A 121896-nucleotide genomic window follows, 5' to 3' on the forward strand; every position below is an offset into this window, starting at 1 on the left:
ACATCAGCAATGTGCTGCGCTACCCCCAAGCCTGGGGGGAGCCAGCCACCCACCTGGGCAGCCCATGCATCCAGATGTGGAGGTGGCAGCATTCTAAGGATGCTGCGAGCCCGGAGCATCTGCAGTCTTGGCTTCTTCCCCAGGTCACAGCCCTGCCACCCGGGAAAGCCACGAAATCCTCCAGGCAGTGTCCACCCAGCCATGCCCACGGCCCTCTTACCCCTATTGCCCAAAGGGAGAGGCACATTTTGGATGCACGTTTTACGCTGGACAACCAAAGCCTCAGGTGTAAATCTGAAAATCAGAGCAGCGAGTAGAAAACATGGGTGCCTGCATCCCTCGGGAGGGACCAAATATAGGTGCCAAAAATCCTTCTGCAAGTCCCAACCCGGAGGAGCAGGGGACAGCCAAGCTCCTCAGCTGGGGCTGTTGGGGGTCTCCAGGGGTTTTGCTCCCAAATGAACCTGCAGCAGGAGAGGACAGGATCCGGGACAGCAAGGACGGGATCTTCCCCCCCTTCCCAGCGCCCTGGAGGGTCCCCTCCGCCCCGGGCAGAACCTATTCCCACCCCGGGGCTGGCGCAGGGGGCTCGGTGCTCGGACCCCGGCAGATGGCAGCAGGGCCTCAGGGTGAGTGTCAACAGAGCTTTTTTTTTCGTGATTTTTTTTTTCTGTTTTGTTGTTGTTGTTGTTGTTTTTTTTAAAAAGAAAAGAAAAGAAAAGAAAAGAAAAGAAAAGAAAAGAAAAGAAAAGAAAAGAAAAGAAAAGAAAAGAAAAGAAAAGAAAAGAAAAGAAAAGAAAAGAAAAGAAAAGAAAAGAAAAGAAAAGAAAAGAAAAGAAAAGAAAAGAAAAGAAAAGAAAAGAAAAGAAAAGAAAAGAAAAGAAAAGAAAAGAAAAGAAAAGAAAAGAAAAAAAGAAAAGAAAAGAAAAGAAAAAAAAGAGCCACCCTGTGCAAATCCACTGCAGATGCATCTTGGGATAAGCTGAACAGGGAGAGGGACGTTAGTCCTGGTCAGCTGTGTCAGAGTCACCTATCCAAGTGACGAACTCGATGTCCTCTGATGGCATCTGAATTATGTGCCCAGGTGAGGAGAAAATGGTGTTTGTAAGGAGGGTTTATCTCACCCTGGGGTAGATGGCAAAAATGGGACAGAGACATCACCGTCTGGACACACAGTCCTATCTGACCCAACCAAAAGATGCCCAAAGTGGGGTAGAGCTGGCCTGTGCCAACTGGGGGATGGTCCTGCTGTGCAGGGATGGCTCTGCCTGCTCACAGGAGGGACCTGGCCGCCACAGATCCAGGTATCAGAGATAAATTGAGCCAGCAATGTGCCCCTGTGGCCAAGAAGGCCAATGGCATCCTGGGGGGCAACAAGCAGAGTGTGGCCATCAGGTGGAGGGAGGTCATCCCCCCCCTCTGCTCTGCCCTGGGGAGGCCGGTTCCAGAAGGACATGGAACTGCTGGAGAGGGTCCAGCAAAGGGCTACAAAGATGATGAGGGGACTGGAGCATCTCTTTTATGAGGAAAGGCTGAGGGAATTGGGGCTTTTCAGTTTGGACAAGAGAAGAACGAGGGGGGATCTTATCAATGCATATAAATACCCAAAGGGAGGGTGCCGGGGGGATGGGAACAGGCTTTGTTCAGTGGTGCCCAGTGACAGGACAAGAGGGAACGGGCACAAACATGACCATAGGAAGTTCCATCTCAACCTGAGGAGGGACTTCTCTCCTGTGCGGGCGGCAGAGCACTGCACAGCTGCCCAGAGAGGGGGGGAGTCTCCCCCTCTGGAGCCATTCCAAACCCGCCTGGAGGTGTCCTGTGCCACTGCTGGAGGTGCCCCTGCTCTGGCGGGGGGTGGGACTGGGGGAGCTCCAGAGGGCCCTTCCAACCCTCACCAGTCTGGGAGTCTGTGAAAAGGAGACACCAAGGGAGCAGTGATGCCATTTGAGGTCACTGCTGTCTTCCATGGGAAACATTTGGGGCCATCCCCGTTTCATCCAGAAGGACAAAATCCTAATGCCAGCATCAGCCAGAGGTGCTTTCAGCAAAGGTCTGGGGAGGACCTGACCTGACCTCACCTGACAGCAGCTGGGAATATGCGGGGGTTGCAGGAGGCAGGGAAATGCCAGTGCCCCTCTCCTGTGCAGCCCCCAGCACGTGCCCTCAGCATGGAAAATCCCCAGGGGAAACCTCCCACGAGCAGTGAGCCCTTCCCGTGTTGGGAATTCAGCTCCACTCCGGCAAATGAGCCGCTGCTGAAATCTCACGGACTTCAACGTGCCTTCAACCGTGTATTTAATGTTAAGAACGTGCTTTAAGGGCTTTTCTACAGGGGTGCAGGTGAAAGGACGCTGGGAGCTTTGGGGAAAGCACACTGTGACAGTAACAGCACCTCACAAACTTTTTGGCGATCCCCACCAGCCTGCTTACCTTCAGAGCCCAGGCTGGAATAATTCCCGGGGGAGGGAAGCAGGGAAAGGCAGAGGAAGGGGATGGGGCAGGCAGCGCATCCCCTGTGGATGGGGATTTGCAGGTCCCGGGGTGGGAAAAGGTGGATGTGCTGACTGGGAAGCTGGCAGCGTAGGATGCCTGAGAGTTGCCACGACCGGTCCAGGTTCAGCAAACCAGTCACCAAAATGGGGAGCTGCCTGCAAGCTGGTGGTGACCACAGCAACGCTTTCCCGGGGAGACCTCACTGCCCGGAGCGAGCAGCCGTAACCCTGGTGTTTTCCCAAGTCCTGGTGGAAACATCATTTAACCTTTCTCCTGGGCTGCCAAACTGCATCCCGTACACCAAGGGAACACACAGCTTTTGGGAGGTTTTTATGAAGATACCCGAAAGTCAGCTCTGGCAGATGACCCAGCAAACCCCTGGAGCGGCCCCTCGGCAATCCTCCTTTGGGGGCAACAGGGCAGGAGGGTCGGAGCGGGCAGGGTGAGGGGACATCCACGGGTGGGCAGCAGGTAGCCCTGAGCGAGGGCCACAGCAAGTACAGGACCTCTCTGGGCAGGAGACCTCCACGGACACTCTACTGTTCTTAAATCCTTAGAATTCAATCAACTTTGCATCCCTCCCGGTGGCCGGTTTCATTCTGATACTCTAATTTGCATTTATAGTAAAGCCACTCCATGCTCGGAAAATCCTCCGGAGGTCCCATTGGTGTTTCTAAGCTCAGATTTGCAGACTCATGTGTTCAAACGAGATGATTATAAACCAAAACCCACCGGTCTCTCGGCAGCCGGCGAGGGTGGATGCACGGTCTCAGGCAGTGCAGGGTTGTGTACATTCGTCTGTGCGTTTTTTGGATGGCACAGGAACTGCTTACACCATATATTAACCCTCACAGCGGTAATATTTTATTGCCTCTGTCACCTCATACCTGTTGATGCCACCGAGTGACCAGGACACCTGTGTCAGGGACAGAAGGAGGGAGCAGTGACAGAGGCAGCGAGGTCCTGCTGCGGCATTTGATGGATGTGAGCTGGTCACAGCTGGAACCCATCCTCCGTTGGGCAGCGTCTCTGCGCATCCATCGGGGGGACGGGGACAGGCAGGACTCTGGAGATAAGGCTGTTTTCCAGCAGAATCAAAACCAGGCGGTGTGCTGGGAGAATGGGTTTGCTTTTCTCTAGCGCGTGGTGAACACTGCGAAACAATAGGGGATTATTGAAGCCATAGAGGGTTGGGATGGGGCATTGGCACGCCAGGACAGAAAAAGAAGCTTTTACCTCCTCCTCCCCTTTGTTACTAAGGCATCTGGAAGGAGGGATGAGAACTGCAACCACCACCTGGCATAAGTTTATAGCAGCTCTTTCTGCCCCGGACAGCAAAGAGCTTTATAAAGGGTGCGAGCATCTTTCCCCTGCCGAATATCTGGGGAAACTGAGGCCGATCCCGAGTGGCCCACTTGCCTTCTCTCACCATAGCCTCAATCCCCCTCCTTCACGCTTCTCAGCCCCTCTCCCCGCCGGCAGTCCCGACGCTCGGGGGATGGGTTTGCAGGCAGGCGACGGTGGCGCTGAGCAGCAGTCGACAGCGAGGAATTCAGTTCGGCAAACGAGCGCTCCCCAGCTGCTTCGCCCTTGCGAGGGAGCAGGATGAGACAGGGCGGTACCCGCCGCCGGGCACTGGCACCCACCGCGTCTGGGCAAGGGGTCTCCCGGATGGGCTTGGGATGGCGCGCATCACCCCCCCCACCCCCCCCCCCAAAGCGCAGGGACGACATGAATGGCAGACGCGGTGTTTGTTGGCTGCGCCGGCTCAGATGCACCCGTCCCCCATTGCCGACCCTCGCCTGGGCGCTGCACTAATTAATGACAACGATAATGGCTGGAAATGTGGAGACAGCCCCTAGACGAGGCTCTGGAGCTCTGCCCCGGTGCCAGAGTGGGCAGCCCTGCGTAGCCAGGGTCTCTGAGTAGCCCAGCCCTGGGATGGAGCAGGGCCAGGGCTCTGTGTCCTCGGGAGGGAGACACAGGCAGGTTCCAACGATGGAGCTGTTGGCCCCATCCCCGCCGCGCCGCGTCCCGGGCTCGTGCGACGCCTCGCCGCCCGGCCTGAGCCGCGCTCCCGCCGCCTACCCGCTAGTTCGCCTATTAAAAAGTTATAGCCACTCGAAGGCCACTTCATCCCAGCTTAATACATACTTAATTATAATTAGGTTAGGACAGCTGCCAAGAAGAGACCGAATGCTGCGAAGCGCTCTGGGTAAGGCTCCTGAAAAACCTGTTTCCCGCGGTCCTGCCCGGGTGACATGCCTTCGCACGGGGCCCGGCACGGTCTGGGCAGTCTCTCTTTGCAAAGGCGGGTTGAGGGGGTGCCAGGAACCCCCCCAGCACTCGCCATGCTCCGTCTCATGTTGAGAGGATACTCTGCTCGAGGAAGGTATAAACCCAAAACCGGGATGGCCGTTTGCATGATCCTCTTTGCCCAGACCCATGGATAAACCCAGCCTTGCTGGCCCAGTCCCTACAGATCTCCCACTTCTTCCCTAAGGGAACAGGATGATTTCTGGAATGTTTTGGCTTTTGGTTTGGTTTTTTTGTTTGTTTTGTTGTTTTTTTTTTTTAATTTTTAAACAAAGAAAGCAAACACCCACTTTGTCTACAATGCTGAAATAGAGCCTGGCCCAGGACTGCCCCAGTTGCAAACGGAGCCGAGCCCCGTAAGCCCACTCACCGCCGCGAAGCAAATGCTGGAGAAGAGTCAATTATTTGGTGAAGGCAGTTATTAGGCGGTGGGAATTCAGAACCTCTGGGGACCCACATGTCAATAATCCCGCTCCTTAGGTAGCTGAAATATGCCCGGTCCTGTCTGCCCTGGCCCCAGCCTCAGCCACGCGCCCTCCCTCTCCCCCTGAAGCTCTGCCCAGGTTCGATCTCTACCTTAACACCGGCTTAAAAAGATCAAATTCCTTTTCACGGCTCTATTCTGAATCAGCGGGGAGGAAAATTCCCAGCAAAGATGATCGGCGTTTCAGCTCCCCGGCCTTTCACAGGTCCCTTCTAAAATTATGATCTCGGGTTCTCTGAAATGGTAGAAAGTCTCTACACGGGGCGTTTTCTTATGCCAAAAAAGCTCCCACACTGGGTTGATGTCAAGAGCCTTCATGGTGCCCGGCAGACGTTTCTGTAAGGTAGGTGAGGAGCTGTCTCTGCTCCGGTTAGTTATTTTAAAGAAGTGCTAATTATTTTAAAGGACCGCTAATTATTTTAAAGGAGCATTGGTTATTTTAAAGGGACATTGCTCCCTGCACCGTCCCTGCCCCCAGCAAGGCTGTGGTTTCGCTGTCCCGGCTGCCTTCTCTTTGCTCTGGGCAATGTTTAACCACTGCCACAACACGGACCGGTTTACCCTCTGCATCTGGGTTCCCTGGACACCAGAACGCTTGTGTTGGAGTTGCTGCTCAGATTTCGCTAAAGTTAGTCAAAGCGAGGAGCGAAAGGACCCGTTTTCTTTGAGTGATACTGGTCTAAACTCAAGAGGAGGGGACTTTGCTGTTCACCCCCTGCCCGCCCATGGCAGGGGGTTGGAACTTAGATGATCTTGAAGGTCCCTCCCAAACTCTAGCCATTCCCTGATTCTGTGACTCCATGCTTCTGACTCAATGCTGTTTTCCTCCCGAAAGAGCAGCAGGCAGCTCAGGGCGCCCGGAACTCCTTCGAGCTGCTGCCTCAGGCAGGGAAGCCCCGCTCAGCCCTCGGCTCTCGGCTTTGCTCCTTCTCTACAGGAAGCAAAGAAACTTTTCTTTGCTCCCTACAGAGCCACAGCACTCGCAAGAAAAAGTAGAAACAATAAAAAAAAAAAAAAAAAAGGAAGAGAGACATCGAGGATGATTGATGGCTGCGGAGGTCAGATTGCACCCAAGGAGCCCACCCCGAGTGGCTTCCCGTCTGCTCTGTTTACTGCCAATTACCGGTAGACGGGAATGGGAATGGGCAGGAGCGGGATCCCTGCCAGGCGCTTCCTCAGCGCAGGAAAGCAGCGGTCACCATGGGGCAGCTCATGCCGGGGCGGTGACATCCTCTGCCCGAGGGACAGTCAGGGTCGGCAGCTGCTGCGAAAGCCATTGAGTCCCCCAAGCCTGGGTTGTCTCCGAACGGCACGGATGGGAAAGTCAGCAAACCCCAAAGCCGCCTTCCATGAGGAGCTGGAGTGGAGACACCAAACCGCTGTGCAAAAAGCCGTGTGCAGAGATGGTTACTTTGGGACAAAGATGCTTACCCTGGCCAGTGGGGATTTGGGAATTGCTCTGACATCCCTCTGTAAGTCAGGCCCACAAAGACCTGATATAAAAAGAATAACCCTAAAACCAGTAGGAAGTTCTTTGCACAGGGTGGACTTGCTCCCAGGTCCCCTGAGATCCAGAGAGATGCTGTCATCATCTAAAAGAAGATCTGCAGGTGGCTTCTGCTGCGCCGCTGAAGATGTGCAGGACAAACGCTGCTCATTTTTGTCCTACAGCTTACTGCACCGTGCCTCCCCAGAGCCCCCTAAACTTGGCAGAAATCTCTCTGGACAAAACATTTTACTGACTAAATCGGATGTCCCCATCCCCTCCTCCCCCCACAACTCCCCAGCAAAGTTTGTACAAGAATCTGCCTCCCCCGAACCAAAACCTGTTTTCTTCAGCCCACATCCCCCCGTATCTCAGCCTGGCAGCAGAGTCCTCCAGATCCATAAAATCAGGGTTACACCATCGGTGCCCAGAAACACACAGGGTTTATTCCGCTCCATGGGGGCAAGTGATCGCCCCAAGCCTCCACCAGCTGGTCGCAACGCGGTTTCTTCAGCTCTGCCAGGGCATTCCCAGTGGACTCAGCTGCCAATTCACTTCTGATATTTTTTTCCCATTTAGCTCAGAACATTGCTGTAAGGTCACTGTGCTCCTCTGTAATATATTGCTCAGGAAAGTATTTTTACCTTAGAAATCGCTAGAAAATGTAGGGTAGCCTTCTTTGGGACGCACGAGCAGCTGAAGCCTGGGGGGTCTGTGCATGTTTCTGGGCTATGCCATGTAACATCCACTCTTTCACCCTGACGATACCTCGGCGGTACGTCCACTGTACGGAATATGGCAGCATTTTCCGGGCTAAGCTGCATCATTTTTTGTTCTGCTACATCTGCACCCATCCAAATTAAACCATTGTTTCTGCAGAGGACCCCACAAGTAAATTACAGGCTTTAACAATTTTAACGTCGAGGAGTGCCTCTGTTTTCTCGGTTATATTTGGTACCCGCGCTGCTGTAGCTCCCTGCAGTGGCTGAATCCACCTGCACATCCCCAGGAGAGCGTGAGCCGTTCGGGTACCCATTTGGTATGGGCGGGAGTGCTCCGGGCGTCAAGCTGGGCTGCTGAAAATAAATCAAATATTACACACAGAGCTTTCTAGTCTGCCTGCCCTAAAGAAAACATTTTGCAAGAGAAAATATAGTATTCCAGAGGCTTATCTCACTTGGTGGCAATTCTGGGTGTATAATTGAAAACCGAGTTGATCATTAGAGGTTCACAGAGATGCTGAATAGCCCAGTGTTCAGTGGTCTCTGCCAGGCACGGCCAATTTACATTAAAGGCTTGATTCCTTCTACAGACCACTTCTCAGCCCCTGGGAAATCTCCTCGTTTCATTCCTCGTTTGCAAGGACTGTCTAGTGTAAGGAAAAGTCTTGCCTAGCTCTGCCTCTCACTGCTGCCAGCAGTTCTGCCTGCGGTTTCGGCAGGCTGAACCAGGATCCCACTGGCCATATGCATTTGCTGCAGAAGATTGAGCATCGGCCACATGTCCACCTCTCCCCCCACCAAAAATTGATAGTCAGGCTTTGCCCACCATTCCCTAAACATTTTTTTTTTTTTGCATAAAATTTGTGCATTTTCTTGCATAAATGAGAGGAGCCAGAGGTGTGCCTTCCCGGGAACGGAAGAGAAAACTGGATTACGGGCCAGGGATCGACAAAGTGATCAGGGGGTTATGTGCAAATTACACTTGCGTGAGAGCCAAGCATAAATATTAGAGCAACAGTAATAACAATAACTGCCCGCCGAAAGCCAAAGAGCTTTAGGGTGGGGAATTAAATGTCATGTGCAAAAGTTGTGATCTGTGCTGGCAGAGAGACATCGGTCCGGGAAGAGCCAGCGGTGCCTTCTTGCCTAATTCCCTTGGGACATCCTGGGGGACCGGCCAGCCTTTCTCCCCGTTCTCCTCGGTTGGTTTTGTTTTTTTTTTAACCCCCCAAGCGAACCATGCCAGGTATGCCATGCCACAGGTCTGCGACAGCATCCCTGTGCCCCCACGCTCCCTCTCCCCCCTCCTTCCCCTTCTCATCGCAAACACCACCGACCTGCAAGAAGCGACTGGTTCATGGCTTTTTGCACCCCCCCGAGCCGGCTTTTTGCAGCTCAGGGAATCGTGACACCCCTCACCCCACCCCCCCTCCCGGGGTCCCTCCACGGTGGCCCAGCGGATGGCAAAGCCCCACACCAGGCGGGGGGGGTGGGGGGAGACTGTGGCCGGGGGGGGGGGGGGGGGGAGGGAGCCGGGCTGCTTCCTCCTGCGCCCCGAGGACCGGCGGGCAAGTAGAGGCGACCCCCGCCGGGAGAGCCCGGAGGGGTCCGGCCAAGCCCGTGAGCATCCGAGCGAGTACCGGAGGCTCCGGCTCAGCGCATCCCGGAGCTCCGCGGTGCCCGGTGGCCCCGGCGCTCCTCGCCCCGCCGGAGGCAGGAGATGCTGCAGCCGGAGGGACCATGCCGGGACCGGGAGGAGGGAGCCGGAGCGGGACCCCACGTAGTCTCCTCGCCCGCTCAGCCCACCCGGGCCCGCTCCGCTGCCCCCCGCACCTGCGGAATGAGGCGGCGGGGGTGGGGGTGGGCACCCCGGGCCGCCCCCGGTGCCCGGGTTTAAAAGATCGCGGAGATATTTTCACACCTCAAGCCGCCGCCCCCCCACTCCCCCCCCCGCCCCCCCTCCCTCCAGCCCCCATCGCCTTGATTTAGCCCTTGGTAATTAATTTGGCATTTCAGAATAGCTACTGGGCTGGATAATGGCCTCATTCATCTCCCCAGCCTAATCTGAACAGAATCTGGAAGAAAAGCTTTCAGAAAGACAGAAACTGCCATTCGGCAACTGCTCAAAAGAACTGTCACTCCAGGGGAATAAATCGCTCCTGATTATTTCAACCCGGGTCTTCTCTGCTTTTCCAGCCGCTCCCGGTCCCCGCCGGGGGGACGGCCCCCAGATATTTGCGGAGGGGAAGATCTGGTTGGGTTTTCCCCCCCTCCTTTTTCCAAACCCCAAGGAGGGCGATGGCAGGGGGAGGTGGACCCGGGGCACTTCATTGTTCCCGGGGCTGTGGACGAGCTCCGGTACCCGAAACGATTTGACTTTTAAAACAGGCTCCGAGCGCCGGGGCCGCCTTTCGCCGCTGCCCCCGGTGGGGCTGAAATAAAGCCCTTTTCCTCTCTCCTTCATTGGGGTTTCTCCCGGGCCAGACTCGGGGCGGGGGGGGAAGTGGGGGAGAAGGGCCGCTCCACTTTGCCCTGGACCGGTCCGGCCGTGCCCCGCGGCCGCTCAGCCCCTCTGCCCGCACGTCGGCCGGTCCCGGTCCGGTGCAGGCACCGGACATGCTCCGGTCTCGGTGTAGATAACGGAGATGCTCAAGTCTCGGTGTAGGTACCAGAGACGCTCCGCTCCCGGTGTAGGTATCAGAGACGCTCCGGCCCCGATGCAGATACCGGAGATCCTCTGCTCCCAGTGCAGGTACCGGAGATGCTCCGGTCTCGGTGGGAGCGAGAGCGCAGCGGGGTCGCACCGAGGCTGGAGCCGGCAAGGATCCGTGTGTGTGTCCCCGAACCAGGGCAGCGCTTGGGCTACCCTGGTGCTAAATGATAGCAAAAGCAAATCCGAAGTGGGGGGCGAGCCGGCGTGGGGGGGCACGGCCTGGTCCCCCGAGCATCCCCCCCTTCTCCACCCTCCCGGGACCGCCCCGGGCCCCCTCTGCCCCGGAGGGGGCGGACAGAGTCGGGACCGGGCCTCGGGGAGCTGCTCCTCTGTCCCCGCGGAGCTGCTTACATGCATTTAATAGCTCGAGGGCGAGGTAATTAGAGGAAAGCCTCAGTAAATCACGTTAATGACCGCAAGAGCCATTACAAACCCCGGGGGTTGTGAAACACCGAATAAACCCGGCGAGAAGGGCAGGAGGGAGGCGAGAGCCGCAGCCCCGGCCGCCGGGCAGCGCGGTCCCCCCGCGCTCGGCAGCGCCGGACGGTTGTTAAATTAACACCCTGCTAATGAGATTAAGCAGCACCTCGGGTTTGCGGGGGAGTTTAGCGTAGTTCAGGTTTTCTCAGAGCCCCTTCCCCCAATTTTTTGCTATCAGACGGTAAACCCGGTGTGGGCTGGAGGGGTCGGGGGGAGGGGGGGGGGCTTTAAAAACCTTCACGGATTTTAAAGAAACGCCGAGATTTCAGCCCTGCACGGGGTCAGCCAGAGGGTCCCTGAGGGTCGGGGGCAGCCGGAGCCAAACCCGTGTCTTCTCCCGGGGGAAACGCTGGTCCTGCTTGGCACCGAGCGTGTCGTGTCGTGTCGTGTCGTCCCCCCCCCGGGCACAAGGAGCCCAGTACACGGTGGCACTGGACGCCCCCGCACGGCCCGGACACGGGCGGACGGAACCCCCCCGCTGGCCAGAGGAGAAGCACCCGGGTGGGCAGAGTGGGGGCTGAGACACGACGAGCGGGGATGGTCATAGCAGGCACCGGAGGGGGGGTGGGGGGGTGGGTGGCGTCACGGATACGGATTTGGGGCGCATCGTTGGGCTAAGCCGACCTCGGGGTACCTCCGGCGGGTGTCACCTGGGCCGGCTCGGGGAACTCGGGGCAGTTTGGTCTGAATTCCCCCCCTCCCTCTTTAGAGCTCCTCCAAAGCTGGATGGTATCACCGGGACCACCTACCCACCCCCCCTCCTGAAAATCGGGCTGCAATTTAAGAGAGGGGAGAAAAATCTCGCCAGGACTGGGGTACAGCGGGACGGTGCGCCGTGTGTGACCCGACTGTGTGGCTCGGGTGGGACCAGCAGGACTGGGATCCCCCCTCCGAGTCCCGGGCCGACCGCATCCCTATGGATCACAACCCCACCCCCTCTTCCTCTGGCGAAGGCGCAGCAAGGGCGGGAGGGGAACGGAGATGCTGTTTCCCGGGGAAGAGTTAACAAATCCCGGCAGCGGCGGGGCTGGGGACGGGGGGGACGACGACGACACGACAACGCGGGGGGGGGGGGGGGGGGGATCCGGGGGGAGCGATGGGGGCAGGGAGGCTGCGGAGCCCCGCTGCCCTGCAGGGAAGGCGGTTGCATTGCCAAAGACGCCCCGCTGGGCTAGCAGGCCCGGGAGCAGATTAATCAGGCACTAATTCAATTTACAACAACCACTTTTATTCAGCTCGGTGGCAAAGAATTCAAAGCGGGGAGAGGGGCGGGCGGAGGGGAGGGGGCGGAGGCCGGCCTGGGGCTCGCCGCTGCCCGGGCAGCCCCCGTCCCCCCTCGGGCCGCCCCGTCGGGGCTCGCCGGGGAGGGAACCGCGACATCGTGCCAGGGCCCGACCGCTTGAGTGACACGGCGTGGGCAGCGCTCCGGGAGAGGGCACCTCCGTTGGAAAAATAAAAGTGCCCTTTTAATCAAGGAAGGAGGGAAGGGGGGCGAGAAGGGCGGCCGGGAGCCGCGGGAGGGAAACCCTTCTGCTCCTCCTCTTCGGGATCTCTGTACTCTCCCTCGTGGCCGCCACGTCGGGGTACCCCCGACCGGGATCACCGGGGGAAGAGCCGAACCGGAGCGGATCCCGAAGGAGGCAGCCGTCGGGGGTCGGCCCGCTCGGCACCGGGCGGAGGTGGTTGGGGCGGGCGGGAAGGGGAGCCCGGGGCTGGGGCACCGCCCGGTGGGGGGACAAGTGCCACCCTTTATAACCCCTTTTTCACTTTAAGGGGAGCGCCGACAGACTGCAAAGTGACAAGCTACAAACCGCAGCCCCTGTGCCCGGGCTGTCCCCGGGGCTGTGCCGGAGAAACCGTCCCTCTGCAGAGATCAGCCCCCTAAAATAACCTGCCGGGGGTCGCCAGGCCCCTGAGTTCCCATGTTGTGCCCATGGACTCGAGATTCCCTTCCCCCTCCCCTCCCCAGTTAAACTTCCCCGGCATTGGGGTTTTCTTTTCCAGGGGTGAACCCTCCGGGCCGAGACCCACCGGGAGCCCCCTCGGGCCGGGCCGGTGCCCAGGCGGCCTCCGGACTCCTGCACTGGACTGTGACTTTGCCCCGGACCCCTCCTCTCAATCCATCTTGGGGGGTCAGGTCCGATCTGGCCTTGTTAGAGAAGGGGAGCCCAGGAGCTGGGAGAGGGCCCGATCCTGTCCCTCTCGGCGTCCCCACAGGTAAGTGGGAGGGGTGGGGGGGGTCCTCCCGGATGCTCCCCCTCTCTCCCCGCCCCATGCCCACGGAGCATCCCCAGCTGTTGGGGACAGCCCTGTCCTCCTCCCCCACCCCCGTCGGGGCTGCAGCGGGGCGGGTGTGGGAGGGAGATGGAGGGCCCTTCCCCAGCTCCTGGGGGCGGCTGGGGAGCCCCGCGGCGGCGCTGGCGCCCATCGCCGCGGTGTCGGGGCGGGCTCCGTCCCTCTCCCATCCCCCCCCCCCCCGCCCTCCCCGAGGTCTGTGCGTGTCTCTGGCTGAGCCGCCAGTGGATGTCGTTGTTCTGTTCCTTGAGCGCGATGTCACTCCTTTAGCATGACCTCAAACGCGGCGGGGGCTGGGACCGCCAGTCATTCTCCGTGCGAGAGCCGGGGCGGGAGGCAGGCGGGACCCAGCCCCGCCGCCAGCCCCACTTTTTGTGGTGCCGCCGCCGCCGCCGTCTCCCCTTTCTCCGCGGGGCTGGCCGCGGGGCGGGCGATGCTCCGGGCTCCCTGAGTGGCCGCCACCGCCTCCGTCGGCCAAGTCGCCCCGCGGGAGCCGGGCGTTAGAGCGGCGGCTCCCCCTTCCCTCCCGCTCCCCACGCCCGCGCCGAGGTTGCGCAGGATGCCGCGGAGGGGCGCGGAGGCGCCGCTGGCCCTGCTGCTGGCGGCGGCGTGGCTGGCGCAACCCCTGCGCGGTGGCTACCACGGCGTGAGCATGTTCGCCGTGCAGACGGCTCAGCCCGACCCCTGCTACGACGAGCACGGGCTGCCCCGCCGCTGCATCCCCGACTTCGTCAACTCGGCCTTCGGGAAGGAGGTGAAGGTGTCGAGCACCTGCGGGAAGCCGCCGTCGAGGTACTGCGTGGTGACGGAGAAGGGCGAGGAGCAGATCCGCTCCTGCCACCTCTGCAACGCCTCCGACCCCAAGCGCGCCCACCCGCCCTCCTTCCTCACCGACCTCAACAACCCGCACAACCTGACCTGCTGGCAGTCCGACAGCTACGTCCAGTACCCCCACAACGTCACCCTCACCCTCTCCCTGGGCAAGAAGTTCGAGGTGACCTACGTCAGCCTGCAGTTCTGCTCGCCTCGCCCGGAATCCATGGCCATCCACAAATCCATGGACTACGGCAAGACCTGGGTGCCCTTCCAGTTCTACTCCACGCAGTGCCGCAAGATGTACAACAAGCCCAGCCGCGCCGCCATCACCAAGCAGAACGAGCAGGAGGCGGTGTGCACCGACTCGCACACCGACGTGCGGCCCCTCTCCGGCGGCCTCATCGCCTTCAGCACCCTGGACGGCCGCCCCACCGCCCACGACTTCGACAACTCGCCCGTGCTGCAGGACTGGGTGACGGCCACCGACATCAGGGTGACCTTCAGCCGCCTCCACACCTTCGGCGACGAGAGCGAGGATGACTCCGAGCTGGCCCGCGATTCCTACTTCTACGCCGTCTCCGATTTGCAGGTCGGCGGGAGGTGCAAGTGTAACGGCCACGCGTCGCGCTGCGTGCGGGATCGCGACGACAGCTTGGTGTGCGACTGCAAGCACAACACGGCCGGCCCCGAGTGCGACCGCTGCAAACCCTTCCACTACGACCGGCCCTGGCAGAGAGCGACGGCCCGGGAGGCCAACGAGTGCGTGGGTGAGTCCCACACCGCGGAGCACAGCCACGCCGGCAAAGGCGGGGGGAAGGACGGGGAGAGGGCGCTGAGGTCCCCGGAACGGCGGGGGGAAGGAGGGCAATGCGAAGGACCCGGCGGGGGACGGGGAAAGAAAGGCAGGGGGGCATCAAGGACCCGGCGAGGGACCTTCAGGGACGAGGAGAGAAAGGCGGGGGGACATGCAGGACCCGGCAGGGGACGGGGAAAGAAAGGCAGGGGGACACCCAGGACCCGGCAAGGGACCATCAGGGACGGGGAACGAATGGCATGGGGACATCCAGGACCCGGCGAGGGACCTTCAGGGGCGGGGAGAGAAAGGCAGGGGGACATGCAGGACCCGGCAGGGGACGGGGAGAGAAAGGCAGGGGGACACCCAGGACCCGGCAAGGGACCTTCAGGGACGGGGAACGAAAGTCACCGGGACATCCAGGACCCGGCAGAGGATGGGGAGAGAAAGGCACAGGGACGTCAAGGACTCGGCAAGGGACCTTCAAGGACAGGGAGAGAAAGGCAAGGGGACATCCAGGACCAGGCAGGGGTCAAGGAGAGAAAGGCAGGGGGACGTCAAGGACCCGGCAAGACGCCTTCAGGGACAGGGAAAGAAAGGCAGGGGGACATTCAGGGACACGGCGAGCAGCGCGGGGACATCCAGGGACACGGGGAGCAGGACAAGCACACGCAGGGAGATGAAGAGCAGGACAGAGCGGGGACACTGAGGTACCCGGGAGCGAAGGGCAAAGGAGGGGACACCGAGGGACCTAAAAGCGCGGAGCAGGGGATGTGAAGGCACTTGGAAGCGCAGGGGATGGGGACACCGAAGCGCCCGGCAGCACAAGGCAGGGGACACTGAGGCATCCGGGAGCGCGCTGGTGACAACACCGAGGGACCCCGAAGTGCAGAGCAGGGGACACAGGGAGCTGGGGACCACCGGGCAGGCTACAGCGAGGCACAGGAATTTGGGGCAGGGGATACCGGGAACCCCGGAGGAGTGGGGCGGGGGACACGGGAGGCACCGGGGAGAGCAAGACAGGGGACACGGAGGGACAAGGACGGGGCGCACCGGGGGACTCTGGAGCGCAGAGCAGGGCACAGCGGGACAACTCGGAACCGCGGGGCAGGGGACACCATGGAGCTCAGGAGAGGGGAGAAGGGACACTCAGGAGACCGAGAAAACACCGTTGGTGCCCGGAGAAGCGAGGAGGAGCCCCGGCTGGCTTGGGAAGGGTTTCCCGGGCCGGGCAGCTCCGGGCCGGGGGTCCTGCAGCGCACGGAACGGGGTCCGGTCCGGGGATGCCGGAGCTCGCCGGCAGCCCTGCTCCCTTCCGCGGGGCACTGGCTCAGAGCCCCACCGCAAAGCCTCCAGCTCGCCCGAGAGGCTCCGTGCCCGGACGGGACGGGGATGGGCGCCGGTCCCCCGCGGAGGGAGAAGGCGACCGGGCGCTGGGGAGGGCAGCTCGGCATAGCCTGCGGCTCCCGTCGCTGCATCCTCAGGGGGTGCGGGCGGCTCCGGGGTGGGGGGCGGCGAGGACTTGAGCGAGCCCCAAAGCCAAATGAGAACCGGGGAGCAGCCGGTTCGCTTCTCCTCGGGCGAGAAACCCGCGCTGTAAGCGAGCCCCAGCCTCCGGGCTGTCCCCGAGGGGAGACGGGGCGTCCCTCGCCTCTGCCTGGGGTGGCCGAGGGTGAAGGGTTTGGGGTGTTCTTGAGTCCCCGCACATCCCGGCGACGGGTCCCCCCGACCTCTCACCCCCTGCTCCCCACCGTGCGCCGCCGGTCCCCTCCTCGCCGCGCTTTAGGGACCCGGTGCCAGCCCCTGGGATGAGCCGGGTGCCGGTGGCAGGGGGTGACTCAGCCCCGGGGACCGGGATGCGCCCCGGGGTGGGCTCGTCTTTCCGCGCCGGGACCCCCCCCCGGCCCCGCGGAGCGCATCCCCGCCGCTGCCTTGTTTACCCGGAAAACACGGCCCCGTCTTCTAAAATATTTGCAGCTCCGACGATAGGAAAAATAAATAAAAAAAAAAAAAACACGAAAAACCAAACCAACCTCGCCGAGCGGCCGGGGAGGGGTTATTTTTATTTTTTTTTTTTCGTTGTTCCTTCCCCCCCCCCCCCTCAAATCACAATCAGATGTGTCCTTTGCAGACAGCGCGATTTCTTCGCCGGCGCCTTCACCCCACCGAGGTCCGGCCAAGCCTGGGCTATCTGGAGGGGGGGGGGGGGAGGGGAAGGGGGGTCCTGCAGCCCGGTTGCACCGCGGCACAGGGAATGATGGCGCCGGGGAAGGTACGGGGGTCCCGGCAGCGGGCGATACTCTGCCCCGCGCCCGGAGCCTCCGCTCCCCGCCGGGCTGCGGCTCACGTCGGGGCGGAGCGGGCGCTGCCCCCGGGGGAAAAGGCGGGGGGTGGTTGGAAGGAAGCGGCGGGGAAATGTCGGTTCCCGGAGGGAAAGGTGGTGGGTGCCGCTCGGATGTGCCAACAGCGCCGAGACGGGGTTTATCTCTTTTTTTTTTTTTTTAATCTGCTTTTCATCTGTCCCGGTGGGGCCCTTCCGCTCGGCAGCGCTCGGGGATGGGGCTCCACGTCTTTGATTGTGTTCGCCTCCTCTTCAGCAGTAGGTCCAGGGGAGCAGGAGGAGCTCAGCTCCCCCCAGGCCTCAGTCCCGTCTCACGGGAGTTCCCTGCGTGCAATAAGAGAATTACCGCTATCGGCGATGCTGTAAAATTTGGTGCGATCTCGGGGTGCTGTTGGACCCTTGGTCTATTCTGCAGGGTCCTGAAGTGCTCCTGAAAATGCTTCTGTTCAGTTATTATGCTGGCCCCGTGCACTTACCATCCTTCTCCCTTCCAATTTACCTCCAATAAAAAGGAAACAAGTTCCCAGTTTCCAGTAAAATGTGTGACTTTAGTGCCAGGCTTTGCCTTTCAGCCCTAGCCGCGTCAGACTTCTGCAAACGAAAATCACACATTTTTTTCCTTTTCCGCCGACTTTGCTGGGAAGTGAATGTTTTGCAAGGATGAAGCTACCCTAAAATAATTTTCCTGATCCCGTTTCTGCTCCACGTTCCCTGGGGCCGTACCTATCAGTCTGCAAAACCAACCACGGCCAAACAACTGCCTTGCCCTGCCAAGCCCACACTGCCTGGAATAATCCCCCTAGATAAAGATCACAATAACCCTATTCAGCTCCCACCCACTTGCTCATGACCATCCGCCCACCCTGGTTTCTCTCCTAAATCCAGAGAGAAAGTCAGGGTTGGCGGTGACCCGAGGGTTCCGGACGCAGCCTCGGCCAGGCAGAGGCAGGGGACGAGCGGTGAGTTGGTGGCGATGTTGCCGGCTCCGCACTGGAGGGATCTTCAACCGCTTGAGAGGGAAACCAGACCCTCCTGAGCAGCAGTGGTGAGGGCATATGTGAATTAGCCCAATTAGCTGAATTTGCCCCAGGCAGTGGTGTGAGAACGGATTACAATTTTTTTCACCGAATCTGCTTTTTTTTTTTTTTCTGGAAAATGTTTGGTTTTTTTTTTTTTTTTTTTTTCAGCCAGGGAGAAAAATTATAGAATGTGTCTGCTTTGCTTAAAAATTTTGGTGTTTGCTTTGGTAAGCCCATTCCCCCTGCCAAAACCGAACCTTTGTTCCCATTCATGCTTATTTGGGGCTGAGAAAGAAACACGCTGGAGTTTCTGACAAAAAGTCAAAATTTCCCACGGGAACGTTTTTCACCAGCCAGATCTAATTTTTCTTTATCACTCCTTGCTGCCTGCAAGAACCTGGGCACCGCACATGGAGAGGACAGGGCCTGGCCCAAGGAGATGTTCTCCATGGACCTGCTCCTGCTGAAGGAAGCCGGCCAGCAGAGCTTTTCCTAGATCCAGGTTCCCATCAACTTTACCTGGCAAATAACTCATCCATGTAGAGCTTGGCCTTACAGTCCAGTTTTGGCCAGGCGCCTGGCAGCTAACGTGCTCCAGGGAGGACACAGCTTGGAGACAAGCTTGGAGGTCTGTTCTCCATCCTCCCTCTCTCCAGCACCGTCAGGCTGGCTCCATTTGCTCAGCGTTGGTCCAGCCCAAGCTCTGTGTCTCCAAACCAGTTTGTCCTGATGACGCTTCCAGCTCTCCCGCCAGAGGAGATTGCAGCTGGGAAAGGCCTGAAGTAAAATGTTGTCAGAGCTCAACTGCTGGTGAGCTTCTGTGGATGCATGAAAATGCAGGCAGGGGCTTTGACCGGATTTAGCGACATCAGTAAAGCGCGATCGACACCATTCCACAATTTCTTATGAACGGCGGCGTTACTTTGAGTGCTGGAAATGACCACGGACAAGCACTGCTTTTGAATATTCCCTTCAGTTTGCATAAAATACTTTTGCATTCTCCTTGGCCGGGGAAAGCGCTGTTAGACAAACCCAGGCTGCAGCCCGCGGACAGGCGCTTTGAGAACGACCTCCAGGCTCGGTTCCCAGTGCCGTCTCTGGGGCTGCGCAACCCCTTTTCCCCCGCGGAGCCGGGAGATGCACCCGGCACCTGCACGTGTGTCTGACGTCAGCGGTGTCTGCAGGTGCTGTGCGCCTCTCGGATTTTGGCCCTATGCGATGCCGAGAGAGAGTGTTTAACAATAACAAGTGCGATTGCAGCAAGAGAAAGGAAACATCTTGTGTTTTCAGATACGGGATTTGGCACAAGCCGCGCGCGGAGCCCGGTGTTAGACAGGCTCTGCTCTGCGGCGTGCGCTGCCGTAGGGTTCCCAGGCTGGGATGTGTCTCATGTCAGAGCAATTTGCGAGCGAATCTCTCCTCCGGCTAAAAGGAAACTTCATTTCAGACACAGACGGGACCGGGAACTGCTGGAGAACAACAGCCTGCCAAACATTCCCGATGAAAAACTTCCTTCCAGACAAACCTGGGGCTTTATCATCTCAGCGGTGGTCCGGGGAGGTATTTGCAGGGCAGAGCTTACTAAAAGTGCCGGTGCACTCTCCTCCATCTTCATCACCACCGGGGAGCTCAAACCTTTCCGCAGCAGCGAGTTCTTCTCGCTCTGGTCCTGCAGAGGGATGTGAGGACTGTAGGATTTCCTCTCAGGGAGTTCCTCGTGTCCCTTATTGAATTTAGGTGATGCCTTTTCTTTAGCCTGCATTTATCGCCTCCACTTGAAAAAAAAACAAACAACCCTCCACGGTTCTCATCCCGTCTGTAACTGTTTGCCGCAGGGCTGGCACAGCGGGGGGTTGGGTGGCCCTATGAGATGGTTCCTTCCCCATTCCCCTTGGCCTCCCAATGGGACAAGGAGTCAAGCTGGTGGTGACTGGTGGCTTCGGGTCCACAGGAGCGTGCCCGCAGCCGTTGCTCGGCTGGGCGAGCAGCCCCTCGTGCCTGTCTGCGGGCTCGAGGCATGCCGGGAGCACGCAGCAGAGCGGGGAGTCGGGGCAAGTCCTGGGGCCACCGATGGGTGACGATGGTTCATGGTGGCTGAGGTCCATCGGACCAGGAAGGCCTGGAATGCTGGGAGATGTCCTTTCTGTTGTCTTCTCCTCTTCTGTGGTGATCCAGGGCTTTGCAAATGGTCTGTCTCAGAAACAGAGGAAGAGAGGGCTCTGTCGGCAGCAGAGTGGGAAGCGGAGTGAGGGGTAGGACCAGAAGAGCCGGCAGAGACCTGGTCGGGCAGGGGCACGTCCGTTGCACCCTCTTCCCCTTCGGTTCCCGGCACCACGGTGGGATGGGAGTCAGCCAGAAGACTTCAGTCTCTTTGTAAATCCCTCTGTGAGGAGAAGGGGGGTCTGAGTGTCCCTGATGTTTACCTTGCTTATCCCTTCCAGAGGGATGGGGAAGGTTGCAAGCATCCTTTCTCACCTTGTAAAGCAGCGACATTTCTTATCCGACCAAAGAGGATCTGCGCGGGATATCCAAGGTGCCCATGTGGGATCCCCAAGGTGCCCATGTGGGATCCCCAGGGTGCCCATACGGCATCCCCAGGGTGCCCACGCGGGATCCCCAGGGTGTAACACCCTCCGCCCGCCTGAGATGGATGCTGTTGCCTGGGGCTGGGCAGCACAGCACAACTATGTCCCTCGGTTGAGCCAGCCAGGAAAGACCGACGGGAGGGTTTCGGAGCTGCTGCATGCTGATACTGCGCATGGCCTTCTGAGGAGATTAGGAATAATCATCATTTCTGAGATCCAGACTTGTCTTGTCCCCCCGTGCCTCAGTTTCCCCATTTATAGAGAGTAAATGGGGGCTGTGCAAAATGCTTTGGACTCGGGGTGAGAAAGGTGTGAAGCAGTATCGTAGCATCCTCGCATCTCAGGAAACACCGCAACTGGGGCAGCTTCACCAGCGACGTGGCACCAGCCAGCAACGGGAACAGACCCCGTGTGGGCTGGACCTCTCGTGGCACCGTGTGATGCCCACGGAACTGCGGGTCCTTTGCACCCCAGCCCCGGTTCAGCTCCCGGCGGGTTGTTCAGCATGGGGAATCGCACGAGCTGTGGGTAACGCTGTATTGTTGAGCAGATGGGTGCTGTAGCCATAGAAATATGGGCCCGTAAGCGGCTGAGACTCCCATTGTAGCCTCCCAAGTGGGCCTTGCATGGGCAGAGCTTTCTCACAGGCTTTTATTCTCAGGAAGCTTAAAGTTAAACTGATTTCCAACAGAAAGGTTTTTATACCAACAAACAAACAAACAAAAAAGCGCAGTTAAGGCTAAAACAAAACCAGGCTTGGCACTCTGGGTTGGACACTTGCCTTCCCTTGAGCTTGTCCACGGCTAATCTCTGCCCTCCTCTTTCTGGGCCAAAGCATGTCATCCTTATTCAGCTTACGCTGTCCTCGCTTCGGCAAACTCCCCGTGACCGCCTGGGGGGACGTGCTGCCTCTCCGAGGATGGAGCGAGAAGCAGGCGAAGGCGCTTGAATGGGGATCAAGCGCCCTGTAGGGATCCTGCTTGTAAAAACATCCCCCCCGGCTCCTGCTTTTCCTACCTGGCCCGCGACGTGGGAGCAGCTGGGACGCACGAGCCTGTCTTTACATTCCTAATGTATGTCCCCTTCATCCTCAGGGACGGGGGAAGGACCTTCCGGCCAGCGAGGGCTGCTGCCTTCATTGACCCTGTCTCTCTCCCCACCTCCCTTTCGGGATGCCCCGCTTTTTGGCAGAGGGTTTTGGGAGGCTTTTGCACTTATTACGGGCTGTTGCGTGCCGGGATGGGGCTGCGCAAGCAGAGTTTTCCCGGGCAACTTTCGGAGGATTTTGGGGTGCTGTGATGTGTTTCTTCCCCAGCCAGTTTTGCCTGGGGGGACGTGGAGATCTTGGAGCAGGACGACTGGAACCAGCCGGTCACCTTCATAGCACTGCAGAGGCTGCACGTCGTTTCACGCCCTGTTGCTGTCAAACGGCAGAAATAAACCCAAACCAACCCCAGCACCCACCAAATACCACATCCAACCTTTCTTAGAAAGCGCTGACACAGCCGCCGGCGCCGCAGGACACCCCAGCGCTCGCTGCGGCAGGGCTGAGCCCCCAACACGCCGGGGGGAAGGCGGGGGGGGAGCTACACAGCCCCCAGACTCAACCCCACCCAGACCATTTATTTGCGGCACGTTCACCACTGCACCAAACGGGTCCCCCCGATTTCTCAGGCGGCAGCAGGAGAGGGAGAGGTTTCGCTGCCGGGACCAGCCCGCACAGAGAGCTTACACCCGGGGAAAAGGTTCGGCAGTGGCAGAGCCCAGCAGTCACGTCTTTGTTCCCAGGGTGTCTCCGGAGCGATGGCTGCCCTTTGGGGACATCTCCTTTGCTCCTTTCCCCGAGCATCCCTGCCAGATCCCTGGCACGGCAGCGTGGCAGAGCCGGGGAGCCCGGCACGGGCGCGGGGCTCAGCCTGGCTCTGCCGCCGGGCGATACTGGGGGGAGACGACTCCGCGCCTCAGCGGGAATCAAAGCACAGCTTGTCCAGAAACGGGCCAGATCATCACCCGGTGCAAACCCGTCTCTGTCCGGTGGCAACATCTCACCCCCACTAACCACGCTCCAACGAATCTCCTGATGGCTGGGACGGGGCTGCCTGGCTGAAGCGACGGACAGGCTTTTAAAAAGATGTCTGTGTAATAGCTTTCATTTATAGGGGGATTAGGATACTCTGGGGACTGATAAGGAGACAGGGGGGCTTTTCCTGCTCTGAGCCGGTGCGGAGGCTGTTGGGGGGAGCGGAGCGGAGGGTTCGGCGGCTCTCGCGCCCTCCCAGGCGGGAGCAGCCCGTGTTTGCAGCGGGGATCAGCGGCACGAAGGGGCTCAGCCGTGTCCCAGCCGGGAGTTTGCATTAGGCTCAGCAGAAAGTGGGGGATTAACTGGTGGGGAGGAAAAAAATCTTGCCTTTTTTTTTTTTTTTTTTTTTTTGGTAGATACTAAAGAAGCAGGTTCTGACCCGGGCAAGCATGGGCGCCCATGTCGGCAGTGGGTCGGGGATGGAGGAGGCAGGCAGCTCAGCTGGGAGCTTGATTTACGGGTTTATTTTGAGCAGCACTGGTTTTAGTGGAGACTGGAGTTTCAACACCTGTGGAGCCATGCGGCCAGGGAGACTACTTCGTCCTGGGGCTCAGCGGGGATGGTGCTGGGCGCCCCGAGGTCTCAGCTGGCGCTGGAGGGACTGCGGCGTTGACAGCGCGAACTCGGCACAAAACTGCTGCTGCTCACAACACGCGTTTCCCGTGCAAAGCGACGGCCGCATTGTCGGGGAGCGCAGCAAGCCCAGAAAGGAATAGGCAGGGTAAGAGCCCAGTTTCGTGCTCCCCTCCCCCCAAGCTGGGAGAGCAGGGAGGGCACGGGCAGGAGTTTCCCTTTCAAACGTTTTCAAAGTGTCCTGTGAATGATGGGGGGGGGGGGTGTTGAAATTCGTGTCTGTGTCTCCCTCCTCAATCGAGGGTTGGAGGCTGGGGAAGGGAAAAACCTCGATTTCGCGCTCTCCTGGAAGCGCAGGGTCTTCCTAAATTATTTCAAGGAAGGTTATGGGCTGGAAGGCACCTCTGGCTTTGCTCACTGGCCGTTGTCACCCAGGTTGTGGCACCACCTGGACAGAGATCCCCTCTTGTGCTGAGCCCGGCGCGGGGAGCCGCAGCCCCCAGCCCCGCTCCTGCGACGCTCCCATGGGGATGGAGGAGCCGGTAATGGTAAAGGATGAACCCAGGAGACCTTTGCCATCTTCTGCCAAAACCGAGCAGCGAGAAAAAGATTGGGGGAAAGCCGGTGCAGGTGGGGGCGAGCAGCCGCGGGGGTGTCTTGGAGATAAACTTTTTCCCCTACTTGAGGGTCAAAGTTGCTGCACCTCCCCTGGTTGGGGAGAGGAGGGAGGAGAGCCAGGAGCCTCCACCCAGCACCCTCAAATTCACCTGGAAAAGGGCAAAACCAACGGGAGAGGCAGGAGCAGCCCGGGCACCGATGCAGGCTGAGAGCAGCCAGGCTCCACGGGTTTGTTTTACAGTAAATTTATTCTTTTAGACCCGCTGCAGGGGACTGCCGGGGTGGGAAACGCTCTCTGACGGCCAAGAAGTGGACGCGGATTCGATGATGGTGCGTGATGGAGCAGGAAGAGTGCTCCCCAATTTCTCCTCAGGGCACGAGGGGATTTTTTTCCCCGCTCCGTCCCAGGCGGGAATTAGAGAAGGAACACAGGAGGAGAGCTGCCGGCTCGGCAGTCCCCGCTTCGCACCGCTCGCTCTCCGGGCTGCGTGCCATATCCGTGCGGGGTCCGCGAGCTCCCAGCTTGCGCGAGGCAAAGCCCAGCTGTTCTGTCCCCGATCGCCGTCTTTACATGGGCTGTGTACTCCAAGCTCAGATATTCGGATGGAAAGATGGACGAGGAGTCCGTGTCATCTTCCCTGCGGTATTTCAGAGCCATCCATCACCCAGGCTCTGCTCCGTGGCGCCACGTGGACCATTGTCATCTGTGCTGCTTTTTGACCGAGTATGACTATTTCCACGGCAGCTCCGTGGGGTGAATTCATGTCCCTTATTGTCAGCAATCTGGATATTTAGGGTCCGGTCTTTGGCAGTCAGACCGTAGCGGATGGAGAGAGCAAGGACTATGCATCTGATTGGAAAAAGGGCTATTTTTTTTTTTTACACCCACTGGGGATTAGCCAGTGCCCGGCAGCCTGGGGCAGCACCTCAGTTTGCCCTCACACCCCGAGAAGTACATTCCTTCGGGGTCCAGTGTATGAACATGAGCTGGTTGGTCAGGAGATGCTGTGGGGAGAGCTGAGCCATGTGTGCAGGGAGGTGAAGAGGGGTGAGGGAGAGACAGCGTAGGCAGGCGAGACCGGAATCTCCCTCTTCTCAGCCTCTTCTTCTTCATACTGGACCTTTCCTGGACCCCACTCCCTGGGCAGGGAGGCCCTGCACCGCTGGTCACCGCGGCATGCAGTAATGCGTAACTGGAAGGAGCCTGTCCCAGAAGCAAATCCAGTCCTGGGGGATGTCACAGAGGTATCAGGACACTGCGAACGGAACAGGGAAGGCGGAAGGGGAATGATGGGTAGAGCTACGGATTGGAGAAAAAAGGTCCGATTTAAAAAATCAGCCACGGTGGTGCAGGAGGTGAGCGGAGCAGCCCGTAAGAGCATCCTCGGGATGGCCAAAGCCGGCTGCTCCCTCCCGGCGCTGGCAAGAGGCTGTTGTTTTCCAGCCTCATCTGATAAGCGGCGCAGAACCAGGCAGGCAGCCGTCGTGCGTTTCGCCTTCCTCCGGCGTCGCGGGCTTCTCCCGAGCCAGGCTGTTTACTCGGTTGTCCGCCCGCCCTTTTGCAATAGGGAGTCAGTTCTGGTTAATGTTGGGAGATTGTAACGTGATTACCGAAAGTCTCATGAAATTAAATCACTTCGCTTCAAAGCGGCCGGGGAGGGGGAGCGTCTCTCTGGCAGGAGGGATGGCCGAGCGGATATTGAAAGCAGACTGGTAGCCAGTATTGCAATCGCGCACAATTGAGCTCTGACAGTGTGAAGGCAAATACAAACAGCAGCTTGTGTTTGCACACAAAGGCTCTGTGCACCAGTATCCCCGGCCCTGTACTTTACACCCTCGGCTCTTGGGCAAAAAGTCCTGGGAGGGTAGGAGGGAGGGAAACTCCGCTGAATATTTAGAAATGAATTGAACTGTGCAAACACGCCATTGGGAAGCTCTCAGTGTAACGCTTTGGATCAGCTACCCGCCAGGGCTGGAACGCAACTGCTGGACTTGAAAGGGCGACTTTCACGCTGAAGCAAAACTGGACAAAAGAAGATAAATGAAACGGGCTCCCGGCGGGGTTTGGTTTGTTTGTTTTTGTAACTCGGCTAATATTCCCGCATTGTTCAGCCCAGCGGCCCAGTGTCTGTCCTTCACACGCTGCTCGTAAATCGGGGCTAAGCAGGCGGTGCAGGCAGCAGGCGGTGCGGGGCAGGGAGGGGATGAGCCCCTCTGGCTCTGGGGGGCTCTGGGGACCGGGAGGTTGTCCTCTGCGGCCGTCGGGGTGCGGGGAGTTGGACGCTCTGCGTCTACGGGGTTGCAATCACAGCACGCCGTGCCGGGAAGGTCTGAGGCAGAGCGGCGATGCACGGCCCTATTAATTCCCAGGTGAACCTGGATTTAGCCCGTGGCATTTTTGGGCACAGCGCATCATCTGGGCTAGCAGAAGGAGGATCAAGAGGGTCTGTGGACCAACCGCTTCATTCTGCAGCTGAGTGCGGCACGTCCTAATGTTTTTCATGGAACTGGCAGCGAATCTGCTGAGATTCGCCCAAGTCGGGAGGTCCCAGACAAACTGCGGGTACCAGCGGTGATGTGTCAACCATCTCCATCCCACGGTCCGGCAGCAGAGCGAGGAGGGGCGCTCATCCTCGCTGCGTCGTGTGCGTGCCCGGGGATGCGGCTCTGTCGAGCTCAGAGCCTGCCCGGGGCTGGGGGGATGCTGCGGTCGTGGGATGGACCATGCGTGGAGGATCAGGGCACTGCGGGCTCCTGAAACTCCGGTTAATACCAGGCACTCATTTAATTTTAAGGGAAAACGATCCCCAAATGCAAGCCTCTTAAAAATTCACTTGCTCCCAGGAATTTAGGCAAAGAAGCGACCGGGTCGAATACCGCAATATTTGTCCAGTTAGAACCGAGTAAGCAAAAGCTTAATAATCAGCCGTATAAAAGCTTTGATCAAATCAAACGGCAAAACCAGCGACACCTTTAAAACCTTAAATAGCGTTTAATATGCTCCGCAACGTTTACTTCTCGCAAGCCTCTGCGAAACCACCAAATGTTCACAAAAATTTGGCAAACCGATTTCTCCAGAACTCCAACCCCCCCCCCCAAAAAGAGCTATTTGTTAGTCTCCACTTCACAAAGTTTCACCCAATCAGAAAAAAAAAAAAAAAAAAAAAAAAAAAATTCCCGACAAAACCCCAGACGGCCCATCACGTGCTTGGGGCGACCAAAGAAATCCCCTGATTTGGGTGACCAATGAATGTCCCCAGTAATGAAAAGCGAACAATTTGTCGGCAGCCCATGCACTTGAAAACGAATGATCCAAATTATTCAGCAAGTCTCCCTGGATAGTGAATCCATTGAAAGGGGATCGAGACAGAGTCATAAATTATTCATTACCCAAAAGAGAATGAAATGCATATAATCATAACAATAATAATAACAACAACAATCGCAACGCTAATAATAGCAACAAGAATTCAGCCGGCTCTGGGAGAACCGGGGAGGCATGAAGACTCACAGACTTCATTTTCCCTTTATTCCAACCCCCCCTTTAGAGCAGCTGCGTTAAATAAAGGGATGTAAAAAGGCTCAACATTTGGAATAAATGTATTTATCGCCAATAATTTGACTCGCTTGCCTTGACTAGGGGTGATACAGTTTCTATTCTGGTCCTTGGCGGCGAGAAGGTCCGTGAACTCACAGGCATCGCTGTTAATTGCTTGATGTAATGAATTTCTCAGGGCCCTGGACTACTTTTAAGGAGTCTGTGGAAGTGGCTGCAGCGGAGGCATGTACTGTACCGCTGTCCCTGGAAAATTTATAGGTGTCCATGAACTGAAAGAGAAGTGGAAAGTGCTGGCCTAACACATATCCCCGGGATTCGACTCTTCCTGGCTTGAATGGGACCTTGATTGCGGAGTCACCCGGGACCCATTGAGGCAGTAAGAGAGCTAAGGAGAGGCCACAACACTTGTCACACCGCCCGCGAGTTTCCTGTTGTCGCTGGCACGCACGTTTTTGGCTGGGAAAACTCCGCCGCAGATACGCCGTGTGCCTGAATTTGGTGCGTTTCAGCTCTCCGTCGTTTTGCTGCCCTGGGGACCCGAGGTTTCATTTGGGCGTCTTTTTCTTCGGGACCTCCTTTCCACCAACCCCCCCCCTCCCCCCGAGGGATTTTCTCCACGGGGAGCGCGCTGCCGGGCGGTGCCTGGGCGATATTGTGGATTCAAATACATTTATATGCTTGCACCGTGTTGTAATGCGCCCGACTACAACTTTGGCATGCAAATGAATTCCCGTTCGCGGCGCAGGGGCTCAGCCGTGGCACTCGGCCATCTCCCGACGGTTTCCCACAGGTCGCCCCGTGTTTGCAAGTGGGGGGTCGGAAGGGCTGTAGGGTCCCTTCGCCGTCGTTGGGTTCTTCACAGCTTTCTCTATCTGCTGCTCTCAGCGAGGAGAGGGGATGTGTTCTGCAGTTTTGTGCACCCAGGAAAAAAAAAAAAAAAAAAGGCATTTTTAAGGCTAGGAAGCAGAAATTTGGGCCAGGAAGGAGCAAAGCTCTCACCCCGTATGGCTCCATCAGCTCTGGGTGCTCCGCACCCACATGGGTTGGGTTGGATGGGTCAATGCTGCAGCAAAGCGGGGTGGGTTCGGCAAGACGGAGCCAGCCCGTGGCAGGTATTTTGGAGACCGGTGTGCCGAAATACCTCATCACAGAGCCTTTTTTTTATTTGCTTGCTGAAATAATCTGCGATTTTGACTTGCTGGCGGAAATAATCTGCAATACAGGCTGAGCCCTGCTCAGGTCGGGGGGAGCGCGAGAGGCCGGGGGGAGCCAGGGGAGAGGCAGAGGAGGGTCCGGGCCGGCCGGGGGACACGGCGGGGTGCCCGTCCTTCGAGCCCGGTGCCCGCCAGGGTTGGGGTTTGGTGGCGTGGTGGTGCCTCTCCCCCCGGCCGCCGCAGGAGAGCCAAGCTCGTAGATCCTCTGCTGACGGGCAGCCGTAAGGCAAGAAGGAGAAGAAAGAGTTCCTGCTGGCATTTTTGTTGGAAGTCGGCTGGGTATTAAGTGGAGCACGGTTTTCATTACCAGCTCCATTTTGGTACAATAAATCAGGAAGCAGAAAACACACTTTTGGCCTAGATTCTGCCCTCAGTTATGACTGGCAGTAACCAGAGGCGAAATCCAGCTTCGGCTTCAGCGTCGCGGCCCATATGTTCACCTTTTGGAATTAATTTCTTCGGGTAATTTCTGCGTAATTATACAGCATTGAAGGCTGATTATATGCTTCCTCTCACGGGCAATTAATATTGCTGATCTGGTGCCAAGGGTGCACTTTGCACTCTACAGACCCACCAAGAGAGTGGAGCTCAGCCTCCAGCGCCCGCTGCAAGGGGACAACCTGGACCTTGTCACCTTCAGCCAGGGGACTCTGGACCCCCCCGCCCCCCACTCCCCGCCACCACCACCACCAGAGCCCTCGGAGGAGATGGGGCCACCAGCTCGCAATTTCGCGCAGACCAAGCACTTGCTGTTCAGCCGTAGAGAGAACATCGAGTGTTTGTGCGGGCTCCAGCTGCTGCTGAAATATTTGGGAGGTCGTTTGTGCCGAGCGGGCTGGAAGAACCTGTAATTGCAACAGATGCTATCCGACGGCGGCAGCCCCCCGGGCGAGCAGAGCAGCTCATCTCCCCAGAGCAATAATCTAATTTATATCTCGTAAGACAGTTTTATTTTTTGGTGAATTACCAATGCCTTTTTCCGCCAGTGAACCGGCAGATCCGTGCAGCCTCCCCGGGGGCTTCGGCCGCAGCCCTCGCTCCTGCCTGAGACAGGGGGAGTGGAGAGTCGTAAAAGAAACTTCTCGCATCGGGTTATGGTGCCTATAAAATTAGCCCCGTTCGTTAAAAGCTGGCTGCCCATTTAAACAAGCAATTTAAATGGATAACAAAGGCATCCCCTCACCTCCCCCCCCACCCTCCCCTCCGCAGCTTCTGTAAAATAACTGAGTTTAAGCGGATGGAAAGAAGAGGAGAACAGCAACGGGTTTGCTTAAGTCAGGCTTCTGCGTGGCTCCGGTGCTGCTGCCGCGGCCGCGTTTGGATGCGGTTGCTTCTCTCTGCGTGCAAACGGCTTCGGTTCAAACGAGACGGAGAGAGAGGGCAAGCGGGAGGAGGAGAAATAATTTCTAGTTTCACCGCTGGTTTCCGTGGTCTTTGCATGAAGCGCCGCTCTCCCTCCGTGTGGTTTGTTCTCCCCGTCTGGGTTTGGGCAGAAGGTCGGGCTTGGCTGCAGGCGGGCTGTGCTCCCGCTGGCGAATTCCCTCCTGCTCTGCCAGAGGCACCAGCTGAGGGGGGATCTCATCAATGCTTATAAATACTCCAAGGGAGGGTGCCGGGGGGATGGGAACAGGCTTTTTCCAGTGGTGCCCAGTGACAGGACAAGAGGGAACGGGCACAAACTTGACCATAGGAAGTTCCATCTCAACCTGAGGAGGGACCTCTCTCCTGTGCGGGCGGCAGAGCACTGGCACAGCTGCCCAGAGAGGGGGGGAGTCTCCCCCTCTGGAGCCATTCCAAACCCGCCTGGACGTGTCCTGTGCCACTGCTGGAGGTGCCTCTGCTCTGGCGGGGGGTGGCACTGGGGGAGCTCCAGAGGGCCCTTCCGACCCCCACCATACTGTGATTCATTCTGTGACAAACCTGAACGGGAGACACTGAAACCAAAGAGGGAAGGTGCTGCCCCCAGGAGTTGGGCTGCCGGGGTGCAGGGTTGTCCTTGTCACCCCCTCCTTGTAGCAGGAGGGCTCCCCCAAAGGCAGCCCCCAGTGTTTTGCAGGGTGGTGGGTCAGGGGCCGCCCAGCCGCCAGCTTCCCCGCGGCTTCAGCTGCTTTCTCAGGGTCCTCAGTTGGGAGAAGCAGCAGTGTCACCTCCCTTGACGATGCCTGGGGCCAGCTCTCTGTGCCAGGCTGCAGGGAGACAAAACTCACGTTGCTAGCGGTGCCCTTTCTGCACATGCCCAGGTACGGTCCCGCAGCTCTGCGATTCACTGTCAAGGGAGAATTAATAGCAAAAATGTGGAAAAAGAGGGCAATCTTCCCGCATCTCCCATGCATCCAGCAACGAGCAGTGCGGAGAATGAGATTCACTTGGTCAGGGGAGCACAGCCTCGTCGTATGCCTGATTCCACCCCTGCGGGAAATACTTTGTATGTCACTGGCTCACGTCTGCACTTGAGAGCTTAAAATAAATCCCTGTACTCACTCCTGGCTTGAGACCTAAGGCAGCAAAATGCTACTAAGCCACAAGTCATTGTTAGGTTTCAGAGTGAACGCTCCCTCGCAAAGGCACGAGCAGCTTGTCCCTGCTAGCTTGTGCCACCTCTTAGCTGTGACAGCATCGTCCGTTCTCAGACAGCTTTCACCCGCCTCCCCAGACCTCGGCTCCCTGGCTCACGGGCTCACATGTTCCCTTATCCCATCCTCTCACGGTGGTAGAGAGAAGCCAGGAAAAGCAGGCACAGAAACCCGTATATGGCAAACAGGAAAAACTGCCAAACTATCTCGTAGGAGAGAAAACCAGCTGGTTTCACCCCGCATCAGGACCGTGCAGCCGGGTGCTGTGCATGGATCTGAACGCTTTCAGGGGCGTGGGACACACGACACGATGATGAAGGGACAGTCCCGGGTCCGTCCCTGCTGCGGGGTGGATGCTGGGGAAGCAGCCGCAGCCTCTGAGCCCCTCTCCAGGCTCCCAGCCTTGGAGACAGCCTCCTGAGAGTTTAATTTTTGGGAAGCTTTAACATCCCCAGCTTACCAAGCGCTGAAAGAAAGGTCAGCTAATCCTTCACAACGTCTGAATGAATTCGAGCCCAGAAGTGAGATTACTAAACAGGGGAGCGGGAGGCCGAGCGAGCTGCATGGCTACAGGGACCCTTCCCATAGTCAGCCCTGGCTTTCTAAAGAAATGGACCTTTTCTTTCAGTTCTCATCCCCCGGCAGGAGGGAAAGGGGGGCTGGGCGAAGCACCCAAGTCCCCTCCCCCAGCAATTGCAGGGCTTGGTGGAGGGGACCCCCTAAAGAGAGCTGAGCAGGGGACCCCGTCCCCGGGGGCAGCCGGGGTGTCCTGCGGAGACTGAGCACCCCCCCACCACGGCCCGAGCACCCCCATGGCTACCCTCCTCGGGGTCTCAGCTCAAGCGTTTGGGAAGAAAACCCCCAAAAGCAGGGTCCCTGTGTCCCTCCTGGCTGCTTGGGTGGCTTTTACCCCGTGTCTCTGAAGGCACCGAGGTCTCAGCGCGGGCGCCAGGCACCCAGGCGCTCCCGTGCTCGGGGTGATGCTAACTCACCCCCAAAATTTAAGGCCATTTCTGCATCCTCACCACTCACCGCCGTGCTCCAGGTCCCCTTTGCGGGACACCCAGAGAGGCCACGCAGGGGACGGAGCCTGGCAGAGCGGGGCGAGGGGGGGTTGCCCAGCCAGCCCTGGGCGCAGCACCCCTTCCAGGGGAGGGGAGCGGGCACCCTGCCCACCGGCAGCCGGTGCTGGGGGCCACGGGGCAGCGCCTTTTTGGGCTGCACCCACCCTCCTTTGTGAACCCCCTGGGGCGATGACATGACAGGACCACTAAGGACTTGCTTTTCTTCTGCAAATCAACTGTCCTTCTCAATGCTGGAAGAGCGGAGCCCATTGAATGCAGGCAAGAAGCGGACCCCCGGGGTGTGGATGCACTGCGGATGAGCCATGGTAACCTGGCTACAAGTGTGACAACGCAGACACCCAGACCCCAAGTGTCCCTGCCAGGCTCCCAAGTCTCCCCAGATTGGGTATTCAGGCCACAGGGTTTTCTCTATTGACCTCGAAAGGCTGTTCTGCATGGGAGAATTCTCTTTCTTTCTCTCTTGGTAACTGCAGAATCAAGTGTTTTGCAGTCAGAAACTTGCGCTACCACAACGGCAAGCTGGTAGTTCAGCCGGGAGCTGCTTGCCTGGTGGTGGGCCTTCATTCTCAAGGTCCAGGGGCCAGCTAGGAGAAAATGGAGAGGATGCTTTTTTCAGGCTCTCGGTGATGACTCCAGCAGGGTGGGATGCTCCCATCACCACCAGCAGAGCACCCAGTCCCATCACGTCAAGCAGAGCTGCCAGGTCCTGCCCCAGTCCTCTGTCTTCCCTGCAAAGCACTGGGTGCTCTTCCCCAGCTCACTGGGGACATCTGATGGAAAAACCCCATGCAGCCAATGGGGCTCCAAGTGAACAGCCCCCAGCTCAGACCTTCTCCATAGGAGCTCCAAGTGAACAGCCCCCAGCTCAGACCTTCTCCATAGGCGCTCCAAGTGAACAGCCCCCAGCTCAGACCTTCTCCATAGGAGCTCCAAGTGAACAGCCCCCAGCTCAGACCTTCTCCATAGGAGCTCCAAGTGAACAGACCCCAGCTCAGACCTTCTCCATAGATTGTTTTTTCTTGCAGACGTCCTGTAAGAGGCTGTAGCAGTGGCTGAAGTGCTGTCTGGCCATGTGATCCCATCAGCGCTGGGTGAAGTGCGTGGGTGCCGCAGGTTTGCAGGTCCCACGGAAAGCTCAGCACTTCCCAGCTACTCACAGAAAAACGGCACTGGGAGACAGACAGCTCAGCCCCGCTCAGCACCGTCTGCTCCCTCGGCCCTGGCAGATCCCTCCCGCAGGGAATAAACTACTCCTGGTGCTGGGGAAGAAGGATGTGCATGTGATGAGATGTTTTAAGAACAGTTATGGGCACAGCCGTACAGACCTGTTCTAGATGTATCTGTGATGCTGTGAAATGCGATGTTTAATTTAAATGTGGCTTGGATTGTGAGAGTCATGGACAGTAAATACCCAAAGTACAGCCAGGAAATTCTTAAACTCAGCCCCAAAAGGTGGCATTCACTGGCAGGATCGTGGCTGGGGTATGAAGGTGCCCTGTGGGGCTCTGAGATGTGCTGGAGCTGCCAGCCGGGAGCGGGTTCCCTGTGGGCATGATACCTGCTACAGGCAACAGGGACAACCTGGTGCCATCAGAAGCATCTTTGAGAACAACCTGCTGGGATTAGAGTGTGGAGGCAGAAGAAGGCAGGGGCTCACGCAGAAGGAGAAAGGTGCTGGGCAATCATAGAATCATAGAATGGAATCATAGAAAGGTTGGGAGAGACCTTAAAGATCATCTAGTTCCACCCCCCTGCCCTGGGCAGGGACACCTCCCCCCAGCCCAGGTTGCTCCAAGCCCCGTCCAACCCGGCCTTGAACACCTCCAGGGATGGGGCAGCCACAGCTTCTCAGGGCAACCTGCCCCAGGGGCTCACCACCCTCAAAGTCAAGAATTTCTTCCTAATATCTCATCTAAATCTACCTTCTTCCAGTTTGAAACCATTCCCCCTCATCCTATCATGAGCAGTAAGGTTAAAACCAGCCCCATGTGCCTTTTGGGGAGATGTTTTTCACTCAGTTTGGGGGGAAGTTTCCAAGTGCAGCCTTGCTTAAAAAACAAATTGATGCTAGAGTATCAGAGCATGACGTCTGGTGTGACATCGCACAGCACATACAGTACCTGCCCTGGGGAAACTGAGGCACGGGTGGGGCAGCTGATGAATTAGGAATGCAGTGGCAACCAGAGAGGCTCCAAGGTCCTACCTCTCTCTTCTTTTCCCCGATCCTGCGCTGGTGTTACTCCAGTTCTTGGTTTACTGGAAGGGACGAGAGAGGAGACTGTTCTGGGGAGCATTAACGTGAAGCTTGAGGTGCACGGCATTTTGGGGGGGTTAACGTTTAGCTCAGCCTGATCTCAGACTGGACTGGTTTCGGGTATATCTGAAAATTTCCATCTGCCTCTTGTTGTGCATAAATAGCTATAAACGTTAACCACAGGCGTCTGTGGGAGATGCAGAGGGAGTCCCCCACCCCGAGAGGAGGGCGAGAGGTGGTGAGGGGATTGCCAGGGGAAGAGGAGGAGATGACAGCTCTGTCTTTGGCACCATCAGAAGGTCCAGCCCCAGCCCATGCCCAGGGTGAGCGTCCCCTCCAGTCCAAGCCCCGTTCCCGCTGTGAGCCTCCCCGTCGATCCCCTGCGCGGCTACCTCGTCCTCTGCAGACGTTGCCCCCAGCTATTCAATCGCTCTCCGGATCATTAAACATATTGAGTAACACCGGTCCTGTGACTGGTTAATTAGTAAAGAGTTGACTAATTAGTTAATCATGTTTACCGAGTGCTTTGAAAGTGCTCAATGTTATTATTTTTAATTATGACTGCCCCCCGGGTGCTGTTCACCTCCCCGCACGCCGAGCCTTGCAGGGTTCAAACTCTTTGTCTCTGCTACCCGAGGCTGGTTTTAAGATGGGAATTTGCCTCTTATCCTCCGGTTACCGGGTTTCCTTAACAGCCTCTTGCGGGGGATTTTAGAAAAGCCCCTCACAAAGTCTTCATATACCCTGGCACACTTAACTCGCTCTTTCAAAGCTGTCTTATCCGTTAAGGAGGCAAGATTGGCTCTTGCAAAGCCATACACAGTAGTGCCTTTGTGCACACCCCACCCCGCATCCCTCTCCTGACCTTAATAAAAGATCAGCCGATATCCAGACTCGCTCTCCCGTCCCAGCCTGGGAGGCTCCAATCCACATTGTCATGGTCACCTCCATTTTGGGAACCTCCCGTCCTATGTGAGAGAAGCCAAAGTTTCCCATCCGAAAGGGAAGCGAGGTTATTCCCACATCTGACTTCAGGCTGGTCAGAAGGAGAGGACAATTTGGGTGGAGGGCAGGAAGAGAAAGCGTACCGCAAAGATTTCATCTACTGAGAAGAATGTGAACGGGGTTTGTTAGTCAGGGGAGAGTCTTGGCATCTCTGAAGAATCAACAAGTCTAATCTGCTTGGGACTTTCTTCATTCGTAAAAATGTCATCAGCTTGTTAAGCAATGTCATAAAGAGCCCCAGTCACCTCTTATCACTGTGCAATCTGAAGAGGAGTCTTCTAGCACCAGCTGCAGAAATAAGACCCACCTCCACATAGCACTGAGAGAGAAGAAAATCTGGCGCTCGAGCAGAAAAGAAGCTGTAAAAGTCACAGGAGCAGGGTTTGGGAGCACTTCTGTCCCCGTGAGTTGGTCAGGGGGACACACGGCCAGACGGAACACATTGTATGGACACTACTCCAGGACACGGCTGTTTAGTACTGCTGCCCTCACCCAAGAACCTGCAGTCCCCATGTCACAGTTGGGGGCTCTTAGCTTATTCTTCTCTAGAAAGCTCATAGTGGTGTGTCGTCAGGGCTGACCATCTCCAGGTAACACTCACTTAATTGGCTGCTGCCATCCTTGACCTGTGCTTATGGTGATGTGGTTGCAGAATCATGGACATGTTGGTTGGAAAGTGGGAATGTATTTCCCCTTGCACTCCAAATTTCCTTCTTGGAAATCCTCCTAGTGAAGGCCAGAGCAGCCAGGCACCTAAAATGGGCACCAGTTAAAATGCCAGCCATAAGTGGGGATGAATCCCAGCCTCAGGCTCTGTAACTGTCACTTAGACTGGCCATACTGGTCAGAAGAAAGGACCTGTTAGTGCAGGATCCTGTTTCCAACCTGAGCAGCGTCAGACCCCCTGGGAGGTGTTAGAGTACAGGGCAACCACGTGGCAATAGTTGGCTGGTGTACTCTGTAATTTAGGGGTTTCTGAACCAAAGATGACATCCTTGTAATTTCTTGTAGTAGCATATTAGTAGTAATAGTGGTTTAATGGCTTTTGCTTCTGTGGATCGCACATCTGGGACATTTTCAAGTTCTTGATATGAATTAACTGGTATTGGATAGGGGCTTACGAGTGGTTGCAACTGTTTGGAGTCCCAAAACTTGATCCTCACTTGTGCTGCATTTTTTCTACCCTTTCAAAAAGGTCAGAAGGCTATAAGCTCCCCTAGAGTACCTTTACGCTATGGCCCCAGCACGTTATCTCCCTTAAGAGCGACCACCCGTAGGGCTGTGCAGCAGAGACTGGGTTAGTAGTTGGAAGGGATGCACGCAGGAAGGGTGGAAGCCCTGGAGCTCAGTTTAGTGTCTTGCCACAGGACCAGCTTTCCACCTCGTCTGATCTGCTCCCCGCTATCGTCCTCTCACAACCCTTTTCTCTGCTCTGCGAAGCTCTTCCTGTGGCCAGTGAGCACCAGGAAACCTTCTCCATCCTCCCCAGCAGTGCTGGGATAGGGAAAACTCATTTCCTCTGGAGTCCTCCTGGGGTAAGAGAAGACCTCCAGCCCCGTTCCTCAGCCTGGACGGTTGATGGGGTGGTTGGAGTGCCACAGGCAGCCGTCTCCCCCGGGTGTCAGAGCAGTCCCTCTGGCCCAGTCCAACCATTGCCTCAATGTTTCCATCCAGGAGGAGAGCCTGCTAAATCTCTTTCTCTTCAAAAAGAGAGAGAAGCCAAGGAAGTCGGGAAGGGAGGGGAGACAAACACATCTGCACCTGGGAAATGTCATGTTTGGTTTTTCAGCCCAAAATGGGCAGTGACAGCAGCTCCGTGGGGGCGTAAGTAGGGGGAGCAGTGCAGATTTATAGCTGCGGGTCACGCTCGAGCTGAGCCAAGTATTCTGCCTAGCATCAGTTTTATGAACAAGATGAAGTGCAGAACCTCAAGTGCAGGCGCCCTGTTAGAGGAGAAACGCTGGGAGAGCAGGGACAGGGAGTGCACCGCGAGAGGCCACCCTGCCCCTCTCCCCGCTCTGCTCTGGGTCTCTCCTTTCAAGGCTGCATTTGGGCAGGTTGAGGATTGCAATGACCAAGCAGGACCAGGCCTCAGAAGGTCCTGGGTTTGGTGCCACAAGCCCATAGAAGTCATGCACCGTAAGCCATGAGAAAGCAGCTGGAGAACTGAAGCACACAAGAGTCAAGAACTGCCCTCCTTCAAAACACAATACAATTCACAGCAGTTCCCAACACTGCAGGAGGGTGTAATGCTAGACGGAGAACTGAAACCTCTTAGACAACTCCAAATTCAACACCCTGTTGGGCATCGAAATTACCAGTCCAAGGAGAAGCTGCAGAGATTGTCGCAACCCTGCAGAACATAAGGACCCAAGTGATTGCCAGGGTTTCCCTTTCTGGCCAGATACCCAGAATGAATCTCTTGTAAATTCAGAACCTCATATAAAAGATTAAGCAAAATTACCAGAGGCTCCCAGTTCTTGCTGAGATAAATGTGGTGCAGACCTTTTTCATAGATGTGGGCGAGATTGTCACTTCATCACAGGCTCGTACTGAAAGCTGTGTTTCAGCTGGGCTTTGACACGTAATTGATGAATGATGCAATGTTGTATTGTGACTGTAATGCCCCCAAATTGTGTTCTTTGGCAATGCCTTTTGATGTACCTCTTCAAAGAAGTGCGGCAAATCCTGCTCTTTCCCATATGAAGCGGTGACCAGGGAAGTCTTTGCAAGTACGACGGAAGTGCTACTAGTGTTGGGCTGATTCTCCTTCATCCTAATTCTTTAAACTGAGGCAGGGGATGGTTTCTGACTGACACTTTTGCTGTGGTTCCGTTAGACCTAGTGGGGCTGATGTAGATGTTGTGGTGGGGGACTCTTTCTGCCTTTTCATTTATCCCTAGAGTCCGCTGTGGGGTTCATCAGTCTGTGAATCTGTGCAAAAGGCCTCAGGAGAGAGAAAGGACATGACTTAGCAGCGTTAGGCCAGTGTGGCACGCTCTCCAATTTTGTATTTCGGTAGCTGGTTCAGAAATTTCTGCCAGAAGAGCAGTATCTTGGTGCTACCACCAGAGACAGCGCTTGAGCTCAAACGTTCACCCCGAAACAGCTACGCAAGAAACAAATATCTTTGGAACAGGAAAAATTCTGCATGCTGAATACCTGTACAAAGCACAGGGTGTGTGGGGTTCCCGCAGAAAGCACCCCCTAAATTATCAACAGCCAAAGCATGGACACTGACGTACCCCAGCGCGGTGGGGTCAGGAAGCTGCCAATGATGTTTGATGGCTCCTAGTGACTTCTGGGGGTCTTTGCTTCCTCCAACCCCTGCTTGGGTATCTGTTTCTAACTGTATTCATTCTTGGTTTGTATTTGGCGAGGTTGGTTTGGTTGGCAGAATTTGGCTGTGAGAAATGGTGAATGGTTCTGCTGGAGTCAGAGGAAAGCAGTGGTGGCAAGGGCAGGAGGAGGCTATCTCACCAGCATCGTTGAGTGCCAGTCCGTACCAGGGTGACGTGGCTGTGGCGTTTCCCACCCCTGCCTGGACAAGTGAGCCCCGGGGTCACATCCTTCCGAGGGAAAGGAACCCCAGCCCAGCTGGAGGCACCTCTCAGGGCAGTGTCTGTCCATGCGTCTGTCAGCTCTATCTGTGCTGCAGACGATGGGCAGAGGCCAGGAGTGACTCCCATTCTTTACCTCCCTCCCTCCCTCCCTTTGTTTTGAGGCTCTCCTGTTCCCAGCACTGCTCCTTTCACGGGGTGTTTTCTCAGCCCTTTTCTTTACCGCTCTATATCTCTTTGCATGGCCTTGTCCCAGCAGGACTCCACAGCTCCTTATAGACATGTATATATTCCTATAGATAGAGGCTTACCCCTATATCTTGGCCTTCCCATCCCCTCCCTACACCAGTTCTTCACCTGGCCAGCCTTGGATCCAAGAGCTGCCTGGGGCTGTGCGCCCTGAACACCTTCAATAGGGGCCAAACCGGTCACTGAAGCTCCCTCAGAGTGAATTTTTCTATAGGTGCCCTGTAACCTCGTGCCCTGGGCAGGGCTGAAGCTTCCCCGCAAACGGGGGCTCAACTCTGAAAGGACAAAGCTGGGGTCCCCTCTGTGCGGTCTCGTCGCGGGGGTCACCCGCGGCTTCCCGCACGCAGAAGTGGCGTCTCAGCGTGTAAAGTTGTGGGAGCATCAGTTTAGCTGTTTGCCATTGAGCGCTCAATACCCATGCAAATATGCCGGGCAAGTGAAGGGCACGGCGCAGCGGTTGGTAATGAGTTAAAAATCCTACCAGCTTGGATGCAAAGCAGTGTGAAAATGCCGTTATTTATTTATGGGCTCCTAAGTGCTTGCTCGGTGCTGGATGAAGCTGACGGGAGAGCTGATGGTGGTCTCTTTGGAGTTAATTGAAGCATCCTCATTGAGCACAGCGGGAGCAGGGCAGAGTCCCGAAGGGAAAATGCCAGCGCTGGGTTACCTGCGCTGCTCCCACCATGCCAAGGATAAACAGAGTGACGCGTCCGAGCAGCGCCTGCTGCACAAACCGCAAAGGGCACAGCTCTCCAGGTGGCCCACGGAAGTTTCCAAGCCAGCTGAGAGATTCGACAGAGTGGTTTTATTTTCCAAGGAAGCCTTAGTCAGAGTTCAGTTCCCTTCAGCTTCAGTTGTAGCTTTTACTCTCTGTACCGCCGTGGCGCCTTGTCAACACCACTGACCTTCTGGCTCAGTGAGGCCGGCAAGGACCTTCATTCAGAGCCTGCCAAGGTGCTCTGGGGCCAGCCAAGGAGGGCGGCAATGCTTCTCCAGTCCAGACAGGGCGGGTGGTGGTGCTCCTCCTGCCCAGCCAGGAAGGACAGAGATGCTCTTCCAGGCAAGCTGAGGTGGGTGGCAATGCTCTTCCAGCCTGACCAAGGCGGGTGGTGACGCTCCTCCAGCCTGGCCAATGTGGGTGGTGATGCTTCTCCAGCCCAAGCCAACACAGGTGGTGATGTTCCTTCAGCCAACCAAGGCAGGTGATGATGCTTCTCCAGCCTGGCCAATGCAGGTGGTGGTGCTTCTCCAGCAGCTGTGGTGGAGGCTCAGGAACAGCCGCTTGTCCTGCCCCTTCAGCCCCTTCAGTTTGAACCTGGCTGTGGGTGGGAGGGTTTCACAGCCCCTGAACCTACTTGGCAAAGCCTGACCTGTGCAGTGAATGGGGCAGGGGGAGTCTGCATGGCCGGGGAGCCGAGGAGGTCACTTCTGAGTCTTTGAGACACATCCCCTGCTACCACTTGGAGTGGAGATGGGTGGATGCTGATGGGGCAGGACGCTCCGTGGGAACGCGTGGAACTTTGTGCAGGAGGGGATGAATGAAGGCAGTAGGAACTTGATCCAAGTCAAACAGAAGGAGATCATTCCTCCAGCACTGTGGGCAAGCTGTGGAGCTGTTCATTCTTGGATGCAGTGGATGATAGAGGATTTTGTGGCCTCAAGGGGAAACTGTGGGGAAAAAGGAGTAGGTTTAAATGCTTTGTTGACATTTGAGGCTAGCTTGACTCTCTCATTGTATTTGTGCTGTTAGGAGAAAATTGGGCATTGTCCACACACCTTGGGATTGGGGAAGGGGCCAGCCAGCTCAGCCTTGTTCTTCTGGAGCAAAGCCCAAAGAGGACCATTAAGCAGTGGAAAGCCATGTCAAAGGAAGAATATAATGGCAGATTACAGGGAGTTCCTGGGGTAGCATTGAGCTGCCCAGCTCTGGTCAGTTCAGGCATTAGCATGCATTGTGCTGCCCATTCGCCCCAATCTCTGCCTCGCAGGAAAACCTGAGCTGCCCCTTCCCCATAACCCCAGCGTTTGTGCTGGCATGGAGTCATTGACAGGTTGCCCTTTTATTCACACGATCAGCTCCCCAGGAATCTTTCTGTAGGCATTTTGATCCCACAGCATGTCAATGGTGGCCCGGAAAGGGATGGACCCTGCCCCGGGGTGCCTGAGGTCTAGGAGAGCTGAAGGTCTATTCATCAGAAGAATACCCCAAGCCAGCAGGTGGGACACAGGAACCCTTAATCCCAAATCATTTTTCTTGCTGGCATCCTTTTTTTTTGTTTGTTTTGTTTTGAATTATTATTATTATGGCCAGCAGTGAGGCGTGGGCTCGCCGCCTGGGAGAGCGATATTATTCGCCTCCTTTTGTGCATGGTACCATGTTTGAATTGAGAAACAAAGCCGAGCAGCTTGTGCCTCCTGTTGGAAGCCTTCCTATCCCGCTGGGGATCCGGGACCTTTTCATCTCAGCCCATACACTCCATAGGCTTCTGCCTCTTCCCATCTTTAAGTCTTTAGTAAATATCATAAAAGAGAAAATAAAGGCAATCCCAGGGGCTCAGGATTCTTACCTTCCCTACATTAAAAGGAAGAAAAAAAAAGAGAAAGAAGAGATTTAGCTTCATTTTATCATTTTTCATGCAGAGCTTGCAAAGAGTAAAGAGTATTTAGCCCCATTTTGCAGGCTGGAGGCACTTTGGAACAGGGTCTTTTTTACTCCTTGTGTGTGTACCCAAATTTGGGGGGGTTCCAGACCCTGAGCCAGGCTTCTGTGCCTGTGGCAGCGGTCATCAGACGCAGCCGGGAGAAGCACTGCCAGGCAAATACCAGCTGGGATGTCCCCGACCCAGCGATGCCGAGGCCACAGGCAGGGTGGGCAGGGAAAGGGGGTGCTCAGACCCCCTGGAAGCCCGCTGGAGACAATTCAGCTTCAAACTGGGCACCCTAAAACTAACCCACCCGTTAGTGGTATGACGGCAGGCAAAGCAGGAGAGGTTGTATCCCGATGCTGGTGAGAAGGAAGTTACATTGCTGCTAATAAGGGAGCTGTTTAAAAACATTTGACTTCTTTTAATTTACCGTTTCAAATTGGATGTGAATGCTTGGAGAAAACTCTTCCCGTTCCATGAAGTTTTTGATTATCTGATGGAAGGCAATTCCAAACAGGACAGAAATATTTCCCCCCCCCTTTTTTTTTTTGTTTTAAATCCAAACCTTTGGCTTGGCTTGACTTTCAAAACCCCAAATGAAACCATTTCAATCTGAAATAACCCCCAAAATGTTTCTACTGCATTTAGATGTTTTTCATTGGAAAAACAAAAATGCTTCCTCCAAGAGTCTCCAACAAAAAGGTCACCCCCGTGATTTCTGTCTGAAACACATATACCGGGTGATCAGTTGTAGGTTTGACACCCAGGCAGGTTGGCAAAAGACATAACTCGATTTCCCAGCTCTGGTTGTATGCTCTGACAACTGCAGTTGCACAATTCTTTGTTATTTCCTACGCAAGAGGAACTTTATGGCAGTAGGTTTCTTGGCACGGATTTTGGGGATGGCACTTCTTTGTATGAATAATGATGTTCACATGTGGTTGCTGTTCATTCTTTACTCTTTAATACTTCCTTTTCCTTCAAAGACATTTCTAGGCCAGGTTTTCAGTTACATTCATCTGAGATGGAGGAAGAGTATCTGCAGAGCAGTTCTTGCCCTTGGTTCTGCTGTGCCTGGAGGGTGGTGGAGGTGCTGGGTGATTCCAAGGTGGCTCAAGGGACCTTTGGAGGGTCCCTTGCCCAAAAATGCCGTGTCCCCTCTGCAGAGAGCTGCCACCTAAGAGATATTCATCTCCTCTCCAGCAATGTCAGCAAGGTGGGGACTAGTCTCCAGCTCGAGGACAGTCTTCTGCAGGAGATGTGGGGGAGCTTAAGGATGGGGTAGCAGGCGCAGACTGCACTGAGAGCTTCTCCTGCCAGCTTTGGGGCAGGTGGAGAGACATGGCAGCTGACAGATGTCACGGTCCCACACCTCACCAATATCGCAGCTGACGGAGGTCACGGTCCCACACCTCACCAATATCCCCAGCCTTGAAGTAGGTACACAGGGCACAACCCAGAAGCCAAAATTTGTCCATGCAAATAGCTGTATAATTAGGAGCTCACAGAAAAAATAGCCCATTCCCAAGAAACCCCTGAGGAGCAGAAGGGCTTAAACTCCCCATGACTCTCATTTTCAGTACCTCGTTCAGCTGGCGCGAGCCCAGGTCTCCACTGGTGCAAATAGAACTGCAAAAGAAATGAGTTTGCTGCCCTGATTTGCTTAGAAAAGTTGCAAGAAAACACATCTCGGTCTGTAAGAGCACAGGAGGCAATCAGTGCTCACTCTCTCTTGTCATCTGGCTCTTTGCTACTGTGAGTGATGGGCACCGTCAGCAGCACTGTCCTGCAGGAGATCCGTAACGTGCGGCAACGCGACTAACAAAAGAAGCTGCGGTTGCTTTAACCTAAAAAGTTTGCCTGGTATCCTTGGGTTGATTTAGAGCTTTTCACTCGGGGTGTGTGGGCGAGGGCTCGTGTGTGCGTGTTTACCAGTCCAGCAAGGAATGCAGTTTGAATGGCTTCTCTGAAGGTTTGGATGCAGCTCACTAGAGCTCTGCAGGTTCCCTGAGGACTCTAATAATTGGTACATTTGGTTTGCTTTTCCTTATTATTTCCAAGTTTTCCAGCTCTAACGCCAAAGGAGCCTGTATTCTATGTAATTATTACTCAAAACTTTGAAAACATTAAGTAGGAAAAATAGGCCATTAAACAACTAAGCAGCAAAGTAACAAGTGTGAATTATGGCCCTGCCCAGTGGTTTGACTGTGATGGGTTTGTTCCACCCATGGAGAGATCTTGGAGAAGGGTAGGTTGAGTGGGTTGTTTTGCTTAATCTCTCTGCTGTCAGAGTTGCAGTCCCCGGAGAACGCAGATCTATAGAGAAATGTGCCTACCCTTTGAAACGCAGCGCACATGCCCAGCTCCCAGCAAAGGACTTTTGTTCTGCTCTGATTTATACAGTTCTCCGGGGCAAAGAGAAGTGGCTGTCATGGTTGCAAGGATTACTCGCTACTGGAGGGAAGGGTGGACTATGCAAGAATAATTTGTTCTCCTGACTGGGTATGGAAATCCCGCTCCCCCTTCCCCACTCTCCATCCCGCTGCCCCCCGTCCCTCACCCACAAGGGGATGCTGGCTCCCGAGGTCCTGCGCACCGCAGCTCTGCCCTGAGGCTGGCCAGAGCCAGCTCCACTCCCTGCTGGCCAGGGGGTTGGGAAAATACGGCAACCTGAAAGGAGGTTGTAGCGAGGCGGGGGTTAATCTCTTCTCCCAAGTAACAAGTGATAGGACAAGAGGAATCGGCCTCAAGTTGCAGCAGGGGAGGTTTAGGATGGATATTAGGAAAAATTTCTTCACCAAAAGAGTTGTCAAATATTGGAAGAGGCTGCCCAGGGAAGCGGTGGAGTTGCCACCCCTGGAGGGATTTAACAGATGTGTAGACGTGGTGCTGAGGGACATGGTTTAGCCGTAACTTGGCAGTGTTAGGTTGATGGTTGGACTTGATGACCTTAAAGGTCCCTTCCAACCCAGACGATTCTGTGATTCTATGAAAGGCCTGACACAGGGTGATCCCCTTCCCCTCGTGCTGCCAACCCCAGTGAATGTAACCTGGGGACACTCCTGTCCCTTGCCCAGGGCTGGAAGAGGGATATTGAGTTCTAGCATCTCAGACAGGGTGGTGGAGAACGGCTGCTGCAGCTCATTGCACCCTCTTAGACACCTGCCCTAGGGTGAGGTGCACCACCCCAGAGGCAGCTACTTCTCCTCCAGGACTCCGAAAGGGAATTTGGTGTGCCTAGCTCAGACGTAACCTGTGCGGTTACCGAAACGCAGCCTGTAAGGTGTGTGACCTCGCACGACATCCACAGGTTGCTTACCCACTTAGTGCGCTTTGTCTGTATGTTCTCCATGATGAGCATCTTCTCAATCCACGCAGAGTGCCTAGCTCAGTGTGGCCCAGCTTGGGCTGAGGTTTCTCAGTGTTACTTCAATGCAAGGAAAGCCTGTAGGTCTGCTCCTGGGGTAGGGATGTCTCCTGGAGGAGCTGAGCTCCTGTGGCCATGGTGGTGGGCCTGTGCCCACCCTGCAGAACACAGATGCCTCAGAGGACTCAGTTCATCCCTCCAAGGGTCATTTGCCAACACTGGCCACTCACTCGTTCCAGCAAAGGACGTGCCTTCAGTTATCTGCTCCTGGGATTTTTCTGCTTGTTTGTTTTGTTTTCATCCTCTGAGGAGGAGGGGGAGGAGGAAGAGGAGGAGGGTGGTGCCTCCACACGCACAAGGCCAGGCACCTCTGAACCCCAGCGCCAGAAGCCCTTTTCATGCTCTATAAACTTTATTGGAAAATCTGTTTTGCTTGGGGCCGGGGGGGGGGTGTTGGGGGGGGTGGCGCGGTATTTTTTTTCTCCCCCAGTAACACGCCATGAAAAGGCTCATTAAAAAGTGAGCTCCTCGTTCTGATTAATCCTTCCAAGCAGGCAGAGGTGACACATGCTAATGACATTTCCAGCCAGGCTTGTCCCCTGAGATGCCTGCTGCTGTTGCAGGCTGAGTACCGCCGAAGGAGACGGCGTGTTGGACGTCGGAAAGGTTGCTCTTGGCTGCAGACTTCATTTGTAGTGGAGAAACGCCTGCGGGAGCCAGGCAGTTGCTGCCTCTCCGGCAGGCCTAGGAGACTTTGTTCTCCAGATGCATCTCACGGACTGTCCTCCTGCGGACAGAGGCTGTTCCTGGCCTCCGGAAGGGCTCGGGAAGACGAATGGACATCCCTGGCGTCTGCACAGATCCCTGCGGCACGTACCGAGCTGCTGACTGAGGACTTCTCCGAGGCACTGGAGCGCCTGTCTACACCAGGTTGTTTTGTTAACCTCAGACTGCTGCTTGGCCCCTGCCAAAGCTCTGATGTTCTTGGAAAACACCGGGCTAAAAAGACGCCTTTCCAAAACAACAGCTGACTTAACGAACTGGTCGGCCATTGGCTTAGCAGGCGCCATACCCCAGCAAGCGGGAGCTTGGAGGGAGGTGGATCTCCTTGGATCTCATGTCATTTGCCTGGGTTCGGTGATGGGTAGGTCTACCTTTACCCCAAACCCTTCTCCACTACTTTCTTTACAAGCCAAACCTGACTTCTTGTGGCGGTCCTGGGATACAGGTCCAGTTTTAATGTTGTGGGGACCCAAAGCTGAAATCTTATTCTCCCCTTCCTGTTGGAAACCAAGAAGCTTGTTCAGCTGGAGAAAGGAAGAACCAGGGATAGTTCTTAGGCTGGGTCAAGGACATGCCTGGGGCCACCCAACGTGTGTTGGATGGAGGGCAGACCCTGCTCAGGAGATGCCGAACAGCCTGAGCTGTGCTGACATTTCTCCTCTTGGACCCAACTACCCAGTGACACAAGGCAGAAAACTGTCAGAAGAAAGCCCTCGCACCCTGCCAGCTTCCCCTGCCCTGAGCAAACATCCAGTCCTCAACGCACAGCGTGTTTCACGTAAGCCTTGACATGTACCAGCGCGGTGTACCCGGCGTTGACTCCCAAAAGCTTTGCTTTTCTCTGAGGGTCTTGGCCATTGTGGCCAAGAAACATAAGGGCTCTGTAATGCTTTGTTGGGCCAGGAATAAAGTGAATTTGTTGAAAGAAGGTTACCATGTTATATAAGTAAGAAAAAGGGAGTTGTATTTAAACTGGCACAGGGCGGTTGTTTTCACTTAAACAGAGCTATGCACAGAACACAGCTCATGGCTTCTTCTTCGGTGAGGTGTTGTTCATTTTGGCCCGAGCATCTCTGGGTCAGGGAGGCAAAGCTGCGGTCCGTCCGCGGGGGAGGCAGGGGAAGGGGAGAGATGCAAAGGGCAGAACGGAGCAGTCCACGTTGCTGGAGCCGGGAACTCGCCTGGCGTGAGCAGGCATGTCCCCTTGCCAGCTCCTGACCTGCCAACGCAGGGTCCAGCTGGGGCCGATGCGGGGCAGTTACAGCCGGCGTTGAGTCCAGCAGCTGCCCCGATCTTCTCCCTCCTGATCCCAATCACTCCCATCTTGGTAGTTCAAAGGATCCCTTGCAGACAGGCTAAGCTGGAGTGTTCCCGGCACTGTCCTGGTACAGGTTTGAGGTGAATCTGGGCTCCAGCACAGAGAGGATGCTCTGGAGCCAGTACATCTGTCGGTCCCATCTGGGGTGCCCCACATCCCCAGTAGCCGGTTTGGCCTAAACCACGACACAGGTCTTTCACCAGCTGAAGGTGTTGGAAATGAGTAGGAGCTGGACATGGAGGTGGCAGAGCATCCCTGGCTTGACTGATCAGCACTGGGAGTCCTCGTAGGCACGGCTGGGTGAGCTGGCACGAGGGCTGCTGCCACAGGCAGGGGGGCCACATCACCCGGCGTCACAGGCAGCAAGAAGGGATCACCCCTAACACAGAGACATGCTAGAAGGGTGCATACGGCTCTTTTTTGGCTGCCGCACTGAGGAGTTTCTACACGAGCAGGGCAGCCGAATGCGGCAGGAGCTGGGTTTGGTGGGTGTGTGGCCACCTCCATACTCAGCATCACCTCCTACGAGGCAGCCGGGGCTCAGCTCTGCCCCTTCCGCCTCTGCATCCCCTGCCCACGATGGGAGCGGGGCAGCCCCTCAGCCTCAGGGCAGCAGCCTCGTCTGCCGAGGGGCCTTCGGTCCTCTCAGGGGTCTTGTCAGGGTGCGGAGCAGCCGATCCACAAACCAAATCAACCAGCAAAGGATTACCGAGAGCTTGCCACCTAGAATCTTTGTAGAAAACCTGAGCTGAAGAAACAAGGCATAAATGTGATGCTCGGCATCACAGGGGATATATCGCACTCGCTGCAATTTTCAAAAGGCTCTCCATTTACCTTGAAATTGCAGAGACACGCTCTCTCGGCAGGTCGGTTGAGCTCAGAGCCATGCGCTGATGTCTGTCAGATGAAGCCTACGAGGGGTGTCCCATTTACAGCCATGGAGATGCACTACTGTCCTAAAGGGAACTTTTAGGGTTAAATGAGGAATGCAGCTAAAGCCAGAGAAAAAAAAAGATGAGGTTGAACTTTGCCAAAAAAAAAAAAGTGGTGAAAGGCACCAGTTGTAGGAGGGGATGGGACAGGAGACTTTTTTTCTTGATGCGGTTGAAAAAGGGTGGCAAGAGCACTGGCAGCTTTGCAGACAAAGCCCCCATGGCCATGGTGGAGTCTGGTGGACCTTTCCTACCTCTTCCTTCGGGGTCCCGGCACAGCGAGCTGTGAGATCCTCGCCTGCTTTATCTTGGGTGGCTGAACCAGCCCGTGTTAAAAGGAGATGAACATAATACAATAGAGTTCGACTTTGTTTCTGTGCTGTGCGGTTCATTCAGAGGGATTACAGGCGCTTTTCAGCCTGTTACCACCTGGAGAGGCAAATACAAGGGAGCGCTGGTTCGAATAGGCTACCCACCGAGCAGCCTTAGTTCTGCCACAGCCAAAGTTGCAGAAGGTTAAAAATGATCCGGGCAGGATCCGGCCCGAACAATCGCCCAGAGCGCGGGGGACGTGTTGGGCGCGCGGGGACGCCGGCCAGCACCGCCTGGGTTTGTTAGCAAAGGGTTTGGAGTCATCGGCTGTGGACAGCCAAGGGGGCAGTTCGCTGCAGCGAGGCCCTGAGCGGGATGCAGGCATGAAACTGAGCGTACGACCCCTCTGAAGGAAACCTTCTCTTGCATTTTTTAAGGAAAAAAGAACTGCGTGAGGAGTAAGGTTGAAGGTTGATGCGGCCGAGTGAAAGACCTGTATGGTCAGGGGCATAAAACCCTCCACCCCTGTTTCCTGATGAGGATATTATTATGGCTGAAGGGATAAATGCTGGAGGGCATCAAGGTGTCATGGGCTGTGTCTCTTCCCCATGCTGATGTGTGCCCAGATGCAGTGTCTCTGTGTCCCATGAGGAGCGATGGAGTTGCCCAGAGCACTCGGGGTGGGAGGAGCAGGAGCGCTGCTCCATTCCCTGTGCGACTGGAGCCGACAGAGAGCATCCCAAAGTGTCGTTGCGGGGTGGAAACTTGAAGCCCCCCTTTCTCATAGACGGGATGAGCATCCCAGACCCAGTGCCATCCTTCTCACCTCCAGCCATTCTGAAAGCAATGCTTTTCCCATCCAGGTGGAGTCCTTGAGCTTCAGTTTGAATAACATTTATTTGAGGCTGTTTTGCCTGAAAGAATAGGCTTTTCGGTTTATTAAAAATGTGAGCTGAGTGTCAGCAAATACAAAGGTTGTTTTCAAGGGTTTGTTGCTGATGAAGACTCCCTAAAAGCACGCATCCTATGTCCTTAGGGTGATATACTAGCAAAGTCCTTGCAGCTCTGCTGCTGAGGGAAAATGAGATGGGAAGCCGGGCAAGCAACAGCACCTACACCCTGACGCCGATGCTCCTCAGTCCTCAATCTCTTCAAAGGACTCCCTAAGAAAATGGCCCCTTTGCGGCAACATCTATGGCTGGAGACTCATGTTGAGCGGGTGATGACGGAGGGTGGGTGATGATGCGCCAGGACTGCGCTTTCACAATCCCGGGAGCATTTCTCCTCCCCACGTGCCGCCAGTCACGGCCATGCAGTGAAGGGATCCAGAGACTGGAACCGGTGATAAATGACCCAGCAGAAGTTTTTTTTGTTTTGATTTGTTTTGTTTTCAAAAAAAAGAGACTAAAACCTTGCATCTCAGCTGGGACGCTCTCCATGCAGCTGTCCAAACAGAGGGGAAAGGATCTGCCTGTGTCCATGCTGCTGCTGAAGAACATCCTCCAGCACCAAGGGGCGCAGATCCCTCCCCGTCACCCAGGATGGCATCAGGGGCTCAGGCAGGACTTCTGCCCTGTCTCCAGCGTGCCATGGGGGTGATCCATCCCCAGGATGCTCGGGGCACCCCCTGCCTACAGTGCTGGCACTGCTCTGCGCCCACAGAGGTCCGCTCTGCGTGCAGGAGCCACTCCTGGGATGAGCTGTGTGGCTGGAGAGCTCCGCTGCATCCAGTTTTAATCCAGGGAAAACTGTGCCCCGTGGACCAGCAGTTTGGGACCTTGCCCAAGCAGCAGCCAGCAGCGAGTAGCTGTGCTGCAGCATTCCCAGCCACCCACCACCGGTCCCTGGGCAGAAACATCCCCATCCCCTCCCCGGGCAAGAGCTGTGAAGTTGCGTTTGAAACGCCATTGGAAAAACTCAGGTTTTTATGTCTCCCCTTCGCTGGGAAAACACAACTCAAAGGACTGCGCGCGTGCTGCCAGCTCCGGCGCTGCTCGCCCTGCGTGCCGGTGGGAGGGAGGGGGAGAAGCATCCCGGGCAGGGCTGGACGTGGGACGAGACTAAGCCGTACCCAGAGCGCAGCCGATGGCACCGGTTCAGCTCTCACCCACGGACGGCTCAGTGCGAGGCTGCAGCAGATACTTCGATTTCAGATTACAAGTGTCAGTTTAGTTTAGCTTGTCAACAATAGCAATAAATAAACCCCTCTCGCTTGCGCTCCCTGAAATGGTGCAGCTGGAACGAATCTGCTTTGCTGCTTTCAAAGGGAGAAGAAGGGTTTTCTCCCTCTGGGCGAACGTGCTTGGCCATAGGTGAAGAAGACTTAAGCTCCTGTCGGGGCGAAGGGGGGACATCAGAGAGAGCTTCAGGCTCATTGTCCAAGCCTGTTTTTAAAAGCAGCAATGTTTGTCCTGGTGATGATAAGTTTGTTTCTCTGCCTGTGATTGGAAGTTCTCAGGTCTTTCAGGTGAAAACACGTCTGTTTTCCAACTGGAGTCAGCAACCATCCCGCTGTTGACTGCCAGGACCTCAATCCAACACCCCGCGTGGCAGCCAGAAAATGCTAAGGGCCAAATTCAAGCCCTTGAGAACTTAAAAAGAACTTCAACCACTCACGCAGGGCTGGGAGCCATGTCCCCTTTACGTCTCAGCCTCTCCTTGCCGTACCACCCTCGCGAGGCTGGCGTTTGCTCCCGATCCCTCCTGCTCCTCTGGGTCTGACAGCAGCAAGGTGATACTTTGGTGGGTGTGACGGGTTCGTTTTCCTCGTCTCATCCCCGGAGTCCCTGTTTTTGCGGTTTTCGAAGACATTGTTTCCTAATGTAGGAACATCCCTTTAGGCCCTGAGCGTTCCCTGACATCAGTGCGAGCGCGGCGCAGCCCGTCGGTTTACAAACATCTGGGTTCCTAGGAAATGCCGCGTATTCCTGCCGGTACTCTGCTGTCTGTTAACGCTTATAAAATTATGTTTATTTCCTGCCGTGGGGATCAAGCTTCAGCTCAGGGTTATTTCCAGGGCTGCGGCGAGCTTTGTGCCAGAGATGCAAACCGTGGCAAACAAGTACTTAAAAGCCTTGTGTTCAGCAACGGGCAAACCACAGACACTTCAGAGGTTTGGCTTGGGAAACCGGTCGCCCGAAGGAAGGCAAGAGAAACCGATGTGCACAGGAGCACCTCGAGCTGCTCTGGGTCTGGCTGCGGGATAGGGATGGTCGTCCCGCCAGGCTCCGAGGCCGTGGCCGGTGGGGTGGTACCTGGCCCAGGCGGGACAGTGGCACCCATCACCCCTGGGGACATGGCTGGGCTTCCCCATGGAGGTGGCTGGTGGTCCGCGGAGCAGCTGGCCCGGAAACCCAGCCAAAAAACCTTCTGTGGGAGGGATGTTGCACATCAGCCCCTGCTGCAGTCAGGCTTTTTGGAGCTAACATGCGTCTGGGTCTCCCTGAGACCTCCAGGTTTGCTTTGGGGCGAGCAAAGGCAGAGGCAGGGGTTTGCTTTGGGCAGCTCTGGCTCATCTGGCTGGAGTGGGAAGGGTGGGTTTCGGGCGGTCGTCTGTGGTCTGGAGGGATGTCCCATCCCAGGGTGTAGCTGTGCGGCCCCGCAGGCCTGGGGAGGGGAGCCGAGAGTGGGCGAGCGCCTGCTGCTCGGGCCAAGCTGGGAACTGCAAAAGCTTTTCTGTCCGGAGGTGGGCTTGAGCTCAAACTTGTTTCCTTTTTCTTGCCAAAGCATCTGCTGTCCTGCACACTTCCCTTCCCCCCCGCTTCCCTCCAGGATTTCAGGCCATAGAAATGTTTTATCTGATCCCCCACCCCAAAACTCCCTTTGGTTTGATGGTCTGTGGCTTGATTTCCCTCCTCTGGTTGCCTTGAGGTGACCTTGGCTTTGCAGCGCCCTTTCGCAGCGGAAAACCAAAATGCTGCATTTCAAAAATGCCCAGATGGGTATTTCCAATGACCTAACAGGAAAATCAGCGTTTCTTTACAGCTCAATCACCATGACTTTGCGAGCAGCTCCAGCTGGTCCCAAGCTGCTTTAATCAATCGATAATTTGTTTGGCTGGAAAATGCCCCCTGGATGGGTTGGGATCCCGCAGTCTCGGGGCTGGAGGGTCTGGGTCCTGTGACGATCGCTGCGGTCCGGCCGTGCAGGACTGCAAATTTGAAAATTGGGCTGTAACAGCTGTGAATGTGCGATGCCCAGTGAGGAGCCTCTTAACCAGGAGCACTCACGAGGCTGCTGGGGCTGAGAAAGTCTTGGCAGAATTTTTACCTAGTCAAGAGCAGGACCAGATGTGCCACGGTGGGAGGTGGCTGAGAGATGCATCACCTGGCCCATCCCCAGCCAGCCCGTGCTGTGACGGCCACATCACCATTACACAGTGCTTTCTGTTGAAGTTAGGGATGAAAATGGAAGATGACCCACTTCCCAAGTCAAACCCGGGTTTAGATGCTGTTCTGCATCTGCTCTAGTGCATATAAACTTCTGTCACCGTGGAGCCTTGGGCTGTGGGTGGCTGCATGGTGGGGGACACAGCCACCCTTGGGGTGGCACTGGAGGGCTTCAGGCTCCCTTTCCCTTTGTCACCCCACCATAAACCCTCCTTGATCTGCATGGTTCATCAGCAAGACATCTGAGAGTTCTCTCCTCCTGCTCATGCCATGAGGAGCCCATCACCCACACCAGAAACGCTCCTCATCCCAAACTGCTCACAGGGGTTTTGAGACAAAGGACAAGCAGGGATGCCCTCGTGGATGGAGACTCTGGGGGAAAAGACAGCAGCTGAAGTTAGAAACGCTGGAGAAATCACTGGCACAGGACCACCCCGTCCCCAGCGCTCGGGATCTGCTCCCGAGGTGCTCAGCGTCCTCAGTCCCCAGCAAAGCCAAGGAGGTTCCCATCTGCGGGGATCGGGCCCTTCCCTAACTGTGTATTGTTATGGAAAGCCTCTTGCCGGGTCCTGTGAAGTCATTCAGACTCGTTTTGTGGCCATGCTGGAATGCAGTAACCAGGAGTTTTTTTGAGGTCAGAAAGGAATAAGTCTTTTGCAGACAATTGATGTTGTTATTAAAAACATCCACGAGAGAGAGGAGGGGGGGAGGGAGGTCCTCTTTCCTGTTTGGGAAATAGTTTCTCACTGCATCCATCAAGCAAAAGAATCCTGTATGAAAAATTAATTTAAAAAAAAAAAAAGTTTCTGGGGCACACGCGCCTGAAAATGAACCACAGCAGGATCAGAGGTTTGGCTCAGAGCAACGTCCAAGACTCAAAAGCGGAGGCCAGATTAAAATACAGGATTCCTCGCTCCCAGCCGGTTGCTGTAACTGGAGGAAATGCAGTTTCCTTAAAAGAAACGCAATCTCCTCTCTGCAACACTTGGGCAAAATTCATGAACTTCAGCTGAAGCCCGGAGCAGGTCTCCCACAGAGACAGACTGGATCTAAGTCTAGCGCAGCAGCTGGGACTGCAGGAAAGTGGGGATCGCTTCAAAAAAAGAAGAAAAAAACCCCCCAAGATGAAGGGATTAGGCCTGTCACCCTGCCCTCCCCATCGTTAATCTTCCAGCCCAGGGCAAGCGGCTTTTCCAATTCCATCCTGCAGCAGTAAGATGTCACCCCAGGTGTGACCCACAAAGCAGCCACACCACATGGTACCGTCACGCCGTGGCCACCCTCTCTCCGTGAAAGCCAAGCCCGGCTCTCCGCACCATTAGCAGGATGTGGTCCCTGGCAAGGAGCTGGCCTGGACCAGCTTTCCCCAGGTTTCCAACCAGAATGAGGGGTCCTACATCCAGAGACCCTTCCCATGGGACACTTGTGATGGACAGGAGGGAAGAGGGAGGACAGTCTGGACATGAGCCGAGAAGTGTCCCTGCCAGATTAGATCTTAACTATAGGCATAACTTCAGGGTATTTTTGGATGGGAATATGTTCACAGCTGGCTTCAGGATTTGTGGGGACATGGCTCAATTCCTGCCCGGGCCTGGGCTGCCCCGTAAGCACCCGGTCATGCTCCATCCTTGCTGTCACTGCGGGGATGCTCACGGTCCAAGCTTAGAGCCAGGACATGATGAAGCCTTCTCTGGAGGTGGTGAGATGGGCAGTTTTAGGGCCAAAGCGGCCCATCCCTTGGCTCGAGTGGCACAAACTGGTCTCAGAGCATCCTCTTCACCATCACCAGCATCCCCGACCCGACCCGTGGTTTCCCGGGGATGTCTACACATCTGCAGCCCTTGGTTTGAAACGATCCAGATCTGCAGACTGTGCCAGGGGCAGTCTGAGCTGTGGAGCTAATTGCCTGTGATAAGCTAATTAAAGGGTTCTGATAAAATCTGCCTGGCAGGCGCAGGAGCGTGTAGTGGCCCCAGTCTCCCCCCAGGGCAAGGGAGAAGGCGGCTGCTGGGACACCCGGGGCTCCGTTAGACCCCCTGCACGGACCCCCTCCTCCTCCCCGGCCCTCAAGAGGTTGTCAACACCTTCGCCTGGGCCTGGGCTGTCTGGTTGTCATTGCTCAGTGCATTCTCTGCCCCAGGGTGGTTTTTGGCAGTGACCCTGGGGTTACGGGTGTGGATGCAGGATGCTGTCAGGGGCTTCATAAGGACAGCCCAGCAGAGAGCCTGGAGCTTGGAAAATGCGGGTGATGTGGCATTAGGAAAGGGGGAACCCCAATATCCTCCTCCCACCCCCAGAGAACCCACTGCTGGGCATATCCATTCCTAAAGTCTTGGCTGAAGTGAAAAGCAAAGAGTTTCCACAGCCGAAAACAGCCTTTGTCGCCCTGAAGCACGTGCAGCTTTTCTGTGTTTGGGCATTCATGTCAAGCTCTTCTCCAAAGACCTGCCCAGTTGCCATGAATACTGTCAGGTCTGGGGATTAACCATCCTCTTCAAACACATCTGGTCTGTCCTGGCCCCCCTGCCCAGGTGGAAGGAGCAGCGAGGGCCAGGCTGGCCAAAGCAGCGGCCCAGGGCCATGGCATGCGTGGGAGGCGCACCCCAGCAGAAAAGCTGGGAAATCCCCGTGTTTGACGAGCTTTGATCTGGATTAAATCCCTCAGACAGAAACAGAGGCGCAAGAGCCCCAGGAAGGCTGGGGGCTGTGTGTTTTGACTTTACGCCATCAAAGTTTGCCCTAAGCGACCCTTAAAAGCGTGCAGGTAGCCACAGGCTCTGGGCTGGGCAGTGAAGCGCTGCTGCATTTCCAGGTGCATCTTCCTTGCCCGAGGGGGGGCTGTAGGGCCAGATTTGGTGGCTTTGCTTCAGGATTGAGTAGATGTCTGCCTGTTTCATCCTTGATGATGCTGGGTCAGTGGGATCACTCCCAGCCCCACACCACTTCAGGGCTGGGCAGAGCTGGGCAGAACTGGGGGCTGAGCATCCTTCATGGGGTGACCTCTGGTGCTGGCAGAGTGTGTCCATACCCACTCTTTCCCCTTGTCCTGTGCCACCAGGCATTTTTGCCATCCGTGCCCTCAGGACTATGCTCAAGCACTGACTTAAGGTAGAGGAGACTTGGCTCGAAGTCCCTGCCCTGCCCAATATGTCCCATGACCCCAAAGATACATGTATTTCCAGCTCATCAACTCTTTCTATAAGGAGCCCAACACCTCTACAATCCTAAATTATAACCTTTCCATGCCTTGCTTTTGCCACTCTTAAAAGTGGGTAATAGCTGCTTGTGAGGATGAGCACATGCAGACCAAGAGGCTCCTCGAGACGTTGGCATCTAAGGAGGACCAGGGCTGCTGAGCGATCCCCGTCACTTACAGCAGCCCAGACCCGTCTCTGGGGTGAGCTTTCAGCCAATGCAGACCCTCACTAGTCAGCTGTGAAGCAGGCGAAAGGAAAAATAACGCACCTGTATCCCATGGCAATCAGAGGGAAAGGGAGAAGGTGAAATACCGTGTTCCAGATGGACATGTGTGTGGGACACCCGAGCTGACAGCTGTTCCCTTGCAGAGGGTGGGATGTGGCCTTTGAACGTTCGTAGGTGCTGGGGTCTTGATGTCTGACATTACAGGGCGGTGTAGGACGGTCCCGTTCACACGTGGGTTTGCAGCGCTGCCTTCCGCAGAGACCTCTGCAGCAGGCAGAGGATGCTGTGCTCATCCCCGTCGGCCCCCCGCCCTCCCCGCCCTAGTCGAGCCCAGGCAGCAATCAACATTTTTGCCCAGACCCCGTTACAGAAAACCATTAACAGTAGCACCTTATCCCTGATAAGGCGGGATAAGCCTGTCAGCTTTTGATAAAACCCCAATCTCCAGGAAAAAAAAAAAAAATAAATACACCAGTGCCTTGCAGGGGTGAGCTGGGACTGCCCAGCCTGGCTGGGGAGCACCGAGCAGAACGCCGCCGTCCCGCAGCGGTGGGGGGAACAGGGCAGCCAAGCTTGTCCCAACACCTCCGTGAAATACCTTCGTGTCCGTGCTGATGATAACGTTGATCAGGAGGTCAGGCACATAAGATGGAGTTTCCCTTCTTTCTCAGATCCACCACCCCCCCGATAGCATCCTGGCGATAAGACGGCTCTGTTTACCCGGGCTCAGCCACGGCCACAAAGGAGAGCTTTGTCCGCAGCCCAGAAGGTGCGAATACCGCTGAGCAAACACAGGCGGTCCTCGGCTCTTCACACCTGCGTGGCGTGTCGAAAGCCAACCCGGAGCCGCTATGGGCTCCAGGTTGATGTGGGGCGGGTGGTGGCTGCTTTTGGCCCCGTCAGCCTGTGGGATTTGTGCTCAGGACCCCGCGGTTGCAGCGTTAGCTCAGGTTTTGGAAGATTTGGAAGCAGAATTAAAATCCATCTCTGTTGAGGTTTCCCAGCTAGAGTTGAATTTTTTTAATGCATCCAACATCTTTCTGCAGACCCACAGGCAATTCTGGCTCCCGTTACCCAGAGTTCTCATCCTTTCCCGAAAAAAATCTCCCAGGATCCCTCTGAGGCGCGTGCCCACTTCCAGAAAGGGAAACTGAGGCACAGTGGTGTTAGGCAGCTTGGCCAGCATTACACTGGGATCAGTAGTGGTAGGACCTTCTCTGCATCTGGTGGAGTTTGTGAGGGTGGTAGACTGCAAGGAAAGGGGATGGTGTAGCTGTGTTTGCCACCAGCCATGATGGCCCAGGGAAGCGTGTACCCGTGCACCCTCGGGAGAGGCGGTGGTGGGCAGGAACGGGCTTGGCAGCAGGGAGAGCTGACCACCATCAGTTGTCTTGGCATCAAGACAGCTACCAAATTTTAGGGTGTTCATAGAGAAGGACCAAGGGCAGAGCACACACGTGCCAGTGATGAGCTTCCCACCATCCTCCAGCCATGCATGGGGGGGATGGATGGCCCTTGTTGTCATAGTCATTGTAGGACCGATTGAACGGGGATTAATTTGCAACAAATCTACTGCATTTTATTACCATACCAGGGAGGTGATGGGTTGGTGCCTTGCCTCAGGCTCCCGGAATGATGTTTCCCATTCACACACCTGCCTCAGCAGAGCACTTTGCAGATTTCCAGGGGTTCGGGCCCTCTCAGGGTTGCTTGCTGGTGAACCAAAGCAGCCAGAAGTGATTAGGGAACCTCATGGCCAGAAAAACAGAGAGGGACCCACCATGCAGGGCAGATCAAGGCTTATTTTGAACCAGTGGTGCTTAATCGCTGCTTCTGAAGACACTGGTTCTTCACTGCACAGCAGCTATTGCAAGAAACCGGTCCTATGGAGCACTCATCTATTTTGAAATACATTAATTAATGTAAAGGGTGAAAAATATTTTTAAAAAAGGGGTGACTGTCAGTCTCAGCCCCGGCAGCTTAGGGTGGCTCAAGGTCTTTTACCTAGACCCATGTGTCCTTTTTTGGCACAGCCAGGGCTTTGCAGTTGGGGATGGCACAGGCAGAGGTGAGTTTTTCTGCCCCTCCTGGTCTGGCTTCTGGGCTGGGAAAGCAGCGCCATGCCGGGGAGCATCTCCTCGCCGGGGAAAGAGCCACCGAGCAGAAGTGGCCGAGTCCGGGCTGTGTTGCACGGAGCGGGGACAGCCCACGCGGCCGGCCTCTCTGCGGCAGCGCAGACGCTCGGCCCCGCTCCGCCGGCTGGAAACGAACGCGCTGAGCTGCCAACTGCTCCCCTGAGCCAGCTCGGCCTCGGAGAGAAACCAAAACCCTTCCCGAGAGCCGTCATCCGTCAAGCTTGTGTTACTGTCTGGCACATCAAGTGGCCAAGCTGAGGTTTGTAATTCATGGGGAAGGGGAGGAGGCCGCGGGCGAGCGCTCCCGAAGCCATCCCGTGCTCCATCTCCCGGTGCAAGGCAGGGGCTGGAGCAACATCTGCAGGCACAGGCGGGACCATGTCCCCAAACAGGCCCACAATGGGGGACAGAACGGAGGGGACCATGCCCTTGGAGAGTCCCTCTCCCCGGGGCTTTGGTCTGTGGTGTAACACAGCAGCTTCGCGGGTCACTCGTGGGAGCTGCCTGCAGGGTGGCATCCTTTCCCCGCTCCGAGAAGGATGCTGTCTTCTGGGCAGGGATGCCGTCTTCTGGGCAGGGATGCCGTCTTCTGGGCAGGGATGCCCTTGTCCTTGCTGGGACAGGGGATACGGGGGTTTGGGGGGCTGTAAATACGCAGCTGCAGCCGCTGGCACTGCCTGGGGTGACAAGGCGATGCAATCCCGGCAGGAAGGAGGGAAGGCAGCATCAAACCCATGGCCAGGGAAGGACAAAAGGGTCATTCAAAGGAGAAAGTGGTGCCGACAGCCTCCAAAGGGAAATCCTGCGAGAGCCGTTCTTCGGAGAGGTGTTTCTGGTAGAGCATCACAGAGACCCAGACTTGGTGTCACCTTGGAGGGGATGCCGCTGAGTTTGTGGGGAGATGACCGGCCATGGGTTATGCGCGGCTCCGTGATGGGCTCTGGCGGTGGCCTGTGGCTCCCAGCCGCAGGGTCCCTTCGGTAGCGGGTCTGGCTGGGGCCGGTTTAACAATTCCCCTGGCCTCGCTCCAGACGAGATTGGGAAACGATCTAGGGTTAAAAAAACACGACACGTTCCTGAACACGCTTTGTTTGTTTTTAAACTAGGGCCCGGCACAGCCCGACCTCACAGGCGGTTGGATTAGCACAGCCGGAGAGGCAATGACTGGGCACAGGAGTGGCATCGTTTTAAGATGGCTCTGCCCGGGAGGAATCGCAGCCTGAGCTAGCTGAAAACCACTTCGCATCGCTTTCACCCCTCAGCTGTCGGGGAACCATGGCCAAGTTTCCCGGCTCCTTGGGGCGGTGGTGGAAGCAGAGCTAAGGCTGTTTGTATCCTCGGTCCTTTTAGGCTGAGCAGTTTTAATCCCAATTTTAAAAGCTTTGGACACTTTGCTGGTTTGGTTGCATCTCAGGCCTTTTGCATTTTGAGTAACCTTCGCTCTGAATGTGCAAATTCTTTCAATATCTGTTTCTGCTGTGACATTAACCCTCAAGTGGCTGATATGTTCCTGCAACAGAATCGTAGGAAAACTTAGAGCAAAATGTCTTGGGCTGGGGCAGTGATGGCCCGTGCACTGGATGTGCTGGATCCTGCCCCTCGGTCTGGGCTGGAGCATCACTTTGAGGTTTCCAGTGCTCAGATCCCCATCACCACGTACCCTCCTTTTGAGCTGCGGGGCTCTGTTTTTACAGCAACACAAAAGTATGGATGAGACCAAGAACTTGGGGACTGGGATGCTGATTTTGGCACCTCGAAAAGCATCCGCTCAACCTGCAGCAGTTCATGACTACCCGTTGAGGTTAGCGGTCTGGACAGGTAGGAGGTAAGCACCGTGGTGTGTGGCAGAGAGAGGAGAAAGGTCTTCTTGCGAAGTCCCACAACCCCCACAGCGGTGGGAGGAAAGCTGCTGCTGCGATCTGTACCAGATAAGAGGGAAACCACAAGGCCAGAGCCTAAGTGGATAAATTGTTCCCAAGTGGATTCCCCTCGGACTCTAAATAAACATCAACACTTAAGGAGCACCTCTGAGCTCACTGGGGGGGGGGGGGCAGAGCAGGGGCTGGTGGCTGTGTGCTTTCTCTGATAACCCGCAGGCTGTGGGGTGAGATCTCCTGTTAGCTCCTGCCTTGGGATGGCATCTGGGTGAATTACGGGACGCAAACAATTCATTTCAAAGTATTTACAACCTCAGGAGGTGGGATTTGGATGGTGCAGTTAAATAAAGCAAGCTGATAACAGCCTGCTATCATCTCCCAGGTTGAAATAAAGAGTTCACTTCTTGACTTTTCCTTTCTCAAAAAAAAAAAAAAAAAAATTAATTAAGCTCTTTCCAGGCTGAAACTTATCTGCAAAATTCCTGCACAACACCTGATTTGCAGAGAAAATTTCCTGGTCAAATCCTTCAAATGTCCTTCCCAGCCACAGGTCAGCCCCCAGGTGAGGTCCACCTGGACCTCTCATCCCACCCCTCAGAGATGGTTCCTCCAGTCCTTGTTGAGGCAGACTCATGATGTAGACTAGGAGGCTCAGGCAGCTTTCAGAGGTGCTTTAGATGGAAGAAGACTCCACTCCCGTCCCTGTTGAAGAGCAACCGGTATCCCCTCCCAGCACACTCGCTGGAGCAAGCAAGGGAAATTTGCTGCCCATTTCCAGGCGCTTTGAGTACAACCGTGTGTGCTGCACCAGGGCTAGGCTTGCTTTGTGATTTGCATCCTGTATTGAGTAAGACTGCTTTTGTCTTGGGATAAAATGCCTTGGGTGAGAGGCTGCCACAAATCTCAATATTTCAATGCAACACAACAGGCCCACAGGTTTCTCATCCATCCTCAGTGTCTCTTGATAGACAGTCAGCTGCCTGGTGGCTTTGAAGGAGCCATCGCAGGTCACTGGAGATGTTCCCGAGGGTTCAAGGCAGGAATACACAAATCAGTGGGATCTCGCTGGCTGCGCGCAGCTGTTTGCCACGTGTGCCGGCTAGCAAAGGGGAGATCTCCACTGCTGAGAGACTGTTAAAATCTGGCTCATAATGTGAACATCTTAGAGCTGTAAATCTCCCAGGAGTACGTCTTGCTCTTGCCCCTCTGATGCTTCCTGCGTGGCCAGAAATACCATGTGGACAGCCAGGAAATACCTAGGGAGATTTCGGTGCTCCAGTCCAGTCTGGAACTAATAAATGTGGAAGCAGTTATGAAAATATCTCCCTCCCTGAAATTAATAAAAAGATATATCAGACCACAGTCAAGCAGGTTCGTGCCACAGGTGAAGTTGCGAGTAGCGTCCGTCGCTGTTGGAACCAGCTCCCATGGCATGGGGGGCCGGAGGGGCGGACAGGCAGCCACCGTGCCTGGTGTGCAGTGGCTGCCGGGTGCTCTCCAAAGGGATCTTGTGCTGTTGGGAAGAGCTTTGGTCTCACAGCACTGGAGAAAAGTTGATAATTATGAATGCCGACTAAGTAACCCTCAGTAGCTGATCTGGTGGGACTTGTTCTTTCCTCTTTAGGCTTTGATCTATGAGCGGCTCTGGCCTTTCTCCCTGTATCTGTTCTCAAAACCACATGCCGGAGACCACATACTGGTTGTTGGCTTTGCCAAGCTGTCTGCTGCCCAGTTCTGACGGCCAGTATTTGAGCTGGCTACGGGTGCTGATGGACAACTGGTTTACCATGGACGTGCCTGGTTTATCCCTACTGTCTGCTGGGGTGAGGGCAATCCCCAAAACACATTCGTGGGTTGAATCCGTCAAGCTCTGCTGTTTAGCACTTGCTTCTCCTTCCCACTCCCTAGCATCTGCTGAACGTTCACCCTTCTCGCCGATTGGCCTCCCGATGACCATCGCTGTTGGAGAGGTCTGATGGTCAGAGGTGAATCTTGTACCAAAGGCAGGAGGGAGCGCTGCAGATTGGCACTGCCGCACTCAGCACCTGAGAGTCTGCCGGCAGGACAAGCATCTACTGCTCTGTCTCTACAGGCTTGGTTTTGAGCTTGGTTTGGCCAGAGAAAATAAGATCTTCAGGGAATTTAGCTGCAAAACTCCAACTTTGACCAAACGTGTCCCCCATTTTTCGGTGACTTAGAAACTCGGCCAAGCTTGAGCAGTTCTTCTTAGAGACAGCAAAAGACATATCCCTACCGGGGAGCAATATTTTTCTTTTTAAGCCTTGGCTTCAAATGTAAGGGCAATAGGTTTTCTTTAAGGAAAGAAATCCCCAAATTTGTTAGCGTTGGCACAACACTGTATTTTTCACTAGCCTTGTTTCTCACTAGCAGCTGAATCATTTTAGCGGGAACTTTTCCAGAAATATTCAACCTGAGTCAGACACCCAGTATCAAACATTTCAGCCCAAATGGTGAGTTTGGCATTTTTTTACATGAAAGAAAATGAGGGCCTTATCATTGGAAATCTCAGGCAGGAGCAAATGTTGCTGTTACCTTCTTGGGCTTGGGCATTGCAGTGTGTTGTTATACTTTGCAGAACCAGTGTTGACAGGGGGACATCTCCAGGGCCTCCTGGTCCTTGGGGCACATAGGGGTTTGGGAACTGGGCAAAGTGGGAAGTGAAGGGCACTTGGGGTGCGCAGCATCCCCAGGGAGGTCGTGGGTCACTCTGATGCCATCTTGTCTCAAGCTTTTCTGCAGAATTGCCATTCCTCAAGTTTTTCATGCATGGAAAAGTCTTCTGTTCCCCAAACCCTTTTTGTGGCACCGGGAAGATTTTCTCAGAGTGTTTTTCCATGGGTCCCCTCTCTCTTGCTTCACCTACATTTGCAGTTTGGCCTTTCCTTGTTCTCAGGGGTGCTTCTCGTGGGTGGAGAGGGGCGAGAGGCATTTGGCATCGTGGGGAGCAGGTCGGAGTGCGAGCGGTTGCCCAAAAAACCTTCATCCCCAGCAGTGGGGCATCTCTGGGATGTATCAGCAGGGATGGGGCTTTCCTTCCCCCCACCACCAGTACATGCTTGCTTTTGTTGCGAGCCAGGTTTGTGGCTCCGGTTTCGTGGGCGATGCCAGCCATATTTCGTGGTGCGCCAGCACACTTTCCTCCGTTTTTTCGCTCCGACTGTCAGGAAAACCTGGGGCCTGGCACAGACCCCGCGTCTCCCCCTCGCAGCCACAGCGCCCCGATGGATTTCCCCTTCGGTGGATTAGCTCAAGCAAACCAAACCAACTTCCGATCCTCCTCCTTACTCAGACTCAGCAGCGCACGCAAATGAATTTTCCCGAGCAAACGTTTTCGTTTAGTGTCGGCCAAGTGGGTCTGTGGTGGGTGGCACTGAGCCACACAGGAGGCCACGAGGCCGCCTGCCCTGCAAGCAGAGCTGGATCTGGCTGCTCGGTCCCAACGGCTCCAAGCTCCAGGCGCCACGTGCGGTGGCTGTGCTGTGCAGGACTTCACTGCCACCACGGCCGGTGTTCATCTGCGCTTTGCCATTTTGCTGCAGCAAGCATGGACAGAAACCCCCTCCCCAGCTCGGGTGGTGTCCATGCCTCCCTGGGGACATCCCTGCTGGGCCACACCACCCGGGCTCAGCCCCGGCAGCCCATCGCGCCGTATCCCATGCTGGACCAGAGGGCTCTGGCAGCATGCAGTGGTGCAGGAACCCATCCAGCAGCTCCAGGTTCATGCCCAGCTGTTCCGAAACCTCAAACCAGCCAGCAGCAGGCTTGAAGGGATGTGATGATGTAGGGGACCAGGGACACCCTCCCACTGCTTCCATAGGTGTTTTCTCTTTACCTCCCAGTCCAGCAAGCAGACGGGTCTCCGCTGGCTCTGGCTGCTCCATCTCTGATTTAAGGGTGGCTGTTTCCTTGATGAATGTGGCCCTCAAAAATAAGATCCCTGAAGATATCTCCAGGAGTCCCCTGAGAGCAAAGTCCTTCCCCAGATGGGCACGGGCAGGGTGCCCCTCTTGGCGGCCGAGACGATGCACGCGAGGCTTGCTCCTGCAGGAGAGAAATAAGGGCTCAGGCTGAGCCAGCAATTTTGTGAAAACAAAACAAAACAAAACAAAACAAAACAAAAACCAACAACCAAAACTTATCTGGGAAAAGACAATTTTAAGGAGACTGAGACTATTCATAAATTCAAGGCAAATTTAGAGATTCATTTCAGCCCCTGGCTTCCTCTATCCTCCCCTTTCCCTTCCCCCCCTCCCCCGAATTATTGTTTGCAAAAATTAAAACAAAATGTTTGGGGGTTTTCGTTTGTTTAAAAAGCAATTTGCATTTTGCAAATTGCCAAAATATAAGTCTTGGAAGGGTGGGGTCTTTTGAAAGGGCAGCATTGTCATTGCTGAATGAAAACCACGGAGAGGAATGCATCCTGGGAGATGCAGGGCACTGGGACCCGGGGCCTGGGGGACATGGCAGCAGCACAAAAGACCACAACCACGGCTCCCACTGCACAGCTCCAGCCTGCACCTCTCATTCACGTATCTCCGTTCATTCTCCCAAATGGCAAATCCTGCCCTTCTTGACCTTCTTCGATGGATTCATTTGGCCAAGTCACTGTTTTTAATGCGGAGATGCTTCTGCTGTGGTTTCTTCGCCCAGTTCCAAACCACAGCTTTCCTCTTTTCCTCTCTGAACTTCTCCACATCTCTCAACATCTGCGTTTAAGTGATATCTGGTTATTCATATCGGAGCCTGGCGGCCCAGGTAGAGGCTATTTGAGGAAGCTCTGTACATCTGTGTGCAATAAGACAGTGAACAAAAGGCTTGTGAGGTCCTTGGCAAAATAAGAGAAAGAAGAGAGCAGGAGACCACAGCAGTGGGCTTAATCGAGCCAAACCCTTTCATCGGAGAGCTCTCAGCACCTGGCACGTGTTTTGCCCATGGCTAGGTCTGCGCTGGGTCCACAGACCGTGCAGGGGTGTCTTCTCCACCGGGTGAAAAGCAAAGCGTGGGGAGCATAGGGGATGCCAGTATTGGGAGGTGATTTTTATTACAGATGGCAAAGGCGTTCATAGAAAGAAAAGATGGGTTGCTAAAGAGCCACTTACTGTGGCAGGGAAATTCAAACCAAGAGGCACTGACTGGAAATTAAAGCCAGGCCAGTTCATGTTAGGAAGGAGGCAAAATGCTTTAGCACAGCGGGGGATTAACCATCGGGCCGAGGGAGAGGGTGGGCGGGAGCCGCGTTTCCTGAGCTCCTCCGTCCAGGGAAAATGTGGCCGGGCGAGCCGCACGCCCTGCCTGCGGCACCCAGATTCGGAGCTGGGATCCAAAAGCATCATGACCTGCTGCAGGGTCCCTGTCGGTCCTAACGTCCCGCTCCAAGCGACAGCAGTGTGCCCAGGCGTTGCCCACGCTCAGCATCTCCAAGCCCCCACCACTGGTTTTCTCCGAGGCTGTAGCACCAGCGCGGTGGATCCCATCATGATGTGTCCCAGCCTCGTCCCCAGCAAGGACTTTCTGACGCCTTGGTGGGTCATTTATCTCATTGCCCTAATTCTTCCGCCCCTATGCGCTATTGTCAGGGAAAATTAGGATGGCTATTTTCCTTCAGTCAGACCAAGCCTCTCCCACTGGGCATCTGCAAACACATCAGGCTTGAGATGGAGCTGCCAGCTAGCCCTGGCTGGTGGCTAGCGGCGCACAGCACTGGTCACTCAGGACCCAGGCACTCAGGGGGAGCACAGGAGACAGTAATTTCAATTAAAACCATTCTCTTTGGGTCAGTTTGGCCACTTCTGTCTGCATGAACAGGTGCATCAGGAGGGGGTGGATGATGGAAAAGCACCCATGTGCACGGGGTTAGGAGGTGATTGGTGCCCAGTGGATGTCCTCAGTGCCCTGGGAGTGCAGGTGGAAGGAGAGGATGGAGCCAAGGCGAAGATGACAGAGCCAAAAAAAGCTGAGAAGTCATGGTGGAGGGGTGGCCATCACTCCCTGGCTGCTTGCTGTGCTTGCGGGGAGCTCGCAAGGAGGCCAAGTGGGGGGATGTTGGGCATGGAGAGGGGATCAACCAGCCCACACCTTCTCCCAGCTCGTTCACTCCCTCCTGGGAGGGTTTATACCCCAAGACATACACAATCTTTAGGTCATTGGCTCTGGATGAGCACTGAGGAGCTCCTTGCAGCTTCTTGTGAGGTTCAGCTTTTTCCCTTCTCCAGACACTGGATTTCCCATCCCTGGAAGATCAATATAAAATTGATCCCAGGAGCAGGGCTGGAGGCAGCTTTGCACACTCCACTTACTCCTCCAAATTCCCACACAGCTCTGCCCTGGTGGGACCAGATGAAATATTTGCAAAGGTCTTGAGAAAATCCTGGGAGTTCTGCTTTCCTGGCTTTGCAAAAACATTTCTGCTTATCAAGTAACCCAAAGAAATGCGAAGATTTTCACTGACTCTTCGGGTGGGCTCAGCTTTGAATTTTTAAAAGGGATGCGCTAATGCAATCTTGCAAAATACTCGCATACCAAGTTCAGCTCTCCTAAAAGACAAGTTCTAGGAGGAGGTGAGTTTTCATGCTCTTTGGAAAACGCCATTTCTGCCAGATTCAAGGAAGAGCTAGGTCTTCTGTGAGGCCATGCCTTCATGGGAGGCCCTGGAGAAATGTCTCCTCATGTTGGTCAACAGGGACTAAATCCTGTGGTTTGTAGCACCACGAGCAGATCTGCTAGTGAGTCTCAAGGCTTTGAACGATGGCGATGTGCCTGCACGGTCGCAGCAGGGATGACAGACCCTTAGACTGAAAATCTTTTTTTCCTCTGCTTGAGCTGCGTCTGGAGGACATGCCGTTGATCCAGGTGTTGCCTTGGTGGTTAGCTGTAGCCCAGAAGACATCCTTCGTGCTGTAGCCATGGTGCACCTCTCAGCTGGTCCACGCCTGGGGGAAAGCTCTGCCCTGCGCGGAGGAACCAGCCCTCAGCCCTGTGCCTCCTGCACGCCCGGGAAAAGGGTTTAATCTCAGCGTCTTGGTCTCCTTCTCTGTCAAACAAGGATTGGAACTTTAGAAACACCACCTCCTCCTTCCCAAAAGCTTAGCTCGTGCGTTTGGCGTGAGCAAAGCTTTCATGTTAGGAAGGAGGCAAAAATCACCCCTAATCCCCTGTTTGTACAGCGCTGGCTGCGGCGGAGCCACGGTGCTGGCAGGGGCTGCTCGACACACCGGGAGAGAAGGCGAATACCATCGTTGAGCAGTTTCTGGGGCGCTCCTGGCAAAGCACAGGGTGCTCTTCCTGAGGTTGAGGTGGAAGGGGAAAAACCTACAAGTGGGGATGCAGAAAGTGCCCGGTGCACTTTCAAATGTGTCTGTGGGACCCGCCAGATCTAAAAAACAGCGATTCCTCCTGCATGCAGGAGCGGTGTCTCCGGTCTCCTTGATGGCTGTCTCCTGTTTTGGGAGATGACAAATGCACCCGCAGGCTGGTGGGCTCATCTAAGGAGAGGCAAACCGCAGATAGAAGCCGTGGCCATGCTCTGGTGTCAGGAATCTCACTTTCTCACGGTTGGCAAACCGCTCTCGGGCCACTTTTCTCGCCATGAGCACGTTGGTGGCTGCTTCTCCTGCTCTGCCAGCGTTTGGTGGCGACGTGAGGTTGGGTCTCACCAGGTCAGGCAGAGGAATTCCGATTGCAAAGCACGGAGAGAGCAGTCTCCATCCCGCTGGTCGGACGTCTCTGCAGGATTTTGCTCTCCACTTTGCTTTCACGTGGTGAGTTAGCTGGGGATTGTTCCTGAGAAATAATCCGGAACTGCACTGTCATTTTCTGGGCTGAAATTTGATAATTAAGCAAATATAGCATGTCTTTGTCTTGGGCAAGCACCATAAGGTAAACAGGAAGGAATGAGGGATTAAGATGTCTCTGCTCTAAAGGAAGGTGACAAGCCCAGAGCCGTGACACCTTCGCGCCGAGCCGAGAGGCCCAGCTGTGGGTTGGCATTGCACAGATGCATTGTTCGGGGCTGAAGAGCAAATAAAAGCAAAGGGAAAAGAAAACAAGCTATAAAATTCTCGGCAAAGCACAGAGCCCCAGCAACTGCCTCTTGATGTTCCTGTGACAGCTCTGGGGAGAGGCAGGAGAGGGGTCGAGCTTTTGAAGTCCTCAAGTTGTCCTTTGCAAAGGCCCCTGTTAAAATAGTCCCTGTGTTGACATTAGGCTGCATATGGTGGAGAAATTGGGCATCTCCCGGCAGGTTCAGACACAGCACATGCAATCAAAGCGGAGGGGGACTTTTTGGTATTTGACTAACCGGCCCTGTCCCAGCAGCGGGATGAGAGATGCGGAGGTGGAGGTGAGGTTTCGTCGGCAGGTTCAGGGCTGCAGATGCGTAACAAAGCCTTCTGCTGAGGGTACCAAGGACGGGGAGGAAAGCCAGGGAAGAAGCTACTAGGAAGGTCTTGAAACGATCTTTGGAGCACGAACACACATATGTGTTGGGACTGGTGAGAGTGGGAACACTGGGAAGGTTATGTAGGTGATGTTGGAAACCCCCTTTTCCCCCAGGGGCAGACAGAGGGGGCTCCTGGGCTGTTGGGAAGCGGGAGGTTTCGCAGCAGTTTGTACGGAGCAGTAGAATGATGTGAAGCACCACAGCGCGAGAGCAGATGGGAAGGGAGACGAGCGGTGCTCGTGTGGGGCAAAGCGCCTGTGACAAAGCTGGAGGAGCAGCTGGGGGGGTCCTGCGTTGCTGTTTCCTCACCATGGATGTTCTCCCTGCCCTCGAAGCCCTGCCTGCCCCCAGCTTTTAATTCACATTAAGAGTGGGGAGAGGCAAAAGGCGGATTTGTTGCAAGTCACGATATGAAACAAGGTCTCGGTGAGCTCAGCTCCCCCTCCAAAAAGCTGGACCCACCACATAACACTGGTCAAGGAGGAATGTGGGTTAGTGGTTGGCTTCCTGCAGCCAGAGGTGCCACCAGAGCATCCCCTCCTGTGACACCCCCACTGCAGTGGGTCGCCCCAGGCAGGACCTCGAGAGTCCCCGGCCCCACGCACAGGGGCTCCCCCGGGGTTGGCACCTCCATGGCCGGGTGCAGATGCTGATGGTCTCCTCTCTTTGCCTCTCGCAGCCTGCAACTGCAACCTCCACGCCCGGCGGTGCCGCTTCAACATGGAGCTCTACAAGCTGTCGGGGCGCAAGAGCGGCGGCGTCTGCCTCAACTGCCGGCACAACACTGCCGGGCGGCACTGCCACTACTGCAAGGAGGGCTTCTACCGGGACCTCAGCAAGCCCATCTCCCACCGCAAGGCCTGCAAAGGTACTGGGTTGGGGGTGGGATGGCCGGGACCATGAAGCTCCTTCTCCTCGACCCCTTCCTTCCTTCCACAGCTTTTGCTCTCGCCAAACTCCTGCTGCTCCTCCCTCTTCCAAACCAAGCCCTTGAAATGACTTTTCTTGCTCCCACATTCCCTGCCATCACCTCTCCCTGGTCTCGCCAGCCTCCTGGTAAAGACAAGGCCAAGGCCTTGAAGATCATCTCATTCCACCCCCCTGCCCGGGCAGGAACACCTCCCCCCAGCCCAGGTTGCTCCAAGCCCCGTCCAACCTGGCCTTGAACACCTCCAGGGATGGGGCAGCCACAGCTTCTCGGGGCAACCTGTGCCAGGGGCTCACTGCCCTCAGAGTGAAAAATTTCTTCCTGATATCTCATCTAAATCTCCCCTCTTCCAGTTTGAAGCCATTCCCCCTCATCCTATCACTACATGCCCTTGGAAAAAGTCCCTCCCCAGCTCTCCTGTAGGCCCCCTTCAGATACTGAAAGGCTGCAAGGAGGTCTCCCCGGAGCCTTCTCTTCTCCAGGCTGAACCTCCCCAACTCTCCCAGCCTGTGCTCCCAGCAGAGGGGCTCCAGCCCTCACAGCATCTCCGGGGCCTCCTCTGACCCCGCTCCAATAGGTCTGTGTCCTTCTGCTGTTGGGACCCCCCGAGCTGGAGGCAGCACTGCGGGGGGGTCTCCCCAGAGCAGAGCGCAGCAGAGGGGCACAATCCCCCCTTGCCCTGCTGGCCACCCTGCTGGGGATGCACACTGGGATGCTGGGGGCTTTCTGGGCTGCCAGCGCACAATGCCGGCTCATGGTGAGCTGCTCATCCACCAACACCCCCAAGTCCTTCTCCTCAGGGCTGTTCCTGATCCATTCTCCGCCCAGCCTGGATTTGTGCTTGGGATTGGAAGTCCTCACTGCTGAGGATGTCTTTAAATTATTTCAGGTTTTAATCACTTATACGTTGTGCTTCATCTGCTCCAATAACCACAGCTAACATCGTATATGTAAGGACAGAGTTACACAAAATCCCAAGTATGGGGTTAGATGTAACGTCTGTAAATCAGCCTCCTCCAAACGCCCATCTCCTGCTCCCACCCTCACCCCCAGCACTGTGGGGGGCACAGGCAGCGCTTCACCCACGCACAAAACATTTCAGTCTTTGGGACATGGCGAGAACAGTAAAATGGGAAACAATTTTATTTTGAGCTCAGCAAACGGAGTTTTTTTGAGGTTTCCCCTTCTCCTGCAGTGGCTGTGAAGGCGAGCGGGGCTTCAGCTGGGGTGGGAGCAGCAATAAGAGCAAATCCTGCAAATTAACTTTTTTAACTCTCAGCTGTCTGCTGGATGAGATATAAATCCTGAACCTGAGACGCAGCTAAAGGAATGAAGCAAACCTTCAATAGCCAGACTAGAAGGTGCTGGGGTTTCCCACAGAAAGCTTCAGCTCTTTTCTCTCTAAAGACTCATTTCAACAAGAAACAGAAAGCTTTTTGGCCTGAGCTGGGTATTTCTGGCTGGAAAGCTTTGGGTCTTGAGCGTTTTCAATTTTTTAATGAAAACGCTTCTTCATATTCTTTTTTTTTTCCACTGCAAACAGACACACTTTGCCAAAGCAGAAAAAGAAACTGCTGCTTTAGGCGGCCCTACTCCCCCCTTTTTTTCACCTTGTAAAAACCATTTCAATGAGACGTTTTCAACCCGCCCTGTGATGAGGCTGCTAACAAGCTGCAGCTTCAGCCCGGGTGCGGGCTGGTGGGATGTCAACCCAACCCGTGGCTCCGGGGGAAGGAAGGGGCTGATGTTTTGGGGTCCGAGGAGCCAGCGGGCAGGAGCACAGTGGGGGCTGAACCCCTTCCATGCCAACCCCAACACCCAGCATCCCGGCCGGACCCCCGCTCCGGCAGCGAGCTGCCCGCCTTGCCTTGCCCCCCGGTCCCGAGGGGATCTGTGCCGTAATAAAGTTCATATTTGTGCTTTCACGGCCGGGTGGCAGCCGAAGTAACAACGCGTGAGGTTGAGGCAAACAAAGGGAAATCGGGAAGGCTCCTCGAGTGGGGCCGGGCAGCGATGCAGGAGGGCATCCCTCACCTCCGGGCAGCGGCGTCATGGCAGGGGCGTTTGCTGATGTCCAGAGCCTGATTCTCCTTTCCCTTCCTGCTCCCCTGCATGAGTTCTGGGGTGCCGGGGCAGTGGGGGGAATTCCCACCCCTCTCCAAGCACAGTTAACTCCTTCCCAGAGCTCTGGTTTATCCCAGCTGCCCCCCCACCCCCACCCCCTAGCATGGGCGCTCCTGGGGACACAGTGGGATTTGGGGGAGAGGAGAGCTCTTTCCCAGCCACGGGGTCACTCTGCCTCCACAGGGATCCCAGTCCTCTGGGATCAGCGCAGGGAGCAGGGAGGGGATGCTCAGCTGAAGGGTAGGATGGATCCAGTCCCCTCTCCATCCCCAGCTTTTCCATCCCGGGAAAACGCAGTCCCTGCCCTGCGTTGGCAGTGATGTCCACGCTTAACCCTCTCTGTCTCATTGACCCCGGCATCTCCCAGGACCTTCCTCACTCCTGCTTTTCCCAGCTCTCCTTCCCGGCCAGGCAGCCCGCTCCCCCTCTCCTGCCCATTTCTCCTTGCTGTCCCTCGCTCTTGCTAACCTCTCCGTGGCTGATAGCACGGTGATCTTACCCGAAAAAGGACAGCCGGGTGGCAGGTGGTACCTGCGGGTGGGAAACCTCAGAGCCATGTTGTGCCTCAGTTTCCCCAAGTGAGCACCCGGGAAGGCGCACGCTGGCCTTCGCGAGGCACTCCGCAATGTTTTAAGGCCGCATTTCCCCGTCGCTGGGTCCTTCTCTCTATTAAACGCTTTTTGCTATTGTCCTTCTCTCATCCCGTTGCCTTCTCCAACTGCTCCCGCTCTTGAAATTCGAGATCGCCAAATTTAAATACTGCTCTAACCCCCCACGGTTTATAACAAAAATGCGGCTATTGGAGCTAACAGATACAAAGGTATGTAATAAATATGCTGATGCATGAACAGCTCCCCGACTCGCAGGCTATTAGCGCGATTTCACAGTAGTTGGAACGGTTTATTGTTGGCGTAATCCATCGTCCTATACAAAGCGGGCGAAATGAAGTTTCCTACAGCAAAGGCATTCCTTTGAAAACTCGTTTTCCTGAGCTCTGTTTATGACACAGGGGATTTTATGCTCCCTCTATTTTTCTCCCCCGACTCGAGGGCTGTTCTGAAATAATTGTTGAAAACGGGCATTTTTTAAAAAAAAAACAAAAAACAAAAAACAAAAACCACCATCTAACAACTTCAGCCATTTCTCCATTGATAACAATATTAATTTATCATCTCACCGAGCCATCTGCCAATGGGCAAAGCTCTCCCAGAGCCTCACCTCAACCGAATGTGTTTAGAATTAAGGAATTAACCTGCCTGTAGCATCTGCCATCCCCCTCACAACTGCCTGACGTCCCATCTCACCCAGCAGATCGTGTTTTCTCTCTAAGACTTGATTCTTTCAACCATCACATTGCTCCGTTCATGCCCTACACCTAACACGTTTAAACAAACGCGTATAACAGAGCACCGGCGCCTCGTGAGCCGACGGAGAGCTGCCGAGGAAGCGTACGTGAGCTCGGGCGACCTCACAGCAAACCTTCCATGAAAGAGCTGTGGAAGAGATGATTTTTTTGTATTAATTCAACTTCATTAATTCAGCCTAACAGACACATCCAGCTCAACTGCCTTCGCTCTCGCTTGTGTTTCTCATCTCTCACTCCATCCTGTCTACTGGGTTGTGTACCTGAATACATAACGCATCTAACGTCAGAAAATTATAGAGGCGTGAGTTGCGTTATTTTAAATGGTTGATTTGGGTATTTATGCAAAAATGTTTGCGCAATTACCACTTTTTTTTTTTTTTTTTTTTTTTTTTAACTTGGAGAAAAAGAAAATGCCGCAAACTTTTGCACGTGTTGCGGGGCGCGGTGTGAGGCTCAGGCAGCAAAACGTGAACAGAAAGCAGAGCAGGGCAGTGCCCTCCTGCCCAAGGCGGAGGGCTGGTTGGGTTTCTAATGGCCAAACCTATAATAAGTTTTAATCGAAAGATTTTTTTAATGCTCTGAAGTTTTTTTAGCAGCACGGGTGTAGTCATAAGAAGTTGGGCGTTAAGAATGACTTTTACCCTGCTGGTTAAAAGTGATGTAGCCCTGGTTGGGTTTCTAATAGCCAAACCTATAATAAATTTTAATCGAAAGATTGTTTTAATGCTCTGAAGTTTTTTTAGCAGCACGGGTGTAGGCATAAGAAGTTGGGCATTAAGGATGACTTTTACCCTGCTGGTTAAGAGCGATGCAGCCACGCCACCTTCTTTGCCTGTGCCTTCGCTTCCAGCCAATTTCTTGCAAAAACGGTAAAAGCAAAAAAAAAAAAAAAGTTGTGGGCGACGAGCGATGCCTTGTCGCAGAGCCGCGCAACAGGCGGAGCGCGGCGTGAAGGCTGCAAACCGCATGCAGGGGGATTGGTGGCAGATGGAGAGGGGCTGTCGCCTGAAGTGGCGACGCTGGGCGAGCGCCAGAGCCTGCCCGGCCGGGGCTGCGGGAGGGCTGTGACTGCTGCGGGTGGGTGGGTGGCCAGGGGAGCCCAGGGACAGCAGTGACTCAAGCAAAGGCTCGGGCTCCCCCGGCCTTTTGGGGTCAGGGCGCATGACCCATCTCTGCGTGGCCCCCGAGGGAGGACTCTGGGACTGCAGGTGGTGCCGGTCCTCCGCACTGGGGGGGGGTGGATGGGCTCATCCCGGTAGGATGCCCTTTGCTCTGGCGGATATATCAAAGCCCTGGTCCTGCGCACACCCGTCAGGTGCGCGGGCTGTCCCGAGAAACAACAAAACCCCAGATGTAAGAAATTTCACACGTTCATCTTTTAAAACTCAGAACAAAGGCGAATTGTTCCTCTTTTCTCACTGGTTTTTGCGAGAGCACGAAGAGCTCCCAAACTGCTGCAGCCCTGCTTCCCCTTCCTTCTGCTTTCCCTCTGCTCCAAATGGTGTTGCGAGTGAAATTCCACATCTGGGTCCTGCAAACCTCCGGCCGTTCTGCTCTGTCGTGGGCCACTGTAAATCAGGGCCCTGGCGTTAGCTCTTTTGATTAAATTCACTCCTGATATTTGCCAGATTATTGGCACTAATGTAATTCTATTGGAACAGGGACTCTGCAGGATTTTATAGCCTGGCCGTAAAACAGCTCTGCACTTCGGGGAAAGGATTTACGCGTTTTTTGATGAAAAGATGACAAATGATACGTGTTATGAATGCACTTGTGCTGGGGCTGCCAGTGCAAACCCCTTGTGGAGGGGCAGGAGTCGGCACCTGGAGAGGTCACATTCATTAGGACTCAATGTTTTGGTAAAAAATGGGATCGCCTGCCTCCCCCGCACCCGTGCCGAGCCTGGCAGACTTTTCCATTCGCGTTGGAGGATTATTTAATGGCTTATGCAAAAAAATAAAAAAAAAAAAAAAAAAAAAAAGCATTCCCAGCCTACCTGCCCATCCTGGTTTGTACCTGCACAGGCTCCACTTTGACATTTGTGTTTTGGAGACAGTTTGGGCTCAAGCAAAGAGAGGGTGGGAACCGTTCCCATGGGCTCAGCCTCCGGTCCTTGATTTCACGGGTGCAGATGTAGGTTTTTTTGCCACCCAGTTGCAGGAATTTAGCTGGCGGGGAGGGGGGGGAGGACACAGTAATGCAGCTGAACCCCTTTGGCTCCTTGTGCTGCCCGGAGAGGAGAGCAGAGTCCCTGGTGATGGGGACAGTGGGACGAGTCCCCCTTCTCTCTCCACTGACTATAGAGGGAGCTGCGTGACCAGTTTGGAGCAGAGAGCTCATTTCCACAAGGCTGAAGCCAGGGGAGATGTAACATCTTCTTGCTGCCTGGAGCCCCACTGAGAAGTTGGGGTGCAGGAGGCAGTCGAGGTAAAACCCACTTTAGATGGCAGAGGCTGAGGATAGGCGCTCCGCCACCAGTGTACTGATGTCCCGCTGCTGGTGTCCCATGAGCCATGTCCCAATGTAGGACAGGAAGGTCAGCCTGTCCATGGTACAACTCTTCAGGTTTCATCTGTGGCCAGCATCCCTCCAGCCTTGGAGGTGTCCCCTGCCACTGCAGTCCCAAATCCACGGCTAGGTGAGGGGTAGGCAAGCTCCCAGATAACACATCCCAAAGATATAGGGATGGCCTGGCTGAAATCCCTAAAGCGGCAAGGCCACCAGTGGTAGCTCCTGGCAGGGCTTCTGTCCTCAGCCTTTCCTAATCCGCAGCAAGTGCCAACTCCCACAGGCTCCCACCCATCACTGCAGGGACCCAGTCACTGCTGGGCATCAGCGCAGGGGATCTACCATTTGGTGTCCACCTTAGGAGGAGGTAAAGTGCATCCTAAGAGAGATGCTCTTCTCTCCAGAGCAACCTCATTTTGATGCCCATCTCTGGTCCAGCTCATTTGTGGGTTCACAAGGCAAAGTCCAAGGCAATACTTCTTATGAATTCCCCCCAGGGAGTTGCCCTTAATTATCAAACTTCCTTCTCTTTATTTTCTCCTTTTCTTCCTCTTTGAAGACCAGCTGGAGCTACTGTTTGGATGAGAGATGAGCCAGCTCGTAGTGCTGGCAGGGCTTGGATCGAATCCTTGTATCAAGGCTTGGTCACCTCTGAGAAATCACATCACTGGAGAAAGTCCAGACTTTCAAGGCATTGATCTGCCAAACACAGACTTTATTTTCTCCACAGGGCATGCTCTTCCACCACTGTGAGAACAATTTTCTAGCTGTATTTCTATACTGCGTTCGTTAGTAGCTATGCCTCAGTCACCCCCTTCCCCAAGGACCCATAATTCTTTATATCGATATTATTCCAAGCGCTGAGCACTGATTTATGGATTCCACATCTAAAACTTGTCATCAGCAACCCCCAGACACACACAAACCGGTTGGAGAGAGTTTATAGAAATACAGCTTTAAGCTGTCCCGCACACGCGGGTCACTGCGTGGAAGCATCCTGGGACAGCGCAGGAGGCTTGAGTGCCACTGCCACCAAGTGCCACCACTTCCATGGCACCTCCAGGACCCAGGGCAGAGCTGCACCATTCACCCACTTGGGCTGGAAGAGTCCCAAAGCAAAGAAGGGACTTGATTATTACAGAAACTCTTAAACTGTTTTGAGTTCGTAGTGTGAAAACATGGAAAAGGAGTGATTTTTTTTTTTAATGAAGAGCTACGTCTACCTGGCCATGCCAGCTTATAAACATCCCTGATTTTAATGACATACGAGCAGATAGGTCAAATTAAGCAGCTGCTTCTGTGCAAGCAGGAGCGGGAAGAGTTTGCTGCGTCGCAGCAGTGGAATATTCCTGTGGAAAACTCAGCGATAGAGACACTTTCTAATTGTTTCAAGCCAGCTGGGGCTCCATGTGCCAGCCTTCATCCTGCTCTCCTTTCCACACCTGCCTTCTGGTTCCAAGGACTTTCTAATTGAGTCTGATCTATGTGAGTCACCGGCGAGGAACAACCCAAACATCGGAGCCATACACAGCCCTTTCCCCCCGCCCCGGGCAGCTCCACCAACTCCATGCAGCGCATGGGGATGATGCCACGCACTGGAGCATGCATTTAGGGACCACAGATATCACATTCCAGTTTCACGTTTGTAGCAACTGGTGATCTGAACTAGTCATACTTTTTACTTCTCCGTATATCTGCCTCTGGAAGTGCTCCAGGATTGGGGCCAATTCTCCATTTTGGTGCAAATTAACAGGGACGAGGGTAAAATCCCGCTGTCTGGTCTTCCCAGAAACTCATCGCTGACTTTCTCCTCTCTCTGCCTCACGATCAGGGCCACCTCCCACAATACAGCAGCATTCAAAGAGATATTTGCTTCCAGTGGAATATATTTTAGGCAGTCTGGGGTCGAAACAGGGATGCTCGGAGAGGGCACAGAAGACTGGTAGGAGACACCGCTGGGGGCTGGCAAAGCACCAAGGGGCATTGCCGTGGGCAAGGAGGCTCTGCCATGCATGGCCCAGATGAAGTGCACATGCCGGGGGTCTCTGGTCTGCTACAGTCTCCAGAAGTTGGCTTAGAAGGTAATTAACAAATATATATATATATATAAATGAGAGGGAAAAAAGAAGAAAGAGAGAGAGGTTTGTCTGTGCCTGGTGATAAGATCAGATGAAAATCACCTCCATGCCAAAAATTTCCTTAAGCTGCAGCTGCCTTCAAGCTCTGGGGAAGTCAATAATTTCATATATTGCTCCCACCCAGGAGCTTTTTGCTGCGTGATTTGACTCCCCTGCAAGCCCGGACGCTTAGGGCTGCTGGGGTGGGCAGACGCTGAGCACCCCGGCCCCACGGTGGAGCCAAGGGAGGGGGGCTGCTTCTGAGCCTGGGCTCCTCCAAAAAGCCACATCGGCACTTCCAGAGCCCTTTTCAGCAAAGCTCCCCTCTCTTCTAGGAGCATCTTTTGGACTTTGCTGAATCAGTAGAGACTAAATCACATTTAAAGGCAAATTTGAAACAGACCCGGTTTAGGGAAGGGGAGGTGCGGAAAGGGATTTTGATGTATCTTCAAACGGGCTGGGAAGACATCTGGACAGGACAACAGGGCAGGACCGCACCGGGCAGGGGCCTGACCTGCAGCTCAAACCCCGGAGTATGGCTCTGACGCGTCCTCCCAGTGTCCCCAGCCCAGCCGAGAGCACCCTCTCCCACGGGAGATGCTTCCGGGGCCCCGGCGATGCCCCGTGTGCTCCACTTCCATGGATGCTCTCCCACAAAAGCACCCACCGATTGCTTCTTCCACCCAAATGAGTGGACCAGGACCAAAAGCACAACTTCCCGGGAGGAGGACACCAAGTGAGCTGGTTTGGAGAGGCATCTGCACTGCTAACGGGTGACCTTCATTGATTTTAGCACGGGTAGGAGGAGCAGCCCCATGAATGGATGAGCTGAAAAAGCAGGCTAAGAACCTCCAGAAAGGGTAAAAACCATGGCAGAAACTGCCAGCACTGCGTGGGGCTCGCAGAGGTCGGGGCGAGATGCTTTGTTGGCTCCAGGGAACCAAGACGTGTGACGGAGGAGGCCCAGCCAAAGATCCTCCAAAGGACCTTGAGCTCTCCATCGCAACCTAGAAACCTTTCCCCCAGCACCTTCAGAGGGGAGATATGGCTCACAGCTGAGTCCCAAATCCATGACAGATATTTGGATGATCTAGCTTATTAGGAACATTTAGAGAGTGTTGATTCCCTGACAGAAGCTCTGCATGTCTGAAAAAATCACTTCCTTGCAATGATGGTGCCTGAGAGGAGATTTATTGGCTACACTTTGGGCCGACCACCTTCAAAACTGTGGTTTGGGTTTGGTTTTTCAGCAGAAATACATCCACAAACAATCCTAAAGGGCAGGTTCGGACTGTGGTTTCTCAGGAGTGGCAGGGTGCAACACAATAGACGGGAATTTGCACCCTATTAAAAAAAAGAAAAAAAAAGAAGACTAAAACCCAGTTCTCCATCACAAGTCTCAGACCAAGAACTGAATTTGCTAAATTCATCTGCTTAGCCAGACCTTTGCATATCTCCGAGACAGAGGAAAGCAAAGGAATAACTTGCCTTCTCCATAAATATTTTCAAATTCTTGAGATAATTTCCTGCTTCAGATCAGTTCTCGAGAGCGAAAAATCCTCCGGGCTCTCAGGTCCTGAACGTTAAAACAAAGTTCAGTCCCACTCATCCGCGCACCTTGGTCTGATTTTAAGCGTACTAAAACAAAAAGACTTTTTTTTTTTTTCCCTCATAGAAAAAGATATATTTTCCAGTTAAACATACACTTCTCAGAGGATCACAAGTCAGAGGCCTGGATTTGTGCCCCAAGAGCTCTCATTGCCATTTTTTCGCGGGCACTGGGGGTGCGAGGGGTGCTCTCCCCCCACTGTGGATGCTTTAGTGTCTGATATGGGCTGCGCACACCGAAGAGATCCCCCTCTGCTTTTTCTAGAGTTTCCCTCTCACCTACCCAACTGCCTCGTTTTGTGGAGCTTGTGGCAACCTCATTATCTCTGAGCCTTTTGCTACGCTGCCAGATTTGACTGAAATATTATTAGTGGGAGAATACGCTTGTAGGAACCTCATTTCCTCAGGAGCCAGGCTCAAAACGCATCAGGAAGAGAAAATGTTTGCCTTTTTCCCCCCACTTCAATAAAAGTATTTTCCAGCCTACTCTCATGCAGTGTCTCCCACGAGAGCAGGTTGAGCCTTATTTTTCTTTAGGGATGTGCCCAGGGACCGTGTTCCCACTCAGCCGCTCTCTGCCTGGCCGGAGCTGCCCCTGGAGGGGGGGGGGTGTGTGTCTCTGACTTCACATTTTTTTGCTGGAAAAATAAAAGGGGTGACATCCTGCTCAACGAAACCCAGGTCCTGCTGGCAAAGCGGGGAGAAGGAGGCACCAATGCTTCATCCCTGGGTGTTTCAGCATCCCCACCGCTCTCCCTGACGGCTTCTCCGGCTCCGCTGCAATCACCCGAAAGGTGGAGCTCCGAGACGACAGGGGAATTTTTAACAATTTTTTAACAAGAGGATTTTCCAGCATTTTGGAAAGTGCTGCCATAATTGTCTTATTGTCTGTATCGCTAATGCCTGCCCATAGTGCGCCTGCCCAAAAAGTGGATTTATTACCGTGGTTCAAAGCCCCCTCCGGATTAGCGGCGACTCTTGCTCAGTGGAGGCATTGTGGGCCCCGTCTGTTACTTGTTACGGCGAAGACAAAGACAAGGTCTAATCTGTGAAATTTGGCCCAAACCATGGGGCGCCGAAGCCCTTGGCTTCCCCAAGTGCCAGTTCAGGAGGAAGAAATGGGAGAGCCCTGAGAAGCGGCGCAGGAGGAGGGACACTGTGAAACGCCAAGAGATTATTTGGCTTTGCCTGATAAAAGGGGGAATTCATTTTCTGCTGGCAAGAAACCTTTAAATCTCCAAGAGAATGTGCTGAAGGACATTGTGCGTGAACATGATCCTTTGGAGGACTAAATCCAGTTCACAATATCGCAGGCAAGCTGACGATCTCATTGCAAAGCAGTTAACAGTTAATATTTAAAGCCATTATTAGTATTCAGAGTTAACACGGAGATGTTTCAATCTCTGCTTCTGGTTAGCTCAGGCCAGTCTGGGTGGGTACACACTAAATGCCAGGGTTTCTCTTCCCCGTGACAGAAATCTGTGGGATTTGCAGGACGTGCCTCCGCTGGTGGAGATGCTCTGCCGTTAAATATGGTCTCGCCCATCCCCGCAGGATCCTGTCCCCAGAGCCAGCACAAACCTCTCCCCACTGCTCAGGTGCACAGATAGCAGAGCAGATCATAACTCTCCTCGCCCACGGACGAAGAAGCAGGGTAGGTCTCCAAAGGAAGAAGCGCCAGCTTGTTTTTGAATTGTTTCTCCAAAGACAGGAGCCAAAGCAAACTTGCTAAAAAAAAAAACCTGCCCAGGGTCGGGTCTTCGGGACACCTCCAAGGCTGGGGTCACCTTTGAGGTGGATTACAGCTATGGGGGGACGACTGACCCCAGGGGTTTCCCACACCGTGTGTTGCCTGGCCAGGTGTGGTCACTGCAACCGGGATTTAAAGTACCCGAGTCACCAAAAACAGAGGTTTGGGCAAAGAATAACTACAACTACAACAAAGTTTGCCTAAGTAGTAATATCTGAACCATACCTCTAAATACTAAACTATAAGACTAAGTGAAAGATGTTCACTGCATCAGGATGACGCGGGCTGCGCTGTTGAAGCAACGGGCAAATTTAAACGGAGTTGTTTTGACATTTTGCTGTTTAAAATATTGTAGGAATCAAAGCGTCCACACACCAAGCTTGATTTTGGTGCATTTTTTTCCCAGTAGAAAGCTGCTGCAGCTACATTTTTTACTCTCGTTGCAGTCTTCGGAGGAAAGAAGGAAAGCAACCAAAGGGAGGCAATTTTGGCCATGATTCTGGAAAAGCATTTAAAAGCTCAGTTAAATATAAATGTGTACCTAACGCACATTGGCTATGCGGGACTTAAATTCATACTTAAAACCGAGCGTGATTTCCTGAAGGAGGTTCTTTCTCCACACAGAAGCCTTCATCAACGACTATTGCAAATTAAGGTGGTTTTTTCCAGCATAATGCGTTGCTGTTTTACCTCTTAGTGCACAGCGTAAGGTAATGCGGTCACGCTTTGAGCTTTTAAATCTGGAAGCCCTGCCACCCATGCTATGGCTGCAGGTACAGCGAGACAAGAGGGAATCTGGGCACCCCGTGAAATGAAGCCTTTTTCTGTTGTTCAGTCAAACGGTGTTTTCATCATTCTGAAAACCTCCCAAGGAAACAGCTTCCCCGAAAGCAGGAAGATGCTAATTCTCCAAAAATGCAGGTCCTTTCAGGTACCTTCTCAAAAACCGTCACACTTGAAGAGAGCTAAGCCCTGAAGATTTATCCCTCTGTTTACCTTTCAACACACGTGTGTGGGGGAAGATTAGCAGCTGGGAATGCCTCCCACCAAAATTCAGGGGTGGAAAAATATTTGCATTTTTGTCATGCTATTTGTCAACCTTCGGCGGGCCGGAGACATCCCAGCAAGTTCAACCACTTTTCCGGGGCGTTTTACATCCTTTCATGCACCGTCCTAAGATTTGCTTTCGGGTTTTTTTTTAGTCCCAAACCAGCCAAATCTCAGCTGAGGCATAGAAATGCACTATTCCCCGCGCTCGGGCGGACGACGGTCTGCCTCAGCAGATTCGTGCATATAATAGTGGCTTGTCTTGGAAGCTTCAGACAGAGATATAAAACTCTATGACAGACAGTTGTGCAATAGCGTGCCCCCAGGGGAAATCTCTTCCTAACTGCAGGCAGTTAGTAGCTGGCTTGGAGTGCTTATATCCGTATATATATTAATCCCAGCTAATGTAACTACAGATGTTCTCATTCATAGGCCTATCTAATCCTGTTGGGCCTTTGCCATGGTGTCTCGTAGCATGAGTTCTACGAGTTAATTACGTGCGGTGCAAAGAAGCATTTCCTTTTATCGTTGAAAAAGGTTGCCTTTTAAATGCCTTGAATGTCCCTTTGTTCCTGTATTTTAAGGACCAGTGAAGAGGAGCACCTGTCTGACCTTCTCGGTGCTGCGCGTTACTTGGCATCCCTCCATCGTCTCTTGGCAAGGCGTTGCTAATCTTTTCCGTCGCCCTCAGATGGGTGCCTCTCCATGCCTTTCACTCCGGTTTCCCAGCTGAGGACGTACTATTGATTTCTATGGTGTCATGATATTATATTCAGCGATAGTCTCTACCCCTTTCATAATACAACCTACTATCTTGTTGCTCTTCTGAGCTCCGTTGCAATCAGCCAGATGTTTCATTGACTCCTAAGATCTTTTCCTGGAGTGGTTGCAGTTAATTGGGACCCTTCAGCGTGTATGAGCCATCCTGTTCCTTCCCTCCAATCAGGCATCCTTCTGCGCGCTGGTTTTTGTCTGCTACCCCCTCACCCGGTCGGCCAGTTTGGGTCGGTCTCGCAGAAAACCTACGTGTGGTCTCCTCATGTCTGGACTAGCCAAGCTGAAGGTGGTCACCCAAAAAAGCCGTGAGCTCCGTGCTTTCCAGGTCATGGTTATTATGTAAGAAAACTCAGCTTTGGGGGGCAGAGGCACCCCCATCGCTACCCTCATTCCCCGTTAAAACCTCACCATATATTCCTGCTCCTTCTGTTCTCCTCCACAGCCAGTTTTTTCAGCAGGCAAGAACTTCGTTTTTTCACTGGTAATTCCTGGTCATCTCTGCCACAGACACTCATCAAAGATTATTCTTAAAGACTTTCTGAAAAAACTAAATCATCCTGGTTATTTCCCTTCCCCCCGCTGCTGTGTGAACTAACAGACTGAAGACACACAGGGTTTTCTTCACCCCAGCATCACTCCTGTTTGCTCCTCTCGCATCTCTCTCCCTGCACCGTTGCATCCTCCTCTATGGGATGATCCTTTTTAGCAAGGTGTGAGGATACAGAGGATAAATCAGCTATTATGCCCCTTATTATCCCTAACGATGTCACCACCACCTTCCTTCCCTAATCAGCGAGGTTTTCTCAGCTCTGGTGCTTCATGGTCTCTGCTCTGCTCAGTGCAGGGGCCTGCGGACCTCCTCCATCTCAGTAGGCGATGGACAAACACTTGCACCCAGGGAAGTCCGGGCATTAAAACACGTTTTGTGAATCAGAAGGTTTCTGTCAGAAAGGCAGTGAGGATGCCAAAGGGGTATTTGCACCCATCACACCCCCACTGCGACTCCAGTGCGGTCTTTCCTCAATTTGGGGCTACAACCCAACGGAATTTGAACGGTACTGGAAAAACCAGCATTAACCACCAGCAGCCCAGCTACTCCATGGCTGGGGAAGGAGAAGAGCCTGTAATCGCTGGCTGCAAGTGTTTGCACTGGCCGGGGAACTGCAAATTGCCTTCAATTGCTCCTAATTGCTGGCACTGGTTCAGTTCCTGCGGGACAGGGACGGCAAATGTACATCTGCAGACACCACTTCGAGCACCTCCTGCCTCCCCGCACCAGGAGGGTTGAGTTGCTGCTGATTCGGAGAGTTTTCTGGAAGGCAAAGTGAGGTCAGGCGTTGAAGGTGCCGGAGTGGTGCTGCTCCAGGCGGTCGTCCCGGGCTCGGAGGGAGCTGTGCTGCTACGAAGAGTTGGGGACCAGTGGCATTGATCACGTCGCTACACCCTGAGAGGATTTACCCCACGGTATGTGGGAGGGAGCGATCAGCCTAAGGGTTTCTCCTGGTGAGGTCCTGGACCGAGGGTTGGTGATTCCCAGCTCCTCTGCCACTTGTCTGCTCTGTGACCTTGGGCACATCACCCGTGCCCCTGGGAACACGGCTAACACCCGTGCCGCACGGTCCCCCCAGGAGAGGGTAGACAACCTCAGACAGATACGGCTGTAAAAATAACCCCGGCAGCTTTGGACAAGCTGTGCCGAGGCATTACCTCACGAGGGAAGGAAGGAGCAGCAGCATCGCTATTTATTTATGTGGTGTCCAAAAGAGCACTCTGTGCTCTGCAGCCTGTCCTCCAAGAGCCTGATTTTGTAAATCTTACTCATCACGAAGGCTTTTTTCCCTTTTTCCCCTCTTTCCCCCCCCCCCCCTCTCGTCCAAGCGGTCCCACTGAAATCAGTGCAATCCATTCACATGGGGGAGGATTACTCACAGGATGGGGGTTTGCAGGCGATGCCTGAAACCAGCACGCGCAGCCCCGGAGGGGACGCCTGAAACATGAGGCATGTTCCTCCCCATCCTCCTGCCCTTTGCCTCTTCTTGTGTAACCCTTCCCTGATTTGCTTATTTTCATATTAACTCCTGCCTCTCTGCTCTTCTTTAACTCTTTTCCTTCTTCCGTCTCATGGTTAATGCAATTTTTCTTTCTTTCCTCTCCCCCGGCAATATCGAAGCCATCCCTTGGGGCTGCAGTGTGCAGGTTTTCCCACCTAAACGTCTCTCTGCTCTCCGCGCTCATCACCAGCCCCGCTGATTTCATGTTAAAACTTTTGCAATCAAAACTGGGTTTGAGAGAAAAGGAAGTTTTCCGCTACAGGAAGGTTTGCAAGCGGCTGGTTCCCACGGGCAGCTCAAGGCAGGGGGGGAGAGTAGGACTTTTCATCAAAAAAACCCAAATCAGAAGTGTTGGGGAAGGAGGAGAAAAGAGCAAAAGCTTTGTCGTTGGGTTTGGTTTTTTTTTTTCCCCTTCCATATGAAAAATTGTCAGGTTTTGGCAAGGCTCTGTCTCTTCCCATCCAGCACTGGTGGAACCGGTGGATGGCAGGGTCTGCTTGTGCTCTGGGGTGGGATGCCCAGTGCAGGGACAAGGGGCCATCCCAGTGCAGGGGGGCTCCAGGCACCATCCAAACCCCACTGGGAGGAGGACCGGCCTGGGACCTGCTGCCCAGTAACCACAAAGGTCGAACTGGGGGCTGCTGGTGCAGGGAGCAGGAGCAGGATGGTGCTGGGGCAGGTTGGAGGGAGCCAAACACCCAAAACTTGGACACCCAACACAAATGAACGCGGGATGTGATCTGCCTTTCCCAAATGAGGTGGATTTAGGGTGTCTCAGAGCCAGTGGGGTGCAAGACAAACCAAGAAGCATCGTGGGGTCCAGCACAAACCCTCATGAGAGTGATATGCTCAATTTGGGAGATCTGGAGGTATTTGGAAGCCAAGCCCAGCCACTGGACCCCGTGGACACACTTGTGCTGGTCCTGACCCGCAGATAGGTTTTGGGCATCAGGGCAGGTTTTCCCCCAGACCCTCTTTCTGGCAGGCTGCTGCCCCGAGGGGCAAAAGGAGAGCGGGATCAGTGTTCCCCAGGGAGGGTTTTGGCTGGCTCCTTCCCGAGGATGCTGCACAAGAAAAGGAAAGCTTTCCTGCCTTTCCCTGCCACCGCTCAGCAGGGGCAGACCACAGTCTGGCACGGCGCTTGCGGCTCTTAGAAATCAGGGCTGTTAACAAATGTGCGAGGCCATAATCCTTTTGGAGCAGTGATGATAACAAGCCCCAGCGCTTTTTTTTTTTTTTTCCCCCCTTTTTTTTTTTTCCTTTTTTTTTTAACAAACAGCTGCGCCGGTAAGTCCCACTGTGGGAAATGAGATGGTGAATGATTTCAAGTGCAGTATTTTACATCCCCTGCCAAACCCTTCACATCTGCCCAGCTCTGCCGTCAAGCCTCCATCCATCTGGCCGGGAACAGCAGGTCCTCCAGCCTGCCTGCATCCCACAAGGGCATTTCCTTCCTGCGCCCGCGGTGCCAGCTGCCAGGGATGCTGCTCAGCAGGGAAGGGCTCAAGTGAAAGCACTGGAAGGAGGGTGTTGGGTGTTTTGCTTTTTTTTTTTTTTTTTTTCTCTACTGCACGTGAAATGAATTCCCAACTTCTCTGAAATAAATTACTTCCTGCCCGAGATTTCATGTGCTGAAAGAGTGATGAAATGCTCCTTATGTTTTTTACCTCTTCCTTACAGCCCCGCCGCTGCTCCGGGGAGCCCACGGAGGGCTGAAGCGGGATGGGATGGGGGCAGTGGGTGCTGCGGCTCCCGGAGTCACTGCGGCGGTGTTGCCTTTCCTGCTCCCCTCCTCTTCAAGCCCTGCAAACTCTTTCTTGACCGCAGCATCTGTGGGGTGAGGTGGTTGCAGTGCCTATGGGCGGGTGTCCTCAAGCAGATTCTTGTACACCCCACACTGCCTCCCTGGATCTGTAGAGCAAAGAGCACTTGTTGCGCTGGGGGAGATGTTCTGGCTGCAGGTCCATCTCCGCAGCGGGACGGGCTGTGGCTGGGCCATCCCCTCTCTGCTGCTATCCCTTCTGCGCCCAAGCGACAGCCGCGTGCACCCCCTCTGCCAAATGCCACCTCTATTTCAGGTCAGTGCGCCCACTGGCCAGACGGGACGTTTGCCGGAGGTCCAGCACCGGCTGCGGAGAAGGTGGAGCTGTGCCATGAGAGCTGCCGGCAGCCCGCGGCGCTCACCCCGCTCCCCACTGACACCACAACACCGCCTGCACCCACTCTTCTCTCTCCCTGACCTTCTTGTTGTGTGTTCCCCCCACAGAGTGCGATTGCCATCCCGTGGGCGCCGCCGGCCAAACCTGTAACCAAACCACAGGCCAATGTCCCTGTAAAGACGGCGTCACCGGCATCACGTGCAATCGATGCGCCAAAGGCTACCAGCAAAGTCGGTCTCCCATTGCCCCCTGCATAAGTAGGTGGATCACTCTTTTGATGTCTGTAGACTAGAGATATTAACCTTTATAAACCTGTAGGAGCTGCTGCCCAGTTTGGGTGGCTACTAACCCCACCACATATGTGCCAACGGGCCATGCTTGGGGGACGGAGCTGCCTGGGTAACCCTGCCAGCAGCACTGCCCACAGTAGGGCATATAGTCCAAAATTCACCCCTAGCTTCCAAGTAGCTGGTCTGCCATGTTGGGTAGTTTGTGTGAGTGTATCTACAGCCCAATTTATTGGTAATTTGAATTTGCTTCACAGAGCCAAGGTACCCCAAGAGCACATTTTGCTTTGGGGTACCACATCTGGAAGCCAAGGCAAATCACTACAAATAGATTTTTCGCTCCAAAATCAGACTGCACTGCGCTGGCACAGAGCTCAAATCAGATATTTGGTGAAGCTGCCATCGCAGTAGCACAGCCAATATAGCACCCGGATTGCTAAAGGGGCTCCTACGCTCACACAACCTACCCAGAAACACGGGCTGGTTGACCATTTGCTTCCTTGGGTTTGCATTTTAGTTTGCCTTCCCAAGGCTGCTCTCATCCTCTGCTCTTAAAAGCGCAGCAGTGAGCACCAGGTACAGCTCCCAAAGTCCCTCCGTTGCAGCATTTGCTCTGCAAATGTCCTCATCCCCACCCAGTCCCTGTAGCACGCTCGCTGCCCAGGCACGGCACGCTTTAGCTTCTCTCTGCTGCCTGTTGGGTTTGCTGCTGTTGGCTCATTCCGTAGCTCGTGCACCTTGCGAGAGACATCTCCACTCGCCCTAATGAAACGAAGCATCAAAATTACAGTGTCCAGGTTGGGCTGGGAAGGAGGGGCTGCTCCCCTCTAGGTTGACTCCCTGCTGCTAAAAGGGCAAAAAAAAAAAGCCCGATGGGAAAAGGAAAGTGAAGGTTGAAAGAATCAAGTCTTCGTCAGGAACTCACAGTCTGCTCCCGCACTGGCCCCTCGCAGCATCTGCCTCTCAGGATGGCCATTGCCAAATTATGGGTCGGATACCCTTTCTCCACCTTCTCCTGCTGAAGAAAACATACATTCCAGGGTGGTTTATGGTCACTTGAGATTCATTCCTCCCCGTGTCGCAATGGGACGGCAAGAGCTCAAACCAGATGCTTGTTTCCCCAAGATGCTACAGTCATGGCTCCGGTATGCTTTGCAGCAAGTATGCGCAAAGGTTTGTCATTAATCATTCCCCAGGGCCATGGTAAATCAGAGGGTAAATTGTTCCTTGCATCACCTCCCTTGGGATTCACTGTGCTAAATAGAGACAGACACGGAATTTCAAAACGATCCAACCAGGCGTTCGGAGCCGGGCTGTGCTCACGCCGGCTGCCGAAGCGGCGTGCTCAAGGCTGCCCGCTGGTGTGAGCCTGGCAGGGCTGCCCTGCCCTGGTCCTGCAGCCCAGCACCCGTGAGAGCCTCTGACTTCTGTGTCACAGCAAAACATCCTTTCCAAGGGGCCGCAAGATTTGGTTGAAATGGGTTTTGGTTTGTTTGGTTTTTTTTTTCAAGTAACGCTCTGGCCTGGCTACCAAGGCGCTGTGCAGTTGTTGGGAGTTTGATCTGCACGTCCGATGCTAAAGCAATTAAAGTGAGGATATGAGCAACTCACAATTCTCTCATCCTAGAAAAACCCAAACCGTCACATTTTCATCCCTGAAAAATGTCAGTCAGCATATCCCACGTGGGGAGGGGATGTAGTTCACGCATATTTTATAGATGCGTAGTGGAGGGCACTCGCTCTCCATCCCTACCCTCACTGCTCTCCCATCTGGCGCTGGAGGGCACAGGTACGCTACAGCTGGCAAGGGGCTGCCCACCTTGTCTGCAAGAGCACAGTTACTCTCTGATTTACCACTGCTTCTATTTGCTTTGTCTCAAAGACTTAGAGCCATGCAAAGATGACCTCATGGGGAATGAACAAGACACCAGTGGGACGTGTCGGCAGGCACGAACAGCCATCCCTCTGCCAGCTGCCGGGCGGCTGCGCCGGCGGTTCGTGTACTGCCTGGTTATGCGCCCTGTGTTTCACACGGGCTTGCGCCTGTGTTTGGTTGCACGAGGGTGAACGACTCAAAGAGTCTGGAGTCAAAAACTGGGCTGCACCACTGTGAGCTGCCATCACTGCAATGCAGACCGACCCCAGCAAACCCTGCCTCCGCGGCCGGGCAGGTTCCCGAGAGCAAAAGCAGAAGGAGGCAGATGCTGACCCCCGGCTCGTGCCTAAATTCCACTTTCAAAATGGACTGGTAGGGTATTCCCCCGCCAGGACTCCCGAGGATGCACAGAAATGGCAACACTGTGCCCCACAAAGATGTCAGTAATGAGAGCCGTGTATGTGCACTGGGGAAAAGAGATCGTCGTGCCGAAGTTGGGACCATATAATGAGCTCCGTCTGCAGTCCATCCCTCTTCACATCAACACAGTCAGGTTTGGGCATGAAGACCCAGAACATTATGTGGTTTCAGCTACACATAGTCAGCCCCAAATCAAAACCATCGCACTGGCACCAGCTATGTTTGCGTTTCCTTTAAATGTGTGAGCTAACACTTGCGTCCCAGCAGAAAGATGCCATACCTGCATCCTGCCTCACACGAGAGGAGCAGGACGAAGGCAGCGCTGCCTCAGACATGGACGGGGACAGGGGTTGGGAGGGAGGGACAACCCCAGGACAAGGAGAGGCAGCAGTGCTCCCATTGCCCGGTGGGGCCGGGCACTGCACGGCAGGCAACCGCATCGCCCTGCCTGCACCCTCCGAGCCCCTGCGGGAGCATCCCCCACCCTGGGGTACACACTGGGACCCAGAACTGCAGAGGGCTGTGTCTCGGCACCATAGCAATTGCCGGCTGTGGCACCGTAGCAATTACCTGGCTGGCTGCAGCCTGTTAGCCGGAGTAACCTGGAATCACCAAGCCATACTTCTTTTATTTTTAGCCACAAGCCATACTTTTTGGTTTAAAAAACCCCTTTCCCACACCCTCCTGGGAGGCCCAGTTCCCCAGAGGGTATGGTCCTGGTGAGCTGGCTTCTGGGGCTCTTGCAAGGCTCCTTGCTGGAGGACATGGTTGGGAAACAGCCCTTTGCTGGTAGACGTGGTCGGGAAGGGAAAATGTGGTGTGTGCAGGGGCCAGGCTCTTTGGGATCTGGAATAATGCCTCCTTCTTTTATCTCCTCTCCTTTCCTGCTTGCTTTCCGCTGTCCTGCACAGAGATCCCTGCCGCTCCCCCCACCACCGCCGCCAGCAGCACAGAAGAGCCCGCAGGTACGTTGTCTCTTCTTTTAAAGCACCTTGATGGTAAATGTCTTTTGAGCAATTGCCTGCTCAAGAAAAAAAATAATGTATTAAATTGATACATTAATTCTGTTGCCTATAATGGGACAAGTGGATTCTTTTTCTGCCCAAAATGTTCAAGAGTTTGAAACAAGTGTGCGGCATCCCAAGAGGTGGGTGTTTCTAGGGAAACGTGGGGAAGATGCAGAAAGATTTTTCCCAGAGATGCTAAATCTGTAAGCAATGAGCGGTTACCCAAAGTGTGAACAATGCTTCACGGAAAAGAGGTAAGGAGTCAAGACTGCCACTGGTTGATTATTAAAGTTCAGTGGTTACCTACTGAGGTAGAAGAGCCCGAAGAGGGTAAGAGAACAGTCCAGCTGAGATTTTTTTCTGGTGGAGGAGGACTGGAGAACCAAAAATCCCCCAAAAGAGAACAGAACAGCTGAGTGTTGCTTACTGCTGCATATGAGCATTTCCTTTTCTTTGCCTAGATCCGTGCATTTCTTGTGCTAAGCAATCTCAGGTACCGATGTGACCTGAGTACGTTAACAGCAATGCGTCTCATGTCCGGCTTTGCGGGTTCTTGGAGTGGGATACGGCTGTGGGTAGTGGCATTGTTGGGGACAGTTTTGCTCAGAGGTGTCTCAAGGCCGGTGACTGTAAGAGCAGGGGAAACATCTTAGCTTGGAGCGGGATGTCCTGCAGCCACGGGTCCTGCAGCAGCGGCTGCAGCCCGGGGACAGCAGCGTGGCCCCGATGGGCTTGGTTGCCCACATTTATGCAAGCTGCAAGACAGAGGATCGTCCTGAGAAAGCTTTGGCACATCACACTGCGTGTGTCCTCCCATTTGCCCTCCCCTTGTCCTTGGCCAAATGTACCCCGTACCATGCCGACCCGGGGCTCGATGTGTCTCTTTGTACACCCCATCTCCACCACCACAACTGCACCCACACCCCACCATCCTCCCCTCCTGGTTTACACCCCCAGATGGATCGACACCCGCCCCCTTCATGTCACCGAGGGACTTTCCTGTCCCCAGCTCCCTCGGGGTCGGACAGGTCTGAGCAGGGGGTGACAGCAGGAGCCGCAGGGCCCTGGGAAAGGGTGACTTATCCCATCCCGCTGCCTGCAGATTCCCTGGGTATTTGAACAGTGCGGCGGCTGTGAAGGACATGGGGCGTAAAGGCTGTTTACTTCTGTCTCACCAGTGTAGGAGGGTTCATAAATTAAGGATTTTGTACTAAAAGTGATGGATGTCACCTTGAATTGAACTCTGAGCCAAGGCTCGCCCTGTGGCAGGGCTTTTCACACAGGCTGTGGGTGTTGCTGCATGCTCAGGAGCTCTTCCCGGGATGGGAAACCCAGGGAGCAAAGGGGCAAGGTCTTTGGTTCCCAGTGTCATGGGAAGGTGAAGCCCAGGGTTTTCTGTAGGATTCATTTAAAGGACAACTTCTGCCCCCTGTAAACACAATATCAGCAAGTCTGTGTTTCAGTGTCTTGTCTTATGCTGGTATGAGCAAGAAATATCTTGTGGCCTCAGGTTTCAAAGAATCATAGAATGGTTTAGGTTGGAAGGGACCTTGAAGATCACCTCGTTCTGAACCCCCTGCCCTGGGCAGGGACACCTCCCGCCAGCCCAAGTTGCTCCAAGCCCCGTCCAACCTGGTCTTGAACACCTCTAGGCATGGGGCAGCCACAGCTTCTCGGGCCAACCTGCGCCAGGGGCTCGCCACCCTCAAAGTCAAGAATTTCTTGCTAAATTCTCATCTAAATCTTCCTTCTTCCAGTTTGAAGCCATTCCCCCTCATCCTATCACCACATGCCCTTGTAAAAAGTCCCTCCCCAGCTCTCCTGTAGCCCCTTTAGGGACTGGAAGGGGCTCTAAGGTCTCCTCGGAGCCTTCTCTTCTCCAGGCTGAACCCCCCCACCTCTCCCAGCCTGTCCTCCCAGCAGAGGGGCTCCAGCCCTTGCAGCATCTTTGTGGCCCTCCTCTGTTTGTGCCTATTGTTTTGCGTGTGCTTCTTGTGCTTCTTCCACTGACCTGCAGGGCTAAAAGGAGCATGAGGACACACCAAAAACCTGCACCAGCCAACATGCTTCCAGCTCAGCCCTTTTGCTGCTTTGCCTTATAAATGAGGTGCCAACATGAGATACGCGGTTTGGGGAGTCCATTACAATGCAGTATTGGGCTGTTGGGAGCAGAGACCATCCCACCTAGCCTGAAGCCAAGCAAGAACAGGTCTTTTCTTCCTTACAACACTGTTTCCTGACAATACCTGCTTCTGTAACCCGCTTCCGCCAGGAGAAATCTTCTTCCCCGACTCCGCAGGAGCTTAATTACATGCCATAGTGCATCTCACCATCTTCTTTCAGCCACAGAGAGCTCCTCCCCAAAGCTCCCATTAAACCTCCCATCTTGTCCTGGCTGTAAGGAAGACTCGGTGTGGGGATGTCCCCGCCTTGGCCAAGGTGCCTGAGCCTTCTCACGAGCACGGTGAGAGCTGGCAGCTCCCGCAGCCTCCGAAACGCTTTGATTTATCCCAACCCCGCGGTTTGGTGCAATGTTGTCGGTGCATCCCGGCAGCGCCAGCTAAATGTGCCGGATGCACGGGGCAGAGGGGGCTGCCCTCTCCCCACCTCGTTCCATGGGAGGTAAACTTATGTCTGCAATTCCCTGTTTCACCCCTCGTTATAAAAGAAGGTCAGGGTCAAGGTGAGACTTTTAGATGCTCGAGGGTGGGTTTTTCCCATCCACAGGGACTCTGCTGCTTCACGGCATCATCACGTTAAATTGAGCATCTTCGCCTGCTGGATTTACGGACTGATCTTTGGGGATGGGGCTTTTGGCACTTGGCATCACAATTTCCAAAGTGAGCGTGTTGAGCAGGCGGTCGAGCACTGCTCAGCCCTCGCAACCCTGCGGGGCAGTGTTGTCATCCTCCATCAGGTAATAATAAACCCGAGCATTGCTTAAATACAAAAGCTCAACAGATTAAGTACCAGATTTTTCACAGGCTCCTGCTATTTAGCAGGAACTTGCAGACTAAATGTTCTGTCTCATGGCCTGGGAACACTGAAATTTTATGCTCCACACCAGGAGCCGTCTGTTCCTACCCCCATAGCCTCCCAAAACCGCTCTGTTCCCACCCCCATAGCCTCCCAAACCCGCTCTGTTCCCAGCCTGCAGCAGGGATGGCAGAGCAGACCTTTCATACCACAATGCCACCAGGTTTATCACAGGCTCTGCCAGCAAATGTGGATGTTTGGCCGCTGAGGAGATGCAGAGATCATAGAATCATAGAATAGTCTAGGTTGGAAAAGACCTTTAAGATCATCAAGTCCAGCCGTTAACCCAGCACTGCCAAAACCACCACTGACCCACGTCCCTAAGTGCCACATCTGCCCGTCTTTTAAATACCTCCAGGGACGGTGATTAAAGCACTTCCCCAGGCAGCCTCTTCCAATGCTTGAAAACACTTCCAGGCAAGAAATTTTCCCTAATATCCAATCTAAACCTCCCCTGGAGCAACTTGAGGTCATTTCCTCTTGTCCTATCACCCATTACTTGGTGTAGCCCCCCCCCCCCCCGGCTACACCTTCCTTTCAGGGAGCTGTAGAGAGCGAGGAGGTCTCCCCTCAGCCTCCTTTTCTCCAGGCTGAACAACCCCAGTTCCCTCAGCTGCTCCTCATGAAACGTGTGCTCCAGACCCCTCACAGCTCCGTTGCTCTTCTCTGGACACGCTCCAGCCCCTCGATGTCTGTCTTGTTGTGAGGGGCCCAAAATTGAATACAGTGTCCAAGGTGGGGCCTCACCAGTGCCAAGTGCAGGGGGAAGGTCACTGCCCTGGTCTTGCTGGCTACATGTGAGATGGCTTCTCACAGCCCTTTCTGCAAGGAATTTGGTTTCTGAGAAAAAGTGTTGTCTGTGGAAGTACAGGGTCTCTGTTCTGGGGTCTCCTTGCACCATCGCTGACCCTGGGAGCAGAAGCAGCTCTGGTACTCACACAGGGGACCTCTCAGCAAGAGCCTCGTCCTTGGTGGAATCTCCTTTCCTTAGGCTCCTTCTTGCCAGGGCACATCCCACCCCGTGCAGCTGCCCCAGCCCTTTCCTGAGGCAGGACCCAGCTCGTGCCACCCCCTCCCCTGCTCGAGGTCAGGTTGCAGGGCATGGGGAGCATTTGGGAGTGAGTAAACAATTGCTTTGCCCCATCATCATGATGGGAAACATCCCTCAGATCAGCTTTGCATGCAGTTTGCCCTGCAAAGCCACCTACCAGCCTTGGAGCTGGTGGCAAGAGGTGACACTTGAGCAGTGTCCCTGAGTTTGAACTGGCCACGGGGATCTCTCAGTGCTGTTTTGCTGCTGTTTGGAGCTCATTTATCTGGACATATTCCTATTCATGGGTCCAAAAGGGCCTTTCTGAGGACATTCTCTATTATTCACACTCTTTTCCCTGCCAGTCCCCATGTCCTCTCGCATCTTCCCAGAGCATGACCATGAGAGGGGTTGAATGCAGGCGAGGGCTCAGAGGAGGCAGCATTTATCCGCATCCATCAGCCAACACCCTGGATGAAAGGAAAGAGTTGCCAGAGCCCCAGCCCTGCTGCCCCCACTCTTCACTGGTGAAGACCGGTTTGGGGGTGACACATCTCCCACCAGCGTGCTCCATGCGGATACCAACACAGCCTGGGAAACAGCTCCTTTCTGTGAACTCCCTGCACTGTCCTGGGCAAATGCCAACTGGGGCAGCTGCATTTGGCCATCCCAAATTCCACATGCCACCTCGATTGGCCACAGCCCTCGTCAGCGCCTGCCCTGAGCTGATGCGCTGTGGCAGTGTGACCCATGGCAGACCTGGGCTGCGAGTCACAGCCACCAACTCGGCGCCAGGCACTGTGCCGGGTGGGCTGGTGCTGGGCTATTTGCCCCCGTGGCCCCTCAGCTGGCCAGCAAGCAGGACCAGGATGAGCACAGCAAAAACATAGAGCTTGCATGGGACCCTTGAGCAGGACAAGGGGGTGTGCAGCCTATTTTAGGCACCAAACATGGAGACTTTGTTGAAGAGCAGCTGGTGGGGACAGCTAGGTGCTCCCTGCCACCCATCCATCTGCCTGGGTGAGCACTGATAGGGATGACCGTAGGGATCAGATGAGCATTGGCCAGGACGTGCCCCTCACCTTTGACCAAGGATTTGGGTAGGTGTCTGCAACAATTTCCAGCCTTGTTATGAAGGGACCATCTCACCCTGATGCTGCTGGCAGGGTTGCAGCCTCCAGCCCCGAGCCCTTGCAGGTCCTGGCAGCAAACAGCCCCGTCAGGGAAGCAGTGAGTCCCATAACTCTGCATCCTTGTTGTGGGGAGAAGGGTTATTTAGGGATCTGCCCAACCCCAACCGCATTTGCATAAAGCTTGTAACTGAGACCATCTCAGCAGGGTTAGAGACCTCCCTTCCGCAAAGGGACCCCTTGCTGGAGGCTGGGAGAGGGTTATCCGTGGGCTGGGAGCGAGCCGGGTGTCCTGACAGCCTGCGAGCCATGAGAAATGACTCGACAGCGTCTCTTGGATCCCTGCATCGCTGGAGGGCCAGATCTCCCCGCTTCTGCCCAGAGGGGTGACCAGGGACCAATCCATCTCACCAGGAACTGCTCACACTGCCTCTCTGTGAAAGCCCAGCGGAGGCTGAGCAAAGGCGAGCAATCTGATGGGCCCGGCATCCGATCATAATTCTTCACACAGTAATTTTTATTGGACTTTTTAAGCACCTTTTTGTCCAGAGAGCTTGAACCCTCCATAATTCATCACTTCCCCTTGGTGGGGAGCTTCAAGCGGTCCTGAGTCTCGGCATCGCTCAGCTCCCACCACCACCCTGAAGCCGAAATTCATGGTGTTTTCTTGGCAAACCCTTAAACTGGCCTGTCTGCAAGCCAGAGCTCCCATGATATGGCAGCACAAGGGTTATAGAGACGGAGAAAGAAATTAGTGGGAGACTTTGGTTGCGGCCAGTTTCTGGGAGACATGTTGCTTTATTTCCTTTGCTCGTAGCTCCGCAGGACACAAAGCGCCCTCCTCCCCAAGAGCCGAGTTAGCGTCACCACCGCTCTCAGTCAATGAGGGGTAAATTTCAAAAGAGCATGGGCCAAAACCGGCCTTGGTACAAAAGGTGGGACAATGTCGACTTTGGCATGGGGGGCCTTGCCTGGCTCTGCTCAGCTCTCAGAGGTCGGAATCAATTTGGGGAAACGGTCCAAAACTGAATTGTTTAGATTAAATGCATTCATGCTCTCCCATGCCGGGAGACCGGAGGATGAGGAGGGGGGTCCTTCTCATTTTCATAGCCAGGCGAGAAAAGCTCTTGCTACTACCCCATCCTTTCCTGGTCCCATTCAGAGATGCAGAAGGAGCCACAGCGAAAGGGAAAAAAAAAAAAGAACAGTGGGGGGAAAAGGTTTACAAACCTGCCAGTCAGTCGTCGTCTTAGCTGAATCGAATCCAGATTGGCTTGGAAATGATTATCTTAGGTGGATGATTTCAGCTAGGAGGCTTAAATAAAAACAGGTGATTGGATTGATACAACTTCGCATGGTTTTCCCTTGGAAATTGGCTTCCGCAGTTTCAAAACCAGATCTGGACTTTCCACAAGTCATTTGGGCTCAAGGTGTTGCCTGGGCCCTTTTGTTCCTGGCTGGTGAGGAAGAGCCTGGATGGAAGTGCAGAAAAGGGAAAAAAACTCCTCTCTTATCGATCCCCGGGGCTCCCTCGGATGTGCACTGACCCGAAGCAGCTTGGCTGCAGGTTGCAGCTTTCCCAGAGTGCAGAGGCAACCTCACGCAGAGGTGGATGCATGCTGTGGGGTGCCAGCATGATTAATACCTTCCAGAAGTAGTTCAGAGAAGGGAGGTGGGCAGTCAGGTCTCTGCTCTGGAACAATCTGGAATAGTCTCAAGGAAAAACAAACAAAAAACCCCACCAAACAAAACAAAAAAAAACAAACAAACAAAAAAAAACCAAACCAAAAAAAAAAAACCAGCCCAATCCCACGGGCTGCGTGAGCCTTTCAAGACTGTTCCTGCTTCTGTATCCACTTGGAAAAAACACACGCAAAGGTTATGGCTTCAGTCCGGGAAAATAGAAACTTTGTAGGAAATAGTAGAAAACATTCACTTGAAAACATTCGTTCCCCAGGGGGAGAGCTCTCCATCCACTTTGCATGGCTGGGTGGCCCCTGGTGCCGTCGCAGTGCTGAGCCCCCACCACCATGTGATGTACCGTCGGGAACATTTGGGACAATTCACTGCCCCCGTGCCACCCACTCCTTCCCTGTGCGCACGCAAACCCCACGCAAACCTCCCCCTGCAACCTCCACGGTGCTCTCTGGACCCCCCGCCGCCCCGTAGCCATGTCCCACATTTGGGAGCCCCTCTGGTGCCTTCCCATCCTGCCCCCTGGCAGAGCTGGAGGCTATGCATCCTTCCCAGGCTGCGGCTGACTTGTTACTACTTACAGGCTTGGGCTTTGGGGTGAAATTTCCAAATTTTAGCCAGAATCCTCCACCAAGAGCTAGAAATGGGGAAAACTGGCCTCCCTGATGAGTTGGTGCTCCTGTCCCAGCATCATTTGTTGGTAGCCAGAGTGGTCCTGCCCTTCAGAGGGTTTGTTTTCCTTTTGCCTGAAGGGCAAAGGCTTTAATTTTTGCCTGCCCATGCCTAGAAGAAACGGGGCGATGCAAGACCACCCTTGGAGAGGCCCCTGCTCCCAGGTACACCCCATCACCCCTGGGGCAATCACAGCGGTGTGCAGCAGGAATGGGGCTCGTCCGTCCCACAGCAGAAGGGCAAAATGCGGATCTCAGAGGGCGGCTCGAAGCCATCCTCATAGATGGACATGGAGGAAAAGTGACCTGTGGTGTCCCTGAGGTAGGATGCCACTGGCATTCACATCACCCCAGCAAAACTTCACCAGGCGCTGTTAGAAGGTGAGATAAATCACTTGTTCCCACCACAGGCACAGGACCTGTGCTGGAATTCCATGGCTTGGGCAGCTGGGAGACACCTCCTTATTTCCAGCCTCCCGGCCAGCTTGTACCTGTGCATCCCTGTGGGAACGTGGTCTTTTTGGCTCCACATCTCCACTCCCAAGCAGAGGCTATGGACCACTGTCTCCCCCTGCTCACAATCCCATCAACGCTGTGGTCATCACTGCCGCAGCAGCTTCAAGGGAAAAGTGACATTAGGAAAGGATTAAATGTACCGTAGCTCCTTTTAATGAGCAACAGCAGCTGGAAACAAGGAGTCAACATCATGTGAGCCGCCAGCTGCCTCCACAACATCTGCGAGGGGTGCGACGCTTGCTTGGAAAATGAAAGCGTGGGGACAGGCCGCTGGCATTGCGCAGCGCCTCCGGTCAGAATGGGACACGGGGCCAAACCGCTGCTCTCTGACCCCTTCCTGAACGGTTATCTAAAGCGCTGGACCAGCTCCATCCCTGGGTGAAATCAGTGGCATACCTCTCCCCAGTGTTGGACCCACAGAGGCAAATGCAATGGGTGCTCTTGGCTTGGCCAGTGAGATCCTGACTCATCACTCTGTGCTTGGGGATGGGCACGTGAACATGGCTCTTGGAGGGCTGGAGGATGGAGGTCCCACCCCACGCTGAAGTTCATGTCTTCCCTCCTTCCCAGAGCACTGACCAAGCAGGGAGGGAAGGGGGCAGCTCCGTGCCTGGTTTGCATCATGGTCGTTGTGTTTGGAGGGTGGCACCGGCTCATGGCATCTTGCCGATGTAGACTCGGAGGCTGTGTCAGAGATGTCCCTTGAAACCCCATCACCTCCTGCCTCCTATGGCCTTCACCAGTTGGGATGGAGCCTTCCCCCTGTGCCATGGTTTTGCCTTAGAGGTGGTCCCAAACCAACCCTGCCAACATGCATTGAACGTTGCAACCCTCCCAAATCTCAGACGGGCAGCCCCGAGCACGGTCACCCCAGCAGAGATGGAGATGGAGAGAAAAATCACAGTTCTTCACTCCAAGGAAACGCTAACAGTGACCCTGAGCTCTGTGGAGAGCCGGGAGCATCCTGCAGGCTGGGAATAAAGTCTCCACAGCCGCCCGCGGTACAATTGGGAGGAGAAATTCTCATTTCAGTCACCTTGGTGTAAATCTGGGCTCAGTCTGGGGGTCTCTGGCTTTGTACCCATCCAAATGGGTAATTAATTCAGCCCTGCACGGGTATTCTCTTGCCTGTCTCAAGCTGTAAGCAAGGTGATGGATTGACTGCGTGATTGATTGACTGATTGATCGGCCGCAGCATCCAGCTCCCTCCTGAAAAGAGGTTTCTCATGGTGATACACAGTGAATGGCGGGGAGCACAATAGGGGTGAGGGGCTTCCAGTGAGGAAATTTCTCATCACTTCAAAATATTTCAGAAAGTCTGTGGAAAAAAAAAAAACAACAACAATAACAACAAAAAAACCCTCAGAAAACTTCTGATGAAATGCAGATAGGCTTCACGCACAACTGCGTCATGCTCTGATAATCCCATGGCAGGGCTTCCTTGCATCCCCAATATCTCTTCATCCCTGCATCCCTCCATCTCCACCTTCCTCCAGCCCTCCATCCCCACCTCCCCGGCTCTGGGACGCTGCCACCTCGGGGACCGTCCTTCTGACACTGGGGGGACCTGCGTGCCCACAAGCCCTGGGCAACATAGCCAAGCCACGAGCTTCAGAGCAAGGCTTGCAAGCCCAGCATCACTGTCAAACCCATATTGAAAAGAAAATAATGATGATTTTGAAGTGAAATGAACTGATTCTTTCCCCTTCCTGGGACATTTCCAGATGCTGCTTCTCCTTGGCAGAACAAAGCACTTGCCCCCCGCACCGGCTCTCCGTTGCCGTGTTTCCCCCAGAGCGGAAAGTCTGATTTGCCCCGGCTCTGGTTACATCCTGCCCCCGCGTCCCGCGCAGCGCCCGCTCGGCCGGGGAGCTGCTGTCAGGACGGGAATTTATAGGGTGGCCAACGCTCCCGAAGACAGATGGTTTCCTATTAACGTATTTAATCATGTCGACCGCGGCTCTCGGCAGGGCTGTGTCCCCGGGGGCACTGGGAGCGGCAACCCTGGAGCTCGTCAGCATCGCAGTCTGGGGACACGTTTGCAGCAGGGAAGCGCCGGGTGCGGATGAAGCGCTGTCAGGGCTGGCACCCCGCATCCCCCATGTCTCCTGGGGCTCAGCGCTGTGTTTGCTCCTGCAGGGAGCAGGTAGGAAACGTGTTGCCACCCCCAGGCTGCTCCTGGGAGAGGGGCGAGGAGGGTGCAGGGTGGATGCGCCATAAATCTCCCATGTTCCTGCCGTGTTCTCCAGTGCTTTAGTGTGTGGCACAGCTGGGCTGTCCCCACTGTGTCACCAATGGCCGTAACCTGCCTGCTCGCTCCCTGGGAAACACTGGGATGCTTATGAGGCCACGGCTGCTGTGGGCACCCACGTCCTGAAACACCAAAAATTGCTCAGGCCCATTCCCTCCCATCCCAAAACTGGCAGCAGGCAGCTAAAGAAGCAGGGAGAAAACTCGCCCCGACCTGCAGCAGGGCTCGGGTGGTGTCGGGGGGTGGCAGCACCCAGGGGTCCCAAGGCTGGACCAAACAGCCTACGTGCGTACCCCGGCAGCATCTGAACTGTGCCTGGACCCACCTGCCGGGATGCTGCAGCGAGTCACGGCTCGAAATGGGGTGGCTGAGCATGATCGGCCCCAGCAAGGGCAGCTCCCCGGACGTGGTGGGCTACCTGGCTGCATCCTGCGGGTTGCCGATGGCCCCACCAGAGGGATTGGTACCAGTCACCCCCCAAACCTGAGCCATGCTGGATGCTGTGGAGGTGGGAAGGGGCTGCGGGCTCCTGCGAATGGCCCGGCCACTGCTTTCCGCCCGCTCCAGGCGAGAGGCTTTAATCTAATTACATGCTTTATTTGCGCCAATTTGTTTTTCAATCAATCTTGTTCAGCCAGAAGAAAGGAGGCTACTGTGGGCTCATTTGCACCTTCTTGTTCCAAGGGAGAGGTTAATGGCAGTTATCCTGGCTGGAGATGCCCGGGGGGCTGCGGCTCTGGGTCCCCCTTTGCCCGGGGCTGCCTGGCCTGGACCATGGGTGGGTTTCAACCATCTTCCCCCCCCAGCACCATGCAACAAGTCTCCAGTTCAGGCACAGAGCAGCCTGGCTGCTGCCTCATGGTGTCTTTGAAACACGCTGTCTTGTGAGGACCCTTTGCGGGCAACGACATGCTGGTGGCCCAGGACGTAGTGTGCGGCATGGGGCAGGCAGGGCTGCAGGCAGAGCTGTGGGCAGGGGTCAGGATACCCCTGCCAGGCGGTCCCAGGGGTTTCAGTAAGGTCCCAGTGAATTGTTAAGGGCTACAGAGAACCAAAAAAAAAAAAAGGTGAAAATAACTCATTGCACTTTCCCTGCCCACAGGGGCTGGCGCAGGTCCCCGTTTGTTATGGGGCAGGGCTGACCCCAGCGCCTCATGCACACATGTGCTGGTGCAAAGTGCTCCTGAGACTGTTTTGGAGATCAGATCTTCTGGTCTGGTGCCTGAGCAGGTACCTCTGCCTTTACACGTAGAGCAGATGGGTCACAGCCCCTCTCCGAGGCTGCCCCAGCAGCTGATGGAGCTGGGTCTCGGCTGATGGGACAAATCCCTTTTCCCAGGGCACACTGTGGGGACCGCTGCTCCATGGCCAACTGCCCTTGGGCAGCTTCGGAGGTGACCAAGGACAGACAACAAAGTCACATGGCCACGTGGTTAAATGCAGCCCCACTCCAGAAGCTTTCTTTGCACCAGAACCTTGCACAGACCCTCTGGGAGCAGACCCGGGCCCTCGGGATGCCCCTCCACAGGCTGCAAAGGGGACTGCTTCAAGCCTGGGGCACCATTTTGAAAATCACACAATGTGTATGACGTGAGCAGCCCGGTCCCAGCTCAGCCCAGGTCCGAGGCTGGCAAATCACGTGCCTCCCCAAACCAGTTCCCAGCCACGCTGGAGGGATGGCCGAGGCCACCCAGCCAGAGGCACCGGCTGTCCTGCAGCCAGCCCCAAGATGAAGAGCGCTAATCTGCATGTAATGTTCGCAAAGGGCATCACACACAATAGCTGCGTCATCGCAAGGTGGGGGGAAGAAGAGCCAACTTAGTCATAACGGACTCCCCTGCTCCGTTCAGCCACTGGCGTGGGGAAGGGAGGCTGCCGGGCGTACAGGAGAAGCGATCCCGCTGCTACAGCGACTAACCCGGGAGGCATTCTCTGCCTTAAGCTTACTTTTGTATTAAAGAAGCCTGCTCGGAGACAAAGACTCCCGCTGGAGTCCAGCCCAAATTAAATTACAGCATCAGTCCCTCGCAGTCAACGTGCGCTCTGCAAGCCACGTACATCATCCCGCGGGGAGAAGCCCGTCCATGCTCCCTGCGCGAGGAGAGGGCTACTCCAGAGCATCCCCTCCCTCAGGACGTGTGGTCAGCAAAGGTCAGGAGCTAGAAGCCTGGAGCAAGCTCGTTTGGGCAGCGGAGCTGGCACTCTCTGAAATTACCCTAGCAGTCATTCACTGAGACTGATGGAGATGTTAAAATAATCCTTTGGGACCGAAGCGAGGGGCAGCTTCAGTGCTATGGGAAGCGAAACAGGATTTCAAGGTCATCTGGGGAAACGTCCAGAAGTCCAAGAGCCAAAGGCATCCCTGTCATAACTGTGGGCCAACCCTGGCACAGAGACATCATCTCCTGTCCTGGTGCTGGGCAGTGATGGATTGCATTTTATCTCCCGTGTCGCCTGGGATCGTGGCTTCCAGCTGCCTTTGGAGTGTTCTGAGGTGGCTTACAGAAATGTTTTCATGCCTGGTTTGGGCACATCAAGCGCCCACCTGAGCCCATGCTCAACCACAGAGCAGAAACACGATGTTTCTCTCCCTGCCCTCCCCCCAGCACACCCCTTCTGCTCCATGTGCTTTTCCTCCGTGCTCCCAACCATGAGCTGAAGATGTCAGATTGCTGCCTGTAAAGGGGGTTGGAGATTTATTTCTGCAGTCGGAACAGTTTGGAGGAGCAGGCTCATGGGGATGGGGCAGCATGAAGCTCTGCAGACCCGTGGAGTTGTAGGCTGATGCACGTGTTGTACTGTACATCCCACAGGACTACAGGCTGTAGCAGTTCTTTGGAGCGCTTGGAATAGTTTTGTAGTTGCTGGATGGGCTCAGGAAACATCTCGATGCAGACAGGACCCACACTGGGGCTTCGCTTGAGAGCAGCGTTGGCTCAGCTGTGAGGTCTGGGCACGGACCACAGCTGAGAGCTGGGATCCCTCGTCACCCATCGAAGGGAGGGTTCACTTCGGTCCATCTTCAGCATTGCTGTGATACCAGAGATCCCAAAAAAGCAGCGGCGAGAGGTTCACCTTCCTCCCTGTGGGCACTCGTGTGGGTTTTGCAGAGCCGAGCCAAAAGTCACATCCCTCAGGTGAGGGGCAAAGCCCACCCCCACCCCCAACCTCAGGAGCTGTTCGAATGCCAGAGGCAGCAGCAATGCAAGTGCTGGACCACAGGTTTGGGGATGCCCGCAGAGGAGAGGTTTAGCTGTTCTGCACCGGAGTTGGCCTTTCCAAGCACAGATTTGCCCGGAGCTGGTGGGGACCTGGATGCTGCTGCGTTCCCCCACGGTCTCCGCTGTTCACCCCCACAGCCCCATCGCAGGGGGCAGCTCGTGCCCCAGCTCTGTGCAGAGATGCCACAGCCCATGAGCAGCGCCCAACGGAGGATTTGTGACCGATAATGCTTGGGAGGAAGGGAAAAAGGAAAGGAGGTGAAAGCTCTTCATCACCATGGTGTCCTTGGATGAGAGGAAATCAAAACATCCCTATTGATCTGAACTGGCCGGCTCTGGGGTGCATCTGGGACCCCAAGCAGACACACACCCCCAATCCCATTTCTCAGCCCCTCTCTCTCTCGCCAGGGATGGGCTCACGGATTCAGGATCAGACATTCGGACCTGCACCTTCATTTTGCGGCTCAGGCTGGTTGCACATCCCACCCAGTGCAAAGGGGAGATGGGGAGACCCGGACCCCCACCCTCAGAGCCCCGGCAAGAAGCGCAGCCCCTTGGGACCCCACAGAGGGAAAGCGGGCGAGCACCTCAACTTGCTGAAATGTTGAGGCCAAACTGTCAAAGCTGAGTCTCCCCTTGTAAGCCACGACACCTCCGCTTTGGATCTCAGCCCGCAAAGGTATTTAGGGCCCTACCTGGGGGAAATCAATAGGAATTTAGCTGCATAAATTGGGATTAGAAATCAGAATCCCCTTGGGGATCTAAGCCTTATATCTGCATTTCCAGTTAGGTACCCAGGCCAAGAAATGTGGCTTTAATCGTTCTATCATGTCAGAATCAAGGGGCCTTTAATTTCCGTTACCGACATGTGGCTTTCGCAGAGGCTTAAAGCTCATTTCGGAACTGCAAGCGCAGCAAGACGCGGTTTCGCGCAGCATCTTCTCGGGAACGCCACTCAGCGCCCCAAGCTCCGGCTGCTGCCACCTCCATCCTGCTCAGCCCCAAAAGCACCAGCGCTCCGGCAGAAGTGGGGTACGTTAGCAAAACGGGGGGGGACCGGGGCCCCGGCTTCCCACAGCTTTCGGTCTCACGCTAGCAGCCCCAGCCCTGCTGAAATAACCCCCCAAAAATGAAGATTTTTTTTTTTTTTAAAAAATAGGCAATTTTCGCAGGAAAAAAAATAAAAAGAAAAAAAGAAGAAAAACAAAGAAGGTGTTTAGCTGTGAAAACTCTTTGCTCAGCCAGAGAATTAGTTATATCAAGGGGATGGGCTGAGCTGCAAAGCTGCTGAATGCTACGCTGACACATTTTACTAAGCTGCGATGGACACGAAACAGCCGCCCGCCACCTGCTCCCGGCCCTCTGCGAACAAGTAGCGCCAACCGCCTCTTCCCGCCTCCCCTCCCCGCTCTGTTTATCCGGGAAACGCGGAAAGTTTGCGTTTTCCCCACGGGGAAGCAACCGGTCGCTGCCAGCCCGGGGGACCCGTCGGGGAGGTGTAGGATGTTCCCCTCCCTGCGAGTGTCACGGCACGTTAGGATGCGGTGATGAAAAAAAAAAAAAAAAAAAAAAAAAAAGAAAAAAAAAAGCAGTAGGGTCTGGTTGGGCTTTTGGGTTTGAGTCTCTGAAATGGGGATTTGCACTGAAATGTTTGTGCAGCTGAGCAAACGCGGGGAGGGAAGCGCTGGGAGCGGGGGGAGGAGGGCGTCGGGATATCATCACGCGATTTCTCCCTCACCATGGTGCTGTGGCCAGGGAGGTTGGAGTCCTTCAGAAGGGAGATGGCCAGGCCAAATGCAGGCTAGGAGGGACACGGAGAGGTGTCGGGGTCTGTTGAGGGCGGGCACGCCCTACCCCAGGCCAGGCAGGATGAAAGGACAGGTCTGCCCAGGAGGAGGAGCGGGGCAGGACAGCACCAGGGTGAAGACCAACCCTGGTTCTGCAGCCCCACATGCAGGGGATGTCTGCGTCCAAAACGATGGGGCTGAGAGCTGGGGCTGACCCCATCCACCAGTCCTGTAGGGCTGAGCCAAGTGATGTCCACCCCACCATGCCTGTAGGACGTGGGTGGACAGGAGCTGGACACGCACCACCCCGCTCTTCAGGTACCAAGTTGTTCCCCATCCTAAAGGGGGTCTCACTTCTTCAGGCAGCCCCCTTTTATCGTCAGCCTGGCCTTTCGGTCGGACTCGGGCATCACCTTCCAAGAACAGGTGACCCCAAGGTGATCCTCTGCAAGCTCTGCAATGGGTGAGAGGGACCTGCAGCCTGGACAGGCAACACGTGCCTTGGGACTTTGTAGGTTTCTAACAGAAGAATTTGGGGACAAACTCTGCAGGAGTGTCACATCACGCTCGTATCTCCTGTACACCCACAAAAGTCGATGAAACAGCATTTAGAGCACTCCAGGCTCCAAATTGGTCCTCCTGCTCCAGCCTGCTGCCCCTTCCTCCCGTCCCTTCCCCAGCCTTTCAGCTTGGCTCTGCTGTCACCTTCAATCAGGGGACCAGAAGCTCAGCAAACCTTCCCCCAGAGCCTAAACTGCTGAAACGTCGCTTGAGGGATGAGAGCAAGGTCTTCTCCAGGCATTAAGCAGCATTGAAATAAAATCCTGTAGCATCCCCCCTCCATGCACGCTCCCTAAGCAAACAGCGATCTTGCAGCATCACCCCACGTACGTGGCGCAGCTTACCAGCAAACACGAACTCAATGCTTTGCTCAGAATAAAAAAAGAAAAAAAAAAAAAACAAAAAAAAGTCATTTGCCCTCCCAAAGAGGCCCTGGAGGACCCTCCATGTCACCCAGGAGGCAGGAGAGCTCTCCACGGAGGAGACAAAGGCAACGAACTAGGGCAAACCCCCCACCCATGTAACTCAGCCCTGGCATCTGGTGATTTACACTGATTTACACCAGCTGGCTCTGGCCGCAGCAAGTTCAATCTAAACCAGCTGAGGCTTTGGCACAGCCCATGGGGTCGGGAGAGAAAGAAAGAGAAAAGGAAGGCAGAACAGTAAAAGCGGGGTCAGACCTGGGCTGGAGCTGGGTGTCTTGAGCTGCAAACCTGGTCCCAGATTTGCAAGCGGAGGTTGTGGGGATGGGGTGCTGTCCTGCAGGGCTTGGGGGGCAGCTGAGTGGTGTCCCACCACCCCACAGCCTCTCCGGCTGGGAAACAGTGCTGGGACGGGTTTCTAGCAGGTCTGCAATCTCAAGCAGAGTAGAAAAATCGTGGCAGTAGTGCAAGGATTGGGAAGCTCGGATGTGGTTAGGGGGTTTCTGTGGGGAGAGGCTGCTGAAGAGACTCAGGGCTGTCCTTGTGAGTGGTCCGGACTGAAGTCCAGAGCAATGGTTTCTATCTGATTGCTGTTTCTTGGGGCTGGATCCCAGAAGCAGTGCTGTGGGGCTGAAGGAGGATCTGCTCTTGGTGGGCTCTGCCAGCCTGGCTGGTGGAGACCTTCTTGCAGATCCCGGGGGCCGAGCCACGGGGTGTGCAGGCGGGAGCTGCTCTCCACCCTGCCCATCGCTAGTGCTCAGAGCCAGCTGCTCACCAGGATCTGCTCCTTTGACTGAGATTTGGCCAGGGGAGGAGAGATCTGCAGGCAGAGCTCCTAAGCGTTGTCCCTGCTCAGTTGCCCGCCCTTGCGTCAGCATCTTCTGCAGACCAGCAACTGCGTAGGGGCTGAGATGTAACAGCAGTGCTAAATATCTGTAGAGCTCCAGGAGTTTTGCGCCAGAGGAGAACCATCATCATGTTTATCATAACCACGTTAGTGTCCTGAAAACATCAGCAACCTGGGGTTGAGCAGACTCGTGCCGGCTGCCCGGCGAAGCAGCCTGATGGCCTGTCCTGCTGGTCCCCTCCTCCGCCGAGAGGTGAAGGAAAGCATCCCTGGGCTGTTAGGTTGCTACATGCACGTTTATTTCCCTTATAGACTTTTCCTTCAATGTTTATGGCCAGAAACATCTTACCAGTGGGTGGGATGGGGAATATTTCTGTTCCCCGGGCTCGGTGACACCAGGCAGCCACGTCCCACTGCATGGTGGCATCCTGCCACACAGGCACTGCTGAGACTTTGCTAGCGAATCTCCATCGTCTGAACTACAGGTTTTTATGGAATATCCACTCTTTTTCTCAGCGCATTTCAAATTTTACTTGATGTTCGGGGTCGTGTTAGATGGGAAAAGCAAAGAGCTGCTGGAACCCCCCGGGCATCAGCTCAGCACTTGGGTTTCTAAGGGCTTTGGTGGGTTGTAGCTGAGCAGAGAACTCAGCTGGGACGCTTGGAGGAGGAAGGTGCCCCACTTCATATCGAAGCTTTCGTTTTTGGCCCTAGCTCGGTCATGCTGCAAGAGCGGGAAGCCATGTGTTACTGTGGGTGCTCTCCTGAGGTCATGGGAGCAGCGGGCAGCAGTGGGGCAGGAGCGCGGTGCTGAAATGAGGTGACTCCTCCTGGCCACACCGAGAGGGGCTGGGGCACGCATGGATGAGAGGTGTTGGGACTGAGGTGGTATCTGGTGATCTCAGGACGTGTGGGTGTCCAGCTCTCTGGGTTTCCTTCTCTTGTTGGTTCCCCCACTCAAGCTGGAGAAGCAGCTGCTGCCTGGCTGAGGCTGGGTTTGCCTCTGCTGCCAACGGGGAGGGTTGGAACTGGGGTCCATGAGACCTCCTGGAGCATCTCCTCTCCAGGGACACCTCCTGCACTGAGGCTGGTGAGCTGAGAGGGCACAGAGCACCCAGTGCACCGTGTCTGCAGACCTTGATGCCCTCCTTGCCTGGGCTGGCTCTGAGCGTCCACCGCTGGAGACCACCTCCTCCAACACGGCCCTGTCCCAAAGCTGACATCATACCACAGCCCCTGTGTGGGAAGCAGAGCTGCAAACAGAGCTATTGCCGGGAGATGCTGCAGCTGCTATGGCCGCGCAGCCACCTCCCAACCCTGTGCCTCAGTTTCCCCTCCCAGCCTGACTCCCGTCAGCTCCTCTAGGAAGGAACTGCTTCTTGCAAGGGCTCTTGCAGCACATAAGAACTGGGGCCTCAAGCCCTGCTGAGGCTATGGCACACGCCACCGTGGTGTGTGACACAGCTGTGCTAAAGGGGGACACAGAGGGGGATGCTGCACAGCTTCTCCCCCAGGGTTTCAGGTCCACTGGAGAGTGTGGGGTGTTGCACGGGCAAGCGTGGTTCTGCTCTGGCACTGCCAATGTGGCCTGGGGCAGGGTACGGGCACCTCGTGTCCGCTGGCCATGGGGTACCAGCAGCGTCCCCCACCTTCTCATCATCCCACCCTGCTCGCAGAGCCCTGGGGCCCCACCATGGCATTTCAGCAGGTTTTCACACCTGGTCTCCAACGGCGGCTGGGGAGGAACAGCTGAGAGAGGTGATGTCCAAGGACCATCACTCTACCAATGCCTCCCGCTGCAGCCAGCTGTGTCCCATTTTCCCCCCAAAATGGGGTTTCCATGGTGCTGGAGGGCTCTCTCTAGCACCCATGGGTGCTGAGGAGACACGGGATGGGCATGGACAGCACGTCCATGAGCCAGCCCCAATTCTAGGAGCTGCGGTGGGGTGGCACATCTCTGTCTACTGTGGCATTGCCTGGCTGCGGTGCCACTGGGACGTTCCCAGCAGTGGCTGGAGGGCACCGACCGCGCGATGCCACCCGACCGCGTGATGCCGTTCAGCCGCATCCCACATGGGAGCAGGTCCCTGGGGAGCAGCAGCTACCAGAGCAGGGCTCAGCATCCCCGCAGCCGCCCGGGACGGTGGCCCACCTCCAGCCCCGGTGGCAGTGCCAGGCTGCCGTGCCAGCGCTCCCGCCTGCCCGCCGCGCCGGCCGCTGGCTGCGTCGCCCGAGCGAAGCCGGCGTGTCCCAGCGGTGGGGGCCCATTAGAACTGCAATGTTCCTACTGGGGTATTTTATTTGCACACTTCAGTAGAGTGGACACCAAAAGGCTTTGCTAATGCTTCATGGGCTGCTAATTTCCTCCCTGACCCGCATTGTCGCAGGGTGACCCCAGCCCGAATCTCTCCGCAATGAATGCCAAAGGCTGACACCGGCCCGGGTTAGGGGTGACAATGGGGCCTCTGTGGGCTCCGGGCAGGCTCCAGTTGGGAGCTGGAGAACAGGGGGAATTTGTGTGGCTCTCAAAAGCTCTGGGTGGCACAATAAGGGAGGCCCCGGGGTCTCCCAGGAAGACAGAGGCGGCCCAGGGAAGCCGGGGCTGGGGGAGGCGGGCGGGAGGATGGTTTCCTTTGTGAAAAGCTTTCTTTAGAAAGGAAGGTTTCTCTGAATGCCCCCCTTAGACGACCCAATCGGGGCCTGGCAGATGGATATCACAGGCACGCTGCTTATTCATGGCAGGCTGCAGCTTTGAGCCGTCGTCCCCCCCCCTCCACCCCTTCCCCCAGCCTTTTATTCATTTTAAGGCTAATTTGTTTTGTTAATGTTTTCTTGCCCTCCCCCTCTCTCCCGTGCAGATTGTGACTCATACTGCAAAGCCTCCAAGGGGAAACTGAAGATCAACATGAAGAAGTACTGTAAGAAAGACTACGGTGAGTCGCCCCTCGCTGCTTCCCAGGGACGAGAGGGTGCGAAGGGATGCGGAGCAGCAGCATCTCCCTCCCGGGATGTCCCCAAGCCCACCCCAGCCCCGGCGGGGCAGGTTGGTGGCCGGGTCCCCACCACAGTCACAGCCGGGCAGCCCGGCTCTGCTTCGCCACAGCTCCTGCGGTGGGTGCAGTGTGGGGTATGGGTGGTTTTTTGCCGGCTTTGGAGGGGAAGCCCTGGGTAGCGATGCTTGGCTGGGTAGCGATGCTCGGCAGGGCAGCGATGCAATGTGTTGCTTGGAAAATAGCAGTCCCCCCTGCAGATGCTGAGAAAAACCCCCAAATCGGGGTCCACAGTGTCCTCATCCCACGGTGTCTTCTGGGTTACGATGACACCGCGTCCTCTCTCTCTTCTCGCTGTGCCGTTACGTGCTTTGCTGTGGGAATAAGCAGCAGGCAGGTCCTCATCATCCCGATCCGTCCCCCCTGTAATTCCCAGGCAAGTTCAGAGGGTGATGCAGCCCTGGGACAAGCCATAGAAGCTGTGGGATCCCAGTCCTTGCTGGTACTGGAGGTCCTGAGCATCCTTCCACAGCTCCGGCTTGGAGCAGGCATGTCCCAAACTCCCACCCCACCTCTTTGCTCTTGATGCGGGTCCATTCCCAACATGGTCACCAGCGGGTCCATGCAGGAGGTGTCCGGGGTGATGCCAGGAGGGGACTTTTCTTTAGGCCATACCAAGAAACCCCTTGAAGCCCTCCCCAGGGCTCGGCAGCCCCTCTCCACCCCGGCTCAGCCATCGCCTGCCAGCACAGAGCCGTGGGGAGGGCTGCCTCCGCTTCAGTCCTTCCTGCCCGGCAGATTGCCCTCCTTCTCCAGCCGTGCCAATGCTGTTGGGATGGGCCAAGCGTCAGGAATGGGACGGACCTGGAAAAAATCAGGTAGAGCTGGTTAAATTGCAGGTGCCGGGGGATGGTTAGAAATGCTGCTCAACACGCGTCGGGGCTGGAAATTACCTCCCCCTCCATAGACTATAGTGAGGGGGGGGGCAAAGTGTCTCCAGGAGGGACCAAACGTGAGCCTTCGGGGCTGACCCAGGGAGCGGGAGCGAGCTGTGCGCGGGCGAGCCTGGCTTTGAGCTGAGCCTTCAAACTTCCAGACATCCAGGGAATTACAAGGTGCTGCGGGACAAGGGTTTAGCATCCTCCAGGGCTGCCCTGGTGTCTGCCAGCTCTTCCTTCCACAGCAAAGGAATACATTAAAAATGTATCTATATATGCATATGCATAGCATATATGTATCTCTCTGTGTGTGTATATATATATTTTCACCAAACTACCAAGGAAAAAAACTATCCCGTCTGCATCAAAGCATCCAGGAGCGGAGATACCTCCTCCCTCCTTCAAACGCGCTCACAGCAGCAGCTCAGCATGTCCGGGAAGTGTTTGCGAGAGCAGAACGAATTCCCATTTAACAGCCCGTCCCCGGACAAGGCGCTTCCCGGCTGGGCCGGCCGAGGGATGCTCCGCGCTGGCTTTGTGCTCCGGCACCTCCCCGCGAGCTCAGGCGAAGGAAGAGGGTTCGGAGGCAAATGTTTTATCTGCATTCCCGTTTATTTTTCCGTTACCCACGTGGCAAAATGGTTGGGGAGAGCACCCGTTGGGAAGGATGAGCTGCTGGGAGGAGGAGCCGGAGGTTCATCAGATGTTGGGAAGGTCCAAAGAACGCCTTTGTCTTTAGAGAAAAGGGTTTAATTGCACATGAGAAAGTCACTGCTTGATCATGAGGTTATTAAAGACGGGGCTGAGCATGAGGCTATTAAAGGCGTGGGGTTTCTCGCGGGTGGATTCTCTGCTGGCTGATAAGGTACGAATGCGTTTCCCACATGTGCATCCCTTCATTTTCCCAACTGGCTTCTCCAGCACCTCTGAAGGGCTGAGCTCACGCTGGAGCATTTTCTCCCTGAAGAGGGGAGAAAGCAGCTGCTTGATTGCGGGCAACTTGGACCTGTCATCATCCAAACTGGCCCTAATTTGGGGGTTCAGAGGATGGTAGGGAGGAAAAAAAAGGCACGTGCATCCCCCCTTGGAGCACACAGCCAGCCGAGCAGCGTTATCTTTCCCTGCGGCTCTCGGGGCGAGGATTGAGATGTTTTGGTGGCGGCAGCGCTCGGGCTTTGCTCGAGGGGAACCCCAGCGTGGTTTTGCTCCTTGGCTTGTCCGATCACCGGGGAGATGTTTCTTGGGGGTTGGGGTGAAAGCTCAGGCTTGGTTTTGTTTAAGGCTGTAACGTGGCGTCAGGGCTCCAACAGACCGACCCCTGGGGAGATGAGGGCAGCTCAAGAGCTGTCTCAGGCAGGAGATACCCCCGGAGCAATGACTAAGGGTGCTGGAAAGAGCTTTTCTTTTCTCTTGTATCCCGCAGCATCACTTCTGCAAACACACGAGTGAGCCAAAGCCGTTTGCCGGGGCTGGTTCGGGGTGAATGGGCGCAGGCTGTCCCAGCAGAGGAACCGGGGTGCTCCCACCCCAGCCCTGCAGGGGGGGTTCCCAACGAACCCCAACCCACCCCGGACCAGCAGCAAATTTGTTTTTTCAAGGGCAAACCAGCCTGGCGAGGCAGCAGGGTAAGCGATGCCGCGGCACAGCCCGGCCGTGCCGGGGCAGCTCACGCTTTCGTTGGGGCCAGGGAGGGAAGAAAGGGTTGAAAAGGTGCAGGGAGGGATAATAAAGACTTTGGGACTGACACCCCAGCAGGAAGCCAATTAGGAGGCTCTTTTCCTCACCGTTATGCTGGCATCGCTGGGCTGAATGTCCTAAAAGGCTCTAATTAGCTTGAACGGAGTTACTTCTCCGGCGGGTTCAATCGGGAAGCTATCATCCGCCCCGCGCTTCTCAATGGGGCTTTTTAGCTCCCCGTTTCATTCAGCGATTCAAAGGGGATATTTTCCCTTATTTATTTTTCTTATCTGTTTGTTTTTGTTGGGTTTGCGGGTTTTGTTTTGTATTTTTGTCTTTTTATTTTAAATTGGGCTCTTTCCCGCGAGATGGGTTTTGGTGCAAATATTTGGAGTGCAACAGGGCGCGGGGAGGGCAGGCTGGGAGGTTTCGGGGGGGTGGGGGGGGCGGGCAGGCAAGAACAGAAGCAGAAAAGTTTTTTCTGGGTTTATTTTGGCTGCCTGGTGGAGCGCAGGGGTCGCTCGGCTCCCAGAAAACCAGGGATAGAGGAGGCGGTTCGCTGGGTTTGGGGCAGATAAAATTAGCCCGGGGAAGCAGAGGGGGGGGTCCCTGCTGGGCCCCGCTGAGGATGGAGATTCCCCCTGGCCCAAAAGGAGAGGGGATTATTTTATTAGAGCAGGTGATGCTGGGCCAGGTGATGCGGGAGCATCCCTCGCTGGCTCCGGTGCTGCTGTTTCAGCCCCATCTTTGGGGCTTTTCCCGCTGTGTGGTGCAGTTCAACCGAGTGGGATGGGCGGCTGCGGTAAAGGAAACACGGAGATGTTTTAACCTCCGGTTCCCCCCCCCCCACCCCCAGTCCTCACGCCACAGCGGGGCCCGATCCGGCGCAGAGGATGCCAGAGCGTTTTGCTGAGTACTGGCACTGTGGTCCCAGCCGTTGTCCCCGCGTCCTCCCCATGTCCTCGGCAGAGCATCAGGGAGGGGATGGGGGCGAGGAGCGGGATCTTCGGCAGAAAGGTGAGATCATCTGCTCACTTTGCCCTTTCTTGGAAAAAAAAAAAGAAAAAAAGAAAAAAAAAATTTAAAAAAAATCCTTCCTTTTGCGGAGACTTCACTTAGTCACCCCCTTTGTCGAGAGGAGCTTGGCAGGGGCTGGTGGAAAAAAGCAAAATGTGTTTTCAAAAGGCAGCTTGAAAAGAGAGACGGGGGGGGGGGGGGGGGGGGGGAGGGAGGGGGGAAGAAAAAAAAAAACCTGAATCCACAGAAAAACCCAAGGCAGGGGGGAAGCACCGGCCCTGGCTCATCCCCGGCTCGTAAGCCCTTTCCACCGCCCTGGAAGGTGGAGAAATCCTGTTCCTGGAGTGGGGAAGCGGTGAGCAATCCCTCCCCGGAACGGCATCCCAAAGGAGCGAGCCGGGGCAGCGAGGGGTCCCCCGGCACCGCGGGGAAGAACCGGACCCGGCCAGGGCGCACCCAGCCCGGCCGGGATTAGGGGCCATAAATCTCCAATATTAAACCAGTAGGAAATTGGCAACCGGAGGCAGGCAAAGCCACCGCCAAATAAATGAAAAGTAAAAAAAAAAAAAAGGGGGGGGGGGGGGGGAAATCCAATTTTAACCCTTTTCTCCAGCAAGGAACCAGCCCTCTCCATTCCCAAACCCCAATGCTGTCGGGGTCACCTTTTGCTGCTGGTTGGAGTAAAATCCACGTGGGTTCCGCTCTGCTTGTGCGGGGAGAAGGGACCCGACCCTGCGGAAAGCCCCGGCTCAGGCTGGGACGCCTCCATCCGCAACGGCTCTCCCGAGCCCCCGTTTCCATCTGTCCGTATTAAAGACCCTCTTGTCTCTCCCAGCAAACCGCTCCGCTCCCGCTGCCGCCCCCGTGGTCCCCTGGGATCTTTCCCCAGGGCCATGCAGCGATGCTCCCCATCACTGGAAGCTCCACAAAGCTCCAGCTCCCACAGGCAGGTTAGCACATAGGTTAGTCCATGTTGCCGAGTCCCAGGTCAGCTTTGGCAGGGGAAAGCTTGAAATCAAGAGATTTATCTCGAACCCCAAAAGTAAATTAAAAAAAAAAATTTTATTTTTTTTTTTTCCAGTCTCACTTTTTTCATGACAATCTCGTGATTTTTTGGGGCCCTGACTCATGGTCTCTGAATGCTGCGAGGCGCTGCTTTTATTTAAGCCTTTACGCGGCTGCCCTCAAACACGTTGCGAGGGTTTAGAGTTGAGTTTTTGGTTTTCTTAACGTCAGATCATCTGCTTTCATCTCCAACATCAACCCTTCAGGTCTTTCTTCTTGTGGCTTGGAGGCTCCCGGCCGAGCCTGGAGGAGCCGGGCAGCATCGCGGGTCCCGGAGCTGGGGACCAGGGACCCCCCATCCCCTCCCACAGCCCGGGGACCACCCGGCCACCTTTTTCTTAGAAAAAAAGCATAACGCGGGGAGGCACTTGAATGCGTCACCTGGGCTGGTGTGACTCGGAAGGTACTGTCCAGGCGGGATTTGTGGTTCAGCAGCTTTGGTGCCGGGTGGGAATGGGGTTAACGGGGCAGCCCTGCGCACTCCCCCAGGACTGAGCATCTTCCCCTTGCCCAGCCCCCAGCTCTCTGTGCCCCTTTGGTTGACTGAGGTCTCCCTTGGGACCTGGACCGGAGCCCATCCTCGCTGGAAACCAGTGTCACCGGCCTCGGCTGGAGCGGCAGCGCTGTGAAAGCTGTGGCGTGTTTGGTTTTGTTCTCCCCCTCTGGGTCACCATCCGCCCGCAGGGGAGCATCATCTCCGCCGCCTGCTCGAATAACCATCACCCCCTATTACATCCTTTCATCTGGTTGTCCCGTAGACACTGTCGGGGATGGTTTTCCACGGATGCAGTGACAGGGACGGTCCCCGGTGCGGCTCAGCCTCGGCGCAGGGGTTCAGTGGGCGCATCAGCAGAGCGAGAGCGGTTCAACCACGGCACAGGCAAAGCCAAGCTTTGCCCTAGGAAACGGCAGGCGAAGGACAACACGGAGCACCAAAGCCGGCTTTGGAGTGGTGGGGCACAGCTGAGCTCCCCCCCCCAAAACCCACAAAGGAACTGAAACCTTCTCTTTCACGAGAAACGAGCGCCTAAATCTGGGATTGACCCAGGGGAGTCAGCTTTGATGATTCCTCCTGGCGCCTCTCTGCATCTCCGCATGTCCCTTGGGAGATGCTGGAGACCCCACCACCAAAATACCCAGGCAGATCATGGCTGAACTCGGGCTCTGAAACCAGACTCGGGGGAGGGTTTGGGGGGGGGGAACCCACGCGTCCTGGATGCAGAGTTATGGGCAGAAAATTCGCTGTCAGCGCAGGCAGCTGCGGCCGTGCCAGCCAAGCCTTCGCCGAAGCTTTCACTCCTTCCACTTCATTAATAAAAGGGGAAAAAAATAAGAGACGGGGGCCTTGACATCAAAAAAATACAGACTGTGTATTTTAGAGCAGAGTTTCCTGTAGCCACCTCTCTCCGGTTCCTTCTCATTCATTTTCTCCATTTTGTCAGTGTGGACCCAGGCAGGTCAAAGGTTTAAGCTTTTTTGGAAAGATTTGTTTCCAAAAAATAAAAATTGGCTAATCTTCACATTTTGTTACCTTCACACCAGACTGGGAAATACATGGTCAGAGCTTAGGGTTGTTTTTTTTCTTTTTCTTTTTTTTTTTTTTTTTTTTTTTTTGTTTTTAATGAAAGCATCTGGCGTCCAGTAACGCTCCGAAAGAAAAAAAAAAAAAAAACAACCACCATATATTTTGCAACGTGTTAAAATCCTTTCTGGGCTGCAGAGTCCCGTTTCCTTCCATAGCTTAAAATCAGTTTGCACGTTGTGGTTTTAAAGTGAGGGTGATGCTCCTCCACTGCAAATCAAGGGGTGGGTAAAATTAGGTTGTTATAAGGCAAATGGGAGAGTTTTGCCCGGGTTTTGGGTTCGTTTTTTGGGGGGGGGGGGGGGGGGGGTGTGTTGAGGTTTCTTCTCCCTCTGATAATTTATGCAATGGAGATTGGCCCCGCTGGGGACTGGCCAGATGGCCGCGACGGGCAGGTGGACGGGCAGGGGGTTATAACTCATGGGGCACCAAGGGAAGCGGGGGAAAAAACAAGGAAAAGCGCAAAGATTTGGTCAAAAAGCATTTTGGGGTTGGACTGCGCCAGCCCGCAGCCTGCACGGAGCCGCCAGCCCTTGCCCGCTCTCCCGGCCAGGGCTGGCATCGCCGCCCGGGTTTTTCCCTCTGTCTCTGCTGGTGGGGACTTCTCTCATCCCGCAGTCGGCAAACAAACCCAGGAGGGTTGGGTAGTCACTTCCCGGTGAAGATATTTTCCTGGAAGCCGATTTTTAGCGAGGAGGAATGTGTTCAGCCTCCCCGGAGGATGCGATCTCTGCCGACTGCTGCTCCCGTCCTCCTCTGCCATCTCTGTGCTATGATGGACCGCTGTTGGGAAGAAACCCACCGGAGCGGCAGAAGCTGTCTCCAGGCTTGTATCTCCTCTTCCTCGCCATGCTGTGGGCCAAACAGTCCCTTTCCCACACACGTCTTCGGCTTTTCCTGTGGTTTGAACCCAAGCCCGTGGATGTCATCTGGGAAGGGCACAGCAGCACCCGCTGTAGGGATGGCCAGGAGGCATGGATGTGGTCCATCATGGGTGGGGTGCCCAAGGAAGCAGCCTCATGGAGGAGGAGGAAGAGGAGGAGGGCTGGCAGAGGTCACCATTGCCTGCTTGGGACCACCTGGACTGCAGCCCAGGGCTGCCTCACAGGACGAAACTGTGGTGGCTCCAGGGGCTTCTCAAGCCAACAGTGAGCAGAGCCTTACCCTCGAGCATGCTGGTGTCTGTCACCATCCCAGCTCTGCAGCTCCCTTGTGGACAACCTAGCAGAGAGTCCTCTCCCATCCAGACCATGATGCCAGGTCACCTCCTCACTCTGGTGGGTCCCTACGGGACCATGGTCCACCACTCCTGCACGGGTGCTGGTGGGTGCAGGGATAATGTAACGTATGAACCGTGTTTCAGGAAAGAGCAAGTGGTGGACTGGTGGAGGGCTGAGTCCTTGCCAGGTTTTCTCAGTCCATATGGCTACAGATGGGCTACACAACATCAGCCATGGGCTCGGAAAACATCATCATCTTGCTTACGGATCACAGTTGTCCTCCCATCTCAGTCTTGCTTTACAAGCTTGTTAGCTCCTGGTTACCTGCCAGGACACGGGGCTTGCCAGGCTGCTGCGTACCGAGGTACCCCTTCAAGCCTGGTGTTGCTACTCAGTATTTACAGAGATGCTCAAGTGAGTCCACCAGACCCAGAAGTCAGGTTGGACACCGCCATTGACCTTTCCTTAGGATGCCTGAGCCCTACCCTCAGTCCTTCACCCGTGATTTTTACCAGCAGTGTCTTCTTCCACAGCAAGCAAGGTACAATCTTGACTCAGGAACATCTCCTAGAAATACATGAACAGCAAACCTCCCCCTTCCCAAATCCTGCCACAGGTTTGACCCCATTCGGTGTCCTGCTCCAAGGCCAGGCGCTCACAGAGAGCTGTCTCTTTGCGCTGGCCCTGGGCAGACATGCTGGAGGCTCTACCAGGTCTTTCCTACCTCCAGATCCCAAACGTTTGGAGATTTGAGCGATTCCCAGTGTTTCGCTCCAGATTTTGGCTCATCTTCTCTCAGAATATGGGGCTGCCTTAGGGTCCTGGTGCAGATGCACCAACTTGCCCATCCAGCAAGGAAGGGAGAAGACAGGTTGGAGGGATGGCCCGTGTAGGAACCCATCCTCTGGGTGAAGCGTGGGCTGCTCTCTGGACACGTGGGTCAAGAAGAAAGCTCATCCCAGGTCCCACGGTGCAGCCTGGGCTTTTGGCACTGCCGATGGGGACAGGCGCTGCCCTGCCATGCCCGCTGCAACGCATGCCTTGTGCGCAGAGCCTCTGCCCCGTGCTCGGGCCACCACAAGCTGTCCCTGGGTGTGTTAATTTTCTCTGTGCCCGCTGCTTCAAGGGAAAGGCAGGGTCCAGCGTACACAAATCCACCTGATTTTTAAAGATTTTTTCGATCACTTTAAGAGTTCACAGGTGCCGGGGCAGACGTTGCCGCACCCACAGCCCTGGGGAACTGCTCCGTCTGGCCTTGCTTCACAACCACGTCCTGGGAGATAATGGTCCTCCCAGGACACAGATAGGAGAATGAGGCAACCTGCTCCCCACCACCGCTCTGGGTAGCTCTATGTCATTCTCAGGGCTCCCAGCACAAGGAGTGCCGTGGTTCCTGGCATACAGCTGCTTCCAGCGTCCTCTCCTGGGGGTCCTGCAGCCCCCATGGTCCTTGGGTAACCATGCCCATGCTCACTGGGGACCCGGAGGGCGGGCTTTGCGGCAGCAGAGCTGGAGAGCTCGAGAGCATCTCCAGTACCTTTGCTGAGACCCTCTGCCACCAGCACTGGCTACTCTTGCTCGTGGCAGGTGGCCTGGGGACAGAGGTAGTTTTTGTGCAACCACCACCCTCGGTTGCCATCCCCCAGCCTGGGCTCAGGAGACAAAATCCCTTTTCCTCCCACAGCCTATTCGGTAAGACTTGAAATTCATTTTCTTCTCACCAGATGAAATCGTAACATCTTTTCCTCTCTTGCCTCGTGTTTTTTTTTTTGTTTTTTTTTTTTTTTCCTTTTTCCAGCTGTCCAGATCCACATCCTGAAAGCGGAAAAAAATGCCGACTGGTGGAAGTTCACGGTCAACATCATCTCCGTCTACAAACAAGGGAGCAACCGGATACGGCGCGGAGACCAGACCCTGTGGATCCACTCCAAGGACATAGCATGCAAGTGCCCCAAAATCAAGCCCATGAAGAAGTATTTGCTGCTGGGCAACAACGAGGACTCTCCCGACCAGAGCGGCATCATTGCGGACAAAACCAGCCTGGTGATACAGTGGCGGGATACGTGGGCTCGGCGGCTCAGGAAGTTCCAGCAGCGGGAGAAGAAGGGGAAGTGTAAGAAAACCTAAAGGAGGAGGAGAAGGCAACGGAGCGCGCGAGAGGGAGAGACTGACTGTGCATGCTGCTTTGTGTAGAGCTGGGGCGGGCAGGGACCGGCGACGGGGACGGCGGGAGGAAAGTCGCGCTGTGGGGGCGGGCTGGGGAAGGGAGGGGGACCGGGAGGGACGGCAATCACGGCTGTGGGGTTTGCACCTCGTATTCCGGGAGAAAACAAAACGAAACACAACAACAACAGCAACAAGAAAACGCACACGTGGATATAAAACAAGAGGAGGGGGGGTGCGGGCATGCGGCACCCCGTGCCCCCCAGCTTCGTTCTGCCCCGCTGGCTGAAGAAGAAATCAGAGGCACCAAACTGTCTTCCAGCTGTTAACATCTGCTGCTTCCAAAGCACGGCACGGGAACATCAAACCTATAAGCAACTAATCAACAGCACCGCTGGAAATTAACTCCCCATCCCCCAAAATACCTATCCTCAGCTTAGGTTGAACAAGACAGTTAGCGTAGAGGAAACTAAACAGAGACTTATTGCTGAGGACAGTTCCGAGGATCGACTAATGGGTTATTTGAAGACTCTTTGGTATCCGATAGTCATAATGACCACCCGCTGTACGGCACCTAGGAGCGGCTGAGGTCTGCAGCCGTGGCGATGCTCCGATCCCAGGTTTGGCACAGCAGAGAGGAGGCGGCATTAGTGGGTGACTTTCCCACGGACATAACTCGGGGAGCGACTCCTTGCTCTGGTCCCCACGCCCCGAGGAACGCTGCCCCCCCTCCCACGCCAAAGGAGCGTGAGCCCATGGGATGCCTTAGCCCCCTCCCAGTCACCGGTTCACAGTCGAGGTGCAAATAACAAGGATTCCCAAGGAAACACCCAGACTTTGCAAAAAAAAAACCAAAAAACAACTTGGCATCCAGTTCCCGTAGGTGCCCTGGAAGATCTCGCCCATCGCGGTCCCCGAGCCTCCACCATGGCCACTGCTGTGACCTTCTTCATGGGCTTGGTCCTCTCTGCTGCTGTCAGCAGAGTGATGACCCCTCAGACGATAGAAAATCTGTGCAGATGACACCTCTGGTTTCACTCCCAAACTCAGCCAGCTCTCCCGAACCCGCCCCAGCTCTGCCCTCGCTCCTTCTGGAGC

General features: G+C 55.1%; 1 protein-coding gene across 1 annotated transcript; it reads left to right on the top strand.

The window, feature by feature from the left end:
• Positions 1-13551: 13551 nt before the first annotated feature.
• Positions 13552-120848, top strand: NTN1 (netrin 1; the record flags this gene model as incomplete). The annotated part of the gene is made up of 6 exons (XM_082492396.1): positions 13552-14575; positions 69634-69822; positions 87497-87646; positions 90884-90937; positions 111005-111079; positions 120434-120848. 6 exons carry the CDS (start codon positions 13552-13554, stop codon positions 120760-120762), a joined length of 1821 nt encoding a protein of 606 aa, XP_082348522.1. The 3' UTR covers positions 120763-120848.
• Positions 120849-121896: the final 1048 nt, after the last annotated feature.

This window comes from Vanellus vanellus, assembly GCF_965231255.1.
Source record: "Vanellus vanellus genome assembly, chromosome: 17".
In the NCBI taxonomy this organism is placed as follows: Eukaryota; Metazoa; Chordata; class Aves; order Charadriiformes; family Charadriidae; genus Vanellus; species Vanellus vanellus.